This window comes from Hevea brasiliensis, chromosome 5, assembly GCF_030052815.1.
Source record: "Hevea brasiliensis isolate MT/VB/25A 57/8 chromosome 5, ASM3005281v1, whole genome shotgun sequence".
In the NCBI taxonomy this organism is placed as follows: Eukaryota; Viridiplantae; Streptophyta; class Magnoliopsida; order Malpighiales; family Euphorbiaceae; genus Hevea; species Hevea brasiliensis.
In genome coordinates, this window is record NC_079497.1 from 55,446,977 (window position 1) to 55,591,155 (window position 144,179).

Genomic DNA, 144,179 nt, shown 5'->3' on the forward strand with positions numbered 1-144,179 from the left:
AAAAAAATAAAAATCTAGGGGTGAAAACCCGAAAGGGCATCCCAAGAACCAAAAGGGAGAAATAAGGAACGAGGCATGAAACTGAGGATGGAAATAAACCGTCATGGCATGAGGCTTCAGAGTACTTGAAATAATGGCAGTTAAGAGACTTCAAAGCTAACTACAAGGAATATGTGAGATCTATCCTTGTACCTTTTTTCTTTGAAACCATACCATTGTTTCTTTAAACCATAATAAGGTCATACTTTCTCTGTGTTTATCTCTTTGCTTTTATCTTTCCCTATACTCACTTTTTAATATTATCCTTTTTCAATCTCTTTATCTAATGCGCTATTAATCATTTAAAATTTTGCCATAAGATTAGGATTTGAAAATTGATAACCTCACGTACTTTGCTATGAGATTTGCAGGGGATGGCCTAAAAAAAAAAAAACTATAGCAAAAAAAAAAAAAAACTAGAGGTGAAAACCTGTAAGGGCGCTTCTAATCAAATGGACGAAAGGAAAGTGAAAACCCGCAAGGGCGCTTTTCGCAAAATAAGAGGAAAGTCGAGAACAGAAAATGGGCATCCAAAGAAATAAGGCCGTAGGTCAAGTCTTGTAACTCGTCCTCCATTAATCATTGGCCTTTGGGATCCTGTTAAGTACACTTCATCAGGGAGGAACTTCTCGTGTCGAGATTAGACTTGCTTTGTGAGTTCATTTTAATTTTCTTGCATTTTAAATTCCCTGCTAATCAACCTCTAGTTCCTTGATTTAAGTTTATTTTAAATTTTCTGCATTTTAAAATTTCCTGTTAATCAACCTCTGGTTCATTGATCTAAGTTGATTTTAAATTTTCAGCATTTTAAATTTCCTGTTATCAACCTCTGGTTCCTTGATCTAAGTTGATTTTAAATTTTCAGCATTTTAAATTTCCTGCTATCAACCTCTGGTTCCTTGATCTAAGTTGATTTTAATTTTTAGCATTTTAAATTCCCTGCTAATCAACCTCTGGTTCCTTGATCTAAGTTGATTTTAAATTTCCTGCATTTTAAAATTTCCTGTTAATCAACCTCTGGTTCCTTGATCTAAGTTGATTTTAATTTTCCTGCATTTTAAATTTCCTGTTAATCAACCTCTGGTTCCTTGATCTAAGTTGATTTTAAATTTTCAGCATTTTAAATTTCCTGTTAATTAACCTCTGGTTCCTTGATCTAAGTTGATTTTAATTTTCTTGCATTTAAATTTCTTGTTAATCAACCTCTGGTTCCTTGATCTAAATTGATTTTAAATTTTCAGCATTTTAAATTTCCTGTTATCAACCTCTGGTTCCTTGATCTAAGTTGATTTTAATTTTCTTGCATTTAAATTTCCTATTAATCAATCTCTAGTTCCTTGATCTAAGTTGATTTTAAATTTCAGCATTTTAAATTTCCTGTTAATCAACCTCTGGTTCCTTGATCTAAGTTAATTTTAAATTTCAGCATTTTAAATTTCTTGTTAATCAACCTCTGGTTCCTTGATCTAAGTTGATTTTAATTTTTCAACATTTTAAATTTCCTGTTATCAACCTCTGGTTCCTTGATCTAAGTTGATTTTAATTTTATTGCATTTAAATTTCCTGTTAATCAACCTCTGGTTCCTTGATCCAAGTTGATTTTAAATTTCAGCATTTTAAATTTCCTGTTAATCAACCTCTGGTTCCTTGATCTAAGTTGATTTTAAATTTCAGCATTTTAAATTTCCTGTTAATCAACCTCTGGTTCCTTGATCTAAGTTGATTTTAATTTTCTTGCATTTAAATTTCTTGTTAATCAACCTCTGGTTCCTTGATCTAAGTTGATTTTAAATTTTCAGCATTTTAGATTTCCTATTATCAACCTCTGGTTCCTGATCTAAGTTGATTTTAATTTTCTTGCATTTAAATTTCCTGTTAATCAACCTCTGGTTCCTTGATCTGAGTTGATTTTAAATTTCAGCATTTTAAATTTCCTGTTAATCAACCTCTGGTTCCTTGATCTAAGTTGATTTTAAATTTCAGCATTCTAAATTTCCTGTTAATCAACCTCTGGTTCCTTGATCTAAGTTGATTTTAATTTTCTTGCATTTAAATTTCCTGTTAATCAACCTCTGGTTCCTTGATCTATGTTGATTTTAAATTTTCCTGCATTTAAATTTTCTGTTAATCAACCTCTGGTTCCTTAATCTAAGCTGATTTTAGTTTTCTAGCATTTTAATTTCCTGTTACCAATCTCAGCGTGCCGACCCAAGTGGGTTTTAGTTTCCTGACTTTAATTTCAAATTTCAAATTTTAATCGTCCAAAATATGGGTCTAAATCTTTACATAATCCCTACACGAAAATTTTTTCCAATAGGAATTATGTAAAGAGGGGCAGCTATTGACAATATATTTTGGCTGATCCCTGAAATCAATAAACTTTGAAGCCGACTCCCAACACATAGTCTCCTTTTGCCAACTAATCACATTTCCGATCTCTCCTCAAAAGGAATCTAATCAATACTAAGTTCCCATATCATCTAAAGCCTCACCGATCTCTCAAACTAATTGTCAAATCCCCTAACCAGTTAATTACATTCCCGATCTCTCTTGTCAAATGAGATTGAACCAACATTAGGCCTTTGTGCCACCAGTCATATTGTCGATCTCTCATTTAAAAGTTTAGGAATAATAAAGTTAAGGTTTCGATCTGGTTTAATGATTATCCCGATCTTAAATGTTCTAGTCAAATTTCCAATTTTAATCAAGTCCCGTTTAGCGTTGGTTCCCTGCCGATCTCATGCTTATTGTGTTTTCCAACCTCTTACACTTAGATCAATAATCACTTTTAGTTGTTGTTTTAATATGCTCAGACAATCAACTACTTAGGCAATTTAGAGATTTTCCGATCACATCCATTCATTAAACAAAAGGGGAACTTTCATTTCATTTAAAATTTGTACAAGTCATTCGGCTGGAGGATTACCCCCAGCCTGATCTACATTTTGCTCGCTTCCTCTCTCACCCTCAGCCTCCTCCTCGCTTTCCTCTTCGTCTTGGGAAGCCAGGTCGACCATCCAGGAGAAGTTCTTCTCGGGATAACGCTTCTTGAGCTCGGCCAAGTGATCCCTGTGAGCATTCACATAAGCGCCGGCCTCCCTTATCGCCGCTTCTTCTTCTTTCGCTTTGAGCTCCTCATTGAGGTGATCAACTTCACCGGCCTGAAGCGCCTGAACTTCTTCAATAACATGATCTCGCTCGGCCAGAACACGAGCTTGCTCGGCCAGCTTATCCTCGTAGAACTTCATCCGCCCTCAATTTCATATATGTAGTTCTGAGCGGATGAGATTTGGGATCAGAGGGAAGCCACTTCATGACCCATCTTCTCGACCTCCTTACCCAGGCGGTGAGCCTTCTCCCGGATAATGTGCTGGTTCACCAATCACTCCACATTCAGGCTCATAGATCGGGTCAAGATGTCATCAAGATTGTCCGGAGACAGCCTATCCCGATCCTCCCGAAGGCAGATGGAGGACCCTAAGACTTTAGCAAAACCTGGGTTCTCTCGAACCGTGTGGCTCTTCTGTAGTGAATGAATCAAGATTTGGGCACCGCGGGAAAGGGTCCTTACAGGAGGTTGGGAAGGACCCCCTTCCGCACTCGAAGCGACTGGAGGAGGTGGAGGCGGCTTTTCTTGGCAAGGAGGAGATCGAACCACTTCTATGGCCGGCAGTCTCGAGGGTTGAGACGAGCCTCCTTGCATCTCCCCGGGATCATGACTGGGCATTTGAAGCAGCTCGGAAGGCTTCATCTCCCGCACTTTCCAGGAGACCTCCCTCTTCCGCTTTAGGCTCTCCTTGGAGGCTTCGCCGCTTGCCATACCTGCACAAAGAAGAGGTCAGTGAGATCGCTAAGGTCCAAAGATCTGAGATATAGAAAATACCGATGCCGAGGTCAGAGAGTTGAAGCTCGCAGTCTTTGCCAGTGATCTGAAGGAACGGAAGCGTGAAAAACACAAGATTATACCATTGAATTCAAAAATTTTCACCTAGGGTCACATGCACCATGCAAGATTTATTTTTATCTATTTGATTTCAATGATAAATAACATATTAAAACTCTTTTAATATGTTTTTGGATCTGTATTTGCCATTTAAAATTTTAAAATTAATCAGATTAATTTTAGAACCCTAGATTAAATCAAGAACGATTACACTAACCTCTTGATGTGCTGCAGCGTGTCTGCGCCTTTGAGATTTGTCTTCAGGACACCAGATGTTGTCCCTCTAGCTTGTCCACACCAAGAACACCTATGGCAGCCCTTGAACAGCTTCTAAAGCCTTTTCTATTAATTAGAAATTCAAGTTCTGCCTTTTAAGAGATTAGAGATGTAAACAGGACACTAGAAACAATTTCTAGCGTTCTTAATTCAAGAGATTGATGGCTAATCTCTTTGAATTGATGAGAGATGAAGAGAAATAGCTGGAGAGGCTCAAAGTGGCGTGACAATTGAGAGGAGAGGCTGCTGGTTATGTTTTCTTTTCATAACCACACTTAAATAGCTAGGTTAACACATTAAACCCTAGCCACATGTCACCTTTTGATTAGCTCTAGGTTTAAGTGACCCAATCACATTGTGCCAAGTGTCAAACCTATATTTAATCTTGATTTTAATCATTTTACATGATTAAAAAACATTTGGCAAGCTTATGTGTTATGCCATGTGTCACCATCTCATGGTGCCACGTGTCACACTGTGAAATGACCAAAATGCCTCGTGTCTTAATTTTGAGTTCTTAACCCAAAATAATTATTTTCTTCTTCTAATTAATTTATATCAAATATAAATTAATTAATTAATCTCTATTAATTAATTTCTCATCAATTAAATTCATATTTAAACACTTTAAATATAAATTTAATTTATACTACACATCCAATAATCTAGATTTGGTTTCAAGTCATGCTAGGGACTTTGCAATTTAATTGCAAACCAAATCTATTTAATTAATCAATTAAACTCTTTAATTAATTAATTAAATCATATTTAAATAGGTGATAACTTGTGTATGTGTGTGACTTACTAGGCTCATCACTAATTGGCAATGAGACATGATATCAACTCTTAATATCATCGAACTCTTTCTTACCATAAATGATTTCTCTAAATCATTTTATGAACCTCATAGACCATGGTTAACACCTAGCATAGCATGCCATGGCCACCCAATTAGTAATAAGGTTTACCTTAAATGAACCTATAATCATATGTTACCATGCACTAGAATCTCTCTGTTACAAAATCCCAACTCAAGTTGAGTCATGGTTTATGTCAAACTCCATTTGCTATGAATATTATGTTCTCTTTTAATTCCAGTTCTTGATTAAAAGATTTTCTCATCGAAACTCTTTTCTAAATAAATCTATCTGTCTGGCCAGAACTTGAAACATCAAGAACAATTAAATGAACATAGGATTTTAACTCTATTTACTTAGAGGACAGATTCCATCTTGATCAACACCTACTTCCATATATAACTAGCAGGAGCCAACACATGCCCATATACCCATACATAGTACAAGTATGAAAGCGATATCAAACTCAAACTACCTATATACAAGATAAGCTGCTATCTCAGTCTAAAGATTATATGCATTGATATGATTTATGACAAAACATTGACAAGAGTAAACTCCATGTGCTTGTCATAAGTGTCACTGGTTCGGCCTACTTATCATTTATAAGTGCCTATCAAGTTTGTTATATGGCATGAGACTCACCATTCCATCTTATTTATATCTCATATAAATAACTTGGGAACAAACATGAATACAATCTTTCTGGATAAGTCATGTCCTTATTATGAAGTATCCTCGATTGTGAACCTATTTATGATACTTTGTGCTAGAAATATTGTCACTCATATTCTTAACAACTTAAGAATAATATTTCTAACAAAATATCAATGGACCTTTTCTATTACACATAAATATATTATGTAAACGGAAAAGTGGAAATGCCTTTTATTATTAAAATATGTACAAGATACATACTAAATGATATGCTCTAGGGAATACTACTAACAATCTCCCACTAGCACTAGAGCCATTCATTACAATACCTTACACCTATCTTCTCAAGATGTCGGTCTAACTGAACTTGTGACAAAAGCTTAGTGAATGGATCAGCTGAATTTTTTAGCTGATGTTATTTTTCTGCATGGCTATATCGCCTTGCCCAACTATATCTCTGATAATGTGGTAGTGCCTTTCTATGTGTTTGGATTTTGGGTGAAACCTTAGTTCCTTAGCCTGTATGACTACTCCATTGTTGTCACAGTGTAATGGAACTGCTGACTCAATGGAAGGAACTACTGTAAGTTCTGTCACGAACTTTTTCATCCAAACAGCTTCTTTTGCGATCTCGATGCAGAATATACTCGACCTCGATGAGTGGAATCTGCGATCGTGCTCTGTTTGGAACTCTTCCAACCGATCGCACCTCCATTACAAATGAACACATATCCAGAGGTAGACTTTCTATCATCGATATCGATTGGAAATCGAATCGGTATAACCATCCAATTGCAAGTCTCCACCTCCATAAATCAAGAATAAATCCTTAGTTCTTCTTAAGTACTTAAGAATATTCTTGACAGCTATCCAGTGTTCCAAACCTGGATTGGATTGATACCTGCTAGTCAAACTAACAGCATATGCGATATCCGGCCTAGTACACAACATTGCATACATTAAACTTCCAATAGCCGAAGCATATGGAATCCTGGCCATCTTATCTCTTTCTTCAGGTGTCTTTGGAGACATCTCTTTAGAAAGGTGGATACCATGTCTCACTGTAACAATCCTCTCTTGGAATCAAGCATGTTAAACCTCTTTAACACCTTTTCCAAGTATAGACTTTGGGATAAACCAATTATTCTTTTCGCTCTATCTCTATGGATGCGAATCCCAAGAATATAGGTTGCCTCCCCTAAGTCTTTCATGGAGAATGTATTTGACAACCATACCTTTATAGTCGTCAACATACCGTATCATTACCCATCAACGATATGTCATCCACATATAAGACAAGGAAAGTGATAGCACTGTCACTAACCTTCTTATATACACATGGCTCATCCTCATTTTTGATAAAACCAAAAGATTTAATGGCTTCATCAAAAACGGATGTTCCAACTCCTCGAAGCTTGTTTCAACCCATAAATGGATCGCTTTAGCTTGCATACCTTGGAACCATCTTGGGATTCAAATCCCTTAGGTTGTTCCATGAAAATGTTTTCTTCAATGTATCCATTAAGAAAAGCTGTTTTGACATCCATCTGCCAAATCTCATAATCATAGTATGCAGCTATTGCTAATAAAATCCTAATTGATTTAAGCATGGCAACAAAGCAGAAAGTCTCCTCATAGTCTATTCCTTGCCTTTGGCGAAACCCTTTCGCTACTAGCCTTGCCTTATAGGTCTCTACCTTTCCATCAGAACCAATTTTCTTCTTGAAAACCCATTTGTTCCCTATAGGTACAATACCTTCAGGTGGGTCAACAAGATCCCAAACTTGATTCTTATACATGGAATCAATCTCGGATTTCATAGCATCAATCCATTTTGAAGAGTCTATATCTGATATAGCTTCTTCATAGGTAAGTGGATCATCTCCATGATCTACTTCTTCATGAGTAGACAACTCTTGTTCTTCTTCATGAAGAAAACCATATCTCACTGGTGGGTGAGATACCCTGGTTGTTCTACGAGGAACAGCTGTAGATGTTTTATCAATGAGTATAGGTTGACTAGATGGATCTATATCCATCTGATCTGTTGGTTGGTCAGAATTCTCCAATTCTAACTCTATTTGCCTTCCTTTGCCTCCTTCTTGAACAAACTGTTGTTCAAGAAATATGGCATCTCTACTTATCACAACCTTTTGTGAAGTAGGCAAATAAAAATAATATCCAAAACTATCTTTTGGATATCCAACAAATTGACCTTTTTCTGATCTGGTCTCCAATTTATCAGTGTTCAGCTTTTTGATATAAGCTGGACAACCCCAAATCTTAACATGCTTAAGACTTGGTTTTCTTCCATGCCATATCTCATAAGGTGTGGAAGAAACTGATTTTGATGGAATCCTATTCAGAATATATAAAGCTGATTCTAATGCAAATCCCCAAAAGGAGATTGGCATATCAGTATAGCTCATCATACTACTTACCATATCCAATAGGGTACGATTTCTCCTTTCAGATACACCATTCAGCTGTGGCGTTCCTGGAGGAGTCAGCTAAGAAACAATGCCATGCTCTCTCAAGTATTCATCAAATTCAGTACTCAAATATTCACCTCCACGATCTGATCGAAGAGCTTTAATACACTTTCCTGTTTGATTTTCTACTTCAGATTTAAATTCCTTAAACTTTTCAAAGGATTCATGTTTCTATTTCATCAAATACAAATACCCAAACCTTGATTTATCATCAGTAAAGGTAATAAAATAATGAAAGCCCCCTCTAGCCATTTCTTTAAATGGGCCACATACATCACTATGTATTAGCTCCAAAATATTTTCAGCTCTTAGCCCCTGTCCAACAAAGGGTGATCTAGTCATTTTGCCCTGAAGGCAAGATTCACAAGTTGGAGTAGGCTCAGAGTCCAATAAGGATAGAATCCCCATTTTCTCCAATTTTGTAATCCTATCTTCTGCAACATGACATAACCTTAAGTGCCAAATATATTTTGAACTTGAGTTGGTTTTCACCACGGCATTGTATTCTTTTAGATTGCTATACTCTGGCCAATGGAAACACTTTCTTACTGGCAATGGAAACACTTTCCTGTTAGCAATGGAAACACTTTCCTGTTGGCAGTGGAAACACTTTCCTTTGCCTTTGTCAGCTTTGGTCTTCCCTTTCTGTTTAGCTATTTTCTTGGAAGGACCAGGAATCTGAAGTTTCTTTTTCTTATTGCCCTTCTTCTTGTTGGACTTTCCAGCAGAAGAAGATGCAACCAAAGCTACCTCTTTTCCTTTATTGCCCAGCATATTCTTTTGGGCAATAACCAGCATGTTGAGTAATTCAGCTAAGGTGCATTCTGTTTAGTCATATGGAAATTTGTCACAAAATTCCCAAAAGACTCGTGAAGGGATCAAGGATCAAATCCGTTTGTAGTTGGAAATCCATGTTGAAGTCAAGATGTTCCAACTGCTCAATCAGCCGAATCATCTTGTGGACATGATCCCTAACATTCTGTCCCTCAGACATCCTCATACGGAATAACTGTTTAGATATCTCATACCTAGCATTCCTGCTGTGCTCACCATACAACTCTTGTAGGTGAAGGAGGATCTCACTAGCACTCTGCATGTTCTCATGTTGCTTCTGTAACTCATTACTCATGGAAGCAAGCATGTAACACTTAGCTCTCATATCATGCTCCTTCCACTTGTCCAAAGTTTCATGTTCCTCTTGTGTGGCCTCTGGAGGTAAGGGACCAGGAACATTTGAATCTAGAACATATCCTATATGTTCAAGGTTCAGGACAAGTTACAAATTTCTTAGCCAATCAGATAGATTAGGTCCTGTCAACCTGTTGTGATCAAGTATGCTTGCAAGGATATTGGATGGTGGTGGTTGTTTTGTGCTCATTATTATCAGAAAATTAATTGCAGAAAATAACCAGAGTAATTAGTAAATGTATCATGTAATTAACCAAAATGATTATGGTCTTTTAATCAAATTGGTCCTCCCACTAACTTAGCGAACCCTACACTTCCAAAGTAGAAAACGGAAATCCTAGTTGGATGGATTTCTAGTGGGTGATTGAATTCTTATAATTCTATTGATCATCCTCAGGTACATCCATTATTGGAATTACAATAAACTATAAGTGAGCAACTCTTTGCCCATCACATCTCATGTGAGGTTCAATCATGTACCTAGCCCCTAATGCTCAAAATCTCAGTACATCCATTATTGACTTATCTTGCATTAGTTAAGTTGATCCCATTGAGCCAGTAATTATGCAAATAATTTTAATGTCCTCAGGTACATCCAATATTGGCCACCAAACCATTTACATATTTACAACATCTCATGCTTAACAATTATTCTTAAGAAAATCTCTTAAATTAATTGCATCTCATGCAACAATTTAAAATTTCTTAAAATAATTGCCCCAATGGAGGGCCTATGTTATAATTACTTTAATTATACCATTTCCAACTTAATCATTTGTTTGGAAGATTTTATAGCCATCCTTATAACTATTAAGGTCTCACTTTGCACATTATCCATTTAGCATGCATATATCATATAATTGCATACATTCCCATACATCTCATGCATTCATGGATAAGCAGTAAATATGGTATGATCATGGACTTTCTAAGGATTCAATTCGAGCCACCAAGAATTGAATCAGGGCATTCCTAGGTGCATTTCATTCATTCATTTTACAAGAGTTGCTGAAGGAGTACATAATCAACACTTGATATTGAATTCCTCCCACTGGTCCCACCAATGCTCTTGACCTCCTTGAACTTCTTGCAATCCAATATTACATAGTAATCCTTGGCATACCAAGGCGAATTTACAAGAACTTAAATAAATGAAATTATAACCCAAAAATATTACAAACTTAATAATACATGCCCAAAATAAATTAAAATAAATTAATTTACAATCCCAAAGAAACATAAAAGAAATAAATCCAATCACATTGGTATTTTATAGTCCATGATCATCCATCATGCATATCACTATTTAACAATTAAATAAAACATACATACTTAAATTAAATTGAATATCTCATATTCAACTTAAAAATCCAGATTTGAATATGATTCAAATAAATTTAAAAATTCATATTTGAATCTAATTCAAACAAATTTAAAAATTCATATTTGAATCACATTCAAACAACTTCAAAAATTCAGATTTGAATCACATTCAAACATTTTTTTAAAAATCAGATTTGAATCACATTCAAATATTTTTTAAAAAATCATATCTGAATTTTATTGAATCAATTTTAAAAAATCAGATTTAAATATGATTCAAACAACTTTAAAAATTCAGATTTGAATCACATTCAAACAACTTTTAAAATTCAGATTTGAATCACATTCAAACATTTTTTAAAATTCTGATTTGAATCATAATTTAATTGTGTGATTAAAACAACTAATTAAACACTTTAATTAGTCAAAGAATAGGCCTTAGATCATACAACAATTGCAGAATTAAAAGCCAAACCTTGAACCACCCATGGAACCATTGTTGCCGCCACCAATGGTGGCTTCACCATGTGTGCCGCCACACCTCATGATCCAACTAGCAATGAATCTCTTGATCTCATGATCAAACACACAATTAAATTATATAATCAACAATCTAAATGGCAAATATAGTGGCTCTGATACCAATTGAAGGAACGGAAGCGTGAAAAACACAAGATTATACCATTGAATTCAAAAATTTTCACCTAGGGTCACATGCACCATGCAAGATTTATTTTTATCTATTTGATTTCAATGATAAATAACATATTAAAACTCTTTTAATATGTTTTTGGATCTGTATTTGCCATTTAAAATTTTAAAATTAATCAGATTAATTTTAGAACCCTAGATTAAATCAAGAACGATTACACTAACCTCTTGATGTGCTGCAGCGTGTCTGCGCCTTTGAGATTTGTCTTCAGGACACCAGATGTTGTCCCTCTAGCTTGTCCACACCAAGAACACCTATGGCAGCCCTTGAATAGCTTCTAAAGCCTTTTCTATTAATTAGAAATTCAAGTTCTACCTTTTAAGAGATTAGAGATGTAAACAGGACACTAGAAACAATTTCTAGCGTTCTTAATTCAAGAGATTGATGGCTAATCTCTTTGAATTGATGAGAGATGAAGAGAAATAGCTGGAGAGGCTCAAAGTGGCGTGACAATTGAGAGGAGAGGCTGCTGGTTATGTTTTCTTTTCATAACCACACTTAAATAGCTAGGTTAACACATTAAACCCTAGCCACATGTCACCTTTTGATTAGCTCTAGGTTTAAGTGACCCAATCACATTGTGCCAAGTGTCAAACCTATATTTAATCTTGATTTTAATCATCTTACATGATTAAAAACATTTGGCAAGCTTATGTGTTATGCCATGTGTCACCATCTCATGGTGCCACGTGTCACATCGTGAAATGACCAAAATTCCATTGTGTCTTAATTTTGAGTTCTTAACCCAAAATAATTATTTTCTTCTTCTAATTAATTTATATCAAATATAAATTAATTAATTAATCTCTATTAATTAATTTCTCATCAATTAAATTCATATTTAAACACTTTAAATATAAATTTAATTTATACTACACATCCAATAATCTAGATTTGGTTTCAAGTCATGCTAGGACTTTGCAATTTAATTGCAAACCAAATCTATTTAATTAATCAATAAAACTATTTTATTAATTAATTAAATCATATTTAAATAGGTGATAACTTGTGTATGTGTGTGACTTACTAGGCTCATCACTAATTGGGAATGAGACATGATATCAACTCTTAATATCATCATAACTCTTTCTTACCATAAATGATTTCTCTAAATCATTTTATGAACCTCATAGACCATGGTTAACACCTAGCATAGCATGCCATGGCCACCCAATTAGTAATAAGGTTTACCTTAAATGAACCTATAATCATATGTTACCATGCACTAGAATCTCTGCTACAAAATCCCAACTCAAGCCGAGTCATGGTTTATGTCAAACTCCATTTGCTATGAATATTATGTTCTCTTTTAATTCCAGTTCTTGATTAAAAGATTTTCTCATCGTAAACTCTTTCTCAATAAATCTATCTGTCTCCGCCAGAACTTGAAACATCAAGAACAATTAAATGAACATAGGATTTTAACTCTATTTACTTAGAGGAACAGATTCCATCTTGATCAACACCTACCTCCATATATAACTAGCAGGAGCCAACACATGCCCATATACCCATACATAGTACAAGTATGAAAGCAGTATCAAACTCAAACTACCTATATACAAGATAACTGTGCTATCTCAGGTCTAAAGATTATATGCACTGATATGATTTATGACAAAACATTGACAAGAGTAAACTCCATGTGGTTGTCATAAGTGTCACTGGTTCGGCCTACTTATCATTTATAAGTGCCTATCAAGTTTGTTATATGGCATGAGACTCACCATTCCATCTTATTTATATCTCATATAAATAACTTGGGAACAAACATGAATACAATCTTTCTGGATAAGTCATGTCCTTATTATGAAGTATCCTCGATTGTGAACCTATTTATGATACTTTGTGCTAGAAATATTGTCACTCATATTCTTAACAACTTAAGAATAATATTTCTAACAAAATATCAATGGACCTTTTCTATTACACATAAATATATTATGTAAACGGAAAAGTGGAAATGCCTTTTATTATTAAAATATGTACAAGATACATACTAAATGATATGCTCTAGGGCATACTACTAACATGATCAACTCCATTGTCCAGTGATGCAGTTCGGCAGTCACTGCATCCAAACAAGAGAACTTCTCTCTGGCCGCCTGATCTTTTAGCTCCATCACTATCAGGCCTTCTTCCCTATTTAAGGTGAGGCACTTCGGAAGTAAGGGGCCCTGGTGCAGCCAGCTGCGAGGGAAGCCCTCAAATCCATTCAGAATTTTGCTCCTCAGAATGAAGAAGCGATTCTTCCAATTCTTTAGGGAGGAAGGCATATCGGTAAAAAGCTAGCAATGTGGCTTCGCTTGTAAGAACCAATACTCGTCGTTCTTTCGACGAGTTAATCTATGTAGTTCAGCGAATACCTTAGCTGTAGGACGGAGTCCATTAGCTCGGTAGAGGCCTCTGAAGTCTACTAGGATCCGTCACGAGTTCGGGTGAACTTGGGCGATGCACACTTGGGGAAATTTTAAAACTTCCTTGAAGAAGTCATCAAGGGGGAACCGCAGCCCGGCCTTTGATTGTTCTTCATATACCATGATCATATCGTTCTCCTCGAAGAATTATCGGCACAAAGATCGTCGTGACACTTAATCAGCTCGTATGAATCAGGCCGAATGTTGTACTCCTGGCTCAACGATTGTAGGTCGGTTTCTTGCAGGATTGATGGCAACTCGTCCATGGGAAGATTTTCTCTCCCTGAAGAAGGTACATGCCTTGATGGTGCTGCTTGCCCCCGAGCTGAAACAGAGACTCTAGGAGGTTCAGGTCGCACGCTTGGTCCGACCACCTCCACTTCATCAGACGACCGCGAGATCTGAACGGAAGGGGGGCTTGCCACTCTCTGAACCTCGGCGCCGCTCATTTTCGAAGGAAATAGAGAATTTAAACTAAAAGGAGGATCAAAACCCCTACCAGAGCTTGATCGGTGTCGGAAGAACTTGAAAAATCGAGAGAATTTTGGAATCACTCGCGGGATGCTAAAAATGACATAAGAGAGCAACTGGCTGACCCATCCCCTATTTATAACCGTATGTGTTCCAGGCATTTAATGCTGAAAATGGCATTTAATGCTCACAGTGTTCCAGGCGGTGCATCGGTTAGCGAGATTCGCCAGCTTTTCTGACACGTCTCACGAATATTCTAGAAATTCCATGATAAAAGGGATCGGTTAGTTATAGATCGGTGAATTAAGGCGGATCTTTTAAGGGTTGTTTAGTTAGGAACCAGATTGGATAAACACATCAGAGATCGGAAAATAATCAATGCGATAATAATAAAAATGATAGTTGTCAAAATAAAATTTTATTTCCGAAAAGGTCGGATTACATCATTTGGGCGATCTCTAGAGATTGGATTACATTAAAAGTCGAATTACATCATTTGGGCAAACTCTAGAGATCAGATTACATTAAAAGTTGAATTACATCATTTGGGCGATCTGTAGAGATCAGATTACATTGAAGGCCTGATTACATCGTACGGGGGATCTCTAATAAAGACCTATGTCAAAGCCTAGTCTCGTGGCTAAATCAAAAGATGTGTTTGATCGAGAGACCAGCCGTTGACATCGAATAGATGTACAGCTTAGATGGGGTGATTATGACTCTCATGAGGATGGAGAGTCATCTCCACTGTCATCGACCAGAACCGAGCTGTAGTCAGGACGCCCAATGTGGTGAGGAGCCAAATGAACTTCAAGGGGCAGTCACCGATGTTAAGGGGAATATTAGCAGTCTTCTAGCCCAAAATCAGTTCGCCGATTATATCGGTCTAACGATTCGAGATCGACACGGTCGAAGTCCTCGATACAGATCGGTAAGTTAGTCCGGTTCTCTCACTGTCATCAAATGAGGTTATTATAATTCTCCGATCACCGGGATCATAAATCTTCAGTCGGGGAATAAAAAGAACAATTAGAAAAAGATCAAAAGCCACTACCATGGCCGGGACTACTGCCGGAGCAGTTAGAATATGAAATGTGAGAAGGAAGAGGAGAAAATCAAATGCGAGGGGGGGGGGCGCTTCCCGGTTGAAGGTATATATATAGAAAATTTGAGCATTTATTGCAAGCAGAAGATGAAGCGGATGCCTCGAAAATCGAAGGAATAAATGCTTTGACTGAACCGAACCAGAAAGAGGAAAAGACCGGAGCAGGAGAGATCGGAAGAGAGGAGCCCAGTATGAGAGATCAGAAAAGGATCATGTTGGAAGGACTGGAAAGGAGGGGAGGTTGGAAAACAAAGGGAATAAGACAACTTCCACTAACTGTCATCATAATCACAGCCGAGGTAGTTAAAGCGTTGCAGACGAAATCTCCACTGCACGCCCCAAAATCGCCCGCATTACTGACATGTGCCAGAGTATGTTATGACAGTGCTATACATCCTAATCTCCACCGTTGATCTTACTTGTAAGGATGAGCTCGGAGCCCTTGGATCAAAGAAGAAGATGACAAGACCAGCGCCTTTCACTCCTAGCCCTCGGATCGCCCTTAACAAGAAAATTTTGGGCCGTCAGATTAGAAGGGAGAAAGGACAAATATTCTGGAAGGGATCTCAGCCGTCCGTTCTGATTCTCTTTAATTCCTGAGCCTCAGATCATGTCCTTTAAAATCCTAACCCTCCATCTCCCTCAAAACAAATCCTGACCCTTCATGGGGAGCACCCAGTTCCTATAAATACCTGTATGAAAACTGTTCAAGAGAGGACGAAAATAGGGAATATAGCGGAAGGACTCTGAAACTTAATTCAGCTCGTTACTCTGCTATTTTTGAGCTTTCATAAGAAAAACTTTTGAAACCAGTTTTCTGAAGTATTTTCTTGCAATGGGATTTTTGAATACTGAAACTCTCCATTTTCAGTTCGTTCATTATCCTGTGACACTCTCACTTTCTACCTTTGTTATCTTTATTTCCAGTCCCGTTGTCCAAGCTAAACTTCATTCAAACTCGGTTATAATTTTGATCGGACTGCATTTTAGCAAAGTATCCTTCATTTCAAGGTGAACCTTAGTCCTCAGGCTATCAGCCCGCAGCCCCATTACGTTTTGTGATCCCGTAGTTAGTTCAATAGATTTAGCTCCCTACAGGTGAGTGCTTATATCGCTGCTTTATCAAGTGCTCATTTTTATTTTACGTATTTCCTTTATTTTTGTGTTTGTAATTTTCACCAAGTTTATATTGCATTAAAAAAGAAACACAAAGAAGGTTATTCCCGAGTTTACTTCTTTGTTAATCAGTCCATTCTTTTGTTAATCTTCGTTACTTCTAAATGCAAGAGTTCTAGTCCCGAGTAGCGTATAAGTAGTCGGATAAAATGTAGGTAACTGTATCTTAAGCGTTTCTTTAAAAATGGAAGGTCTGAGTAATAAGTCAGGAAAATAGTAAAGTTGAATCACTAGGCTAACACATAAGACGATCGGGTAAGACGCCATAAGGCGGAATAAAACCAAATCTCAGATAAATAAATGGAACAGATTGGGTATCAAAAGGTACTGGCTAGGCGACCACATAGGAGGTCGGTAAAATTCAGTCTGGTATCCCCTGTCTAGTCACAAGGTACCAAGGAGTTAAAAGAAGCCTTTTTTCCGATCCCCGGCATCTTTGAATGCCAGAACCCTTAGTCTTAGGCTCTTATGATGTGTAGCTGTAATCAAATTTCGATAGGTCAGAAAAGTCCTTATCCGACTCCCATTAAAATAAAAGAGATCGGAGGAGAGTTCTTATCCGATTCTCACCTAAAAATTTTAATGAATACTTAAAAGAGATCGGAGGAGAGTTCTTATCCGATTCTCAATCCAAAATTTTAACAAATATTTAAAAAGAGATCAGAGGAGAGTTCTTATCTAATTCTCAATCCAAAACTCTAATAAATATTTAAAAGAGATCGGAGGAGAGTTCTTATCCGATTCTCAATCCAAAAATTCTAATTTTAATCTAAAAGAGATCGAAGGAGAGTTCTTATCCGATTCTCAAATTGAATTCTAACAAATATGCAAAATGACCCCTTAAACAAAACTGATACGCAACAGTAACTCACTAAGGGTCGACTCATTTATTTATGTATCTGGGTGACCCGAATTAGTGAAAAATCAAATATTCCCTTTTACCAAGAGGATTAACATCTCTGTTCGTTACTATTAATTCTAGTTTATAAAGAGCTTGAAGTTAAATCTGCTTACCCTCATTGAGGGACGAGGTGGGGTGCCTAACACCTTCCCCACCCATTTACAGACCCCGAACCTAGAATCTCTGTTCTTGAAGTGGTTTCATTTTAATTTATTTTCACAAATGGTTTTCTTTAATTTCCCTCAAAATTAAAGTGGCGACTCCTCACTCTTTCCCACTTCGATGAGTGTTCGTCCAGGCGACCGCAGAACCCCTTGCGACAATGATCAAAGTCAAGATTAAATATAGGTTTGACACTTGGCACAATGTGATTGGGTCAAACTAAACCTAGAGCCAATCAGAAGGTGACATGTGGCAAGGGTTTTAAGTGGTAACCTAGCTATATAATGTGTTGTTATGAAAGAAAATTATAACAAAGCTGCTGCTCTTTTTGGTGCCGCAACCTTTGAGCTCCTCTCCCTTCTCTTCTTCTTCATCTCTCATCAATTCAAAGAGATTAGCCACTAATCTCTTCAGTTAAAAATACTAGAAATCATTTCTAGTGTCCTGTTTGCATCTGTAATCTCTCAAACGGCAAAACTTGAATTTCTAATTGATTGGAAAGGCTTAAGAAGCTATTTAGGGGGCTGCCAATGGTGATCTTGGTGTGGATAAGCTAGAAGGACAATATCTGGTGTCCTAGGAGCATCCCGAAGGTGCAAAATACACTGTAGTGCATCAAAAAGGTTAGTGCACTTGTTCTTGATCTAATCTAGGGTTCTAATGAATTAATCTAATAATTCTAAAATCTTAAATGGAAAATATAGATCCAAAAACATATTAAAAGAGTTTTAATATGCGGTTTATCATTGAAATCAAATAGATAAAAATGAATCTTGCATGATGCATGTGACCATATATGAAAAATTTTGAATTCAATTATCTAAACTTGTGTTTTTCATGCTTCCACTTATTCAATTGGTATCAGAGCCACTATATTTGCCATTTAGATTGTTTGATATGTGATTTAATTGTGATATTTGATCATGAGATGATTATTCATTGTTGGTTACAAAAGAAAAGGTGGTGGCATGAGGTTGATCACCATCATTGGTGCGCATCAATAGTCTCCAAAGTGGTGCGCATGGTTTGGCCTTGGAATATGCAATTGTTACATGATCTAAGGTTCATTCTATAACTAATTAAAATGTTTAATTAGTTGTTTTAATTACATAATTAAATTTTGATTCAAATCTGAATTTTAAAAGTTGTTTGAATGTGATTCAAATCTGAATTTTAAAAGTTGTTTGAATGTGATTCAAATCTGAAGTTTAAAAGTTGTTTGAATGTGTTTCAAATATAAATTTTTAAAGTCGTTTGAATGTAATTCAAATCTGAATTTTTGAATTTGTTTGAATGTGATTCAAATATGAATTTTTAAATTTGTTTGAATGTGATTCAAATCTAAATTTTTAAATTTGTTCGAATCATATTCAAATCTGGATTTTTAAGTTGAATATGAGATATTCAATTTAATTTAAGTATGTATGTTTTATTCAATTGTTAAATAGTGATATGCATGATGGATGATTATGGACTATAAAAGACCAGTGCGATTGGACTTATTTCTTTTATGTTTCTTTGGGTTGTAAATTAATTAATTTATTTTAATTTATTTTGGGCATGTATTATTAAGGTTGTAATAATTTTTGGGTTGTAACATCATTTATTTAGTTCTTGTAAATTCGCCTTGGTATGCCAAGGATTACTATGCAATTGGATTGTAAGAAGATCAAGGAGGTCAAGAGCAATGGTGGGACTCGTGGGAGGAATTCAAGATCAAGTGTTGATTATGTATTTCTTCAGCAACTCTTGTAATATGAATGAATGAAATGTACCTAGGAATGCCCTGATTCAATTCTTGGTGGCTCAGAATTAAATCCTTTAGAAAATCCATGATCATACCATATTTATTTATTATCAATGAATGCATGAGATGTTTGCGAATGTATGCAAGTATATGATATATGCATGCTAATTGGATAATGCGCAAAGTGAGACCTTAATATTAATTAGGATGACACCAAAATCTTTCAAACAAATGATTAAGTTGGAAATGGTATAATTAAAGTAAATATAACATGAGCCCTCCATTGAGGCAATTATTTTAAGAAATTTTAATTACTTATATAAGATGCAATTAATTTAAGAGATTTTCTTAAGAATAATTGTTAAGCATGAGATGTTGTAAATATGTAAATGGTTTGGAGACCTATACTGGATGTACTTGAGGACATTAAAATTATTTGCATAATTACTGCCTCAATGGGATCAACTTAACTAATGCAAGATAAGTCAATAATGGATGTACCTAAGATTTTGAGCATTAGGGACTAGGTAAAGGATTAAACCTCACATGAGATGTGATGGGCAAGGAGTTGCTCACTTATAGTTTATTGTAATTCCAATAATAGATGTACCTGAGGATGATCAACAGGATTATAAGAATTTAACCACCCACTAGAAATCCATCTAACTAGGATTTCCGTTTTCTACATTGGAAGTGTTGGATTCGCTAAGTTAGTGGGAGGCCCAATTTGATTAAATGACCATAATCATTTTGGTTAATTACATGATACATTTACTAATTAATCTGGTTTTTTTCTATAGTTAATTTTCTAATAATAATGAGCACAGAACAACCACCACCATCCAAAATCCTTACAAGCATACTTGATCGCAATAGGTTGACAGGACCTAATCTATCTGATTGGCTAAGAAATTTGAAACTTGTCCTGAACATTGAACATATAAGATATGTTCTAGATTCAAATGTTCCTAGTCCCTTACCTCCAGAGGCCACTTAAGAGGAACATGAAACTTTGGACAAGTGGAAGGAGCATGATATGAGAGCTAAGTGTTACATGCTTGCTCCTATGAGTAATGAGTTATAGAAGCAGCATGACAACATGTAGAGTGCGAGTGAGATCCTCCTTCACCTACAAGAGTTATATGGTGAGCACAGCAGAAATACTAGGTATGAAATATCTAGACAGTTGATCCGCATGAGGGTGTTTGAGGGACAGAATATTAGGGAACATGTCCACAAGATGACTCAGCTGATTGAGCAACTGGAACATCTTGACTTTAACATGGATTTCCAATTACAAATGGATTTGATCCTTTAGTCCCTTCCTGAGTCTTTTGGGAATTTTGTGACAAATTTCCACATGACAAAACAGGAATGCACCCTAGCAGGTTTACTCAACATGCTAGTTATTGCCCAAAAGAATATGCCAGGAAATAAAGGAAAAGAGGTAGCTTTGATTGCATCATCTTCTGCTGGAAAGTCCAACAAGAAAAAGGGCAATTAGAAAAGGAAACCTCAAGTTCCAGGATCTTCCAAGAAAATAGCTAAACAGAAAGGGAAGACTAAAGCTGATGGAGGCAAAGGAAAGTGTTTCCACTGCCAGCATAATGGGCATTGGAAATGGAATTCCCCAGAGTATAGCCATCTAAAAGAATGTAATGCCATGATGAAAATCAACTCAAGTTCAAAATATATTTGGCACTTAAGATTAGGTCATGTTGCAGAAGATAGGATTGCAAAGCTATAGAAAATGGGGATTTTATCCTCATTAGGTTCTGGACCTACTTCAACTTATGAATCCTGCTTTCAAGGCAAAATGATTAGATCACCCTTTATAGGACAAAGGCTAAGAGTTGAAAATATTTTGGAGCTAATTCATAGTGATGTATGTGGTCCATTTAAAGAAATGGCTAGAGGTGGTTTTCATTACTTTATTACCTTTACTGATGATAAATCAAGGTTTGGATATTTGTATTTAATGAAATACAAACATGAATCCTTTGAAAAGTTCAAAGAATTTAAATATGAAGTAGAAAATCAAACAAGAAAGAGTATTAAAGCTCTTCGATCAGATCGTGGAGGTGAATACTTGAGTACTGAATTTGATGAATACTTGAGAGTGCACGGCATTGTTTCCCAGCTGACTCCTCCAGCAACAGCACAGCTGAATGGTGTATCTAAAAGAATAAATCGTACCCTATTGGATATGGTACATAGTATGATGAGCTATATTGATATGCCAATCTCCTTTTGGGATTTACATTAGAATCAGCTTTGTATATTCTGAATAGGATTCCATCAAAATCAGTATCTTCCACACCTTATGAGATATGGCATGAAAGAAAACCAAGTCTTAAGCATGTTAAGATTTGGGCTTGTCCAGCTTATATTAAAAAGCTGAACACTGATAAATTGGAAACCAGATCAGAAAAGGGTCGATTTGTTGGATATTCAAAAGATAGTTTTGGATATTATTTTTATTTCCCTACATCACAAATGAATGTGATAAGTAGAGATATCACATTTCTTGAACAACAGTTTATTCAAGAAGGAGGCAAAGGAAGGCAAATAGAGTTAGAATTGGAGAATTATGACCAATCAACAGATCAGATGGATATAGATCCATCTAGTCAACCTAAACCTATTGATGAAACATCTACAGTTATTCCTTGTAGATCAACCAGGGTATCTTACCCACCGGTGAGATATGGTTTCCTTCATAAAGAAGAACAAGAGTTGTTTGCTCATGAAGAAGTAGATCATGGAGATGATCCACTTGCCTATGAAGAAACTATATCAGATATAGAATCTTCAAAATGGATTGACGTTATGAAATCCGAGATTGATTCCATATATAAGAATTAAGTTTGGGATCTTGTTGACCCACCTGAAGGTATTGTACCTATAGGGAACAAATGGGTTTTCAAGAAGAAAATTGGTTCTGATGGATAGGTAGAGACCTATAAAGCAAGGCTAGTAGCGAAAGGGTTTTGCCAAAGGCAAGGAATCGACTATGAGGAGATTTTCTCGCCTGTTACCATGCTTAAATCAATTAGAATTCTATTAGCAATAGCTGCATACTAAGATTGTGAGATTTGGCAGATGGATGTTAAAATAACTTTTCTCAATCGATACATTGAAGAAAACATTTTCATGGAATAACCTAGGGGTTTTGAATCCCAAGATGGTTCCAAAGTATGTAAGCTAAAGCAAACCATTTATGGAACGAAGCAAGCTTCGAGGAGTTGGAACATTCGTTTTGATGAAGCCATTAAGTCATTTGATTTTATCAAAAATGAGGATGAGCCATGTGTATATAAGAAGGTTAGTGATAGTGCTATCACCTTCCTTGTCTTATATGTGGATAATATTCTGTTGATGGGTAATGACACAGGTATGTTGACAATTGTAAAGGTATGGTTGTCAAATACATTCTCCATGAAAGACTTAGGGGAGGTAACTTATATTCTTGAGATTCTCATTTATAGAGATAGAGCGAAAAGAATAATTGGTTTATCCCAAAGTCTATACTTAGAAAAGGTGTTAAAGAGGTTTAACATGCTTGATTCCAAGAGAGGATTGTTACCAGTGAGACATAGTATCCACCTTTCTAAAGAGATGTCTCTAAAGACACCTGAAGAAAGAGATAAAATGGTTAAGATTCCATATGCTTCGGCTATTGGAAGTTTAATGTATGAAATGTTGTGTACTAGGCCGGATATCGCATTTATTAGTTTGACTAGCAGGTATCAATCCAATCCAGGTTTGGAACACTGGATAGTTGTCAAGAATATCCTTAAGTACTTGATAAGAACTAAGGATTTATTCTTGATATATGGAGGTGGTGACTTGCAATTGGATGGTTATACTGATTCTGATTTCCAATCAGATATCAATGATAGAAAGTCTACCACTAGTTCATTTGTAATGGAAATGCAGTTAGTTGAAAGAGTTTCAAACAGAGTACGACTGCTGATTTCTCTATAGAGGCCGAGTATATTACTACATCAGATGCTGCAAAAGAAGTTTTTTAGATATAAGGAACCCCGTTCTCACTAGAAATCCAAACACATAAAAAGGTGCTACCACATTATCAGAGAGATAGTTGGGCAAGGCGATATAGCCATGCAGAAAAATAGCATCAGCTGAAAAATCCAACTAATCCATTCACTAAGCCTTTGTCACTAGCTCAGTTAGATTGACATCTTGAGAAGATGGGTCTAAGGTATTGTAATGAATGGCTCTAGTACTAGTGGGAGATTATTAGTAGTATGCCCTAGAGCATATCATTTAGTAAGTATCTTGTACATATTTTATTAATAAAAGGCATTTTCACTTTTTCGTTTACATAATATATTTATGTGTAACAGAAAAGGTCCATTGATATTTTGTTAGAAATTCTATTCTTAAGTTGTTAAGAATATAAGTGACAGTATTTCTAGCACAAAGTATCATAAATAGGTTCACAATCAAGGATACTTTACAATAAGGACATGACTTATCCAGAAAGATTGTAATCATGTTTGTTCCCAAGTTATTTATATGAAATGTAAATAAGATGGAATGGTGAGTCTCATGCCATATAACAAACATGATAGGCACTTATACATGATAAGTAGGTTAAAAGTGTGACACTTATGACAAGCACATGGAGTTTACTTTTGTCAATGTATTATCATAAATCATATTAGTGCATATAATCTTTAGACCTGAGATAGGACAGTTATCTTGTATATAGGTGGTTTGAGTTTGATACTACTTTCTTACTTGTATTGTGTATGGGTATATGCGCATGTGTTGGCTCCTACTAGTTATATATGGAGGTAGGTGTTGATCAAGATGGAATCTGTTACCCTAAATAAATAGGGATAAAATCCTATGTTCATTTAATTATTCTTGATGTTTCAAGTTCCTGGCTAGGACATATAGATTTAATCAGAAAAGAGTTCTGATGAGAAAATCTTTTTGATTTAGAACTGGAATTAAAAGAGAACATAATATTCATAGCAAATGGGGTTTTACTTAAACCATGACTCCAGCTTGAATTGGGATTTTATAACAGAGAGATTCTAATGTATGGTAACATATGATTATAGGTTCATTTAAGGTAAAACTTATTATTGATTGGGTGGCTATGGCATGCTATGCTAGGTGTTAACCATTGTGACACCCTACCCTTCCGTAAGGCATAACATGATCCCATAGTATACCTAATGAATTACCAACTTCGTCTACTGATAACCCATTAAATACACTACAAAGGATTTTAAACCTTTTCTTACTTCTTTTTACAGTGGTGAGCACTATTTATAGGTGTTAAAAAGTTTTTTGACTGAAGTGAAACCAGATAATACATTTAAAGAATTAATAATTTCAGTAAAAATTCTGGCAGAGTGCCATCTGTATTTTGAATAAAACAGTTCTTCAAAAACCTGTAAAAAAGCACTTCCTATATTTTGTTCAATCCCTAAACTCCAATATTCAATCAACACAATATATTTCTCAACATTTGCCAACTCAGATCCATAATAATTTTTCCAGTGTTTTCAAAAGCTCAGATAAAAGAAATATATGACAAATTTTACAAGCTAAAATAATTTACAATTTATTTTACAACTTCAATGTACAATTTTAATTTACAACTGCTCAAAACCAAGAACAATATATACATACAGTGAACATACATTACAATATAAAATGCAAAGTATGGTATACTCAATATACCCGATGAACTCTCAATGAAGCACTAGCAGCCTAGTCTCACACTCCCGATCATCTACTGCGATAAAGAATGAAAAGCTATCGCTAAACGAATGTCTCAGTGGTGCACAACATTAACAAAATGCAACTTTAAATCATAAATTATAAGTCGTATAAATAGTAGATACTTAAAACCATAGTTAAATTCAAAGACAGTGAATGTCATAAAGAATTTAAACTCCCTTTCACAATATCACAATAAATATCAATAAATCATACACATAGCTTAATCATGTTCCAAAATCCAATTCATCCCAAAAGCCGATGGCTAGTGAGGAATAACATAGCTAGCTAGCAATAATATGAGTACTCATTCTATTCGTCCTCAACAGGCACACACCTCAACACTTCAACCAGAGAGGGAATTCAAAGTCAATTCATCCCACTAGACAAGCTAGCGAGGAATTTAATCAATATGCATGATAGCTGTGGTTTCAAACCAATTGTAATATTTTCAAACAATAAGTATCCATCAAATTTCCATTCAAACAATTCAAAATAATAACGTACGAAATTCTCATAATTTATTTCAATTGAAAAGTCAAAAGAAGTAATTGTTGTGCACAAAACTCTGATAAATGTCTCTTGGCCCTAACTCAGTGTTTCCTTCCCCTTCCCTAAGTCTTTGCTAACTGAAACACACAATTTGAAGTGTTTCAGTACTCATTTAAACTGTCTCTAATAATAAGGTTGAATAATTAATTTATTGAATTCTAATATTTTTCTTAGTCAACCTAAAATGTTGACCCTCGATGCACTATAGGTGAATTAGGTTTAATGTTACCAATATGTCACATTTTATAGCCTTTCAGTGTTGGCACATGTTACCAAATTCATTTTCATGTATATTGCATTTTATTGCAATTTGTCGGATTTCGGTATACTAATTTGATCTAACTGGATGACCTAGTTTCCTCGCTTTTCAGGCTTCGGTCCAAGCTACAAACTTGTAGGTCTATGCCTTATTGCACGCGAGGCAAAATTTCAGGTCATTATGAGTTGTGTAGACCAAGTTATAGTCAATTTACCAATGCTGGCCAAAACACCAACTACTGCCCAAATGGTCAATTTTCAGGCTTTCAATTCACTAATCCGGATTTGGTGTTTTTTCAAGTTACCTTCTAGGTAGAATTTTGGTAAGCTTCCTTCATGAAAGTTGGCACATTTTGTGCCTAGTTTCACTCCAATTGGTCTCATACCAAATTGGAGCCACACACTTAAGGTTCTAAGCCAAAACATACACTGCCCTATTACACATTGTTCATCCTTACCAATTACACATCCAACACTTAACAAATTAACTCTTCCATGCCAATTCTGGTTTGTACCATAACATTAACACACTTTACTTCACATTTTTGGTCATTTTGGTAGCTTGTAACCACTCTCAACAGACACATTATAACTCAAAATTTTTCCAAGTCCAATTACAACAATTAACCATATGACATACCTCATATACATGTCCAAATTCAAACCATTATACACATATCCATGCTGCCATCAATAACAACATCTTAGATAACCATAAACAAGTAAAAACAAGCTACATATATAGAATTTCCATGGCTTCAAAAATGTACATCTCCATTAAAATATCAAACTTCAAAAATTCTTCCATAAACCAACTACCTACAACCTTGGTTACACTTTCAATGAAACAAGAATTGAAAACATTCACTTATCACTTTTGAAGTTCTTCAAAACCTCACCAAAACTTAACTTTCTTGCTCCTAGTATGCTGCCCCAGGTATGGTGGTCAAGTTTAGTGAAGGAACCTAATGGAAAAAGTGGCTAGAACATGGTGAACTTAAGCTCTCACCATGGACGGCCATAGATGGACCTTGGGAGAAAGGATTCTGCTGACTTTGCAAAGTGAGGTTGATGATGGGTTTTCAGCATTCCAAGTGTCCCTTAAGGTGTCCCAAAGTTAAGGTTAGTGGAGCACTAAAGAAATAAAATGGTTATTTATTCCAAGTTTTTAAATTCTCACATTTACCTCAATTTTTTTCATTATTTACATAATGGACCACCATTTTAATTTTTATGGTATTTTCAAAGTTTAATATCATTTATTTTTAATGGAAATTTAGGTCAAAAGGCAACTCGGGGTCAAATAACCACAATGGCCCTATTCGGGCTGCATTCCCGATTTTTCGGTAACACCGAGTTTTGTCGTTTTCTCAATTTCTCGTTTTTCTTTGTATTGATTAATTAATTTTTCTTTCATATTTATAATGATATTTATACTTCAATAGACATTTATTTAAGTCATAAAAATATTTTCCAGGGTTCCCCATGGTCCAGGGCTAGTCAACGGTCTACACCGCAACTTCCCAATGCAGTCACCCATCGTTATGGTTCTCGGCTCGTTTGACTTGGTTACATTTCATTGCTATTATTTTTTCTTTGTTTTTCTTGTATTTTCTTTTCTTGTGTTTCATTATTCTATGTCTCCTCACTAACTTTTAAATGTAGTTCTAGGCATCCTAGCTGTCCGGACAACACTGGTCACCGGAACAGTAGAACGCACTACCGAACATAGGGGTGTTACAATTCTCCCCCCTTAAAATAAATTTCTTCTCAAAATTTTACCTTGCATCAGTTTCTGAACAGCTGTGGGTGCTGTCTCCTCATGTCCTATTCACATTCCCAAGTAGCTTCCTTGCCTGAATGATGGTTCCACAGCACTTTAACCAAGTGTACCTGTTTATTCCTCAGCTGCTTCACCTCATATGCTAGAATTTCTATGGGCTTTTCCTCATATGAGAGGTCTGGATTTACCTCAATCTCTTCAACTGATAGTACATGAGATGGGTCAGATCTGTACATCATTAACATGGACACATGGAAGATACTGTGTATCCTTTCTAGCTCTGGAGGTAATGCTAACCGATATGCCAAAGGACCCACTCTTTCCAAAACCTCATATGGTCTGATAAAGCGAGGACTCAGTTTTCCCTTTCTGCCAAATCTCATAATCCTCTTCCAAGGAGAAACTTTAAGGAATACCTTATCACCCACTGCATATTCAATATCTCTTCTCTTCAGATCAATATAGGACTTCTGACGGTCTGAGGTAGCCTTGAGTTGATCTCTGATCAATCTGATCTTTTCCTCTGTCTACTGAATAATTTCTGGCCCAATCATCTTTCTCTCACCTATTTCATACCAACATAGGGGAGTTATGCACTTTGTGCCATACAAAGCTTCATATGGAGGCATCCCAATCCTTGATTGGTAACTATTATTATAAGCAAAACTCAATTAAAGGCAAGTGTGTATCCCAACTACATTCAAACTCAATCACACAAGCCCGTAGCATATCCTCCAATATCTGAATTACCCTCTCAAACTGGCCATCTGTCTGTGGATGGAATGCTGTGCTAAAGTTCAATCTAGTTCCTAGGGCTCTCTAAAGGCTAGCCCAGAATCTAGAAGTGAACCTGGGATCTCTGTCAGATACAATCGATACTGGCACTCCATGCAATTTTACAATCTCATTTATGTACAATCTAGCCAATCTTTCTAGGCTATAGTCCATCCGGACTGGCAAACAGTGAGTAGACTTGGTTAGTTTATCAATTATAACCCATACTGCATCATGACTATTCTGTGTCCTTGGAAGTCCCATCACAAAATCCATAGTTATTCGTTCCCATTTCAACTCTAGTACTGGCAATGGATGTAACAAACCTGCTGGTACTTGATGTTCTGCCTTTACTTGCTGATAAGTTAGGCATTTGGAAACAAAATCAGCTATATCCCTCTTCATACCCATCCACCAGTAATGCTCTTTCAGCCCTCTGTACATTTTAGTTCCACCAGGATGCATAGCAAAAAGAGACTCATGTGCTCCCTTCATAATGATCTATCTCAATTCCACATCATTAAAAATGCACATTCTACCTTGATGTAGCAATAAACCATCATCCCTTATCACACCCTACCCCTCTGTAAGGCATAACATGATCCCTTAGTATACCTAATGAATTACCAACTCTGTCTATTGATAACCCATTAAATACACTACAAGGGATTTTCAAAACTTTTCTTACTTCTTTTACAGTGGTGAGCACTATTTATAGGTGTTAAAACCTTTTTGAACTGAAGTGATAGAATTTACACATTTGAATTATTTGGAATTTCTGTAAAAATTTTGGCAGAGTGCCCTCTGTATTTTGGATAAAACAGTTCTTAAGAAAACTCAGAAAAAGCACTTCAATATGTATTTGCAAATCTCAACTCCAACATTTTTCTCAACTCAAATCCGCAGTGATTTTTCAAAGACTGAGATACAAGAAATATAATACAAAACTCTTCAAGTAAATGAAATCTCAAATTTACATTTACAATAATTTACATTTAATTACATACCAAAATATTTTACAAGAGTTTCTATACAACTGCTCAAATAATTTACATACATATTATTACATGCATACATCAAAACCTATATACATGGGTATATCTATGATATACCTGGAGCTGATCTGAATATATCTTCAAGGAAATTTACTTACTGCTCTATGCTCTTCTTACCTGCGACAGCATACAAAGCTATCGCTGAGTGGTGAACTCAGTGGTGCACAACTATAATTTAAAACATAGTACAATATACATTGACAAAATTTACATTAAATAAATTAGGAATCTGAATACTCATCAAATTTCAAAACTCAAAATATTCGTTGCCAACAATGTAAATCATTTGTATAAATGACTTTGATCACAAAATTCAATTTATCAAACCATGACTAACCATTTAAGTAATTCAACAAAATCAATTATACATAAACCATAATTGAAATCACAATTTCTTACCATTCAAAAGCCATTCTGTATCTCAAAAATCATTATGTATTTCAAAAATCATATTGTATCTCAAAAATCATATTGTATCTCAAAACTCATTCTTTATCTCAAAAATCATTATTTATCTCACTAACCATGCAAGACTAATCCGAAAGGGCCATATTCGATGTGATTCTAACTCCCTATGGTCGGGGAGGTCGAATCAGATTCTAACTCCCTATGGTCGGGGAGGTCGAATCATCGTGCATAGTACCATCACAATAATGAATCTTCCGCAAGGGCCATAACGATAAAATAAACTTAGTTCTAACCTCAAATCAGAGGAAAATCTAAGCCTGTGCACGTACCATGGTAATCAAAACACAACTAACTCCATTGTCTTCTCAACAAATGAGAGAGACGGGTAATAACCTAGTCAAGCATCTATAGTGAGATATAAAACAATATTACAATCTATTTAGTGAGCATAAATCACAATATAATTTGATTCAAAGTCAATTCTAATATCCAATAATTTTTATGCTCATCACAATTCAAATCATAAATTTGCATTTTTCCATGAAAATTACCTTCACAATTCAAAACATGTTCTATCACAATTTTCCAAAACATAATTTATTCAATCCATAACAATGCTTAATACTTGTGGAAATACCATTTCACAAAGCTGAATTCATACATGCTATAACAATTTTCAATAATCATTGAATTAAATCCAATGCTTGTTAAACATAATACATAAGAAAAATATGTCATTTAATCATATGAAATATTCAAAGTAAAATCAGTTAAAAACTAGTTGTGCACAAACCTCTGATAATTGTCTCCTGGTCTTGACTCAGTATTTTTGTCCCTTTTACTGAGTCCTTGTTAACTGAGAAACACAATTTGAAGTGTTTCAGTGCTAAATTAATTTGCCTCTAACGATAATGTTCGATAAACAATTCACTGAATACCTTTATTTGCTTAATTACCTAATATACCAACCATCGATGCGTTTTCTAGGTAAATTAGGTTTTAGTGTCCTTTATATGTCACATTCGATAGGATTTTAGGGTTGGTACGTGTTACCAAACTCAATTCTATGTATATTGCGTTTTCTTGCATTTCATTGTAAATTGCTGGATTTCGGGATACTAGATTGACCTAGCCGGACGGCCTAGTTCCCTCGGTTTTCGGGTTTCGGTCAAAACTACAAACTTGTAGATCTATGTCTTATTGCACGCGGGGCAAAATTTCAGGTCAATCCGAGTTAAGTAGACCAAGTTATGGTCATTATACTATTGCTGGTCAAATGGCATCAAATTAGGTCAATTTTAGGTCAATTTGGTCAACTTTGGTTCGGCCAGTTTTTGGACCCGAACTTGTGCAAGCTTTTTGACTTGATTCTGGTCATTTCTGGGTTTTGGTGTCTTCATAAGACTTGTATGTATGGGTCTTAACTATTCATGGTTAGAATTTCAGGTCAATTGGACCTGTTTTGAGTGAGTTATGGCCTAAACACTCACTGCTGCCCAATTGGTCATTTTTCAGGTCCTAATTGTACCTAATCCGAATTGGTCATTTTCTTAGGTCACCTTGCAAGCAGAATTTTGGTATGTTTTCTCAACGAAAGTTGGCACATTTTGTGCCTAGTTCCACCTCCAATTGGTCTCATACCAATTGAGGTTACACATTTAAACTTATTGGCTAAAATGTACACTGCCCTTGGTTACTTTGCTTAACACACATCAATTACACACATTTACCTTGCAATATGTTTACTTCCCTACCAAATCTGTTTTGGTACATTACCAAAACTATATATTACTTTACATTAACATCACTTTGGGCAGATTACAATTATCTTCAATACACCAAATATAACTCTAATTCCCAAAGTCCAAACACAATTACACATACACATAACATTACTAGTTTTTACATACTCTTTACACAACAAGTTCATATACATATCCATCAATCCTTCTATGTCAATATTCTGCCAACACTTCCATGAATACATACATTTATTCAAGTGTCCCCAAGCTGCCGAAAATCTTCTTCAACACCAAATTGTCCTACAATTCATCAATTCCCATCCAAGTGCCAAAAATCACCATATAAATATGAAGTAATTCACTAGGTTATTAAATCATCACAACCAACATAATTCTCATCAATTATATGTACAAATACTTCATCAATACATGATTACATGGCTGCTCAAAAATGGATATCTCAATACTCTTCAAACTTAAAAATTTCCTTCACAAAACCAACACCCATAACATGTACACAAAGTTTAACAAAGCAATCTTCAAAAATGTAAACTTACCTCATATGTGTGACCCTTGCTGCCCTTGACAACTCCACTATTTCCTCTCCAAGGATTGTTCTTGATGTGAGGATAAACTTTCATGAAGGGAATTGTTGGATTTATGGCACGAAAGTGAAGATTGGAGTTCATGCATGGAGCTTGGAAGCTTTGGCCATGGTGTTCTTCTTGGAGGCTCACGGCTGAATTTTTGAGGTTGAAGAAGGAAATGAATCTGCTGTCCAAATGCAGATTAAGTGGTCCACTTTAGGTGTGAGTGGAGCACTAAGAGGAAAGATAATGTTAATTTATTCAAAAGTTTAAATTTCCCACATTTAACTCCCCATTTTTGCTATTTACATTAGGTACCACCAAATTAAATTTTCATTTTATTTTCTAAGTGTAATACTATTTATTTTTAATGGACATTTAGGTCAAAAGACAATTCGGGATGTCAAATGACCACAATGCCCCTGTTCGGGTTGCATTCCCGATTTTTCGGTAACACCGGGTTTTGTCTGTTTTTCGATTTCTCACTTTTCTTTGTACTAATTATTTAAGTTTTCTTTGATCTTTCTAATGATATTTATTCTTCTATAAGGGTCTATTTAAGTCCTAAAAATGTTTTCGTGGTTCCGCAGTCCGTAGCTAGTCAACGGTCGCCGTGACTTCAGTCATGATCACCCATCGCTAGGTTTCCCGGCTCGCTTAACTTGATCACATTTCTTTGCTATTATTTTTCTTTTGTTTTTCTTGTATTTTCTTTTCTTGTATTTCATTATTTTATGTCTCCTCACTCATATTGAAGTGTAGTTCTATGCATCCTAGCTGTCCGGACAGCACTGGTCACCAGAGCAGTAGAATGCACTACCGAACTTTGGGGTGTTACATCCCTCACAGAAAATTCAGGTTTCTTACCCTGCTGGACTTCTTTCAGTAGCTTTTGATATTTTTCATCATTCTGAGCAGCCATTCTGATATGATCAATGAACACTAGCTGTACATGCCATGCAACTACTGTCTGTCCCTCATCATCAATCTCCATATTGGCATGCTGTTGTAACACCCCTCACCTGTCTACAGTATAGCCGAGCAAGGCATGCTACACAGCGTGCCGGAACACCTAATATGTGATTATCTCATTTCTTGAACTCAATTTGATTTTAAGAAGTCATTTATGTAATATTCATATCATGTTGATACTATTGTCATACTTTCTTAAAATCAGTGTTTCAAGATTGGTAATAAAAATTTGGCAAGGTGCCGTCTATATTTAGGACAAGCTGTCCTTCCAAACCTGTTGAAAACAGTTTAATATGATGATATCAAAATCTCAAACATTTCACAGTCTCTATTTCTCAGTAAAGTCAATAGACTTTTATAGCCATTAAACAGTTCCATAATATAGTCCATAATAATTTAAATATATACAGAAAATCTCCATGTTATTTAATATGTACAAAATATTACAAACTTTAGAGCTTTCATAACATTAAAAATACAGGGCTGAATTTCAAATATACAACAAAAGTATAAAATACAAGATATCCTAAGTCCTGCCATGTATGCAATGCAGTGCAGATGACTCTGGACTCCTGTGCAGATCTGATGTCTCACCCGGTAGTAGGTCTGTTGGGCTCCCCAACTATGTCTCAAATACTTACGCATTACAAAAGCAACGCGCTAAGCAATTTTGCTTAGTGGTGCCAAATGTAAAGAAATATACACTAAAATAAAGTAAATAAAGTGTTTACAAATTTTTGATGGTGTTGTATGTCAGTAGATTGCATTTAGGTATTTGAATTTAATAATACTTGAATTACTGCCCGTGTAGCCTATATACTGACCAGACTGGATAAACGGATATACTGGCACTGGGTACCTAGTACCTCGAGCCGTCACACCATCGGTCACAAAGTGTCTCCCGGTGTGCAAATAGCGTGGCTAAAAAGCCATATAGTCAATCTGGCGATAAGCCAAAAATAAATACACAATATGTATAGCCGTAGGCTATTAAAATCCTGATCGGCATAATAGGCCGTAAAAACACAGTATGGCATAAAGCCATTTATAGAACAGCTGTCAGAATCCTATTGGCATGCCAACCTATCCATACTAGTCAACTAGGCAAACTAGGGCACATTATAAATTAATTGTTTAGTTCTTCAATCTTTGGAGCTTACTAACTATTGTATAATTCACAAGTCAATGCATATGTTGACCTTTTTAGGTAATATGGACAAGTTGTTTCTAACATCAATATGTCACAATTTATATCTCAATATGTTGCCAATATAGTGCAATTTACCATTTTTACAAGTTGGCATTCATTGCCAAAATGCTTCAAGCATCATTGTATGCAAAATGTCAAATTCTCAATTTTTGTGTGCTAGGTTGGTCTAGCTTATAGTCCTATTTCCATTGGTTTTTAGCTTCTGGTCAAAGAAGAAAAATTGTAGCTCTATGTCTTATTGCACGCGGAAAAAAATTTCAGGTCATTCCGAGTTGTGTAGACCAAGATATGGTCAATTTGCTAAAGCTGGACAGATTGCACTTTTAGTGCACAATTTGGTCAATTTTTTTGGTCACTTTTGGTTCGGCAGTTTTTGTGCCTGAACTTGTGCAAGCCATTTGACTTAGTTTTGGTCATTTATGGGCTTTGGTGTCTTCATAAGACTTGTGGATATAGGTCTTAACTATTCATGGTCAAAATTTCAGGTCAATTGGACCTGTTTTGAGTGAGTTATGGCCTAAACGCTAACTGCTGCCCAAATGGTTAGTTTTCAGGCCTCAAATGCACTAATCCGGATTTGGTCACTTTTTAAGGTCAGTTTCTAGGCAGAATTTTGGCAACCTTTCTACATGAAAGTTGGCCTATTTGGTGTCTAGTTTCACCCCATATTGGCCTGATGCCAATTGGGTTCATAGTTTGGCACTTATGGCCTCATTTAGGTGCTACCTTCAATACACAACCTGCACAAAGCTCATACACTTCCAATTTAATGTTCCTCCTCCTCCACATTACTACAATATTCAATCAACAACACTTCTATACATATATTGTACACAATTTCAGCAACAATTCTGGGCAGAATGTTCAAGTCCTCAATGCACATAATCCATCATTAAGTTCAACATTCACTTCCACCAAAATTCAACATACTTCAATGTTAATATTACACATATACTTCAACATATTCATACTTCAACATCACTTACACTCGCTGCCCACAAATTGACATTAACATATATCATTAATAACCATATATTCACACACAAATTCATGCTATTAGGGGCTGCCAAACATGGCAGTTTGCTCAAGGCTTCAAGGTTCCATTTCACACCTTAAATCTAAACACTACATGTACATACTTATGCACAAACTTACTCTAACTTTCATTTGAATTAATCAACCTTCATTTTCATTCATTAGAAGAAAAAATAACTCAAGCTCAACAAGGGTTCATGGCTGCCGAAAATGGACAAGTCCATTTCTCACTATTTCTTTTATTTCTCTTCACCAAAACACTCACCTCAACCTAAACACAAGCTTTACTAAAGCAAGGGAGGGATTTTGGACACTTACCACTTTTGGAGCTTGTTAAAACTTCACCAAATCTCTTCCTTTTTGTTCTCTATAATCTGCCCAAGAGGAGTGGACCAAGTTTAATGAAAGAATTTAAGTAGAAACATAGCGTGAAGGTGCTTGCATGAGAGATTAGGAAGCTTTGCCCATGGTGTTTTCATGGTGGTCCATTTCGGCTGGAGAAGATGATGTAGAAAACTGAAGTGTTTAGTGGACATACACATGTCCTTTAAGTGTTTAAATACCCCTTAGTGCTCCACTCACTTTTAATTAAGTAATTTTATATGTTAAGATTTTAATTATTCACTTTATACCTCATTTCTTGCACTATTAATATAATGTACCACAATTTTAATTTTTAAGACATTTATAAAGTGTAATATCATTTATTTTTAATGGACATTCAGGTCAAAAGGCAACCCTACGTATCAAATGACCAAAATACCCCACTTCGGGTTATATTCCCGATTTTTTGGTAATACCGATTTTTGTCTGTTTCTCGATTTTTTGTTTTTCCTTGTACTAATTTATTAATTTTTCTTTGATATTTCTAGTGTCAATTACATTTCAATAAATCTTTATTTATGTCTCAAAATTAAATTCCGAGGGTTCCCTGCGGTCCTGGGGTCGGCAACGGCCTTCCCGGTGCGGTCACCCATCGCTGTGGTGCCGGCTCGTTTAACTTAGCTTCGTTTTCTCTCTTTCATTTTTGTTTGATTTTTCTTGTATTTTATTTTTATTTATTTCATCATTATATGTCTGTTTACTATCACTGAAGTGTAGTTCCAGACATACTGACTTGCCTGGATTGTTATTTGACTACTGGAGCAATAGAACGTACAAAATAAGTACAGTGGGGATGTTACAGCTGTGCTTTCAACTCATGTGCCATGGAAAAAGGAGAAACTCTGAGACTTTCCATAGTCTTGCGACTTAAGGCGTCAGCCACCACATTTGCTTTCCCTGGCTGATATTCTATTAAGCAATCATAGTCTTTAATCAGTTCTAACCATCTCCTCTGCCTCAAATTCAACTCCTTCTGGATGCCCAAGTACTTCAAGCTCTTGTGATCTGTGTAAATGTAGCATTTCTCTCCATACAAATAGTGTCTCCAGAACTTCAGAGCAAAAACAATAGCTGCAAGCTCCAAATCATGTGTTGGGTAGTTCCTCTCATGCGGTTTTAGCTGGTGTGATGCATAAGTAATGACATTTCGGTCTTGCATCAGTACACAGCCTAACCCATTATGAGAAGCATCACTATAAACTGTATACTCTTTAACCTGTGTAGGTAAAGTAAGGATTGGAGCTTCAGTCAAACACCTCTTCAACTCATTAAAACTCTGCTGGCATTTATCTATCCACTAAAATTTTACATCTTTCTGAAGCAGCTTAGTCAGTGGAGAAGCTAACATAGAAAACCCTTTCATAAACCGGCGATAATATCCAGCTAAACCCAGAAAACTGCGAATTTCTGTGATATTCTTGGGTGGCTTCCAATTAAGGATAGCTTCTACCTTGCTAGAATCTACCTTGATCCCTTGAGCTGATACAACATGTCCCAAGAAGGAGATTTCTTTCAGCCAAAATTCACATTTCGACAATTTGGCGTATAGCTGTTTCTCCCTTAAAGTCTGCAGTACAATCCGCAGATGTCCGTCATGCTCCTCTACATTCCTCAAATATATCAAAACATCATCAATAAACACCACCACAAACTAGTCGAGATATGGTCTGAAGATAGTGTTCATCAGATCCATAAAAGCAGCTGGAGCATTAGTTAACCCGAATGGCATTACTAGAAACTCATAGTGGCCATATCGAGTTCTAAAAGCAGTTTTTGGAATACTCTGCTCTTGCACTTTCAACTGATAATAACTAGATTGCAAATCAATTTTAGAGAATATAGCTGCACCCTTTAACTGATAAAATAGATCATCAATGCGAGGCAATTGATATTTGTTCTTTATTGTCACCTTATTCAACTACCGGTAGTAAATACATAAGCGGAAAGTGCCATCTTTCTTCTTAACAAACAATACTGGCGCTCCCCAAAGTGACACACTAGGGCGGATGAAGCCCTTTTCAAGTAGTTCTTGCAACTGTACCTTCAACTCCTTCAACTCTGTTGGTGCCATTCTGTATGGTGTTATGGAGACTGGATCCACACCAGGCATAACATTAATTTCAAACTGCACTTCTCTTTCCGGAGGTAATCCTGGCAATTTATCAAGAAACACATATGGAAAGTCATATACTATAGGGATGTCCCTCAATGCTGGGCTCTCCATTTGGGTGTCTACCACATGTGCTAAGTATGCTTCACACCCCTTTCTGATCATTTTTCTGGCTAGTGTAGCCGAAATGATGTTTGATGGCAATAGCTGCCTCTCCCCATGTATTACCACATCACTGTAATGAGGGAGACCAAAAGTGACTGTCTTCAGCCTACAGTCAATCATGCATGATGCTTGGCTAACCAATCCTTGCCCAAGATGATATCATAATCTCTGAAGGGCATTTCTGAAGGAACGGAAGCGTGAAAAACACAAGATTATACCATTGAATTCAAAAATTTTCACATAGGGTCACATGCACCATGCAAGATTTATTTTTATCTATTTGATTTCAATGATAAACAACATATTAAAACTCTTTTAATATGTTTTTGGATCTGTATTTGCCATTTAAGATTTTAAAATTAATCAGATTAATTTTAGAACCCTAGATTAAATCAAGAACGATTACACTAACCTCTTGATGCACTGCAGCGTGTCTGCGCCTTTGAGATTCGTCTTGAGGACACGGATGTTGTCCCTCTAGCTTGTCCACACCAAGAACACCTATGGCAGCCCTTGAACAGCTTCTAAAGCCTTTTCTATTAATTAGAAATTCAAGTTCTGCCTTTTAAGAGATTAAAGATGTAAACAGGACACTAGAAACAATTTCTAGTGTTCTTAATTCAAGAGATTGATGGCTAATCTCTTTGAATTGATGAGAGATGAAGAGAAATAGCTGGAGAGGCTCAAAGTGGCGTGACAATTGAGAGGAGAGGCTGCTGGTTATGTTTTCTTTTCATAACCACACTTAAATAGCTAGGTTAACACATTAAACCCTAGCCACATGTCACCTTTTGATTAGCTCTAGGTTTAAGTGACCCAATCACATTGTGCCAAGTGTCAAACCTATATTTAATCTTGATTTTAATCATCTTACATGATTAAAAAACATTTGGCAAGCTTATGTGTTATGCCATGTGTCACCATCCCATGGTGCCACGTGTCACCATCCCATGGTGCCACGTGTCATGCTTGTGAAATGACCAAAATGCCCTGTGTCTTAATTTTGAGTTCTTAACCCAAAATAATTATTTTCTTCTTCTAATTAATTTATATCAAATATAAATTAATTAATTAATCTCTATTAATTAATTTCTCATCAATTAAATTCATATTTAAACACTTTAAATATAAATTTAATTTATACTACACATCCAATAATCTAGATTTGGTTTCAAGTCATGCTAGGGACTTTGCAATTTAATTGCAAACCAAATCTATTTAATTAATCAATTAAACTCTTTAATTAATTAATTAAATCATATTTAAATAGGTGATAACTTGTGTATGTGTGTGACTTACTAGGCTCATCACTAATTGGCAATGAGACATGATATCAACTCTTAATATCATCAGAACTCTTTCTTACCATAAATGATTTCTCTAAATCATTTTATGAACCTCATAGACCATGGTTAACACCTAGCATAGCATGCCATGGCCACCCAATTAGTAATAAGGTTTACCTTAAATGAACCTATAATCATATGTTACCATGCACTAGAATCTCTTTGTTACAAAATCCCAACTCAAGCTGGAGTCATAGTTTATGTCAAACTCCATTTGCTATGAATATTATATTCTCTTTTAATTCCAGCTCTTGATTAAAAGATTTTTCTCATCAGAAACTCTTTTCTGAATAAATCTATCTGTCCTGGCCAGGAACTTGAAACATCAAGAACAATTAAATGAACATAGGATTTTAACTCTATTTACTTTGAGGAACAGATTCCATCTTGATCAACACCTACCTCCATATATAACTAGCAGGAGCCAACACATGCCCATATACCCATACATAGTACAAGTATGAAAGAAGTATCAAACTCAAACTACCTATATACAAGATAACTGTGCTATCTAATGTCTAAAGTTTATATGCATCGATATGATTTATGACAAAACATTGACAAGAGTAAACTCCATGTGCTTGTCATAAGTGTCACTGGTTCGGCCTACTTATCATTTATAAGTGCCTATCAAGTTTGTTATATGGCATGAGACTCACCATTCCATCTTATTTATATCTCATATAAATAACTTGGGAACAAACATGAATACAATCTTTCTGGATAAGTCATGTCCTTATTATGAAGTATCCTCGATTGTGAACCTATTTATGATACTTTATGCTAGAAATATTGTCACTCATATTCTTAACAACTTAAGAATAATATTTCTAACAAAATATCAATGGACCTTTTCTATTACACATAAATATGTTATGTAAACGGAAAAGTGGAAATGCCTTTTATTATTAAAATATGTACAAGATACATACTAAATGATATGCTCTAGGGCATACTACTAACAATCTCCCACTAGCACTAGAGCCATTCATTACAATACCTTAGACCTATCTTCTCAAGATGTCGGTCTAACTGAACTTGTGACAAAAGCTTAGTGAATGGATCAGCTGAATTTTTAGCTGATGTTATTTTTCTGCATGGCTATATCGCCTTGCCCAACTATATCTCTGATAATGTGGTTGTACCTTTCTATGTGTTTGGATTTTGGGTGAGACCTTAGTTCCTTAGCCTGTATGACTACTCCATTATTGTCACAGTGTAGTGGAACTGCTGACTCAATGGAAGGAACTACTGTAAGTTCTGTCACGAACTTCTTTATCCAAACAGCTTCTTTTGCGACATCGATGCGAGAATATACTCGACCTCGATGAGTGGAATCTGCAGTCATGCTCTGTTTGGAACTCTTCCAACTGACTGCACCTCCATTACATATGAACACATATCCAGAGGTAGACTTTCTATCATCGATATCTGATTGGAAATCAGAATCAGTATAACCATTCAATTGCAAGTCTCCACCTCCATAAATCAAGAATAAATCCTTAGTTCTTCTCAAGTACTTAAGGATATTCTTGACAGTTATCAAGTGTTTCAAACCTGGATTGGATTGATACCTGCTAGTCAAACTAGCAGCATATGTGATATCCAGCCTAGTACACAACATTGCATACATTAAACTTCCAATAGCCGAAGCATATGGAATCCTGGCCATCTTATCTCTTTAGAAAGGTGGATACCATGTCTCACTGGTAACAATCCTCTCGTGGAATCAAGCATGTTAAACCTCTTTAACACCTTTTTCCAAGTATAGACTTTGGGATAAACCAATTATTCGTTTCTCTCTATCTCTATAGATGCGAATCCCAAGAATATAGGTTGTCTCCCCTAAGTTTTTCATGGAGAATGTATTTGACAACCATACCTTTATAGTCGTCAACATACCTGTGTCATTACCCATCAACAGTATGTCATCCACATATAAGACAAGGAAAGTGATAGCACTGTCACTAACCTTCTTATATACACATGGCTCATCCTCATTTTTGATAAAAGCAAAAGATTTAATGGCTTCATCAAAACGGATGTTCCAACTCCTCGAAGCTTGTTTCAACCCATAAATGGATCGCTTTAGCTTGCATACCTTGGAACCATCTTGGGATTCAAATCCCTTAGGTTGTTCCATGAAAATGTTTTCTTCAATGTATCCATTGAGAAAAGCTGTTTTGACATCCATCTGCCAAATCTCATAATCATAGTATGCAGCTATTGCTAATAAAATCCTAATTGATTTAAGCATGGCAACAGGCGAGAAAGTCTCCTCATAATCTATTCCTTGCCTTTGGCGAAACTCTTTCGCTACTAGCCTTGCCTTATAGGTCTCTACCTTTCCATCAGAACCAATTTTCTTCTTGAAAACCCATTTGTTTCCTATAGGTACAATACCTTCAGGTGGGTCAACAAGATCCCAAACTTGATTCTTATACATGGAATCAATCTCGGATTTCATAGCATCAATCCATTTTGAAGAGTCTATATCTGATATAGCTTCTTCATAAGTAAGTGGATCATCTCCATGATCTACTTCTTCATGAGTAGACAACTCTTGTTCTTCTTCATGAAGAAAACTATATCTCACTGGTGGGTGAGATACCACAGTTGTTCTACGAGGAACAGTGTAGATGTTTCATCAACGGGTATAGGTTGACTAGATGGATCTATATCCATCGATGCATTGGTTGGTCGAATTCTCCAATTCTAATTCTATTTGCCTTCCTTTGCCTCCTTCTTGAACAAACCGTTGTTCAAGAAATGTGGCATCTCTACTTATCACAACCTTTTGTGAAGTAGGCAAATAAAAATAATATCCAAAACTATCTTTTGGATATCCAACAAATCGACCTCTTTACGATCTGGTCTCCAATTTATCGGTGTTCGACTTTTTGATATAATGGACAACCCCAAATCTTAACATGCTTAAGACTTGGTTTTCTTCCATGCCATATCTCATAAGGTGTGGAAGAAACTGATTTTGATGGAATCCTATTCAGAATATACAAAGCTGATTCTAATGCAAATCCCCAAAAGAAGATTGGCATATCAGTATAGCTCATCATACTATGTACCATATCCAATAAGGTACGATTTCTCCTTTCAGATACACCATTCAGCTATGGCGTTCCTGGAGAGTCGGTGAAACAATGCCATGCTCTCTCAAGTATTCATCAAATTCGATTACTCAAATATTCACCTCCACGATCTGATCGAAGAGCTTTAATATTCTTTCCTGTTTGATTTTCTACTTCAGATTTAAATTCTTTAAACTTTTCAAAAGATTCATGTTTGTATTTCATCAAATACAAATACCCAAACCTTGATTTATCATCAGTAAAGGTAATAAAATAATAAAAAACCCCTCTAGCCATTTCTTTAAATGGACCACATACATTACTATGTATTAGCTCCAAAATATTTTCAGCTCTTAGCCCCTGTCCAACAAAGGGTGATCTAGTCATTTTGCCTTGAAGGCAAGATTCATAAATTGGAGTAGGCTCAGAGCCCAATGAGGATAGAATCCCCATTTTCTCCAGTTTTTGCAATCCTATCTTCTGCAACATGACATAACCTTAAGTGCCAAATATATTTTGAACTTGAGTTGGTTTTCACCATGGCATTGCATTCATTTAGATTGCTATACTCTGGCCAGTGGAAACACTTTCTTACTGGCAATGGAAACACTTTCCTATTGGTAATGGAAACACTTTCCTGTTGGCAGTGGAAACACTTTCCTTTGCCTTTATCAGCTTTAGTCTTCCTTTTCTGTTTAGCTATTTTCTTGGAAGGACCAGGAATCTGAGGTTTCTTTTTCTTATTGCCCTTCTTCTTGTTGGACTTTCCAGTAGAAGAAGATGCAACCAAAGCTACCTCTTTTCCTTTATTGCCTGGCATATTCTTTTGGGCAATAACCAGCATGTTGAGTAATTCAGCTAAGGTGCATTCCTGTTTAGTCATATGGAAATTTGTCACAAAATTCCCAAAAGACTCAGGAAGGGACTGAAGGATCAAATCCGTTTGTAGTTGGAAATCCATGTTGAAGTCAAGATGTTCCAACGCTCAATCACCGAATCATCTTGTGGACATGATCCCCAACATTACATCCCTCGGACATCCTCATATGGAATAGCCGTCTAGATATCTCATACCTAGCATTCTCTTTGTGCTCACCATACAACTCTTGTAGGTGAAGGAGGATCTCACTGCACTCTGCATGTTCTCATGTTGCTTCGTAACTCATTACTCATAGAAGCAAGCATGTAACACTTAGCTCTCATATCATGCTCCTTCCACTTGTCCAAAGTTTCATGTTCCTCTTGTGTGGCCTCTAGAGGTAAGGGACCAGAACATTTGAATCTAGAACATATCCTATATGTTCAAGGTTCAGACAAGTTTCAAATTTCTTAGCCAATCAGATGATTAGGTCTGTCAACCTATTGTGATCAAGTATGCTTGCAAGGATATTGGATGGTGGTGGTTGTTTTGTGCTCATTTTTATCGGAAAATTAAGCTGAGAAAATAACCAGATTAATTAGTAAATGTATCATGTAATTAACCAAAATGATTATGGTCTTTTAATCAAATTGGTCCTCCCACTAACTTAGCGAATCCTACACTTCCAAAGTAGAAAGCAAATCCTAGTTGGATGGATTTCTAGTGGGTGATTGAATTCTTATAATTCTATTGATCATCCTCAGGTACATCCATTATTGGAATTACAATAAACTATAAGTGAGCAACTCTTTGCCCATCACATCTCATGTGAGGTTCAATCCTTTACCTAGCCCCTAATGCTCAAAATCTCAGGTACATCCATTATTGACTTATCTTGCATTAGTTAAGTTGATCCCATTGAGCCAGTAATTATGCAAATAATTTTAATGTCCTCAGGTACATCCAATATTGGCCACTAAACCATTTACATATTTACAACATCTCATGCTTAACAATTATTCTTAAGAAAATCTCTTAAATAAATTGCATCTTATGCAACTATTTAAAATTTCTTAAAATAATTGCCCCAATGGAGGGCCTATGTTATAATTACTTTAATTATAGCATTTCCAACTTAATCATTTGTTTGGAAGATTTTATAGTCATTCTATTTACTATTTAAGGTCTCACTTTGCACATTATCCATTTAGCATGCATATATCATATAATTGCATACATTCCCATACATCTCATGCATTCATGGATAAGCAGTAAATATGGTATGATCATGGAATTTCTAGGGGATTCAATTCTGAGCCACCAAGAATTGAATCAGGGCATTCCTAGGTGCATTTCATTCATTCATTTTACAAGAGTTGCTGAAGGAGTACATAATCAACACTTGATCTTGAATTCCTCCCACTGGTCCCACCAATGCTCTTGACCTCCTTGAACTTCTTGCAATCCAATATTACATAGTAATCCTTGGCATACCAAGGCGAATTTACAAGAACTTAAATAAATGAAATTACAACCCAAAAATATTATAAACTTAATAATACATGCCCAAAATAAATTAAAATAAATTAATTAATTTACAATCCCAAAGAAACATAAAAGAAATAAATCCAATCACATTGGTCTTTTATAGTCCATGATCATCCATCATGCATATCACTATTTAACAATTAAATAAAACATACATAATTAAATTAAATTGAATATCTCATATTCACCTTAAAAATCAGATTTGAATATGATTCAAATAAATTTAAAAATTCAGATTTGAATCTCATTCAAACAAATTTAAAAATTCAGATTTGAATCACATTCAAACAACTTCAAAATTTCAGATTTGAATCACATTCAAACATTTTTTTAAAAAAAACCGATTTGAATCACATTCAAATATTTTTTAAAAAATCAGATCTGAATTTTATTGAATCAATTTTAAAAAATCAGATTTAAATATGATTCAAACAACTTTAAAAATTCAGATTTGAATCACATTCAAACAACTTTTAAAATTCAGATTTGAATCACATTCAAACAATTTTTAAAATTCTGATTTGAATCATAATTTAATTGTGTGATTAAAACAACTAATTAAACACTTTAATTAGTCAAAGAATAGGCCTTAGATCATACAACAATTGCAGAATTAAAAGCCAAACCTTGAACCACCCGTGGAACCATTGTTGCCGCCACCAATGGTGGCTCCACCATGTGTGCCGCCACACCTCATGATCCAACCAGCAATGAATCTCTTGATCTCATGATCAAACACACAATTAAATTATATAATGAACAATCTAAATGGCAAATATAGTGGCTCTGATACCAATTGAAGGAACGGAAGCGTGAAAAACACAAGATTATACCATTGAATTCAAAAATTTTCACATAGGGTCACATGCACCATGCAAGATTTATTTTTATCTATTTGATTTCAATGATAAACAACATATTAAAACTCTTTTAATATGTTTTTGGATCTGTATTTGCCATTTAAGATTTTAAAATTAATCAGATTAATTTTAGAACCTAGATTAAATCAAGAACGATTACACTAACCTCTTGATGCAACTGCGGCGTATGCGCCTTTGAGATTCGTCTTGAGGACACGGATGTTGTCCCTCTAGCTTGTCCACACCAAGAACACCTATGGCAGCCCTTGAACAGCTTCTAAAGCCTTTTCTATTAATTAGAAATTCAAGTTCTGCCTTTTAAGAGATTAAAGATGTAAACAGGACACTAGAAACAATTTCTAGTGTTCTTAATTCAAGAGATTGATGGCTAATCTCTTTGAATTGATGAGAGATGAAGAGAAATAGCTGGAGAGGCTCAAAGTGGCGTGACAATTGAGAGGAGAGGCTGCTGGTTATGTTTTCTTTTCATAACCACACTTAAATAGCTAGGTTAACACATTAAACCCTAGCCACATGTCACCTTTTGATTAGCTCTAGGTTTAAGTGACCCAATCACATTGTGCCAAGTGTCAAACCTATATTTAATCTTGATTTTAATCATCTTACATGATTAAAAAACATTTGGCAAGCTTATGTGTTATGCCATGTGTCACCATCCCATGGTGCCACGTGTCACCATCTCATGGTGCCACGTGTCACACTGTGAAATGACCAAAATGCCCATGTGTCTTAATTTTGAGTTCTTAACCCAAAATAATTATTTTCTTCTTCTAATTAATTTATATCAAATATAAATTAATTAATTAATCTCTATTAATTAATTTCTCATCAATTAAATTCATATTTAAACACTTTAAATATAAATTTAATTTATACTACACATCCAATAATCTAGATTTGGTTTCAAGTCATGCTAGGGACTTTGCAATTTAATTGCAAACCAAATCTATTTAATTAATCAATTAAACTCTTTAATTAATTAATTAAATCATATTTAAATAGGTGATAACTTGTGTATGTGTGTGACTTACTAGGCTCATCACTAATTGGCAATGAGACATGATATCAACTCTTAATATCATCAGAACTCTTTCTTACCATAAATGATTTCTCTAAATCATTTTATGAACCTCATAGACCATGGTTAACACCTAGCATAGCATGCCATGGCCACCCAATTAGTAATAAGGTTTACCTTAAATGAACCTATAATCATATGTTACCATGCACTAGAATCTCTCTGTTACAAAATCCCAACTCAATTTGAGTCATAGTTTATGTCAAACTCCATTTGCTATGAATATTATGTTCTCTTTTAATTCCAGTTCTTGATTAAAAGATTTTCTCATCGAAACTCTTTTACGAATAAATCTATCTGTCTGGCCAGAACTTGAAACATCAAGAACAATTAAATGAACATAGGATTTTAACTCTATTTACTTAGAGAACAGATTCCATCTTGATCAACACCTACCTCCATATATAACTAGCAGGAGCCAACACATGCCCATATACCCATACATAGTACAAGTATGAAAGCGATCAAACTCAAACTACCTATATACAAGATAAATGTGCTATCTCAGGTCTAAAGATTATATGCACTGATATGATTTATGACAAAACATTGACAAGAGTAAACTCCATGTGCTTGTCATAAGTGTCACTGGTTCGGCCTACTTATCATTTATAAGTGCCTATCAAGTTTGTTATATGGCATGAGACTCACCATTCCATCTTATTTATATCTCATATAAATAACTTGGGAACAAACATGAATACAATCTTTCTGGATAAGTCATGTCCTTATTATGAAGTATCCTCGATTGTGAACCTATTTATGATACTTTGTGCTAGAAATATTGTCACTCATATTCTTAATAACTTAAGAATAATATTTCTAACAAAATATCAATGGACCTTTTCTATTACACATAAATATATTATGTAAACGGAAAAGTGGAAATGCCTTTTATTATTAAAATATGTACAAGATACATACTAAATGATATGCTCTAGGGCATACTACTAACAATTTCAATGAGATCAGATAGAAAAGTATGTCCTTGGATCACCAAAGGACAATCCCTATACATTTTATTAACCCTAACCTCTTGTCCTAGCGGACTTGTTATTAGCACCTCAAAGTCTATTTTTGTATATGGAATAGCAATGCAATCAATGATGCTAGCACTCACATAAGAATGGGTAGAACCTGAATCAAATAACACAAACACATCTTGATTAAAAGTTGAGAAGGTACCAGCCGCAATATCAGATATCTCGCCCTCTTCTCTTTGTCTCATTGCGCAGACTCTGACTGGAGCACTGCCTTGCTCTGATTAATTCACTGTGCCTTGGGTGCCTACTGGACTACCTCTACCCCTGCCTCTACCTCTGCTAGGTGGTTGTGAACCTCTGGTGGCAGGATTTTGAACTGACCCTTTAGCAGTAGTAGGAGGTGGTCCAACTCTGCGAGTACTGGTGCAGTCTTTGGCAAAGTGCCCTGTGCCTCCACAGTTATAACAGGCTCCTATGGCCTTGTAGCATACCCCACCATGAGTTCTTCCATAAGTTTCACATTGGCGGGGAGGGTAGGAACTTTTGGTACTCTGCTGACCAAATAGAGGAGGTTTCTGTCCCGAATATCTTCCCTTACCGGACTTTTTACCACCTCTGTTGTGTCCCCTTAAGTTTTTCCTCTTCCCAGTAGGACCACTGGAACTCTGTTCTACTGACTTTGCCTCTTTTTCTGTCTTCTTTGATTTTTTTTTTCTCAGGGGCCGCTTCAGATTCAATTCTTTCTAATTCTAGTGCTTGAGAAATAAGCTCAGAGAAGTTAGTATGTTTGAATCCGGCTACTTGTAATGTGATACTGGGCTTCAAGCCGGTTTCAAACCTCTTACATCTCTCCCTACTGGTAGAAAGTAGACTTACTACATAATGGCTCAGGCGGGAAAATTCCCTTTTATATTCAAAGCCCGATCTACTCTCTGTTTGCACTTAGGAACTCTTGCGACACTGGTCCACATAAGCATGAGGGACATACTTTTGTCTGAACTCCCGTAGAAAATCATTCCATGTTAGCACTGAAGGTTCTACCAGACTATGGGGAATGGTTTTCCACTAGTCATATGCATCCCCCTATAGCAGAGACACTGAATATTCAAATTTGAGTTCCTCTGTATAATGTAGCTTCTTGAACACCCTATCCATTCTCTCTAACCATTGTTCTGCCTCTAGAGGATCTACTGTCCCCTTGAACTCAGTAGCCCCATATTTCATCAATTTGTCATCTTGCTAGTCAAGGCGTGGTTGTACCATCGGTGTGCATAGTCGGACTTGAGTAGGCATGTTACCAGCCATCTGTTGAAACATAGCAGCCATCTGCTGAGCGAACTGAACAGCGAACTGTGGTATTGAGTAGGGCTGGGGCTTCCCCTTGTACCTCAGCCTCTATAGATTGATCGACTGAATGATCACCCTCTTCCATAGTCAATTCGAGGATCTTAGAACTCTTGAACAAATAACACAAGGAGATTTCCTCCTGTTAGTGCATATTTATAATATAATGTACTGTATGTATCAAACAATGACATTGAGCAGTTGTACTATGAAGAAAGAATATTCAAATTACAAGTGAAAAAAAAATTTAAAAACTAACTCTGATACCACTAAGACATGTCACACCCTACCCTTTCATAAGGCATAACATGATCCCCTAGTATACCTAATGAATTACCAACTTCGTCTACGATAACCCATTAAATACACTACAAGGGATTTTAAATCTTTTCTTACTTCTTTTTACAGTGGTGAGCACTATTTACAGGTGTTAAAAAGTTTTTTAACTGAAGTGAAACCAGATAATACATTTGAAGAATTAATAATTTCTGTTAAAATTTTAGCAGAGTGCCATCTGTATTCTGAATAAAACAGTTCTTCAAAAACCTGTAAAAAAGAACTTCTTATATTTTGTTCAATCCCCAAACTCCAATTTTCAATCAACACAATATGTTTCTCAACATTTGCCAACTCAGATCCACAATAATTTTTCCAGTGTTTTCAAAAGCTGAGATAAAAGAAATACATCACAAATTTTACAAGCTAAAATAATTTACAATTTATTTTACAACTTCAATGTACAATTTTAATTTACAATTACTCAAAACCAAGAATAATATATACATACAGTGAACATACATTACAATATAAAATGCAAAGTATGGTATACTCAATATACCCGATGAACTCTCAATGAAGCATTAGCAGCCTAGTCTGCTGCCCTGTCAGTTTGTCTACCTGCGATAGCAATGAAAAGCTATCGCTGAACGAATGTCTCAGTGGTGCACAACATTAACAAAATGCAACTTTAAATCATAAATCATAAGTCGTATAAATAGTGAATACTTAAAACCATAGTTAAATTCAAAGACAGTGAATGTCATAAAGAATTTAAACTCCCTTTATCAATATCACAATAAATATCAATAAATCATACACACAGCTTAATCATGTTCCAAAGTCCAATTCATCCCAAAAGCCGATGGCTAGTGAGGAATAACATAGCTAGCTAGCAATAATATGAGTACTCATTCTATTCGTCCTCAACAGGCACACACCTCAGCACTTCAGATAGAGAGGGAATTCAAAGTCAATTTATCCCACTAGACAAGTTAGCGAGGAATTCAATCAATATACATGATAGCTGTGGTTTCAAATCAATTGCAATATTTTCAAACAATAAGTATCCATCAATTTTCCATTCAAACAATTTTTCACAATTCAAAATAATAACATACAAAATTCTCACAATTTATTTCAATAGAAAAGTCAACAGAAATGACTGTTGTACACAAACCTCTGATAAATGTCTCTTGGCCCTGACTCAGTGTTTCCTTCCCCTTCCCTGAGTCTTTGATAACTAAAACACACAATTTAAAGTGTTTCAGTACTCATTTAAACTGTCTCTAACAATAAGGTTCAATAATTAATTTATTGAATTCTATTATTTTTCTTAGTCAACATAAAATGTTAACCCTCGATGCACTCTAGGTGAATTAGGTTTAATGTTACTAGTATGTCACATTTTATAGCCTTTTAGTGTTGGTACATGTTACCAAATTCATTTTCATGTATATTGCATTTTATTGCAATTTGCCAGATTTCAGTATACTAATTTAACCTAACCGGATGACCTAGTTCCCTTAGTTTTCAGGTTTCGGTCCAAACTACAAACTTGTAAGTCTATGTCTTATTGCACGCGGGGAAAAATTTCAGGTCATTCTGAGTTGTGTAGACCAAGTTATGATCAATTTACCAATGCTGGACAGAATGTACCAAAATGGTAACTTTAGGTCATTTTTAGGTCACTTTTTGTTCGGCTAGTTTTTATACCCGAATTTTTGCAAGCTATTTGACTTGCTTATGGTCATTTCTGGGTGTTGGTGTCCTCATAGGAATTGGACCTGTTTTGAGTGAGTTATGGCCAAAACACCAACTACTGCCCAAATGGTCAATTTTTTGGCTTTCAATTCACTAATCCAGATTTGGTCATTTTTCAAGTTATGTTCTAGGCAGAATTTTGGTAAGCTTCTTTCATGAAAGTTGGCACATTTTGTGCCTAGTTTCACCTGCAATTGGTCTCATACCAATTGGAGCCACACACTTAAGGTTCTAAGCTAAAACATACACTGCCCTATTAATCATTGTTCATCCTTACCAATTACACATCCAACACTTACCAAATTAACTCTTCCATGCCAATTTTGGTTTGTACCATAACATTAACAACCTTTACTTCACATTTTTGGTCATTTTGGCATCTTGTAACTACTCTCAACAAACACATTATAACTAAAAAATTTTCCAAGTCTAATTACAACAATTAACCACCTGACATACCTCATATACATGTCCAAATTCAAACCATTATACACATATCCATGCTGCCATCAATAACAACATCTTAGACAACCATAAACAAGTAAAAACAAGCTACATATATAGAATTTCCATGGCTACCATAATGTACATCTCCATTGAAACATCAAGCTTCAAAAATTTTTCCATAAACCAACTACCTACAACCTTGGTTACACTTTTAATGAAACAAGAATTGAAAACACTCACTTACCGCTTTTGAAGTTCTTCAAAACCTCACCAAAACTTAACTTTCTTGCTCCTAGTATGCTGCCCAAGGTATAGTGGTAAAGTTTAGTGAAGGAACCTAATGGAAAATGTGGCTAGAACATGGTGAACTTGAGCTCTCACCATGGATGGACCTTGGAAGAAAGGATTCAGCTAGTTTTGCAAAGTGAGGTTGAAGATGGGTTTTCAGCATTCCAAGTGTCCCTTAAGGTGTCCCAAAGTTAAGGTTAGTGGAGCACTAAAGAAATAAAATGGTTATTTATTCCAAGTTTTTAAATTCTCACATTTACCTCAAATTTTTTCACTATTTACATAATGGACCACCATTTTAATTTTTATGGTATTTTCAAAGTTTAATATCATTTATTTTTAATGGACATTTAGGTCAAAAGGCAACTCTAGATGTCAATTGACCACAATGCCCCTATTCGGGCTGCATTCTCGATTTTTCGGTAACACCGAGTTTTGTCGTTTTCTCGATTTCTCGTTTTTCTTTGTATTGATTAATTAATTTTTCTTTGATATTTCTAATGATATTTATGCTTCAATAGACATTTATTTAAGTCTTAAAAATATTTTCCAGGGTTTCCCGCGGTCCAGGGCTAGTCAACGGTTTGCACCGCAACTTCCTGGTGCGGTCACCCATCGCTATGGTTCTCGGCTCGTTTAACTTGGTTACATTTCATTGCTATTATTTTTCCTTTGTTTTCCTTGTATTTTCTTTTCTTATATTTCATTATTCTATGTCTCCTTACTAACTTTTAAATGTAGTTCTAGGCATCCTAATTGTCCGAACAACACTGGTCACCGGAACAGTAGAACGCACTACCGAACATAGGGGTGCTACAACCATAGTCTATGAGCTGTATAAAATGATTTAGAGAAATCATTTATGGTAAAAAAGAGTTCTGATGATATTAAGAGTTGATATCATGTATCATTGCCAATTAGTAATGAGCCTAGTAAGTCACACACATACACAAGTAATCACCAAATTAAATATGATTAAATTAATTAATTAAAGAGTTTAATTGATTAATTAAATAGGTTTGATTTGCAATTAGATTGCAAAGTTCCTAGCACGGCTTAAAACCAAATTTAGGTTATTGGATGTATAGTATAACTTAAATTTATATTTAAAGTGTTTAAATATGAATTTAATTATGAGATATTAATTAATGGAGATTAATTAATTAGTTTATATTTGATGCAAATTGATTACAAGAAGAGAAATAATTATTTTGGGTTGAGAACTCAAAATTAAGACACAGGGGTATTTTGGTCATTTCACAGGGTTACATGTGGCACCATGAGATGGTGACACATGGCACTACACATAAGCTTGCCATATGTCTTTTAATCATGTAAGATGATCAAAGTCAAGATTAAATATAGGTTTGACACTTGGCACAATGTGATTGGGTCAAACTAAACCTAGAGCCAATCAGAAGGTGACATGTGGCAAGGGTTTTAAGTGGTGACCTAGCTATATAATGTGTTGTTATGAAAGAAAATTATAACAAGGTTGCTGCTCTCTTTGGTGTCGCCACCTTTGAGCTCCTCTCCCTTCTCTTATTCTTCATCTCTCATTAATTCAAATAGATTAGCCATCAATCTCTTGAATTGAAAATACTAGAAATCGTTTCTAGTGTCCTATTTGCATTTGTAATATCTCAAACGGCAAAACCTGAATTTCTAATTGATTGGAAAGGCTTGAGAAGCTGTTCAAGGGGCTGCCAATGGTGATCTTGGTGTGGATAAGCTAGAGGGACAACATCTGGTGTCCTAGGAGCATCCCAAAGGTGCCAAATACACTACAGTGCATCAAAAAGGTTAATGCACTTGTTCTTGATTTAATCTAGGGTTCTAATGAATTAATCTGTTAATTCTAAAATCTTAAATGACAAATATAGATCCAAAAAGATATTAAAAGAGTTTTAATATGTTGTTTATCATTGAAATCCAATAGATAAAAATGAATCTTGCATGATGCATGTGACCTTCGATGAAAAATTTTAAATTTCAATGATCTAAACTTGTGTTTTTCATGCTTCTGCTCCTTCAATTGGTATCAGAGCCACTATATTTGCCATTTAGATTGTTTGATATATGATTTAATTATGTGATTTGATCATGAGATGATTATTCATTGCCAGTTTCAAAAGAAAAGGTGGTAGCATGAGGTTGATCACCATCATTGGTGCGCATCAATAGTCTCTAAAGTGGTTCACATGGTTTGGCCTTGGAATCTGCAATTGTTACATGATCTAAGGTTCATCCTATGACTAATTAAAATGTTTAATTAGTTTTTTTAATCACAGAATTAAATTTTGATTCAAATCTGAATTTTAAAACTTGTTTGAACGTGATTCAAATCTGGATTTTTAAAGTTGTTTGAATGTGATTTAAATCTGAATTTTAAAAGTTGTTTGAATGTGATACAAATATGAATTTTAAAAGTTGTTTGAATGTGATTCAATTCTGAATTTTTAAAGTTGTTTGAATATGATTCAAATCTAAATTTTTGAATTTATTTGAATATGATTCAAATCTGAATTTTTAAATTTGTTTGAATCATATTCAAATCTGGATTTTTAAGTTGAATATGAGATATTCAATTTAATTTAAGTGTGTATGTTTTATTCAATTGTTAAATAGTGATATGCATGATGGACAATCATGGACTATGAAAGACCAATGTGATTGGATTTATTTCTTTTATGTTTCTTTGGATTGTAAATTAATTAATTTATTTTTATTTATTTTGGGCATGTATTATTAAGGTTGTAATAATTTTTGGGTTGTAATTTCATTTATTTAGTTATTGTAAATTTACCTTGGTATGCTAAGGATTACTATGCAATTGGATTGCAAGAAGATCAAGGAGGTCAAGAGCATTGGTAGGACCAGTGGGAGGAATTCAAGATCAAGTGTTGATTATGTACTCCTTCAGCAACTCTTGTAATATGAATGAATGAAATGCTCCTAGGAATGCCCTGATTCAATTCTTGGTGGCTCAAAATTGAATCCCTTAGAAAAACCATGATCATACCATATTTATTTATTATCCATGAATGCATGAGATGTATGGGAATGTATGCAAGTATATGATATATGCATGCTAATTGGATAATGTGCAAAGTGAGACCTTAATAGTAATTAGGACGACCACAAAATCTTCCAAACAAATGATTAAGTTGGAAATGGTAAAATTAAAGTAATTATAACATGGGCCCTCCATTGAGGCAATTATTTTAAGAAATTTTAAATACTTGCATAAGATGCAATTAATTTAAGAGATTTTCTTAAGAATAATTGTTAAGCATGAGATCTTGTAAATATGTAAATGGTTTGGTGGCCAATATTGGATGTACCTGAGGACATTAAAATTATTTGCATAATTACTGGTTCAATGGGATCAACTTAACTAATGCAAGATAAGTCAATAATGGATGTACCTGAGATTTTGAGCATTAGGGGCTAGGTAAAGGATTTAACCTCACATGAGATGTGATGGGCAAGGAGTTGCTCACTTATAGTTTATTGTAATTCCAATAATAGATGTACCTGAGGATGATCAATAGGATTATAAGAATTTAATCACCCACTAGAAATCCATCTAACTAGGATTTCCGTTTTCCACATTGGAAGTGTTGGATTCGCTAAGTTAGTGGGAGGCCCAATTTGATTAAATGACCATAATCATTTTGGTTAATTACATGTTACATTTACTAATTAATCTAGTTATTTTCTGCAGTTAATTTTCTGATAATAATGAGCACAGAACAACCACCACAATCCAATATTCTTGCAAGCATACTTGATTGCAATAGGTTGACAGGACCTAATCTATCTGATTGGCTAAGAAATTTGAAACTTGTCCTGAACCTTGAACATATAGGATATGTTCTAGATTCAAATGTTCCTAGTCCTTTACCTCCAGAGGCCTCTCAAGAGGAACATGAAACTTTGGACAAGTGGAGGGAGCATAATATGAGAGCTAAGTGTTACATGCTTGCTTCTATGAGTAATGAGTTACAGAAGCAGCATGAGAACATGCAGAGTGCGAGCAAGATCCTCCTTCACATACAAGAGTTGTATGGTGAGCATAGCAGAAATGCAAGGTATGAGATATCTAGATAGTTGTTTCGTATGAGGATGTCTGAGGGACAGAATATTGGGGATCATGTCCGTAAGATGATTGAACTGATTGAGCAGCTGGAACATCTTGACTTTAACATGGATTTCCAATTACAAATGGATTTGATCCTTTAGTCCCTTCCTGAGTCTTTTGGGAATTTTGTGACAAATTTTCATATGACTAAACAGGAATGCACCGTAGCTGGTTTGCTCAACATGCTAGTTATTGCCCAAAAGAATATGCCAGAAAAGGAAAAGAGGTAGCTTTGATTGCATCATCGTTTGCTAGAAAGTCCAACAAGAAGAAGGGCAATTAGAAAAGGAAACCTCAAGTTCTAGGATCTTCCAAGAAAATAGCTAAACAGAAGGGGAAGACTAAAGCTGATGGAGGAAAAGAAAAGTGTTTCCACTGCCAGCAGGATGGGCACTGGAAAGGGAATTGCCCAGAGTATAGCAATCTAAAAGAATGCAATGCCATGATGAAAATCAACTCAATTTCAAAATATATTTGGCACTTAAGGTTAGGTCATGTTGCAGAAGATAGGATTGCAAAGCTGGAGAAAATGGGGATTTTATCCTTATTAGGTTATGGACCTACTTGAACTTGTGAATCCTACTTTCAAGGCAAAATGATTAGATCACCCTTTGTAGGACAAGGGCTAAGAGCTAAAAATATTTTGGAGCTAATATATAGTGATGTATGTGGTCCATTTAAAGAAATGGCTAGAGGTGGTTTTCATTACTTTATTACCTTTACTGATAATAAATTAAGGTTTGTGTATTTGTATTTAATGAAATACAAACATGAATCCTTTGAAAAGTTCAAAGAATTTAAACCTGAAGTAGAAAATCAAATAGGAAAGAGTATTAAAGCTCTTCGATCAGATCGTGGAGGTGAATACTTGAGTATTGAATTTGATGAATACTTGAGAGTGCACGGCATTGTTTCCTAGTTGACTCCTACAGGAACACCACATCTGAATGGTGTATCTGAAAGAAGAAATCGTACCCTATTGGATATGGTATGTAGTATGATGAGCTATATTGATATGACAGTCTCTTTTTGGGATTTGCATTAGAATCAGCTTTGCATATTCTGAATAGGGTTCCATCAAAATTAGTATCTTCCACACCTTATGAGATATGGCATGGAAGAAAACCAAGTCTTAAGCATGTTAAGATTTAGGGTTGTCCAGCTTATATTAAAAAGCTGAACACTGATAAATTGGAAACCAGATCAGAAAAGGGTTGATTTGTTGGATATCCAAAAGATAGTTTTGGATATTATTTTTATTTCCCTAGATAGTTTTGGATATTATTTTTATTTCCCTACATTACAAAAGATTGTGATAAGTAGAGATGTCACATTTCTTGAACAACAGTTTATTCATGAAGGAGGCAAAGGAAGGCAAATGGAGTTAGAATTGGAAAATTCTGACCAACCAACAGATCAAATGGATATAGTTCCATCTAGTCAACCTACACCTATTGATGAAACATCTACAGTTGTTCCTCGTAGATCAACCAGGGTATCTCAAACACAAGTGAGATATGATTTCCTTCATGAAGAAAAACAAAAGTTGTCTACACATGAAGAAGTAGATCATGGAGATGATCCACTTGCCTATGAAGAAGCAATATCAGATATAGACTCTTCAAAATAGATTGATGCTATGAAATCCGATATTGATTTCATGTATAAGAATCAAGTTAGAGATCTTGTTGACCCACCTAATGGTATTGTACCTATAGGGAACAAATGGGTTTTCAAGAAGAAAATTGATTCTGATGGATAGGTAGAGACCTATAAAGCAAGGCTAGTAGCGAAAGGGTTTCGCCAAAGGCAAGGAATCGACTGTGAGGAGATTTTCTCGCCTGTTACTATGCTTAAATCAATTAGGATTCTATTAGCAATAGTTGAATACTAAGATTATGAGATTTAGCAGATGGATGTGAAAACAGCTTTTCTCAGTCGATACCTTGAAGAAAACATTTTCACGTAATAACCTAGGGGTTTTGAATCCGAAGATGGTTCCAAAGTATGCAAGCTAAAGCGATTCATTTATGGATTGAAGCAAGCTTCGAGGAGTTGGAATATCCGTTTTAATGAAGCCATTAAGTCATTTAGTTTTATTAAAAATGAGGATGAGCCATGTGTATATAAGAAAGTTAGTGATAGTTTTATCACCTTCCTTGTCTTATACGTGGATGATATTCTGTTGATGGGTACTGACACATGTATGTTGACAACTGTAAAGGTATGGTTGTCAAATACATTCTCTATGAAAGACTTAGGGGAGGCAACCTATATTCTTGGAATTCACATCTATAGAGATAGAGCGAACAAAATAATTGGTTTATCCCAAAGTCTATACTTGGAAAAGTTGTTAAAGAGGTTTAACATGCTTGATTCCAAGAGAGGATTGCTACCAGTGAGACATGGTATCTGTCACACCCTCCTCCTAGTAAGATGTAACATGTTCCCGTAGTACACCTAATGAATTACCGTACCGGTAACCCATTAAATATACTACAAGGGATTTTAAAACAATTTTTGTTCATTTTGGAATTGGTGGGTAAAATTTTTTTCAAATTTTAAAAACCTTTATTTAAAGTCCAAACATAAATTAAATTTTTGGATATTTAAAATCTCCGCAATTTTTACAAAAATTTCGGCAGAGTGCCCTCTGTATTTTGAGAAAATAGTTCTTCAAAACCTGAAAATAGAAACACTCCCAATATATTTCGCAATCACAACTCCATTTGTAACCACCAAATTTCAAATCAATAGTAATAGCAACACTTCAATTTAAAATCCAAATTTCAAATCAAGAATTAATATCTCAAAACATTTCATAACTCATGCACATTACATTTTAAATCATTAATTTACAGTCATAAGTTAATTTACAGATGCAAAATCTCAAAAATAATATTATTACAATTTTATCTATACAACTGCTCAAATTACAGAGATACATATGCATACTATCGTATTTACATCAAACTAAACTACTAGGGTATAGACAAATACCCGTACAAAAATTCTTCAATTATGCTATTCTCTACCTGTAGCAGCTCACTCTGCTGCTATGTCCTTTTCCCTATCTACGATAGCAAGTTAAAGCTATCGCTGAGTATATAAATACTCAGTGGTGCACAATAAAGCATAAAATGCAAAATATAAAACATTTATGAACAAATCATCATTCAAAAATCTCATAATCGCATTTCACAATTTTTTTTCTCAAATCACATTTATAACAAATCATAATTTTTAAAGCTTAATATAGCACAACTTGATCAAACAATTTAATAAACATAGTGTTGCCAAACAATAACACAACTTAGGACATGACACAAAATTTTCGAACATGTCGTGTATACATCACGACAAGGCATACTCACCCCATTAATCGAAATCAATGAGGGAGGTGGCTAGCTAGCTAATGAGTACTCATCCAAACTCGCCCCTCAGACTGGAAAGCCAGAGAGGGAGGAAAGTGATCAAATATCATACTCACCCCACAAGTGGAGAAGGAACATATTAGTATTGCCATGCCAAGTGTGAATTAAAAACAATTTAAATCAAGTTGTTCAAATATTTTGTACAATTCACAAATCATATTTCACTCTAAACTTTTCATTCACAAAGCAGGCAACACACTATTTTTCAAATAAGATTTTCAAAGCCATAACTAAATTCAAAACCATATTGTTCAAATATTTCATACAAATCAATAATTAATTTTCCTTCCAAATTTCCATTGTAGAATAGGCGACACAACATTCTTGAAATTCATAATAAACAAACACATTCACAATGTATAACAAATCAATTTCCATTGTGAAAACTATAATTTAAAATTTTTTGTGCACAAACCTGACGTGAGTCGCCTCTAAGTCTTGACTCAGTCCCTTATACCTTCCGGGTCTTTTTCAGCTGAAACACAACATTTATAGTGTTTCAGTATCTTATTTCACAATAATCCAATAATTAATTCATAAATACTTAATTCTAGCCCAAATATGCTAAACTAACATTCTTGGAAATTTTCATTTTAGAGTTACTATTCATGATACTATTTAAGCCAATTTGTTGACTTTCTAAGGCTTAATAGGTATGGAAACTTCAACTTCACCGACATATCACATTTTGGTCACTAAATTTCTTAGTTTTGGTTGTTTATTCAAATTCTAAGTCTTTTAGGCAAATTTGATAAATTTTCAGTTTTGGTGTCTAAGGTTGCACTGTTCCATTGGTCATCTTACTGTTGGAATTTGGCAAAACTTTCTTCATATAAAATGTTCCCTATTGTCTTAAGTGTATTCTTCTTTTTGAATCACTCTAATTGGAGTTTTGTAGCTCAAGTTATAGCCATTTGAACTATGGCTGCCAATTGGACTTAACCCAATTTTCTGGGCAAATTTTGGTTCTGGCAATTTTAGGTCACCAAATTTGGGTGGTCAAATGACTTGGTTAATGGCATAATTTGGGTTTGTGTTCTTCATAAAAGTTTTAGTTCTATATCCAAACTATCAACTGGTAAAATTTCAGGTCATTTAGACCTGCCTAGCTCAAGTTATGTCCAAATGAACAAACACTGTTTATTTAGTCAGTTTGTACAGGGACAGAATGAGATTTTCCGAATTGAGTCAATTTATTCACTAGGTTTTAGTCACTTTTTGGGCCTGCTTCCTAAATGAAAATTGTGTCATTTAGTGTCTCTTTTCATTCCCAATTGGTCTCATACCAATTGGACTTGTAAAATTTCATTTTTGGTCCCTCAAAGGTAACTTGGTCATGCTACCAGCAGCATGACCACACTCAATCCGAATTTGGCCTTAACTCCAACCATTCCAGCACACTTCATTTGGTCACCATTGACCATTTCTCACTTCAAATTAGGTCCAAGATATTATTTACAAGTTTCTCACATTTTTGTCTCTAAACCATAATTTCCAAAACCATAATTCACAAACTCTTGCATTTAGCTACTTTCAAAGCCTTTAATCATAACCATTCAACTAATTAAAGTTCATATACCCATTCAAATAAATCAAACCATGCAAATTAACCTCCCCTTCATGCTGGCTGAATTTCAGTCATGGTCCCTCAACAAATTTTTCTTTTCATTTCTTTAGTTTCTAAGCTCATTTAAAATAACTAAACATGCATTTGAAGTAGAAAAATTAAAAGTTAGCATACTAACCTTTCTTAGAACTTCAATTCCTTCAAATCTCTATCTTTTGTATTTCTTTCCTCTTTCAATCTTCTTCTTAAGTGACTAAAACAAGCTATTAAGGTTTAATGAAGAATTTCAAGCTTGAGTATAAGCTTTAATGGAGGACCATTCATGGAGATGGAAGGGAGAGAGTGAGGGCGGCAACTTGATAAGGAAGAAGACCTTTATTTCTTTTTTCTTTTCTTTTCTTTTCTTTTCTTTTTATCTTATGGAAGACCATAAATTCCAATTAAATAAAATTTTAATTAAAATACTTATGGCATCATGTATGATGTCATACATGATATCATCTCCCTACACATTTTTCTTTTTCTCTTTTTTTTAATTATTTTTCTATTAGTTCTTTAATTTAATTCCCAATTCTGAAATTTTTTTTTCTCTGATTTTATTTGACAGTTAGGTCAGGAGTCAGCTCTCGGGGTCAATTGACCAAATTGCCCCTCACCGGTTCAACCCGGTTTGCAAATAATTCAATATTTCTTCTGGATTCCTGACCTAATTATTTGACCGGCTTAACAATTCTTTTTCATGATTTTCTCTTTTCCACTGTGTTCGTAATAGTCCTAAGTACCGCGGCATCACATTTTACGATTCGAAATTTGAGTTTAAATCGACTTCGCAGTCGTTCCCGATAAGGTCACCCATCGCTGTGACTTTCGGCTCGTTTAACTTCTTATGTTCTGTTTTTCTTATTTATACTTAACTAATTGACAATTACTAATTATTTGTGTTTATGGCTTATCTAGTTGTCTTAAGTGTGATTCTAATTCTCTTAATTGTCTGGGCCGACTTTGGTCACCGGAACAGTAACATATACCAGGCTATGTAAATAGGGGTGTTACAGTATCCACCTTTCTAAAGAGATGTCTCTAAAGATACCTGAAAAAAAGAGATAAAATGGCCAGGATTCCATATGCTTCAGCTATTGGAAGTTTGATGTATGCAATGTTGTGTACTAGGCCGGATATCACATATGCTATTAGTTTGACTAGCAGGTGTCAATCCAATCCAGGTTTGGAACACTGGATAGCTGTCAAGAATATCCTTAAGTACTTGAGAAGAACTAAGGATTTATTCTTGATATATGGAGGTGGTGACTTGCAATTTGATGGTTATACTGATTCTGATTTCCAATCAAATATCAATGATAGAAAGTCTACCTCTAGGTTTGTGTTCATTTGTAATGGAAGTGCAGTTAGTTGGAAGAGTTATAAACAGAGTACGACAACTGATTCCTTTATAGAGGCCTAGTATATTGCTGCATCAGATGTTGTAAAAGAAGTTGTTTGGATATAAGGAACTCGGGTCTCACTAGAAATCCAAACACATAGAAAGGTGCTACCACATTATCAGAGAGATAGTTGGGCAAGGCGATATAGCCATGCAGAAAGTAGCATTAGCTGAAAAATTCAGCTGATCCATTCACTAAGCCTTTGTCACAAGCTCAGTTAGACCGACATCTTGAGAAGATGGGTCTATGGTATTGTAATGAATGGCTCTAGTGCTAATAAGAGATTGTTAGTAGTATGCCCTAAAGCATATCATTTGGTATGTATCTTGAACATGTTTTATTAATAAAAGGTATTTTCACTTTTCCGTTTACATAATATATTTATGTGTAATAGAAAAGGTCCATTAATATTTTGTTAGAAATTCTATTCTTAAGTTGTTAAGAATATGAGTGATAGTATTTCTAGCACAAAGTATCATAAATAGGTTCACAATCGAGGATACTTCACAATAAAGACAAGACTTATCTAGAAAGATTGTAATCACGTTTGTTCCCAAGTTATTTATATGATATGCAAATAAGATGAAATAGTGAGTCTCATGCCATATAACAAACATGATAGACACTTATACATGATAAGTAGGCTGAACTAGTGACACTTATGTCAAGCACATAGAGTTTACTTTTGTCAATGTATTGTCATAAATCATATAAGTGCATATAATCTTTAGACTTAAGATAGCACAGTTATCTTGTATATAAGTAGTTTGAGTTTGATACTACTTTCATACTTGTAGTGTGTATGGGTATATGGGCAAGTGTTAGCTCCTACTAGTTATATATGGAGGTAGGTGTTGATCAAGATGGAATCCGTAACCCTAAATAAATAGGGATAAAATCCTATGTTCATTTAATTATTCTTGATGTTTCAAGTTCCTGGCCAGGACAGATAGATTTAATCAGAAAAGAGTTTCTAATGAGAAAATCTTTTTAATCAAGAACTGGAATTAAAAGATAACACAACATTCATAGCAAATGGGTTTTGACATAAACCATGACTCCAGCTCGAATTGGGATTTTGTAATAGAGAGATTCTAGTGCATGGTAACATATGATTATTGGTTCATTTAAGGTAAACCTTATTACTGATTGGCTGGCTATGGTATGCTATGCTAGGTTTTAACCATAGTCTATAAGCTACATAAAATGATTTAGAGAAATCATTTATAGTAAGAAAGAGTTCTGATGATATTAAGAGTTGATATCATGTCTCATTGCCAATTAGTAATGAGCCTAGTAAGTCACACACATACACAAGTAATCACCAAATTAAATATAATTTAATTAATTAATTAAAGAGTTTAATTGATTAACTAAATAAGTTTGGTTTTCAATTAGATTGCAAAGTCCCTAGCATGGCTTGAAACCAAATCTAGGTTATTGGATGTATAGTATAACTTAAATTTATATTTAAAGTGTTTAAATATGAATTTAATTATGAGAAATTAATTAATAGAGATTCATTAATTAATTTATGTTTGATATAAATTGATTAGAAGAGAGAAATAATTATTTTGGGTTGAGAACCCAAAATTAAGACACAGGGGTATTTTGGTCATTCCACAGGGTGACATGTGGCACCAAGAGATGGTGACACATGGCACTACACATAAGCTTGCCATATGTCTTTTAATCATGTAAGATGATCAAAGTCAAGATTAAATAGAGGTTTGACACTTGGCATAATGTGGTTGGGTCAAATTAAACCTAGAGCCAATCAGAAGGTGACATGTGGCAAGGGTTTTAAGTGGTGACCTAGCTATATAATGTGTTGTTATGAAAGAAAATTATAACAAGGCTGCTGCTATCTTTTGTGCCGCCACCTTTGAGCTCCTCTCCCTTCTCTTCTTCTTCATCTCTCATCAATTCAAAGAGATTAGCAACCAATCTCTTGAATTAAAAATACTAGAAATCATTTCTAGTGTCCTGTTTGCATCTGTAATCTCTCAAACGGTAAAACCTAAATTTCTAATTGATTCGAAATCCTTGAGAAGCTGTTCAAGGGGCTGCAATGGTTATCTTGGTGTGGACAAGCTAGAGAGACAACATCTAGTGTCCTAGAAGCATCCTAAAGGTGCCAAATACATTGCAGTGCATCAAAAAGGTTAGTGCACTTATTCTTGATCTAATATAGGGTTCTAATGAATTAATCTGTTAATTTTAAAATCTTAAATGGCAAATATAGATCCAAAAACATATTAAAAGAGTTTTAATATACTGTTTATCATTGAAATCAAATAGATAAAAATGAATCTTGCATGATGCATGTGACCCTAGATGAAAAATTATGGATTTCAATGATCTAAACTTGTGTTTTTCATGCTTCCGCTCCTTCAGCCGAAGCATATGGAATCCTGGCTATTTTATCTCTTTCTTTAGGTGTATTTGGAGAATCTCTTTAGAAAGGTGGATACCATGTCTCACTAGTAACAATCCTCTTTTGGAATCAAGCTTGTTAAACCTCTTTAACACCTTTTCCAAGTACAGACTTTGGGATAAACCAATTATTCTTTTTGCTCTATCTCTATAGATACGAATTCCAAAAATATAGGTTGCCTCACCTAAGTCTTTTATGGAGAATGTATTTGACAACCATACCTTTACAGCTGTCAACATACCTATGTTATTACCCATCAACAAAATGTCATCCTCATATAAAATTAGGAATGTGGTAGCACTATCACTAACCTTCTTATATACACATGGCTCATCCTCATTTTTAATAAAACCAAATGACTTAATGGCTTCATCAAAACAGATATTCCAACTCCCCGAAGTTTGTTTCAACCCATAAATGGATCGCTTTAGCTTGCATACTTTGGAACCATCTTGGGATTCAAAACCCCTAAGTTGTTCTATGAAAATGTTTTCTTCAATGTATCCATTAAGAAAAGCTATTTTGACATCCATCTGCCAAATCTCATAATCATAGGATGTCACACCTTACCCCTCTGTAAGGCATAACATGATCCCGTAGAATACCTAATGAACTGCCAAACTTCACCTACCGATAATTCATTAAGTACACTACGAGGGATTTTAAAACCATTTTCTTACATTTTGGAAGTGGTGAGCATTTTGGTAGAAATTAAAATCATTTATTCAAAGCTTAAAAACTAGTAAAAATTTTTGTCCATTTTTATTTTTCTGTAAATTTTACAAAAATTTTGACAGAGTTTCGTTTGTATTTGGAGAAAACCGTTCTTCAAAATCCTGTAAAAAGCACTTCCAATAAATTTTTCCTAACTCCCAACCTCCAAATATTCTCAAGTCAATACATCTCAAAATTCTCAAAACAAATTATTTCATATCATTCCATCAATATTGTAAGCACAGATTAACTTTACAGTTATATAAAATCCAAAAATAATACTATTACGATTTATTATACAACTGCTCACTTTACATTGATACTTATGACATTATAGTATTTTTATCAAAATAATTATAAGGGTATAAAACAATACCCGTACAAAAATGATCAAGAGTTCTTGTCAATCCCGCAGCTCACTTTGCTGCTTTCTCTTTGCTCTTATCTGCGACAGCAAAATAAGCTATCATTGAGTATAAAAATACTCAGTGGTGCACAATAAAAATTTAAAATATAATACAAAAATCATTCATTGCCAAAACACAGTTTAAATATTTCTCAATCACATTTCACAAATTATCAAAGCTCATAATAACACAATTTAGTCAAATAATTTAAGAAACACAGTGTTGCCAATTCATACACAACTTAAGCCATGACACAAAATTTCCAATCAATGCTGCATTGTACACCACGACAAAGCAATCTACAACCTCACTAATCAAAATCAATGAGGGAGGTGGCTAGCTAGCTAATGAGTACTCATCCGATCTACAACCTCAACTGGTAAACCAGAGAGGGAGGAAAGATAACCGATCTCACCCCATAAATGGAGGAGGAATAATAAGATACTGTCATGCTAAGTGTGAATCAAAAATCAATTTCAAACATTTTATTCAAATGATTCGTGAGAAATCCAATAAATTTCCAAAGTCATAATTTCATTCACAAGATGGCAACACAATTCATAATTAACTTCAAATTTTCATAAATCACACTAAATCAATTTTTCAATGACAAAAGGCTCAAATAAGGTTTATTGTGCACAAACCTGACGTAAGTCGCCTCTAGGCCTTGACTCAGTCTCTCAGAGCTTCCAAGTCTTTTTCAGCTGAAACACACAGTTTCACAATGTTTCAGTGCCATAACTTAGCATAAATCCAAAAATAAATTTAACTTCACTTTTATCTAGCTCTAATGTGCTAAACTACGTTCTCAAAATTTTTGTGTTTTGGGTTACTATTCACTACACTATTCAAGTCAAATTATTGACTTTCTAAGGCTTAATAGGTATGGGAATTCTAACTTCACCCACATACCACATTTTGGTCACTAAACTTGTTGGTTTTGGTCATTTCTCAACACTTAAGTCTTTTAGGCAAAATTATCAATTTTCAGTTTTTGGTGTCTAGGTTGCACTGTTCCGTTGGTCTCTTTTCTATTGGAATTTGGCAAAACTTCCTTCATAGAAAATGTTCCCTATTGTCTTAAGTTTATTCTCCTTTTTGAATCACTCCAATTGGAGTTTTGTAGCTCAAGTTATATCCAAATTACAGTTACTGTTCATGCTACAAAATTAAGTTCTGTAGATTTATTGATCCAACTTCGTTCAGCAATTTGATCAAGTTAAGTCCATAATTTGGTCTAATTTTCTTCATCTGAAATGTTCTAATATGTCTTAGGTTTCCATTGGTTCAAGAATCACCTAAATCAGAGTTTTCTAGAGAGAGTTATAGCCATTGAAACTTTACTGTTCGTAAGGTAAATCTGCAGTTCTCAAGGTTCAGTGATTCAAATTTTCTCAGTAATTTGATTAGGTTAATGGCATAATTTGGGTTTGTGTTCTTCATGAAAGTTTTAGATCTATACCTCATCTAACCACTGGTAAAATTTCAGGTCATTTTGACCTGTCTAGCACGAGTTATGACCAAATGAACAAACACTATTCATTTGATCAGTTTGTGCAGGGTAGCCTGCAATTTTTCAACTTTGGTCAATTTGTTCACTAGGTTTTAGTCACTTTTTGGGCATGCTTCCTAAATGAAAATTGTGTCATTTAGTGCCTATTTTCATTCCCAATTGGTCCCATATCCATTGGACTTGTAAAATTTCATTTTTGATCCTTCAAAGTTGACTTGGTCATGCTGCAACAGCATGGCCACACTTCCTCCGAATTTGACTTTAATTCCAACACTTCTAACACACTTAATTAGGTCACAAATGACCATTTCTCACTTCACATTAGGTCAAAGACACCATTTACAAGTTTTTCACATTTTTGGTCTCAAAACCCTAATGTCCAAAACCCTAAGTTTGTCCAATCTTCACAATTCATGTAATCTAAATATACAATTCACATATATAACATCTATTCACCAAGATTTCATGTTTAACCTAACTAAATACCATCAAAACCTTAAGGTTCCATGGCTGCCACATTCTCTCTTCCCTTATTTAGGCATAATTTCCTTTATTTCTAATGCAATTTCATCACACATAAACTTAATTTCATGAATTCAATAAGAATCTAACTTGCAATTGCAATCTTTAATTTTTCTCCTCTTCTCTTCTTTCTTGCTTGCTAAATTTCTTCCCCAAGGGAAGGAGATAAGGTTTTATGGAATAATTATGGGAGAAGTTAGGATTTGGTAAGGGTTTCAAAGCTTGAAGACAAACTTTAATGGAGGAATTTCCATGAAGATGAGAGGGAGATAGTGTGGCGGCTTAGATGGGATAAAGAAGAAGACTAATTAATTTTTTTCTTTTCTTTTCTTTTCTTTTATCTTTTTATGTCTTAGGAAGACCCAAAAATCCATTTAATTAAATATATTAAGTATTATTTTTATGGCATCATGCATGAGGTCATGCATGATGTCATCACCTTTTGACTTTTCCATTGTGTTCGTAATGGTCCTAAGGACCGCAACGTCACATTTTATGGTTCTAAATTTGAGTTTAAAATGGTTTCACAGTTGTTCCCGAGACGATCACCCATCGTTGTGACTCTCGGCTCGTTTAACTTCTTATGTTCTGTTTTTCTTATTCATACTTAACTAATTGGCATTCACTAATTATTTATGTTTATAGCTTATTTAGTTGTCTTAAGTGTGGTTCTCATCCTCTTAATTGTCCGGACCTACAACAGTCACCGGAACAGTGAAATATACCAGGCTATACCAATAGGGGTGTTACAATTCTCCCCTCCTTAAATAAATTTCGTCTTGAAATTTTACCTGGTATTAATCTCTGAACAGCTGTGGGTGCTGTCTCCTCATGTCCTCCTCTCGTTTCCATGTAGCCTCCTGGCCCGAATGATGGTTCCAAAGCACTTTTACCAATGGTATCTGCTTATTCCGTAGCTGCTTCACCTCATAAGCCAGAATCTCTATGGGTTCTTCCTCATATGTGAGGTCTGGATTCACTTCAATTTCTTCTATTGGTAGTACATGAGATGGGTCTGATCGATACCTCCTCAACATAGACACATGGAAGACATTATGTATCTTCTCCAACTCTGGAGGTAATGCCAACTGATATGCCAAAGGACCCACTCTTTCCAGAACCTCATATGGCCCAATGAAGAGAGGACTTAGTTTCCCCTTTCTGCCGAATCTCATAATTCTCTTCCAAGGAGAAACTTTGAGGAAAACTTTCTCACTCACTGCATACTCAATATCCCTCCTTTTCAAATCAATGTAGGACTTCTGATGGTCTGATTCAGTGTTAAGTCGATCCCTGATCACTCTGATCTTCTCCTCAGTTTGCTGAACAATTTTGGGTCCAATCATCTTTCTTTCACCCACGTCATCCCAACACAACGGGGTTCTGCATTTTCTGCCATACAAAGCTTCATATGGAGACATCCCAATGCTTGATTGGTAGCTGTTGTTATAAGCAAACTCAATTAAAAGCAAGTGTATGTCCCAACTGCCCTCAAACTCAATCACACAAGCCCGTAACATGTCCTCCAAGATCTGAATTACCCTCTTAGACTGGCCATCTGTCTGTGGGTGGAATGCAGTACTGAAGTTCAATCTAGTTCCTAGGGCTCTCTGAAGACTATCCCAGAATCTAGAAGTCAACCTAGGATCTCTGTCTGATACGATGGATACTGGCACTCCATGCAATCTCACAATCTTGTTTATATACAACTGGGCCAATCTTTCTAAACTGTAGTCCATCTGAACTGGCAGAAAATGAGTAGATGTAGTCAGTTTGTCAACAATGACCCAACCTGCATCGTGACTCTTCTGTGTCCTCGGAAGTCCCATCACAAAATCCATTGTTATTCTTTCCCATTTCCATTCTGGCACTGGTAGTGGGTGTAACAACCCAGTGGGTACTCGATGCTCTGCCTTCACTTATTGACAAGTTAAGCATTTGGAAATAAATTCTGCCACATCTCTTTTCATACCCATCCACCAGTAATGCTCCTTTAGCCCTCTATACATTTTTGTACCACCAGGGTGCATGGCAAAAGGAGACTCATGTGCTTCCTTCAAAATGATCTGTCTCAAATCAACATCATTAGGAACACACATTCTGCCCTGGTGTAGCAATAGACCATCATCTCTTATTGAGAATTCTGGTTTCTTGCCCTACTGAACTTCTTCCAACAGTTTCTGATACTTCTGATCATTCTAAGTAGCCATTCTAATATGATCAATCAATACTGGCTGTACATGCCATGCAACTGCTGTTTGCCCCTCATCATTAATCTCTAAACTGGCATGCAATGATCTTAACTCATATACCATAGACAAAGGAGTAACTCGTAGACTTGCCATAGTCTTGCGACTTAAGGCGTCAGCCACAACATTAGCTTTTTTTGGCTGATAGTCTATCAGACAATCATAGTCTTTTATCAACTCTAACTATCTCCTCTGTCTCAAATTCAGCTCTTTCTGGGTGCCCAAATACTTCAAACTCTTATGATCTATATAGATGTAACATTTCTCCCTATACAAATAGTGCCTCCAGATCTTAAGAGCAAACACAATGGCTGCAAGCTCCAAGTCATATGTCAGATAATTCCTCTCATTCGGTTTTAGCTGGTGTGATGCATAGGAAATGACATTCCGATCTTGCATCAACACACAACCTAACCCATTGTGAGAAGCATCGCTGTAAACTGTATATTCTTTACCCGGTGTAGGTAAAGTCAGGACTGGAGCCTCAGTCAAACATCTCTTCAATTCATCAAAACTCTGCTGGCATTTGTCCGTCCACTGAAATTTCACATCCTTTCTAAGCAGCTTGGTCAATGAAGACGCCAACATGGAGAATCCCTTCACAAATCGACGGTAGTATCCAGTTAACCCTAGAAAACTATGAATCTCTGTGATATTTCTGGGTGGCTTCCAATTAAGGACAACTTCTATCTTGCTAGGATCTACCTTGATGCCCTCTTTAGATACTACATGCCCCAAGAAAGATATTTCTTTCAGCCAAAATTCACACTTCGATAATTTGGCATATAGCTATTTCTCCGTCAAAGTCTGTAGTACAATCCACAGATATCTATCATGTTCTTCTGCATTCCTCGAATAGACCAATATATCATCAATAAATACCACAACAAACTTGTCTAGGTATGGTCTGAAGATAGTGTTCATCTGATCTATAAAAGCAGCCGGAGCATTAGTTAACCCGAATGGCATGACCAAGAACTCATAATGGCCATAGCGGGTTCTGAAGGCAGTTTTAGAAATACTCTGCTCTTGTACTTTTAGCTGATAATAACCTGATCTCAGGTCAATTTTGGAGAACACAGCTGCACCCCTCAACTGATCAAACAAGTCATCAATGCGGGGCAATGGGTATCTGTTCTTTATTGTCACCTTATTCAACTGCCGATAGTCAATGCATAACCGTAGAGTGCCATCTTTCTTCTTTACAAACAACACTGGTGCTCTCCAAGGTGACACACTAGGGGCGATATAGCCCTTGTCAAGCAGCTCTTGCAACTGTACTTTCAATTCTTTTAGTTTTGCTGGTGCCATTCTGTATGGTGTTATAGAGATTGGGTCCACATCAGGCATAACATCAATTTCAAACTGCACTTCTCTTTTTGGAGGTAATCCTAGCAATTCATCAGGAAATACATCCGGAAAGTCACATATAGTAGGAATGTCCCTCAGTGCTGGACTCCCCACTTGGGTGTCTATCACATGTGCCGAATATGCTTCACACCCCTTTCTGATCATCCTTCTGGCCAGTGTAGCTGAAATGATGTTTGAAGGCAATAACTGCCCTCCCCATGTATTACTACATCACCATACTGAGGAAGACTAAAAGTGACTGTCTTCAGTATACAGTCAATCATCGCATGATGCCTGGCTAACCAATCCATGTCCAAGATAATATCATAATCTCTTAAGGGCATTTCAATTAAATCAGACAGAAAAGTGTGTCCTTGGATCACCAAAGGACAGTCCCTATATAGTCTATTTACCCTGACCTCCTGGCCTAATGGACTAGTTACTAGCACATCATAGTCCATTGGTACACACCGAATAGCAGTAGAACACATCACACTAGCACTAACATACGAATGTGTGGAGCTAGGATCAAATAACACATATACATCTTGGTCAAGGATGGAAAAAATACTAGCTACTACGTCTGGTGTTTCAGCTTCCTCCCTCTGATGCATGGTATACACTCTGGCTGGTTAATAGTGCTTTGACTCTTAGGAGTGTTACCAGGACCCCTACCTCTGCCTCTACCTCTACCAGCTGGTTGTGATCCTTTAGGTGTAGAGACTTGGGCTGATCCCTCAGATGTAGCAGGAGGTCCAGACTGGCGCGGACTAGTACAATCCTTAGCGAAATGTTCGCTCCCTCCACAGTTAAAACATGCACCAGTGGCCTTGAAACACACCCCACCGTGTGTTCTACCACAAGTTTCACACTGTCGAACTGATAGAGCTCCTCGGGGTGCTTGCTGGGTCTACTGACTAGACCGGGGTGGTCTTTGGCCAGTGAATCTGCCTCTGCCAGATTTACGGGAACTGGATCCCCCAAACTATTTCCTCTTTCCAGAACCACTCTCAGATGCTTGTCCCATAGTCTTTTCAGTCTTTTCTTTCTCTTGTGTACCCTTCTTCACTGCCCCTTCTGATTCTATCCTTTCCAGTTCCAGGGCCTGTGAGATCAATTCAGCGAAATTCTGATGTCAGAAACCCACAACTTGCATTCTCAGATTTGGCCTTAACCTAGACTCAATCCTCTTACATCTGTCTTTGGAGGTGGAGACTAAGCTTCCAGCATAGTGGCTTAGCCTTGAGAAGTCTCTCTCATACTCTACTATGGTTCTGTCCCCTTATTTCAAACTCAAGAATTCTTGTTACTTCATATCCGCATATGCATCGAGAACCCACTTCTGTCAAAACTACCTTAAAAAGTCTGACCAGGTTAACACGGGTGGCTCAACCAGGCTGTGGAGGATGGTTTTTCACCATTCATACGCATCCCGTTGCAACAAGGAAACAGAATACTCGAACTTTAGCTCTTGTGCACACTGTAGCTTCCTGAAAACACGTTCCATTTGCTCTAACCATTGTTCTGCCTCCAGTGGATCCGCAGTGCCCTTAAACTCGATGGCCCCAAATTTCATCAATTTTTCATATTATCGAGCTGAGGGCTGCGGTTGTGCTATAGGTACTTGCATCTGAGCTTGGGGTGGCACATTTCCCGCCATTTGCTGGAAAAATGTAGCCATCTGCATAAACCGAAAGGTGGAATCGGTGCCGAGTAGGAGCTGGAGTAGCTGACCCACTCACGTTCTGGAGTGCTGGGGCTTCCCCTTGAACCTCAGCCTCAACAGATTGTTCTACGGAATGATCTCCTCCTTCCATTCCGTTTTCCCAAAATTTCTACTTCCTGAGATCAAACACAAGGAGGTTGACCTCCGTTAGCGCATATTCATGATGTAAATATGTCATATGTATCAATTAAAGACACTTGAGTAGTTGTAATTATCAAAGAAATGTTCACATAAATAGTCAAAATTCATTGCAAAACCATGCTCTGATACCACTAAAGCATGTCACACTTTACCCCTCTGTAAGGCATAACAAGTTCCCGTACAATACCTAATGAACTGCCAAACTTCACCTACCGATAATTCATTAAGTACACTACGAGGGATTTTAAAACCATTTTCTTACATTTTGGAAGTGGTGAGCATTTTGGTAGAAATTAAAATCATTTATTCAAAGCTTAAAAACTAGTAAAAATTTTTGTCCATTTTTATTTTTATTCAAATTTTATAAAAATTTTGACAGAGTTTCATTTGTATTTGGAGAAAACCGTTCTTCAAAATCCTGTAAAAAGCACTTCCAATAAATTTTTCCTAACTCCCAACCTCCAAATATTCTCAAGTCAATACATCTCAAAATTCTCAAAACAAATCATTTCATATCATTCCATCAATATTGTAAGCACAGATTAACTTTACAGATATATAAAATCCAAAAATAATACTATTACGATTTATTATACAACTATTGACTTTACATTGATACTTATGACATTACAGTATTTACATCAAAATAATTATAAGGGTATAAAACAATACCCATACAAAAATGATCAAGAGTTCTTGTCAATTTCGCAGCTCACTTTGCTGCTTTCTCTTTGCTCTTATCTGCAACAGCAAAATAAGCTATCGTTGAGTATAAAAATACTCAATGGTGCACAATAAAAATTTAAAATATAATACATAAATCATTCATTGCCAAAACACAGTTTAAATATTTCTCAATCACATTTCACAAATTATCAAAGCTCATAATAACAAAATTTAGTCAAATAATTTAAGAAACACAGTGTTGCCATTTCATACATAACTTAAGCCATGACACAAAATTTTCGATCAATGTCGCGTTGTACACCACGACAAAGCAATCTACAACCTCACTAATCGAAATCAATGAGGGAGGTGGCTAGCTAGCTAATGAGTACTCATCCGATCTACAACCTCAACTAGTAAACCAGAGAGGGAGGAAAGATAACCGATCTCACCCCATAAATGGAGGAGGAATAATAAGATACTGTCATGCTAAGTGTGAATCAAAAATCAATTTCAAATATTTTATTCAAATGATTTGTGAGAAATCCAATAAATTTCCAAAGTCATAATTTCATTCACAAGATGGCAACACAATTCATAATTAACTTCAAATTTTCATAAATCACACTAAATCAATTTTTCAATGACAAAAGGCTCAAATAAGGTTTATTGTGCACAAACCTGACGTTAGTCGCCTCTAGGCCTTGACTCAGTCTCTCAGAGCTTCCAAGTCTTTTTCAGTTGAAACACATAGTTTCACAGTGTTTCAGTACCATAACTTAGCATAAATCCAAAAATAAATTTAGCTTCACTTTTATCTAGCGCTAATGTGCTAAACTCGACATTCTCAAAATTTTTGTGTTTTGGGTTACTATTTACTACACTATTCAAGTAAAATTGTTAACTTTCTAAGGCTTAATAGGTATGGGAATTCCAACTTCACCCACATATCACATTTTGGTCACTAAACTTATTGGTTTTCGTCATTTTCTCAACACTTAAGTCTTTTAGGCAAAATTGTCAATTTTCAGTTTTTGGTGTATAGGTTGCACTGTTCCATTGATCACTTTTCTGTTGGAATTTGGCAAAACTTCCTTCATAGAAAATGTTCCCTATTGTCTTAAGTTTATTCTCTTTTTTGAATCACTCTAATTGGACTTTTGTAGCTCAAGTTATATCCAAATTACGGTTACTGTTCATGCTGTAGAATTTAGTTCTACAGATTTATTGATCCAACTTTGTTCAATAATTTGATCAAGTTAAGTCCATAATTTGGTCTAATTTTCTTCATATGAAATGTTCTACTATGCCTTAGGTTTCCATCGGTTTAAGAAGCACCTAAATTAGAGTTTCTAGAGAGAGTTATAGCCATTGAAACTTTACTGTTCTCACTTTTCTTTGTACTAATTAATTAATTTTTCTCTGATATTTCTAATGATATTTATACTTCAATAGATGTCCATTTAAGTGTTAAAAATATTTTTCAGGGTTCCCCACGGTTCAGGGCTAGTCAACAGTCCACGCTGCGACTTCCCGGTGCAGTCACCCATCGCTAGGGTTCTCGGCTCACTTAACTTGGTTACATTTCTTTGCTATTATTTGTCCTTTGTTTTTATTGTATTTTCTTTTCTTGTATTTCATTATTTTATGTCTCCTCACTCATATCGAAGTGTAGTTCTGGGCATTCTAGCTGTCCGGACAACACTGGTCACTGGAACAGTAGAACGCACTACCGAACATAGGGGTGTTACGATTCTCCCCCCCCCCCCTCCCTTAAAATAAATTTCATCCATGAAATTTTACCGAATAGCCATCTTACAATAGTCATACGTTTATTTTCTCCTTTCTATATGATCGTATAATCTTCTTTTCCTCAAATTTGTATAAGACTTTTAACAATCTAATGCAATGTTTAATTTGTTTGTATAAAACCAATCTCCTCTTACTATTATGCTGTCTAATATTTCGGTTCATGTTCCTTCTTGAATGACCCTTGAGGTCATGTTAGAATCATTTATCTAGTCATTGGTCCTCTGACTATTCTAGTCCATAGTCTTCCTCACATTCATAACATTTCTTTGTTATATCTGAACCAACTGTTCGAATTTTTACTTCCATAACTCTTTTTATCTGTCAATATTCTATAACTTACTTCCTTTTGTATTGAACTATAACCTTTCGATATTCTAACTTTTGAGTTTTAGATCCCTAAGTAGGATTTTCAAACTTATTTCTAACAATAAAATTATGTCCTGGCATAACTATACCAAAACAGATGCCATTGGCAACTATTCTCATATAGGTGTACTATCGGGTAGTACGTAGCCCTACACAATAATCTCAAGTTAGTACTATAATCTGCAGCTTATAGTATAAACATCAAGAACATTGCATAGTTACTACGATACATTCCAATAGATCAAACTTTCCTATCTTTTATCCTTTCCGAATTCACTGATATCCGAAACTTATTCTGATTACAATATCCATTAACAATTACTAACAGTAACATCTCTGCCTTCATCTAGAGCAATTCTATTTCCGCATCTTACTTTAACGTCCTCTTGCCTTACATTAAGTAGGCTCGTCAATTAGCTTTATAATTTATGGTGTGTTAGAAAATACTTTTCGTCGATAAACTCTTCAAAAACTAACTTCACTTATTATCACAATCGTTATCTTAAAGGACTAATCACTAATGCATCAAAATTTATTCCCCTGTAAAGGAATAATAACAGAACATATAATTCTAATACTAACATAAAAGTATTCAGACTCCAGGTCAAACAATACATAAATGATGAGTGCCATCCTTTTTCTTAACAAACAATACTGGCGCTCCCATGGTGACACACTAGGGCGGATGAAGCCCATTTCAAGTAGTTCTTGCAACTGTACCTTCAACTCCTTCAACTCTGCTGGTGCCATTCTATATGGTGTTATGGAGATTGGATCCACACCAAGCATAACATTAATTTCAAACTGCACTTCTCTTTCCGGAGGTAATCCTGGAAATTCATCAGGAAACACATATGGAAAGTCTATACTGTAGGGATGTCCCTCAATGCTGGACTCCCCACTTGGGTGTCTACCACATGTGCCAAGTATGCTTCACACCCCTTTCTAATCATTTTTCTGGCTAGTGCAGCCAAAATGATGTTTGATGGCAATAGCTGCCTCTCCCCATGTATTACCACATCAGCATCTTGAGGAGACCAAAAGTGACTGTCTTCAGCCTACAATCAATCATGGCATGATGCCTGGCTAACCAATCCATGCCCAAGATGATATCATAATCTCTGAAGGGCATTTTAATGAAATCAGACAGAAAAGTGTGTCCTTGGATCACCAAAGGACAATCCCTATACATTATATTAACCCTGACATCCTGTCCTAGCGGACTTGTTACTAGCACCTTAAAGTCCATTTTTGTACATGGAACAACAATGCAATCAATGATGCTAGCACTCACATAAGAATGGGTAGAACCCGGATCAAATAACACAAACATATCTTGATTAAAAGTTGAGAAGGTACCAGCCACAACATCAGATGTCTCGGCCTCTTCCCTCTGTCTCATTGCGTAGACTCTAACTGGAGCACTGTCTTGCTCTGATTGTTTCACAGTGCCTTGGCTGCCTACTGGGTTACCTCTACCCCTGTCTCTACCTCTGTTGGGTGGTTGTGAACCTCTGTTGACAGGGCTCTGAGCTAACCTTTCAGCAGTAGTAGAAGGTGGTCTAACTCTATGGGCACTGGTGCAGTCCTTGGCAAAGTGTCATATGCCTCCACAGTTATAACAGGCTCCTATGGCCTTGTAGCAAACCCCACCATGATTTCTACCACAAGTTTCGCATTGGCAGGGAGGGTAGGAACTTCTAGTTGTTCGACGACTAGACCTTGGTGGTCTCTGCCTTGATGATCCACCTCTGTTATATCCCTGAGCTCGGGGCTCCTCATATTCTTTTCTATTTCTCAAATTACTGTTTGAGCTCTGACCCATAGGTTTCTCCCTCTTCTCTATTTCATGTTGCCCTTACGGGGGTTGAGTCTGTACTTGGGCTGACAAATTATCAGCCATTTGTTGAAAGAAAGTGGCCATTTGCTGGGCCATTTATGTAGTAATTTGTACCGATAAAACTGGCACAGTCGGACTTTCAACACTTTATGGAGCTGGGGCCTCAACTTGTACCTCAGCCTCTATCGATTGATCGACTAAACAATCACCCTCTTCCATAGTCAATTCAAGGATCTTAGAACTCCTGAACAATTAACACAAGGAGATTTCCTCCTGTTAGTGCGTATTTATAATGTAATGTACTATATGTATCAAACAATGATATTGAGATGTTGTACTATGAAGAAAGAATATTCAAATAACATGTGAAAACAGAATTTAAAACTAGCTTTGATACCACTAAAACATGTCACACCCTACCCCTCTGTAAGGCATGACATGATCCCATAGTATACCTAATGAATTACTAACTTCGTCTACTGATAACCCATCAAATACACTACAAGGGATTTTAAAACTTTTCATTCTTCATTTTACAGTGGTGAGCATTATTTACAGGTATTAAAAACTTTTTTGAACTGAAGTGAAATAGCTAATACATTTGACTTATTAGTAATTTCTGTAAAAATTTTGGCAGAGTGCCATCTGTATTTTGAATAAAACAGTTCTTCAAAAACCTGTAAAAAAGCACTTCAAATATATTTCTCAATCTCAACTCTAATATTTGATCAACTCAAATCCACAGTAATTTTTCAATATTTTCAAAGCTGAGATAAAAGAAATGTAGTACAAATTTTACAAGTTAAAATAACTCATAATTTATTTTACAACTTCAATGTATAATTTTAATTTACAACTGCTCAAAACCAAGAACAATATATACATACAGTGAACATACATTACAATACAAAATGCAAAATGTGGTATACTCAGTATACCCGATGATCTCTCGCTGAATGCACTAGCAGCCAAGTCTATTGCCCTATCTGTCTGTCTACCTGCGACAGCAGTGAAAAGCTATCGCTGAGATAATGTCTCAGTGGTGCACAACATTAACCAAATACAACTTTAAATCACAAATCATAAGTCATATAAATAGTGGATACTGAAACCATAATTAAATTCAAGACAATGAATGTCTCCATTTCACAATATCACAATAAATCTTAATAAGTCAAAACATGATTAAATTCAAAAGACAGTGAATGTCAATAAGAATTTAAACTCTATTTCACAAATTATCAAAGCTCATAATAACACAATTTAGTCAAATAATTTAAGAACACAGTGTTGCCAATTCATACACAACTTAAGCCATGACACAAATTTCCGATCAATGTCACGTTGTACACCACGACAAAACAATCTACAACCCCACTAATCGAAATCAATGAGGGAGGAAGCTAGCTATATAATGAGTACTCATCCGATCTACAACCTCAATTGGTAAACCAGAGAGGGAGGAAAATAAACGATCTCAACCCTATAAATGGAGGAGGAATAATGTGATACTGTCATGCTAAGTGTGAACACAAAATCAATTCCAAACATTTTATTCAAATGATTTGTGAGAAATCCAATAAATTTCCAAAGTCATAATTTCATTCACAAGATGGCAACACAGTTCATAATTAACTTCAAATTTTCATAAATCACATTAAATCAATTTTTCCACAGTTTCAAACCATTTACAATGCTTTTCAAGCAATAAGTATCCATTCAAACACATTTCCATAATTGAAAGCAATAATATACAAATAGTCATAATTTATTTCAATTGAAAAATTCAAAAGAAATAACTATTGTGCATAAACCTCTGATAACTATCTCCTGGCCTTGACTCAGTGTTTCCTTCCCTTTCCCTGAGTCTTTGCTAACTGAGAAACACAATTTGAAGTGTTTCAGTACTCATTTAAACTGTCTCTAATGATAATGCTTGATAATTAATTCACTGAATTCTATTATTTCCTTAGTCAACTTAAGATGTCGACCCTCGATGCATTCTAGGTGAATTAGGTTTTAATGTTACCAATATGTCACATTCAATAGTCTTTTAGGGTTGGTACATGTTACCCAATTCATTTCCATGTATATTGCATTTTCTTGTAATTTGCTAGATTCCGGGATACTAGTTTGACCTAGCCGGACGACCTAGTTCCCTCGGTTTTTGGGTTTCGGTAGAAACTACAAACTTGTAGATCTATGTCTTATTGCACGCGGGGCAAAATTTTAGGTCATTCTGAGTTTACTAGACCAAGTTATGGTCATTTTACTATTACTGGTCAAAATGCATCAAAATTGGTTACTTTAAGTCATTTTAGGTCAATTTTGGTTCGGCCAGTTTTTGGACCCGACTTGTGCAAGCTTTTTGACTTGCCTATGGTCATTTTTGAGCTTTGGTGTCTTCATAAGACTTATAGATATAGGTTTTAACTATTCATGGTAAAATTTCAGGTCAATTGGACCTGTTTTGAGCGAGTTATGGCCAAAACACTAACTGCTGCCCAAAGGGTCAATTTTCAGGCCTTAATTGCACTAATCCGGATTTGGTCATTTTTCAAGTTACCTTACAAGCAGAATTTTGGTAAGCTTCCTTCATGAAAGTTGGCACATTTTGTGCCTAGTTTAGCCTCCAATTGGTTTCATACCAATTGGAGCCACACACTTAAGGTTCTAAGCCAAAACACACACTGCCCTATTGCTCATTGTCCATCACTCATCAAATAATATATTTAACACTTACCAAATGACACATTCATGCTAATTCTGGTTTGTACCATAACTTAAACACATTTCACAACCTATTGTTGGTCATTTTGGCAGCTTACAATCACACTCAATATGCACCATTTAGTACAGAATTTTTCAAGCTCAAATTACAACAATTCAATCACCTAACCTAGCCCATTTACATGTCCAACCTCACACCATCATACATATACCCAAGCTGCCATAACAACTACCACAATTCAACATTAATATTCCATAAACTAAACATGAAATAACATTTTTATGGTTCACCAAATCAAGCTGCCGATTCATACATCACACTCCATTAATTTCCAAGCTTCCAAATTCAAGTACACATTTACATATACTTAATATACATCACCCAAATAAATTCCTACACACATAAACACTTAATCAACCCTTTAATCTACCATTTACAAGCAAGAATAAACTGTCCTCAAGGAGTTTCCATGGCTGCCAAAAATAAACATCTCCCTTATAACATCGAACTCCAAAATTCTTTCCACAATTCAAGTACCCATAACCTCCTCACAAACTTTAATGAAGCAATAACCAAAAACACAAACTTACCACTTTGGAAACTCTTCAAAAGCTTGACTAAACTTGATCTTCTTGCTGCCTATCTACTGCCCAAGTAGTGTAGAACAATTTTTGTGAAGGAAGCTAGTGAAAAATATGGCTAAATCATGGTTGCATGGAGCTTGGCCATGGATGGGCATGGAGGTTCTTCAATGGAGGCTCACGGCTAGTTTTTGCAATGTTGAAGAAGATGAACAATCTGCCCAAAATATGCTGATTATATGGCCACTTAATTGAGTTAGTGGACCACTAACTTAGATTAAACATTGAATATTCTAAAGTTTTCATATTCCCACATTTAACTCCTAATTTTTGCTATTTAAACTATGTACCACCAATTTAATTTTTCATGACATTTTCCAAGTGTAATATCATTTATTTTTAATGGACATTTAGGTTAAAAGACAACTCGGGGTGTAAAATGACCACAATGCCCCTGTTCGGGCTGCATTCCCGATTTTTCGGTAACACCGAGTTTTGTCATTTTCTCAATTTCTCACTTTTCTTTATACTAATTAATTAATTTTTCTCTGATATTTCTAATGATATTTATACTTCAATAGATGTCTATTTAAGTCTTAAAAATATTTTTCAGGGTTTCCCGCAGTCCAGGGCTAGTCAACGGTCCACGCTGCGACTTCCCGGTGCGGTCACCCATCGCTAGGGTTCTCGGCTCGCTTAACTTGGTTACATTTCTTTGCTATTATTTTTCCTTTGTTTTTCTTGTATTTTCTTTTCTTGTATTTCATTATTTTATGTCTCCTCACTCATATCGAAGTGTAGTTCTAGGCATTCTAGCTGTCTGGATAACACTGGTAACTGGAACAGTAGAACGCACTACCGAACATAGGGGTATTACATATGATGTCATCACCTTTTGACTTTTCCATTGTGTTCGTAATGGTCCTAAGGACCGCAGCGTCACATTTTACTGTTTGAAATTTGAGTTTAAAATGGCTTTGCACTCGTTCCTGAGACGGTCACCCATCGTTGTGACTTTCGGCTCGTTTAACTTCTTATGTTCTGTTTTTCTTATTCATACTTAGCTAATTGGCATTTACTAATTATTTATTTTTATAGCTTATTTAGTTGTCATAAGTGTGGTTCTAATCCTCTTAATTGTCCGGACCGACTGTCGCAAGGTGTTTTGCGGTCGCCTGGACGAACACTCACCGAAGTGGGAAAAGTGAGGAGTCGCCACTTTAATTTTGAGGGAAATTAAAGAAAACCATTTGTGAAAATAAATTAAAATGAAACACTTCAAAAATAGAGATTCTAGGTTCGGGGTCCGTAAACGGGCGGGGAAGGTGTAAGGCACCCCACCTCATCCCTCAATGAGGGTAAGCAGATTAATCTTCACGTTCTTCGTAGTTAGGAGGGTTTGAATGGAAATGTTAATCCTTTTGACTGAAAGGAATATTTGATTTTTCACTAATCCGGATTACCCAGATACATAAATAAATGAGACAACCTTAGTGAGTTGCTGTTGCGTGTTAATTTTACTTCAGGGGGAATCATCTTACGTATTTGTTAAAATTTAATTTGGGAATCGGATAAGAACTCTCCTCCGATCACCTTTAAATATTTATTAAAATTTTTAAGTTTGAGAATCGGATAAGAAATCTCCTCCGATCTCTTTTTAAATATTTGATAAAATTTTTAAGTGAGAACCGGATAAGAACTCTCCTCCGATCTCCTTTTAAATGTTTATTAAAATTTTTAAGTGAGAACCGGATAAGGACTCTCCTCCGATCTCTTTTTAAATATTTACTAAAATTTTTAAGTGAGAACCGGATAAGAACTCTCCTTCGATCTCTTTTTAAATATTTATTAAAATTTTTAAGTGAGAACCAGATAAGAACTCTCTCCGATCTCCTTTTAAATATTTACTAAAATTTTTAAGTGAGAACTGGATAAGAACTCTCCTCCGATCTCTTTTATTTTAATAGGGATCGGATAAGGACTTTTCCGATATCTCGAAACTTGATTACAGCTACTCGTCACGAAATCCTATAACTAAGGGTTTTGGCATTTAAAGATGCAGGGGGCTTGGAATAAGGTTCCTTTTAACTCATTGGTACCTTGTAACTAGTCAGGAGATACCAAACCAAATTTTCTGACCTTCCTATGTGGTCGCCTTACCAGTACCTTTTGATACCCGATCTATCCTATTTATCTATCTTAAGGTTCGGTTTTACTCTGCCTTGTGTCATCTTACTCAATTGTCTTTTGCATTATTCTAGTGATTCGGCCTTACTATTTTCCCGACTTATTGTTTAGACCTTTCATTATTTTAAAGAGACCCTTAAGATACAGTTACCTACATTTTATCCGACCACTTATATGCTACTCGGGACTAGAAGACTTACATTCAGGAATAACAAAGATTAACAAAAAGAATGGACTGGTCAACACGGAAGTAAACTCGAGAATGACCTTCTTCGTGTTCTTTAGCGCAATATAAACTTGGAGAAAATTATATATATATATGTAAAGAATAAAGGAAATACGTAAAATAAGAACGAGCACTTAAAAAAAAGCGATATGGGCACTCACCTGTGGGGAGTCGGATCTATTGAAGTAACTATGGGCTCATAGAACGTAATGGGGGCCGCGGGCTGGTAACCTGAAGACTAAGGTTCGCCTTGAAATGAAGAATACCTTGTTAAAATGCAGTCCGATCAATATTATAACCAAGTATGAATGAAGTTGAACTTGGAAAACGGAAGTGGGAATAAAGATAACAAAGACAGAAAGTGAAAGTGTCACAGGATAATGAACGAACTGAAAATGGAGAGTTTCAGTATTCAGAAATCCTTTGCAAGAAAATACTTCAGAAAACTGGTTTCAAAAGTTTTTCTTATGAAAGCTTCAAAAGTAGCAGAGTAACGAGCTGAATTAAGTTTCAGAGTCCTTCCGCTATAGTCACTTTTTTGTCCTCCCTTGAACAGTTTTTCATGCAGGTATTTATAGAAACTGGGTGCTCCCCATGGAGGGTCAGGATCTGTTTGGAGGGAGATGGAGGGTTAAGATTTTGAAGGACATGATCTAAGGGCTCGGGAATTAAAGAGAATCAGAACGGACGACTGAGATCCTTTCCGGAGTATTTGTCCTTTTCTCTCTTCTAATCTGACGACTCGAAATTTCTTGTCAAGAGCTATTCGAGGGCTAGGAGTGAAAGGCACTGATCTTATCGTTTTCTTCTTCGATCCAAGGGCTCCAAGCTCGTCCTTACAAGTAAGATCAACGGTGGAGATTAGGATGTACGGCGCTGTCCTTACGTACTCTGGCACATGTCAGTAATACGGGCGATTCTGGGGTGTGCGGTGGAGATTTCGTTTGCGACGCTTTAACTACCTCAGCCCTGATTATGACGATAATCAGCAGGAGCTGTCTTATTCTTTTTGCTATCCGACCTCCTTTCTTTTTTGATCTTCCTAACACACTCTTTTCCAATCTTTCATGCCGATTTCTCTTCTACCGATCTCTACCACACCAGTCTTCCTTTTATCGGGTTCGGTCAAGTCAAAGCATTTATTTCCCTCAATTCTCAAGGCGTCTGCTTTGTTTTCTACTTGCAATAAATGCTCAAATTTTCCTATATATACCTTCAACCGGGAAGCCCTACCTCATTTGACTTTCTCCCCTATTCACCTCTTTTTTCCTGTTCTAGCTGCTCCGGTAACAATCCCGGACAAGATGACCGCTTTTAATCTTTTTCCGGTTGCCCTCTTTGTTCCTTGCCTGAAAATTTATGATCCTGGTAATCGAAAAATCATGATGACCTTATCTGATGATAGTGAGAGAACTGGACTAATTAACCGATCTGGATCGAAGACCTCGATCATGATCGGCGAACTGATTTCGGGCGAGGAGACTGCTAATATTCCCCTCAACACCAGTGACTGCTCTTTGGCGCTCATCTGGCTCCTCTCCACTCTGGGTGTTCCGACAGTGGCTAGGTTTCGAGCAGTAATTTTGATGACGACCTGTCTCATTCTCATGAGAGTCATAGTCCCCCCAGCCGGTCTCCTGGTCAAACACATCTTTTGACTCATCCACGAGACTAGGCTTTGACATAGGCCTTTTAGATAGGATGTTCCACCGATCTCTAAAGATCGCCCTTATGATGTAATTAGACCTTTAATGTAATCTGATCTCTAGAGATCGCCCAAATGATGTAATTAGACCTTTAATGTAATCCGATCTCCAAAGATCGCCCAAATGATGTAATTTGACCTTTTGGAAAGAAAATTTATTTTGCATTTATCACTTTATTATTATTGATTATTTTTCGATCTCTGGTGTGTTTATCCGATCTGGTTTCCAACTCAATAGCCCTTATCCAATCCGCACTTCCAAACATTTGCCTTAATTAGCCGATCTCTAACTAGCCGGTCTCTCCTTATGGAATTTTAGAATATTCGTGAGACGTGTCAGAACAGCTGGTGAGTCTCGCTATCTGATGCACTACCTGGAACATCGTGAGCATTAAATGCTCGGACGAGTATAAATAGGGGTGGGGTTAGCCAGTTGCTCCCTTATGTCATTTTCAGTCTCTCGCGAACAACTTCAAAATTCTCTCGTTTTCTCAAGTTCTTCCGACACCGATCAGACTTGGTAAGGGTTTTGATCCTTCTTTTAGTTTAAATTCGTTATTTCCTTTGAAAATGAGCGGCGCTGAGGGTCAGAGAGCGACGAGCCCTCCTTCTCTTCAGTTCTCGTGGTCTTCTGATGAAGTAGAGGTGGTCGAGCCAAGCGTGCGATCTGAACTTCCTAGGGTCTCTGCTTCAGCTCGGGGGCAAGCAGCACCATCAAGGGATGTACCTTCTTCAGGGAGGGAAAATCTTCCCATGGACGAATTGCCATCGGTCCTTCAAGAAATCGATCTGCAGTCGTTCAGCCAGGAGTATAACATTCGGCCTGATTCATTCGAACTGATTAGGTGTCACGGCGATCTTCATACCGATCACTTCTTTGAGGGGGACGATATGATCATGGTCTGCGAAGAGCAATTAAAAGCCGGTCTATGGTTCCCTTTGGACGACTTCTTCAAGGAAGTTTTAAAATATCACCAAGTGTGCCTCGCCCAAGTTCACTCGAACTCGTGGCGAATCTTAGTAGCCTTCCGAGGCCTATGCCGAGCTAAGGGGCTTCGACCTACAGCTAAGGTGGTCGCTGAACTACACAGGCTAACTCGTCGAAAGGACGACGAGTATTGGTTCTTCCAGGCGAAACCCCATTGTGGGCTTTTTACCAACCTGCCTTCCTCCCTAAAGAATTGGAAGAACCGCTTCCCTCGGAGCAAAATTCCGAATGGTTTTGAGGGCTTCCCTCAGAGCTGGCTACATCAGGGTCCCTTGCTTACGAAGCACATCACCCTAAATAGGGAAGAGGGTGCAATGGTGATGGAGTTGAAGGAACAGGCGTCCAGAGAGAAGTTCTCTTGCTTGGATGCAGTGACGGCTGAGCTGTACCATTGGACTATGCAGCTGGTCACCGGCCAAGATCGCGGGCTTCAGCTCTCTGACTTCGGCATCGGTATTTTCTATATCTCACATCTTTGGACCTTAGCGATCTCACTGACCTCTTCCTTGTGCAGGTATGGTGAGCGACGAAGCTTCCAAGGAGAGCCAGAAACGAAAGAGAGAGATCTCTCAGAAAGTGCGGGAAATGAAGCGGTCCGAGCTACTTCAGACTCCCAGTCATGAACCCGGGGAAATTCATGGGGGCTCATCTCAACTTTCGGGACAGCTGATCCCCGAGGTAGAAGTGATCCGGTCTCCTCCTCGCCAAGAAGAGCCACCTTCACCTCCTCCAGTCGCTTCGAGTGCAGAAGGGGGTCCTTCCCAGCCTACCCCAAGGACTCTCTCCCGCGGTGCCCAAGTGCTGATCCATTCCTTGGAGAAGAACCGGACTATTCGGGAGAATCCAGGTTTAGCTAAGGTCCTGGGGGCTTCTATCTGCCTTCGGGGGGATCGGGACAGGCTGTCCTCAAACAACCTTGATGACATCCTGACTCGATTTATGAGCTTGAATGTGGAGTGCTTGGTGAACCAGCATATTGTCCGGGAGAAGGCTCACCGCCTGGGTATGGAGGTCGAGAAGATGGGTCATGAAGTGGCTTCCCTCCGATCCCAACTCTCATCCGCTCAGAACTACATATCTGAAATTGAGGGGCGGATGAAGTTTTACGAGGATAAGCTGGCCGAGCAAGCTCATGTTCTGGCCGAGCAAACTCGTGTCCTTGAAGAAGTTCAGGCGCTCCGGGTCGATGAAGTTGCTCACCTCACTGAGGAACTTAAAGTGAAGGAAGAAGAGATAGTGACAAGAGAGGCCGGCGCCTATGTGAATGCCCACAGGGATCTCTTGGCCGAGCTCAGGAAGCGATATCCCGAGGAGGACTTCACTTGGATGGTAGATCTGGCCCCCCAGGACGAGGGTGAGGATAGCGAGGAGGAGGCTGAGGGTGAGAGAGGAGATGAACAAAATGTAGATCAGGCTGGGGGTGATCCTCCAACTGAATGACTTGTACAAACTTTAATATGAAATGAAACTCGCTTTTGTTCAGTGAATGGATGTGATCGGAAAATCTCTAAATTACTTAAGCACTTGATTGTCTGAGCATATTAAAACAACTAAAGTTGATTATTAATCTAAGTGTATGAGGTTGGAAAACACCATAAGCATGAGATCGGCAGGGAACCAACGCTAAACAGGACTTAATTTAAAATTAGAAATTTGGATTGAGTACTTAAGATCGGGATCGCCACTAAACCGGATTGGAACCTTAACTTGATTATTCCTAAACTTTTAAAATGAAGATCTAGTGTTGGTTTAGTTTCATCCGACGAGAGAGATCGAGAATGTAATTGACCATTCAGGATATTTGACGATTGGTTTAAGAGATCAGCAAGGCTTTAAGTGACATGGGGACTTAGTATTGGTTTGATTCCTTTTGAGGAGAGGTCGGAAATGTGATTGTTTGGTAAAGAGAGATCGGAAATGTGATTGGCTGGCAAAGGGAGACTTAGTGCTGGGGATCAGTTTCGAACTTTATTGATTTTGGGGATCGGCCAAAATATGGTGTCGACACCGACAACGGTCACCGAAACAGTAAAATATACTAGGCTATACAAATAGGGGTGTTACATAGGATGCAGCTATTGCTAATAGAATCCTAACTGATTTAAGCATGGCAACAGTTGAGAAAGTCAACTCATAGTCGATTCCTTGCCTTTGGCGAAACCCTTTCGCTACTAGCCTTGATTTATAAGTCTCTACCTTTCCATCAGAACCAATTTTCTTCTTGAAAACTCATTTATTTCCTATAGGTACAATACCTTTAGGTGGGTCAACAAGATCCAAAACTTGATTCTTATACATTGAATCAATTTCAGATTTCATAGCATCAATCCATTTTGAAGAGTCTATATCTAATATAGCTTCTTCATAGATAAGTAGATCATCTCCATGATCTACTTCTTCATGAGTGAACAACTCTTGTTCATCTTCACGAAGAAAACCATATCTCACTGATGGGTGAGATATCCTGGTTGATCTGCGAGGAATAACTGTAGATGTTTCATCAATAGATGTTGGTTGAATAGATGGATATATATCCATCTGATCTGTTGGTTGGTCAGAATTCTCCAATTCTAATTCTATTTGCCTTCATTTGCCTCCCTTTTGAATAAAATGTTGTTCAAGAAATGTGGCATCTCTACTTACCACAACCTTTTGTGATGTAGGCAAATAAAATAATATCCAAAACTCTCTTTTGGATATCCAACAAATCGACCTTTTTCTAATATGGTTTCCAATTTATCAGTGTTTAGCTTTTTGATATATGCTGGACAACCCCAAATGTTAACATGCTTAAGACTTGGTTTTCTTCCATGCCATATATCATAAGGTGTGGAAGAAACAAATTTTGATGGAATCCTATTCAGAATATGCAAAGCTGATTCTAATGCAAATCCCCAAAAGGAGATTGGCATATCAGTATAGCTCATTATACTGTGTACCATATCTAATAGGGTACGATTTCTCCTTTCAGATACACCATTCAGCTGTAGCGTTCTTGGAGGAGTCAACTAGGAAACAATGCCATGCTCTGTCAAGTATTAATTAAATTCAGTACTCAAATATTCACCTCCGCAATCTGATCGAAGATCTTTAATACTTTTTCCTATTTGATTTTCTACTTCATATTTAAATTCTTTAAACTTTTCAAAGGATTCATGTTTTTATTTCGTCAAATACAAATGCCCAAACCTTGATTTATCATCAGTAAAGGTAATAAAGTAATGAAAACCACCTCTAGCCATTTCTTTAAATGGACTACATACTTCACTACGTATTAACTCCAAAATATTTTCAGCTCTTAGTCCTTTTCTAACAAAGGGTGATCTAGTCATTTTGCCCTGAAGGCAGGATTCACAAGTTGGAGTAGGCTCAAAGCCCAATGAGGATAAAATCCCAATTTTCTTTAGTTTTGCAATCCTATATTCTACAATGTGACCTAATCTTAAGTACCAAATATATTTTGAACTTGAGTTAATTTTCACCACGGCATTGCATTCTTTTAGATTGCTTGCATTAGATTTGTATTTAACATTATTATCTAAATAATAAAGTCTATTATCCATATAACTCAAACCAACATATTTATTTCAAAAATAAATATTGCAAACATGAACTGAAATTCATAACCATCTCTAGTCAAACTGGATATAGAAATGATGTTTTTAAAAGCATCAGGTACATGCAAAACCTTATTTAAATACAAAACATGTCCACACATGTATAAAGATTTAGATTGCATGGCTAAAGCTTCAATAATTAAGGCATTGCTAACCCGGAGTCTAATATCTTGTTATTGCAAGCTGCTACTACTTGCTATACTCTGGGCAGTTCCTTTTCCAATGCCCATCCTTCTGATAGTGGAAACACTTTCCCTTACCTTTATCAACTTTGGTCTTCCCTTTTTGTTTAGCTATCTTTTTGGAAGATCCTAGAACTTGAGGTTTCTTTTTCTTATTGCCCTTCTTTTTGTTGGACTTTCCAGCAGAAAAAGATGTATTCAAAGCTATGTCTTTTTTTTTTTTTATTGCCCGGCATATTCTTTTGGGCAATAACAAGCATGTTAAGTAAACCAGCCAAGGTGTATTCCTACTTAGTCATATGGAAATTTGTCACAAAATTCCCAAATGACTCAGGTAGGGACTGAAGGATCAAATCTGTTGCAGTTGGAAATCCATGTTAAAGTCAAGATATTTCAGCTGCTTTATAAGCCGAATCATCTTGTGGACATGATCCCCAACATTCTGTCCCTCAGACATCCTCATGCAGAATAGCTATCTAGATATCTCATACCTAGCATTCCTGCTGTGCTCACCATACAACTCTTGCGGGTGAAAGAGGATCTCACTTGCATGTTGCATATTTTCATGTTGCTTCTGTAACTCATTACTCATAGAAACGAGCATGTAACACTTGACTCTCATATCATGCTCCTTCCACTTGTCCAAAGTATCATATTCCTCTTGAGTGGCCTCTGGAGGGAAGGGACCAGGAACATTTAAGTCTATAACATATCCTATATGTTCAAGGTTCAGGACAAGTTTCAAATTTCTTAGCCAATCATAAATATTAGGTCCTGTCAACCTATTGTGATCAAGTATGCTCGTAAGGATATTATATGGTGGTGGTTGTGGTGTGCTCATTATTATCAAAAAATTAACTGCAGAAAATAACCAGATTAATTAGTAAATGTATCATGTATTTAACCAAAATGATTATGGTCTTTTAATCAAATTGGTCCTTCCACTAACTTAGCAAATTCTACACTTCTAAAGTAGGACACAGAAATCCTAGTTGGATGGATTTCTAGTGGGTGATTGAATTTTTATAATCTTATTGATCATCCTTAGGCACATCCATTATTGGAATTACAATAAACTATAAGTGAGCAACTTCTTGCCCATCACATCTCATGTGAGGTTCAATCCTTTATCTAGCCCTAATGCTCAAAATCTCAAGCACATCCATTATTGACTTATCTTGCGTTAGTTAAGTTGATCCCATTGAGCTAGTAAACATGCAAATAATTTTAATGTCCTCAAGCACATCCATTATTGGCCACCAAACAATTTACATATTTACAACATCTCATGCTTAACAATTATTCTTAAGAAAATCTCTTAAATTAATTGCATCATATGCAAGTATTTAAAATTTCTTAAAATAATTACCTTAATGGAGGGCCCATGATATAATTACCTTTAACTATACCATTTCCAACTTAATCATTTGTTTAGAAGATTTTGTGGTCGGCTTAATTACTATTATGGTCTCACTTTGCATATTATCCAATTAGCATGCATATATCATATACTTGTGTACAGTCCCATACATCTCATGCATTCATGGATAAATATATAAATATGGTATGATAATGGACTTTCTAAGGGATTCAATTCTGAGCCACTAAGAATTGAATCAGGGCATTCCTAGGTGCATTTCATTCATTCATATTACAAGAGTTACTGGAGTACATAATCAACACTTGATCTTGAATTCCTCCCACTGGTTCCACTAATGCTCTTGACCTCCTTGATCTTCTTGCAATCCATTACATTGTAATCCTTGGCATACCAAGGTGAATTTACAAGAACCAAATAATGAAATTACAACCCAAAAATATTACAACCTTTATAATACATGCCACTGAAATAAATTAATTAATTTACAACCCAAATAATCATAAAAGAAATAAATCCTATCATATTGGTCTTTCATTGTCCATGATCATCCATCATGCATATCACTATTTAACAATTAAATAAAACAAATATACTAAAATTAAATTGAATATCTCATATTCAACTTAAAAATACAGATTTGAATGTCATTCAAACAAATTTAAAAATCCAAATTTGAATCACATTCAAACAAATTATAAATTCAGATTTGAATTACATTCAAACAAATTTTAAAATTTAGATTTGAATCACATTCAAACAAATTTAAAAATTCATATTTGAATCACATTCAAACAAATTTAATTGTGTGATTATAATTCTAATTAAATAATTTAATTAGACATAGGCATAATTATGGACATCAAGCATACAACAATTACACAATTGAAGACCAATACCATGCACACCGTGGTGGTGCTCAAACCATGTTCACCAAGGCACACAACCAAGCTTGCCGTCACACTTTTCTTTGCAACCAGCAATGAATCAATCATCTTATGATCAAATCACACAATTAAATCATATATTGAACAATCTAAATGGAAAATATAGTGGCTTTGATACCAATTAAAGGTGCAAAAGCTTGTAAATTATTAGATTAGAACATTGAATTCAAAAATTTTCTTGTAGGGTCTCATGCATCATGCAAGATTCATTATTTACCAATTAATTTCAATGTTCAATTGCATATTAAAACACTTTTAATATATATTAGGATATACATTTGCATTTAAGATTTTTGAATTAACAGATTAATTCGTTAGAACCCTAGATTAATTCAAGAACAAGCGCACTAACCTTTTGATACACTGTAGATGTGTTTGGTACCTTTGTGAAGCACCTAGGACCCCAAATATTGTCCCTCTAGTTTGTCCACACTAAGATCACCAATGGCAGCCTCTTGAACAGATTCTAAAGCCTTGCCAACTAATTAGAAAATAGGGATTTGCCTTTAGAGAGGTTGTAGATGTATACTGGACACTATAAACAATTTCTAGCAATTTTAATTCAAGAGAATATGGGCAATTCTCTTCGAATTGATGAGAGATGAAGAAGAAGAGAGAAAGAATGCTTCAAGGGTGATAGAACCTCTTTCATAAAAATCAGAATGTTCTTTCATTCTTTCATAACATCACATTATATAATTAGGTCATCACTTAAAACCCTTGCCACATGTCATCTTCTGATTGCACCTTAATTTTAATTGACCTAATCACATTAAGCCAAGTGTTAAAGCTAGGTTTAATCTTGACTTTGATCATCTTACATGATTGGAAGACAAATGGCAAGCTTATATTATAATGCCCCTCACCCGTCTACAGTGTAGCCGAGCAAGGCATGTCACACGGAGTGTCGGAGCACCTGATCTTATCTGATTTCATTATAGTTCTTCATTTATTTATTCAAAAACTTTATTTAAGGTTTAGGCTATTTTTATTTTTATTAAAATCTAACTAATTTGGAAATTTCAAAAATTTTAACGATAATCTGACAAAGTGTCGGCTGTAATTTGGACTAACAGTTCTTCTGAACCTGCCAAAGACAATTCACAACATATTCAAATTCATAGCTCAATTTATCTCAATAATATCTCACCAGTTTCTCAAAATTTCTTAAACTCAATCTCATTCAGAATCATTATGGTTAGACAATCAATTCAGACATCAGAATTCTTACATTTCATTAACTTATGTAATTTTCCAATTAAGTACATAAATTTGTCAAGTACAGGATATAAAAATGAAATTACAATATACTTAGAATGAACAAAATACATAACATGTATAATTATGAGCCCTATCTACATGCATTGCTGAGGAGGTGACAATCTTGAACTCTTCTGACACTTCTGCAGATCTGGACTCCAAAAATCTTAGTTGACAGTCTACTAGTTTTACCTTCAGTACCTGCGCGAGGAAGCGATTCCATCGCGCTAAGCATTTCTGCTTAGTGGTGCAATAGTATAACAAGAAATAATATATACAAATAAAGAAAGAAATAAATCATAATTCGGATACTCGAGAATCAATTTAATTTGGTATGGTATTTCTAGTATCAACGATCTTATATACTAGTTTATTCCTCATTAGAAATGCTTAGTTTATAACTTTTTAGTAATACTACCCAGTATACAAATTATTCTAACTGTATTGTATTTCAAGTCTCTATGGTTCTGCAATTTATATTTTTGCTGTGTTTCTTTTGCTAATCTCTTTTACTCATTCATTCAATACTTAATTTAATTGTACTGAAATTTCATTATACTTAACTTAACTTAGCTTCCTGAATTGAATAATGTTTTAAATGACTGCCCATATAGCCTATACACTGAACAGACTGGATAAACGGATATACTAATACTAGGTACCTAGTACCTCGGGCCGTCACACCATCGATCACAAAGTATCTCCCGGTATGCAAATAGTGTGGCTAAAAAGCCATATAATCAATCAGGCATTAAGCCGAGTATAATAACACAAACTATATAGCCATAGGCTATTAAAATTATAGTATGGCATAATAAGCTATAAAACACAGTATGACGTAAAGTCATTTACAGAACAGCTGTCAGAATCCTATTGGCATGCCAACCTATCCAAACTAGTCAACTAGGCAAATTAGGGTATATTACAATGTTACATATTTACTTCTTTATTCATAGGATTTATACATCTTTATGCCTTTCACTGGTCAATAAAATTATTGACCTTTTTATGCATCATGAATAGGTTGATTCTAGCATCAACATGTCACAATTTACAATTCAATATGTTGTCAATATAATGCAATTTACGTTTTTCACAAGTTGGCATTCATTGCCAAATTACTTCAAGCATCATTTTATGTAATTACCAATTTTTAATTTTAGTGTGCTAGATTGGTCTAGCTTAAAGTCCTAATTCCCTCAGTTTTTAGCTTCCGGTCAAAGAAGCAAAACTGTAGCTCTATGTCTTATTGCACGCGCAAAATTTCAGTTCATTCTGAGTTGTATAGACCAAGTTGTGGTCAATTTACTAAAGCCGGACAGATTGCACCTTTACTTCAAATTTTGGTCAATTTCTCAATTTTTGTGTGCTAGATTTGTCTAGCTTAAAGTCCTATTTCTCTTGATACTATTCCCTTCAATTCATTTCATTAGTTAACCTGTAATGTTGACCCTTGATGCACTCTACGTGAGTCAATTCTAATGTTACCAATTTCATTTCCATGTGTATTGCATTTTATTGCAATTTACTAGATTTCGGTATACTATTTTAACCTAGTCGGACGACCTAGTTCCCTCAGTTTTTGGGTTTCAGTCCAAACTACAAACTTGTAGGTCTATGTCTTATTGCACGCAGGGCAAAATTTCAGGTCATTCTGAGTTCTGTAGACCAAGATATGGTCAATTTACTAAAGCTGCACATATTGCACCTTTAGTGAAAAATTTGGTCAGTTTTAATTCTGGCAGTTTTGGTACCTAAACTTGTGCAAACTATTTGACTTGGTTCTGGCCATTTCTGGGTTTTGGTGTCTTTATAAGAATTGTAGCTCTATGTCTTATTGCACTCGGGGCAAAAATTCAGGTCATTCTAAGTTGTATAGACCAAGATATGGTCAATTTACTAAAACTGGACAAATTGCACCTTTAGTGTAAAATTTGGTCAGTTTTAGTTCTGGCAGTTTTGATACCTGAACTTGTGCAAGCTATTTGACTTGGTTCTGGCCATTTCTGGCTTTTTGTGTCTTCATAAGAATTGTAGCTCTATGTCTTATTGCACTCGGGGTAAAATTTCAGGTCATTCTAAGTTGTATAGACCAAGATATGGTCAATTTACTAAAGCTGGACAGATTGCACCTTTAGTGCAAAATTTGGTCAGTTTTAATTCTGGCAGTTTTGGTACCTGAACTTGTGCAAGCTATTTGACTTGGTTCTGGCCATTTCTGGGTTTTGGTGTCTTCATAAGAATTGTAGCTCTATGTCTTATTGCACTCGGGGCAAAAATTCAGGTCATTCTAAGTTGTATAGACCAAGATATGGTCAATTTACTAAAGTTGGACAAATTGCACCTTTAGTGTAAAATTTGGTCAGTTTTAGTTCTGGCAGTTTTCATACCTGAACTTGTGCAAGCTATTTGACTTGGTTCTGGCAATTTATGGGTTTTGGTGTCTTCATAAGAAATGTAGCTCTATGTCTTATTGCACTCGGGGCAAAATTTCAGGTCATTCTAAGTTGTATAGACCAAGATATGGTCAATTTACTAAAGCTGGACAGATTGCACCTTTAGTGCAAAATTTGGTCAGTTTTAATTCTGGCAGTTTTGGTACCTGAACTTGTGCAAGCTATTTGACTTGGTTCTGGCCATTTTTGGGTTTTGGTGTCTTCATAAGAATTGTAACTCTATGTCTAAATTAACCATGGTAAAAATTTCAGGTCAATTGGACCTGTTTTAAGTGAGTTATGATCATCCCAAGGACTACTGTTCATATAGTCAAAATTCTAGGTTGCAGGGTTGCTATTCCAGATTTGGTCATTTTTAAGGTCAGTTTCTAGGCAGAATTTTGGCAACATTTCTACATGAAAGTTGGCCTATTTGGTGTCTAGTTTCACCCCCCATTGGCCTCATACCAATTAGGTTCATAGTTTGGCACTTATAGCCTAATTTAAGTACTGCCTTCAATACACAACCTGCACAAAGCACATACACTTCCAATTTGATATTCCTTCTCCTCCTCATTACTTCAATATTCAATCAATAACACTTCCATATATATATATATATTGTACACAATTCTAGCAAAACTTTTGGGCAGAATATTCAAGTGCTTAATGCACACAATTCACCATTAAGTTCAACATTCACTTCCACCAAAATTCAACATATCTCAATGTCAATATTACACATACACTTCAATATAATCATACTTCAATATCACTTTCACTTGCTGCCCACAATTTAACATTAGCATATTTCATTAATAACTACATGTTCACACATAAATTCATCTGTCAAATATGGTAGTTTGCCCAAAGCATTAAGGTTCCATTACACACCCTTAATTCAAGCACTACATGCACATACTTAGATTTTAACTTACTACTTCCTCCATTTAAGTTATTCAACCTTAATTTTCATCCATTATAGGCAAGAAAAACTCAACTACAATAAACTTTCATGGCTGTCTAAAATTGAATATATCAATAACTCATCGAATCCTTCAAATTTCTTCACCATCCAATTCATCTCAATCTTAATACAAACTTTAATGAAGCAAGGGATGAAAAACTAGCACTAACCTTTTTTGAGCTTCACCAAAACTTCATCAAATCCTCTTCTTTTTGCTTACAACATACTGCCCAAGGTGTGTGTGCAAGCTTTGATGAAGAAACTAAGTAGAAATGGTGGCTTGATCATGCATCCATGGAGGTTGCATGTGGGGCGTCCATGGTGATTTCCATGGTGAACTCCATTTCTCTTGGCTGGTTATTTCTCAAGGTGGAAGATGATGGTTCTACTGTCCCAAAGGAATATTTAAGTGTCCCAAATTAAGAGTTAGTGGAGCACTAACTTGGATTTTAATGTTTAATTAGTTAAAGTTTCCTTATTTGCTCATTTGGCTCTATTCTTTTACTATTTACATATTATATCACAATTTAATTTTTCATGACATTTCTAAAGTGTAATATCATTTATTTTTAATGGACATTGAGGTCAAAAGGCAACCCTAGGTGTCAAATGACCAAAATACCCTACTTCGGGTTATATTCCCGATTTTTCGATAACACCGATTTTTGTCTATTTCTCAATTTTTCGTTTTTCTTTGTACTAATTTATTAATTTTTGTTTGATATTTCTAGTGCAATTACATTTCAATAAACCTTTATCTATGTCTCAAAATTAAATTCTGAGGGTTCCCCGCAGTCCTGGGGTCGGCAACGGCCTTCCCTATGCGGTCACCCATCGCTGTGGTGCCGACTCATTTAACTTAGCTTAATTTTCTCTCTTTCATTTGTCTTTGATTTTTCTTGCATTTTCTTCTTATTTATTTCATCATTATATGTCTGTTCATTATCACCGAAGTGTAGTTCCAGACATTCTGACTTTCCGGGGCAGACATTAGCCGTCGAAACAGTAGAATGTACGAACTATGAAAATGAGGATGTTACATATATGGTGCCATGTGTCACCATCTCATGGTGCCACATGTCACCCTGTGAAATAACCAAATTACCCTTGTGTTGTAATTTTGATTTCTCAACCCAAAATAATTATTTCTCCTCTTCTAATCAATTTATATTAAATATAAATTAATTAATTAATCTCTATTAATTAATTTCTCATAATAAAATTCATATTTAAACACTTTAAAAATAAATTTAACTTATACTATGCATCCAATAACCTAGATTTGGTTTCAAGTCATGCTAGGAACTTTGCAATCTAATTGCAAACCAAACCTATTTAATTAATCAATTAAACTCTTTAACTAATTAATTAAATCACATTTAACTTGGTGATTATCTTGTGTATGTGTGTGACTCACTAGGCTCATCACGAATTGGCAATGAGATATGATATTAACTCTTAATATCATCAGAACTCTTTCTTACCACAAATGATTTCTCTAAATCATTTTAGGCACCTCATAGACCATGGTTAACACTTAGCATAGCATGCCATGGTCACCCAATTAGTAATAAGGAATACCTTAAATGAACCTTTAATCATATGTTAATAAGCACTAGAATCTCTTGTTACAAAATCCCAATTCGAGTTGGAGTCATGGTTTATGTCAAACCCCATTTGCTATAAATATTATGTTCTCTTTTAATTCCAATTCTTGATTAAAAAGTTTTTCTCATCAGAAACTCTTTTCTAATTAAATCTGTCTGTCCTAGCCAGGAACTTGAAACATCAAGAACAATTAAATGAACATAGGATTTTATCCCTATTTACTTAGGGTAACAGATTCCATCTTGATCAACACCTACCTCCATATATAACTAGTAGGAGCCAACACATGCCCATATACCCATACACAGTACAAGTATGAAAGTAGTATTAAACTCAAACCACCTATATACAAGATAACTATGCTATCTCAAGTCTAAAGATTATATGCACTGATATGATTTGTGACAATGCATTGACAAGAGTAAACTCCATGTGCTTGTCATAAGTGTCATTGGTTCGGCCTACTTATCATGCATAAGTACCTATCATGTTTTATTATATGGCATGAGACTCACCATTCCATCTTATTTACATCTCATATAAATATCTTGGAAATAAACATGATTACAATCTTTCTAGATAAGTCATATCCTTATTGTGAAGTATCCTCGATTGTGAACCAATTTATGATAATTTGTGCTAGAAATACTGTCACTCATATTCTTAACAACTTAAGAATATAATTTCTAACAAAATATCAATGGACCTTTTCTATTACACATAAATATATTATGTAAACGAAAAAGTGAAATTTCTTTTTTTTTAATAAAACATGTATAAGATACTTACTAAATGATATGCTCTAGGACATACTACTAACAATTTTTTATGTGTGGGGTATTGATTTTATGAGTCAATTTCCTTCTTCTTTTGACTTTGTTTATATATTACTTGTTGTGGATTATATTTCGAAATGGATGGAAGCCAAAGCCACTAAGACTGATGATTCTAAAGCTGTTGTAGGTTTTATTAAGTCAAATATTTTTAGCAGGTTTGGAGTTCCTAGAGCTTTTATCGGTGACCGGGGCACACATTTTTGTAATAGAACTGTTGAGGCATTGTTGAGGAGATATGGTGTTTTCCATAGAGTATCTACAGCTTATCATCCTCAAACAAGTGGGCAAACAGAGGTGTCTACTAGAGAGATCAAGTCTATTTTGCAAAATATAGTGAAGCCAAATAGAAAAGATTGGAGCCTTAGACTTGATGATGCTTTGTGGGCTTACAGGACTGCTTATAAGACATTGATAGGTATGTCCCCCTATAGATTGATATTTGGTAAGTTGTGTCACCTTCCTGTTGAGTTAGAACATAAGGCTTATTGAGCTGTTAGAAATTGTAATTTGGATTTGGATACTGCTAGTGTGGAAAGAAAATTACAATTTCAGGAATTAGAGGAAATTTGACTTGAGGCTTATGAGAACTCTAAGATCTATAAAGAAAAGACCAACGCATTCAATGACAAACTAATTTTAAGGAAGCAGTTTGTGGTTGGACAAAAAGTTTTATTGTATAATTCCATATTGAAGCCGATGCCTGGTAAGTTGCATTCTTATTGGATTGGACCCTTTGTTGTTACTGTGTTTCCTTATGGTGCAGTTGAAATTCAAAGTTTAGGAACTAACAAAGTGTTCAAGGTCAATGGTCATAGACTCAAGCCATTTTTGAAGGAGCGGAAGCATGAAAATTACTAGATTAGAACATTGAATTCAAAAATTTTCTTCTAGGGTCTCATGCATCATGCAAGATTCAATTTTTACCTATTGATTTCAATATTCAATTGCATATTAAAACTCTTTTAATATGTATTTGGATCTATGTTTTCCATTTAAGATTTTTAGAATTAACAGATTAATTCATTAGAACCCTAGATTAGATCAAGAAGATGTGCACTAACCTTTTGATGCACTGTAGTTGTGTTTGGTACCTTAGGGATGCACTTAGGACACCAGATGTTGTCTCTCTAGCTTGTCCACACCAAGATCACCTATGACAGCCCTTGAATAGCTTCTAAAGCTTTTTCTATGAATTAGCAAATCAAGTTTTATCTTTTGAGAGATTACAGATGTATATAGGACACTAAAAACGATTTCTAGCAATTTTAATTCAAAAGAATGTTGCCAATTCTCTTTAAATTGATGAGAGATGAAAAAGAAGAGAGGGGAGAGATTTTTTGGGTGGTGACACATATGAAAGAATAGCAGATTGTTATTTTGTTCTTTCATCCTTTCCCTTATATAGCTAGGTCATCACTTAAAACCCTTGTCACATGTCATCTTCTGATTGGCTCTTAGTTTAATTGACCCAATCACGTTGTGCCAAGCATCAAAACTAGATTTAATCTTGACTTTGATCATCTTACATGATTAAAAGATAAATGGCAAGCTTATGTGTAGTGCCATGTGTCACTATCTCATGGTGTTACATGTCACCCTGTGAAATGACCAAATTACCCTTGCGTCTTAATTTTGAGTTCTCAAACCAAAATAATTATTTCTCTTCTTCTAATCAATTTATATCAAATATAAATTAATTAATTAATCTCTATTAATTAATTTCTCATAATTAAATTCATATTTAAACACTTTAAATATAAATTTAACTGATACTATACATCCAATAACCTAGATTTGGTTTCAAGCCATGCTAGGGACTTTACAATCTAATTGCAAACCAAACCTATTTAATTAATCAATTAAACTCTTTAACTAATTAATTAAATCACATTTAACTTAGTGATTACTTGTGTATGTGTGTGACATACTAGGCTCATCACTAATTGACAATGAGATATGATATTAACTCTTAATATCATCAGAACTCTTTCTTAGCACAAATGATTTCTCTTAATCATTTTAGGCAGCTCATAGAACATGGTTAACACCTAACATAGTATGCCATAGCCACCCAATTAGTAATAAGGTTTACCATAAATTAACCTATAATCATATGTTGCTATGCACTAGAATCTCTCTGCTACAAAATCCCAATACGAGCTGGAGTCATGGTTTATGTCAAACCCCATTTGCTATGAATATTATGTTCTCTTTTAATTCCAGTTCTTGATTAAAAAGATTTTTCTCATCAGAAACTCTTTTCTAATTAAATCTATCTGTCCTGGCTAGGAACTTGAAGCATCAAGAACAATTAAATGAACATAGGATTTTATCCCTGTTTACTTAGGGTAACAGATTCCATCTTGATCAACACCTACCGCCATATATAACTAGTAGGAGCCAACACATGCCCATATACCCATGCACAGTACAAGTATGAAAGCAGTATCAAACTCAAACTACCTTTATATAAGATAACTGTACTATCTCAGGTCTAAAGATTATATGCACTGATATGATTTATGATAATGCATTGACAAGAGTAAACTCCATAATTTATGCATTCAAAATATGTAAATATTAAACTTAGAGATTTATGTTTTTATTATGAAAAAGATTAAAATGCTAGAAATTATAATTAAAACCTATAATGAAATAATGAAATTTATGAACACTTAATGGTACTATGTGCCCATGTATTGCCTAGAGACGTGTGTCAGATTGGATCAATTGGCATGCCAATAGGGTATTGTTTTTGTAACATCCTCACTTTTGCTAGTCCGTACAGTCTACTGTTTCAGTGACCAATGTCAGTCCGGACAGCTTGAGTGTTTGAAATTATAAACAGACTAGAGTGTGGAGTTATAAAGAAACTAAGTAATGCTCATAAAAATCAAGGAAAAATTTTAGAAACCAAATACACTAAGGTTAAACGAGCCGAAACCCCAGGGATGAGTAAACCGAATGGCAAGTGATGGTGAAAGCCGTTAGCAACCCTAGGCCCGAGGGAAAAATTATAAAATAATTATTGGGACTCCAGAGAAGGGTCATTAGAATGCCAAGGAAATACTTAGAAAAATTTTTCTATCGATACACACAATTTTGGCTCGTTAAGCCAAACGGAGGGCATTTTGGTCATTTTGTCTTCAGAGATGATTTTTGGCCAACTTTTCTAGTTAAATAAATAATTTCTATAACATAAAATATGAATAAATGTTGTTAAAAATTTAATTGAAATAAAATAAACAAGAAAAGGAGAGAAAATGTAATTATGACATCATCATAATGTCATTAAAATTCTCCCAACCAATCCAATGTTGACACATGGCATAAGTTTATGTCAAAGAGACTTAATGGGCTGAAAAAAGAAAAAAAAAATCATAACTCTCTCCCTCATCTTCTTCTTGCTGTCACCCCTCCTCCATAGCCAACCTTGAGCAAGCTTTTTAAAGCTTGATTTCCCTAGCTTTTGTCCCACTAAACCCTATATTCCCAACACAAAAAAAGTGTTCTTACACCTTGGAGAGTCTTTTGGGAGCAAAAAGAAATGACAAAGAAGAACCCTAGCAAGTGGGAAATCTCACTCCATAAGAGGTTTGTGACCTAACCATAGTTTTTACTTTAAATTCATGTTTAAGGACTAAGAATGAGTGCAATTTACAAAGAAAATTTGTTAAATACCATTTGTATGCCATCCCATAATTTCAGCAGCCTTGGTTAAGGTAAGATGGTGATGATTTTTGTGGAGCTAAAATGGTAGTGTGGCTGCCCTCAATATGTATCTCTTAAGTGGATTGATGAAATGCAACGATAATGCATGATTTGTAATGTTTGAGTTAGGGTTTGGGGTGAAAAATGAGACTTTGATTATGTGATGATGAAAGTAGGTTTTAATGGTCAATTAGTGACCATTTGGTTCAATTTAAATAAAAAATGAAGTGAAATGTGTAGTGGGATTGGAGTTTGGTGTGGCTGCCCTTGGTGACCTGCAGGACTGGGCATGAGTCCAGCAGGTTTGGGCAGCAATAACTAGAATTCTAGAGGTTTAATTGGTGCAAGCCAATTAGACATGAAACTAGACACATAATAGCACAACTTTGGTGAAGAAACCATGCCCAGAAAACCAAACCAAGTTGACCAAAATATTACCCTAATCCGGGTGACCTGCATTCTGCCTGGGCAAAATAACCAAATGAATAGTGTTTAGTCATTTGGCCATAACTCATTGTATAAAGGTCCAATTGACCTAAAATTTTACCAGCAATAATCTAAGATATAGACCAACAACTTTCATGAAGAAACCTAACCCAAATTATGACCATAACATATTCAAAAAGTGACCTGAAGTCACTGCTCCTAATACTGTAGATTTGGTCATTCCAGAAATTTTGGAAAAATCATAATCCGACTAGTTGTGGTTTTTGGGCCATAACTTGAGATACAAAACTCCAAATGGAGTGATTCAAAAAAAGAAATGCAACTAGACAAAATAAGGAACAACTTTCATGTTGATCATTTTGCCAAATTCTGACTGCAAAACTGACTAATGGAATAGTAAACCCAAGGCTTGAAAACTAAAAATTCTGTCCAATTAACATTAAGCTTATAAATGGTATTGGCAACCAATACCAACAATTTTAAAATGCAAAACGTGCTATGTTGATGAGATTTAAATCAATATACCTATTATCAATGCAAAAGTCAACATTTTAGTTGACTAATGAAATGAATAGTAGCCATAAAATTTCGATTTCAAAGAATTACATAAATTAAAAGTGTTAATTGCCCTAGTAGGCCTAATGTGATTGGTTTGGATAGGTTGGCATGCCAATAGGGTTTTGTTAGCAGTACTGTATATGGCTTCATGCCATTTTGTGTTTCATGGCTTTCCATGCCATTCTGTGACATAATAGCCTTTGGCTATGTTATTTGAGTTGTTACTCGGGTTTTATCCCTGATGATTATTACAGCTTATTAGCTGTTCTGTTGCACACCGGGAGACACAATGTGATCGATGGTGTGATGGTCCGAGGTACTTAGTACCCAGTGCCAATTTACCCATTTATCCAGTCTAGTCAACTAGTATGGGTTACTTGGGCAATAATAATAAATCTTACCAAATTTTAATCGAATAATACTGCAAAAAATATCAGAAATTAAGTCTACCCAAAAATGTAAACATACATTCTGCATACTTATTTTTATTTTATTTTATTTTGTCACCACTAAGCAGAATTGCTTAGTATGTTGCTTTTGCCACGCGCAGGTACTAGAGACCTAGCTTGAGAGCCCAGCAGACATCAGACCGGGTGAACCTTCAAATCTACATCTGGAGTCTAGAGTCACCTCACATCTGCAGTGCTCATGGTAGAACATTAGGACTTTGGGGTAGCATTTTGTATTTTGTATTTTGTATTAGTTTTGGATTGTAACTATAAACTCTTAAAATTATTTGATGATGTAAATATACGAAATTTCATGTTATTGAAATTTTCTGTATAATGTATGTGGAAAAATAAAATGTTGAGAAATATGTATAAATGTGCTTCAAGTAATGAAGTGAATAGAAAAGTTCTGAAAATAGTATTGAGATTTTGAGATTGATTTAAAATGTGTGTAGTGGAGTTCTGGGTTTGGAAATTATATTTGAAGTGTCTTTTAAACAAGTTCAGAAGAACTGTGTTTCCAATTTATAGCCGGTACTCTGTCGGATTTTCAATAAAAATTACGGAAAAATTCAGATTTATCAAAAATTGTAAATAAATGAATTAAAAGGGATAAATTGTAATTGAAACATAAATTGGTGCTTTGGAACACTGAGTGGTATATCTTGCTCGGCTACACTGTAGACAGGTAAGGGGTGTCACATTTAGTGGTATCAGAGCATCGGCTTAGGCATATCTGGGCCTAGATAGTGTGCATACCATTGCATTGCATTTATAAGTGCTGAGGTGACACTGATGCAGATCTGTTTGTTTTCTTATTTTGAATAGGATATGGATCCTGCTTCTCAAAGGGCAGTTGATGAAGAGGTGCAAAGTCGTGCTCCACCAAGGGCTGAATCTAGGGGCAGGGGAGAATCTGCTCCACCAGCAGCTGAGGCACCTGCCCAATCTCTGTTTGCGCTATTTCAGCAAATGACTGAATTCTACTGGCAAATGATGGGGGCAATTCCACCACCACAACCATAGCCACAACCTCCACCAGCACCACAAAAGTCTCATCTGGAGAAACTGCGCAAACATGGGGCTGTGGATTTCTTTGGGAAGAGGGTGGATGACCCCATGACAGCAGAAAACTGGTTGGATAGAACAATCAGAGTGCTGAAACAGCTAAACTGCACCCCTGAGCAGAACCTGGAGGGTGTTGTGTCCCTACTTCAGGATGATGCATATCAGTGGTGGGACACAGTAACCAGTGAAGTGCAACCAGAACGGATCACCTGAGAATTCTTCCTCACAGGGTTCAGGAAGAAATATGTTAGCAAGGTGTATTTAGAAGAGCGAAGAAGAGAATTTATAAGTCTGAGACAGAGGCAATTGTCAGTGGTAGAGTATGAGCGGGAATTTGTCAGACTTAGTCGGTATGGGAGGGAGATAGTCCCTACAGAGGTAGAGAGGTGCAGAAGGTTCGAAGAAGGGCTCAATGACAATATCAAAGTTATGATAACAGCATTGGAGATCACAGATTTTGCTAAGCTAGTAGATGCTGCATCAAAAGTGGAAATGGTCCGAATAAATGAACAAAATAGAAGGGAAAGACAGCAGAAGAGGGGTCTGGGTCAGTTCAATACATTTTCTGCTCCCAGTAAGAAGAGTAAGAGTCCTCCTGCTCAGAGTTCAGGAACACCACAGGGTCAAGGTCAGTCTCATGGGCCCAGACCATAGTTCACACCTAGGAGAGATCAGTCCATACCATCAGTGGGTAGCTCTCCAGGGACGGTGTTTAGGGGACCAGCCCCAACATCTTTCGCCTATCCGTACTGCCAAAAGTGGCATAAGGGGCATTATTAGTGAGTGACCGGTGCATGCTTACGGTATGGATCGATAGAACATTAGATCAAGAATTGTCCGAAGAGGACTACTATAGTTGCTCCAACATAAGCTGACAGACCTACTCCTGCACCACAAAGGGGTAGGAAGCCCTGTAAATCTGAGGTAGCTAGTCCATCACTGAGGCCTGCATCCGAGTTAGCTGAGAGGCCAGACACTAGAGTACCTGCCAGGGCCTACGCCATCAGAGCTCAGGAGGAGCAAGATGCCCCGGATGTTATCAGGGGTATGTTTTCCCTCTACAACAATTCTGTGCATGCATTGGTAGATCCAGGATCCACTCATTTCTACATTTGCATCAAACTATCCATAGAGAGGGGAGTTCCAATAGAGGAGAGTGATCAAGACATTCTGGTCCCAAATCCACTAGGCCACAGTGTGGTAGTGAATAAGGTGTATAAAGGTTGCCCGTTGAGTATTCAGGTGTAACACCCTCCCAGTAGCAACTCAGTACATTCTACTGTTCCGGTGACCAGTGTCGGTCCGGACAGCTAGAACATCCGATAAAATATTTGAACTAAAGTCAGGAACCAAAATTAACTCAAATATTAATAAGAAAAATTTAGTAAAAATTTTAGAAATAAAATACAACCGAGCTAAACGAGCCGGTGCCCTAGCGAGGGGTACCCCAGAGGGAAGTTGCGGTTTTCGCAACGAGGAGCCCTAGACCTGGGGGAAAAATTATAAAATAATTTTTGGGACTCCAGAGAAGGGTTATTGAGGTTCCTATAGCATTAGAATGCAAAGAAAATACCTAGAAAATTTTTTCAATCGGTACAGACAATTTTGACCCGTTGAGCCAAACGGAGGGCATTTTGGTCATTTCGCCTTCAGAGGTGATTTTTGGCCGACTTGTCCAGTTGAGTGAATAATTATTATAACATAAAATATGAATTAAGGGTGATGAAAAATTAATGTAAAGCTATTACAAAAGAAAGGAAAAGAAAAACCCATAAAAAGGGCTCATTTATGACATCATTATGATGTCATTTGAAATTCCCACCAATGACCTTTGAACAACTATCAAATTAACTAATAAAAGAGACTAAATGAAGACCAAAATAACCAAAAATACAGCAGCCATCTCCCTCCCCAAAGACCAGCCGAAACTTGCTTGCCCTAAACCTCCATTAAACCTCACTTCCCAAGCTTGATTCTTACTTTGTTACACCACTAAACCCTAACTCCTTTCATTAAAACTTGACCATATCTCTTGGGGAAGCTTTTGGCAGCCAAGAAGAGGAAAGAAAGTGAAGTTTTGAGTTGGGAAAAATCTGCCACTTAGAGGTTAGTGCATTAGATACCTAAAACTCTTTACTTTCATGATTAGTAACTTGAATTGAGTAAGAATTTATAACTAAAATGAATAAAAACTATGTGTGTGTATGCCATAAATTTTGGATGCCCTAAGGAAGGAACAAAGGTGGAGTGTTTGTGATGGTTTTAATGGACTTAGAATGAATTAAAGATTATGCTTAAGGTGTATATACACATATAATGAGTGAAAGTGCTTAACTAGGTGTATGGGTGAATTGAAATGGAAACTAGGGTTTTGAGAAGTGAAAATTGGACTTGGCATTTGAATTGAATAATGGACATTCTAGTGGTCAATTAGCGACCATTTAAGGCAAGTTAATCATAATTTGAAGTGAGTTAATGCATGGCAAAGTGAATGTGTAGGCTGCCTAAAGACAGCAGCAAGGTGACTGAGATTTCAGTCCACTTAGACAGCCATAACTTTGGCTGTGTAGGTCCAATTGGTGTTTGGCCAATTGGACATGAAACTAGGCTTATAATGGCACATTTTTGCTGAAGAAACTATGCCCAAAAGACCAAAGCAAGAGGACCAACAGTTGGCCCCAATCCGGATGCCCTGCAACAGCACCTGCAGAAATGACCAAATGAACAGTAACTGTTTATTTGGCCATAACTCACTGTAGATATTGTCAATTGACCTGAAAGTTTTACAGAAACACGATAAGACATAGAAAAACAACTTTCATGAAGAAACCTACCTCAAATTATGACCAGAACCTAACCAAAATGGCAGTCATAGTCACTGTTCATGGTACTGTAGATTTGGTAAATTCTGTAGAATTGAAATCCGGCCAGCTGTGGTTTTTGGACCATATCTGGAGCTACAAAACTCCAAATGGAGTAATTCAAAAAACGAAATTCAACTAGACAAAATAAGGAACAACTTTAATGTTTACCATTTCCTCAAATTCCCACTGCAACAGGACCCAATGGAACAGTAAAGTTGGGTCACAAAAATTGAAAATTCTGCTCTTTTGGTTTTAGGTTTGGGAATGGATTTGGTGGTTAATTTCAACAAGTTTTAAATGTAAAATGTGGTACATTGGGGGTGCTAAAACCAATGTACCTATTTTCTATCCAAAAGTCAACATTTTTGTTGACCAATGAGGTGAATAGTGACAACAAACTTGAAATTCAAAGTTTAAAATTTAGAAATGCATCTAGGGGACTTTAAATTGCAATTGGCAATTAATACTAGCAAATATAAAACTCAAAATATGGGATCTTGGTGTAATTAGAATTAATCTATCCATTAAGTATAAAAAAGTCAACATTTTGGTTGACTAGTAGGTGAATAGTAATCAAAATGATTAGTGAATTAAGATGAAAACCTAGAACCAATTCTAAGCTTCAATGCTTAGAATTGTATGACAAATGTAGGCTATGCATCCTAGTCAAAATTGTTAAAAAGAAATTAAGGCCATAAATTTAAAATCCATGAAATATTCATGGATTACTTGAAACATAAAAAATAAGTCACCTAATTGATGTGAATAGATAGCTAGGGCTTATATGCCCATCACAAATGGAATTCATAAAATATTAGTAACTCAACTTGAAATATAAAATTTGTAATTACATAAGTAGATTCTTGAATGTATAAATGAGAAAGGAAAATTGTTTTGAATACAATGGTACATGTGAACCATTGTTTAGAAATGTGATCAATATGAATAACATAATGAATAAATAAATAAACCATATTAATGTATAAATGAGACATTAGTTCTCATTATTGTAGAGAGGAGGAGTATTTTGAGTAAAATGGTATAAAAGGATAATTGATGTGAATTGTGATCATATAAATGATCAAATGAATGTATGAATTATAATTGAAATTTATCATGGAATAATAAAGTCATAAAACACAATATATTAATATTTAATGATATTATGTGCCCTTGTATTGCCTAGACATGTGTGCCAGATTCGATAGTTTGGCATGCTAATAGGGTATTGTTTTAGCAGTACTTGTAACACCCTCAATGTAGCAATTACGTACATTCTACTGTTCCGGTGACCGGTGTTGGTCTGGACAGCTAGAAAGTTCAGAAAAATATTTAAACTAAAGTCAGGAACCATAATTAACTCAAATATTAATAAGAAAAATTTAGGAAAAATTTTTGAAATAAAATACAACCAAGTTAAACGAGCCGGTGCCCAAGCGATGGGTAATCAGAGTGAAGTTGCGGTTCTCACAACGAGGAGCCCTAGACCCAAGAAACAATTTATAAAATAATTTTTGGGACTCCAGAGAAGGCTCATTGAGGTTCCTATAGCATTAGAATGCCAAGAAAATATTTAAAAATTTTTTTCAATCGGTACAGACAATTTTGACCCGTTAAGCCAAACGGAGGGCAATTTGGTCATTTCGCCTTCACAGGTGATTTTTGGCTGACTTGTCCAGTTAAGAAAATAATTATTATGATCTAAAATATGAATAAATAATGCTAAAAATTAAATTGAAAATGAGTAGAGAAGAGAAAAAAAAAATGGAAGAAAATACCAATTATGACATCCTATGATGTCATTAAACACTTACCCACCAATCACATTTAGTCAACACTTAAATTAACTAATAAAATATGTATAAGAATACAACAAAAGCTCCTAAAATTCCAGCAGCCATCACCTTCACAAAGCTCACCCGTAGCTTTCAAATTCCATAGCCAAACCTCCATTGATTTTCAACCAAAGCTTCATTTCTCTCCTCTTTTCACCATAATTCCTCCTACTCCTTTCACTAAAAATTATACCCACACCAAGGAGAAGTGTTTGGCAGCCAAGAAAACAAAAGAAAGTGAAGAATTAATAAGAGAAAATTCTGCCACTAAGGTTAGTGCTATATCTCTCCATTTTTCTCTTTAAATTTGAAGTTAGGTATATGGATTTAGTTAGAAATTCATGAAATCAAAAGAACATATCCATGTATGGACCACTTAAAGATTGTTGGCAGCCTTAGTGATGGAAGTTTTAATGAGTGTTGAATGAATTTAAGTTGTATATGGGTGGTCTTAAACATGAGTATGAGACATAAACATCATTAAGTATGTTGAATTGATGTATGTGCATTAATGGTTATTTGAGAATTAGGGTTTTAGAGAGAAATTTGGACTTTGTGTATGTGATGTTGAAAGAACATTTTAATGGTCAATTAGTGACCATTTGAGGTAAGTTGACCATAATTTGAAGTGCATTAGAGGGTTACAAAGAGTTTTGGTAGGCTGCCTAAAGACAGCTGAAATGAGGCTGTGAGTCCAGCCTGTTTGGACTGCCATATCTTTCGCTGTGTAGGTCCAATTGGTGTTTGGCCAATTGGACATGAAACTAGACTTATAATAGAACATTTTTGCTGAAGAAACCATGCCCAAAAGACCAAAGCAAGTGGACCAAAAGTTTGCCCCAATTCGGGTACCCTGTAAGCCAATTCTGCAGAATGACCAAATGAACAGTGTTCATTTGGCCATAACTCACTGTAGAAATGGTCAAAATGACCTGAAATTTTTACAGCAACAAGATAAGACATAGAAAAACAACTTTCATGAAGAAACCTACCCCAAATTATGACCAGAACCTATCCAACAAGGCAGTGGCAGTCACTGTTCATGGTACTATAGATTTGGTAAATTCTGCAGAATTGAAATCCGGCCAGCTGTGGTTTTTGGACCATATCTGGAGCTTCAAAACTCCAAATAGAGTGATTCAAAAAAAGAAATTCAACTACACAAAATAAGGAATAACTTTCATGTTTACCATTTCCTCAAATTCCCACTGCAACAGGACCCAATGGAACAATAAAGTTGGGTCACAAAAACTAAAAATTCTACTCTCTTGGTTTTAGGTTTGGAAATGGATTTGGTGGTTAATTTCAACAAGTTTTAAATGTAAAATGTGGTACATTGGGAGTGTTAAAACCAATGTACCTATTTTCCATCCAAAAGTCAACATTTTTGTTGACCAATGAGGTGAATAGTGATACCAAAAATTGAAATTTAAAATGTGAAATTAGAAATGCATCTAGGGGACTTTAAATTGCAATTGGCAATTAATACTAGTAAATGTAAAACTCAAAATGTGGGATCTTGGTGTAATTAGAACTAATATATCCATTAAGTAGAAAAAGTCAACATTTTGGTTGACTAGTAAGGTGAATAGTAGTCAAAATAATTAGCAAATTAAGATGAAGACCTAGAACCAATTCTAAGCTTAATGCTTAGAATGGTATGACAAATGTGGACTATGCATCTTAGTCAAAATTGTCAAAAGGAAATTAAGAGCATAAATTTAAAGTCCATGAAATTTTCATGGATTACTGGAAACATGAAAAATAAGTCATCTAATTGATGTAAATAGATAGTTAGGGCTTATATGTCCATCACAAATGGAATTCATAAAATATTAATAACTCAACTTGAAATATAAAATTTGCAATTACATAAGTAGATTCTTGAATGTATAAATGAGAAAAGGAAAAAAGTTTTGAATACAATGGTACATGTGAACCATTGTTTAGAATTGTGATTAATATGAATAACATAAAGAATGAATAAATAAACCATATTAATGTATGAATGAGACATTAGTTCTCATTATTGTAGAAAGGAGAAGTATTTTGAGTAAAATGGTATAAAAGGATAATTGATGTGAATTGTGATCATATAAATGATCAAATGAATGTATGAATTATAATTGAAATTTATCATGAAATAATAAACTCATAAAACACAATATATTAATATTTAATGATATTATGTGCCCTTGTATTGCCTAGACATGTGTGTCAGATTAGATAGTTTGGCATGCCAATAGGGTATTGTTTTAGCAGTACTGCGAAAGGCTTTATGCCTATATTCATGGCTTTATGCCCGTATTCTTGGCTTTGTGCCCACATTCATGGCATTATGCCAACATTCATGGCTTCTACGCCCGATTATGTGTTATCATGGCTTTCTAGCCATACTGACTGCATACGTGGTTGACGTTCTGTGTCCCATGGTATGACGGCCCGAGGCACCAAGGTGTCTAGGGCCAACGACCCGTTATCCAGTTTAGTCAGCCTGTCATAGGTTACTTATGCAGTGAAATTTATTGAAATAAGTTAAGAATATTAGCAATTAAAAATATTAGATATGAAATAAAAGAAATGAGTAAGATGACTTAAAATAAATTAGAATAGTTATTTATTAGAAAGAATCGAAATGAATTGGACAGATATTAAAATTTACTTATTATGAGATAATCTAAGACAACCTAGCAAGTATTGGGAAAATGCTAAAAGATTAGCAAAGAAAATTATAAAATAAATAAATATTGCAAATGAGACTTATATAATAATATAAGCATAAATTTATTATTTTCAGATCATTTTTTTTTCTTGTACATTATTACTGTACATTGGCGAAATAAACGCTTCCAAAGAAGACTAAATTAGGATAAAACATATTAAATTTTAGAAACCGCATGTGAAGTATAAATAGATCTTAATTATTTGAACGATGTTTTATTTCTATCTTTATTTGTATATTATTTCCTTGTTATATTATTGCACCACTAAGCAGCAATGCTTAGCGCGATGGAATTGTTTCCTCGCAGTATCAAGCTAGAACCCACTGGACGTTTGACTGAAAATTTTGAGAGTTCAGATCTGCAGAGTGTCAAAGGTTGTCACCTCCTCAGCAATGCATGTAGATAGGGCTCACATTAAGCATATCATGTATTTTGTGTATGTTAATTATTTCTTATATTGTAATATAAATTAGCAAATTGTAATTAATTTGTATATCATGTAAATTATGAAATTTTGTAATTATTTTGTAAATTATGTAAATTAAGGAAATTTGAAAATTTTGCTTATGTAAATTGAGAATGTTTACATATGAATTGAGTACGAATGGAAATATATGGAAATAATTATGAAATTGAGTTATATGAATGAGATGTGAATTATGAGAAAATTATGAGAATGATTGATGAGATAATTATGATTAGCATGGATAAGATTTTATTTTGGAAATATTATTGAAATTTTCAAACAGGTACATAGTAAAATACGTCAACTGGTAATAAAATAGGGGAAACTCTGCTGGTTTCTCCGTCGAAAAATAATTAATATTAAAATATAACGAGATCAAAATATGAAAGGAATAAAGTAAGATAAGATGGGATGCTCCGGCACCGAATGTAGCACACTTTGCTCGGTTACACTGTAGTCGGGTGAGGGGTGTTACATTTATTGGTATCAGAGCGCGGTTTAGGCGTTCCTAGGCATAGATAGATAAAATAAGATTGTGTGCATGACATGCATTGCATTCACATGAGTCGAGGTGACACTAATGCAGATCTATTTTCGTGGTTATTTTAGGTTAAGGTATGGACTCAGAATCGCAGAGGGCAATAGAAGAAAAAGTAGTAAGCCGTATCCCGACTGGGATTGATATTGGAAATCGAGGAAATCCTGCTCCACCAATGCAAGAGGTGCCTGTACAACCCCAACAGGCCTTGTTTGAGCAGATGACTGAATTCTTCGGACAGATGATCAAGTTATTCCACCACCGTCAATGAAATCACCTCTAGGAAAAATTAGGAAATATAGAGCTGTAGATTTCAATGGTAGAAAGGAAGACGATTCTGTAGCAACTGAGTATTGGTTAGAAAGGACTAAAAGAGTCTTGCAGCAGCTCTATTGCACACCAGAATAGAGTTTGGAGTGTACAGTTTCATTGTTACAAGAAGCTGCATATCGGTGGTGGGATGTTGTAACCAAGGCAGTGCAACAAGCCGACGTAACTTGGGAATTCTTTCTGATAGAGTTCAGAAAGAAATATATTAGCTGTGTTCATGAAGAGGAACATAAGAGGAGTGGTGATCAGCAAAAGAGGAAATTTGGACAGTCTAGTAATAAGAGGCCAAGAGAACAGTTAAGTCAGACATCTGATCAAAGTAGGAGATCTAGACCCAGGCCTATACACAGAAGAGATCAACCAAAAACACTAGTAGTGAGTGCGACAGGACTAGCAACAAAATGTAGCCATTGTAACAAGTGGTGTAACACCCTCCCTGTACCAACTCCGTACATTCTACTATTCCGGTGACCGGTGTCGGTCCGGACAGCTAGAACGTCCGGAAAAATATTTAAACTAAAGTCGGGAATTATAATTAACTCAAATATTAATAAGAAAAATTTAGTAAAAATTTTAGGAATAAAATACAACTAAGTTAAACAAGCCGGTGCCCTAGCGATGGGTAACCAGAGGGAAGTTGCGGTTCTCGCAACGAGGAGCCCTAGACCCGGGGGAAAAATTATAAAATAATTTTTGGGACTCCAGAGAAGGGTTATTGAGGTTCCCATGGAATTAGAATGCCAAGAAAATACCTAGAAAAAATTTTCAATCGGTACAGACAATTTTGACCCGTTAAGCCAAACGGAGGGCATTTTGGTCATTTCGCCTTCAGAGGTGATTTTTGGCCGACTTGTCCAGTTGAGTAAATAATTAATATGACATAAAATATGAATAAACATTACTAGAAATTAAATTGAAATTGAGTAGTGATGAAGAGAAAAGAAAAATCAAAGAAAAGCTCTTTTATGACATCTTGATGATGTCATTTATAAATTATGACCAATCACAATTGAGCTATCATTTGACTAACTAATAAAAAGACTTAATGAAGACTAAATTCATCAAAAAACCAGCAGCCATCCCTCTCTCCTCAAGTGCAGCCAAAACTTCTTCCTTCCTTCCTCCATTGATGTTCAATTAGGCAAGCTCCCTTTCTCCTTTGTTTTCACCACTAAACCCTAAACCCCTTCATCAAAACTTAACCACACCTCTTGGGGAAGTGTTTGGAAGCCTAGAAAGTGAAGGAAAGTGAAGATTTAACTTGGGAAAAATCTGCCTACAAGAGGTTAGTGCATTTATATCCTCAAAACTCTTTATTTTCATGGTTTGGGACTTGAAACTTAGTGAGAATTGCAATTTAAATGAACAAAAACTCATGTGTATGAGTACATAAATTTTGGCTGCCCTAGCTATGGAATAGGAGGGAGTGTTTTTGATGAGCTTGAAGTGAACTAGAATCATTTTGGAAGTTTATAAACACAAGAATAATGAATTAAAAGCTAACCAAGGTAAATTGTATAAAACATGAATTTGAAATAGGGTTTTGTGAGCAAAATGTAAACTTGGTTTAGGAAATTATTAGAGAACATTTTAATGGTCAATTAGTGACCATTTTAGGTAAGTTGACCATAAAATGGACTGAAAAATAGGATTGCAAAGTGAAGTTGCAGGCTGCCCTAGGATAGCAGCAGAGGGACTGAAAATTCAGTCCACTTGCACTGCCATAACTTGGGCTGTGTTGATTCAATTGGTGTTTGGCCAAGTGGACATGAAACTAGGCTTATAATGGCACATTTTTGCTGAAGAAACCATGCCAAAAAGACCAAAGCAAGAGGACCAAAACTTGGCCCCAATCCGGATACCCTGCAACTGATTCTGCAGAATGACCAAATGAACAGTAAGCCATAACTCACTATAGATTTGGTCAATTGACCTGAAATTTTTACAGCAACAAGTTAAGACATAGACAAACAACTTTCATGAAGAAAACTACCCCAAATTATGGCCAGAACCAATTCAAAAATGCAATCACAGTCACTGTTTATGTTACTGTAGATATGGTCAATTCTGCAGATTGGCAATCCGGCCAGCTGTGGTTTTTGAGCCATATCTGGAGCTAAAAAACTCCAAATAGAGTGATTCAAAAAAAGGAAATTCAACTAGACAAAATAAGGAACAACTTTCATGGTTGTCGTTTCTTCAAATTCCCACTGCAACAGTGTTTAATGGAATAGTAAACATATGCTTCAAAAACTGAAATTTTCTGCCTTCTTGGTTTTAAGTTAGAAATGGTAAATGTGACCAATCCCAACAAGTGTAAATAGCAAAATGTGGTATGTTGGGAGTGCCAAAACCAATGTACCTAATTTCTACCTAAAAGTCAACATTTTAGTTGACCAAAGAGGTGAATAGTGACACCGAAACTTGAAATTCAAAGATTGAAGAATTTTAAAGTATCGAATGCCCTAGTATACCTAACAAGATTAGTTTGGATAGTTTGGTATGCCAATAGGGTTCAGTTAGCAGTACTGCACATGGCGATATGCCATTCTGTGATTTCATGGCTTTTAGCCATTCTGACTTTGTATTGAGACTTGGCCTTGTGCCTGATATTATTCTGACATTGTTAGTCGCTCTGCACACCGGAGATGCACATGTGACCGATGGTGTGATCGCCGAGGTACTGTGCACCCAAAGGCCGCCATCTGCTATCCAAATCGTCTAGTGTAGGTTACTTGGGGCAACCAAATGAATAAAAGTGAACAAAGTTAATGAAATAATGAATATACCAACACCAAACAAAGAAAGCATACACATTCTATACACATTTATTTTCTTGCTATTTTCTTTTATTATATTATTGCACCACTAAGCATTATTGCTTAGCACGTTGCTTTTGCCACGCGTAGGTACTGGAGATCCCGATCGTGAGCCCGAGAGACCATAGATCGGGTGAGTCCATCCTGCAGCTTCGCATGCTGTCCTTGTCACCTCAACTTCTGCAGTGCATTGATAGGACACTAGGTGTCATTTTGATATTTTGTAGCAAATTTTTACTTTCTCATATGTATTTGAACTTATGTAATATATTTTGATGTTCATGTAAATAATGAAAGTTATGACTATGAATGCAAAATTTGAGCATTTATTTATTGCTTGTATATGAGTATTATGAGAAATGGATGTTTGAGAAATGAAAAGGTTATTGAGAACTGAAATTGAGAAATATTGTTGAGATTTTAGATATTGGAGTTTGAGATGATTGAATACAAATTTTGGAAGCGTTTTTAACAGGTTCCGAAGAACTGTTTTCTCCATTTTTAGCCGGTACTCTGCCGGATTTTCTATAAAATTTTCGGAACCTCAAATAAATTATAATTTCAATAAATGAACTATATTTCACAAACTATATTCAAAACCTTGACAAAAATTAACTAAGGTAAAATAGAGTGTGCCGGTACACCGTGTGGCATAGCTTGCTCGGCTACACTGTAGACGGGTAAGGGGTGTCACATTTAGTGGTATCAGAGCACGGTTTAGGCATTTCTGGGCCTAGATTGAGTCCATACCATGCATTGCATTTGTAAGAGTCGAGGTGACACTAATGCAGATCTATTTATTTTTGTTATTTTGAATAGGATATGGACCCTTCATCTCAGAGAGCTGTTGAGGAGGAAGTGGAGAGTCATGCTCCACATGCAGCAGCTAAGACTGGGGGTATGAGAGAATCTGCTCCGCCAGCTCAAGCAGAGCTCGCCACCTCCACGTGCCATGTTCCAAAGAAATGGCCGACTTCTTTAGACAAATGGTCGGAGTAATGCCGGCACCACCACCACCACTGGGCCACGCAGTAAATCACACTGGAAAGACTAAGAAAGTTTGGGGCGTGGATTTCTTGGCAAGAGAGAGGATGACTCATTGCGGTGAGAATTGGTTGAACAGAACGGGCAGAGTCTTAAAACAACTCCACTGCACCTCAGAGCAAAAATCTAGAAGCTGCAGTATCCTTGTTGCAAGACGATGCCTATGAATGGTGGGACACTGTGTCGATGAAGTGCAAACGTAAGTCAGAACTTGGGACTTCTTCCTCTCTGAATTCAAGAAGAAATATGTGGGTACTGTATACCTGGAAGAGAGAAGAAGAGAGTTTATTAACCTGAGGCAGAGACAGCTATCAGTGGCCGAATATGAGAAGGAATTCGTAAGATTGAGCCGCTATGGAAGGGAGATAGTCCCTAATAAAGCTGAAAGGTGCAAGAGATTTGAAGAGGGACTAAATGACAACATCAAGATCCAGCTCACTGCCTTGAGAATCACAGAATTTACCAAGTTAGTGGAAGCTGCAATAAAGGTGGAAAAAGTAAGAATCAATGAGCAGACCAGAAGAGAGAGACAGCAGAAGAGGGGCCTGTGTCGCCTAGTTCAGCTCTGCATTTGGGAAGAAGTTCAAGGGTCCTCCCGCACGCAGTTCACTCGGCATGTGGTCGTGGTCACCTCGAGGCCTGTGCCACGCTCACCCCTAGGAGAGGTCAGTCCACACCATCAGTGGGTAGCTCTACAGGGATGGGGTTCAGGGGACCAGCCCCAGCATCTTCTGCGTGTCCACATTGCCTGAAATGGCACAAGGGGGAATGTTGGAGAGTAACTGGTGCCTGTTTAAGATGTGGGTCGACAGAGCATCACCGAGGAACCGCCACGTAGAACTACTACAATGCTCCAACACAAGCATGCACTGCTTCGCACTACGCAGAGGTAGAAAATCGGCAAGTCCGAGGCAAGAGGACCATCGCAGAGGCTCAGATCCGAGCCAGAGAGGCCGATAATGTACCACCCGCCGAAATTATGCCCTGAGAGCTCAGGAGGAGCAAGATGCCCCGGACGTCATCAGGGGTACGTTCTCCCTCTACACTACACTTGTGCATGCATTGGTGGATCCAGGATCCACTCACTCATACATCTGCATCAATCTACCCGTAGAAAGGGGGATACTGGTAGGGAAGAGTGACCAAGACATTCTGGTCACTAATCCATTAGGCCACAGTGTAGTGGTGAACAAAGTATACAAGGGTTGCCTGTTAAGGATTCAGGGGTATGAATTCTTGGCCGACCTGATTGAGTTACCCTTCCACGAGTTTGACGTGATTTTGGTAATGGACTTGTTTTCACGACATCATGAAATAGTTGATTGCAAATTGAAGAGAATTTCTCTAAAAACTTCAGAGGGTAATGAGATCACAGTTGTGGGGGAAAGGACAGATTTCTTGTCCAATGTCATCTCAGCCACCGTTGCAAGAAGAATGATGAGAAGAGGCTGTGACGCCTACCTAGCACATGTGGTGGATACTAGGCAGGCTAAGCCAAACTTGAATGATATACCCACAGTAAGAGACTTCCCAGAGGTATTTCCTGAAGAGTTGCCTGGTTTACCACCAGAAAGGGAAGTCAAATTTGCTATTGAGACACTGCCGGGTACAACACCCATTTCCATTGCTCCTTATAGGATGGCACCTACTGAATTGAGGGAGTTGAAAACTCAGTTGCAAGAGTTGCTTGATAAGGGGTTCATACGCCCCAGTGTGTCACCATGGGGAGCTCCAGTGCTGTTTGTGAAAAAGAAGGATGGGACTTTGAGGCTATGCATTGATTACCGGCAATTGAATAAAGTGACTGTGAAGAACAAATATCCGTTGCCTAGAATTGATGATCTGTTTGATCAGTTGAAGGGAGCAGGAGTATTTTCTAAGATTGATCTCAGATCAGGGTATCATCAGTTGAGGGTAAAGGATGCAGATGTGCCAAAGACTGCATTCAGGACCCGATATGGGCATTATGAGTTCCTAGTGATGCCCTTTGGCCTAACAAATGCACCAGCAGCATTCATGGACCTTATGAACCGTATCTTCCATCCATACTTAGATCAGTTCGTAGTGGTCTTTATTGATGATATTTTGGTGTATTCCAAGACCAGGGAAGAACATGATGAGCATTTGAGGATTGTTCTGTAAACCCTGAGAGAAAAGAAGTTGTATGCTAAGTTGTCCAAGTGTGACTTTTGGCTGAATGAAATTGCATTTCTTGGACACATAGTGTCAGCTGATGGGATTAGGGTGGATCCCAAGAAAATAGAAGCAGTGATGGAATGGAAGCCTCCCAGGAATACAACTGAGGTCAGAAGCTTCTTGGGGCTAGCTGGGTATTACAGAAGATTTGTGAAGGGATTTTCCTAATAGCCGCTCCAATGACCAAGTTGTTACTCAAGAATGTCGATTTGACCGAATGACAAGTGTCGCACCAGTTTGAGAAGTTGAAGGCTATGTTGACAGAGGCACCAGCAGCACACACCAGGTCGTGAAAGGACTTCGTGGTCTACAGTGATGCCTCTCATAATGGGTTAGGGTGTGTATTGATACAAGAGGGGAAGGTGGTCGCTTATGCTTCCAGACAGCTAAGACCACATGAACAGAACTACCCTACCCATGATCTAGAACTTGCAGCAATTATCTTCGCACTGAAGATATGGAGGCATTACTTGTATGGTGAAAAGTGCTACATTTACACAGACCACAAAAGCCTGAAATATTTGCCAACCCAGAAGGAGCTCAACCTTAGACAGAGGCGATGGATTGAGTTCCTGAAGGATTATGACTGTGTAATTGACTACCATCCTAGGAAGGCAAATGTAGTTGCTGATGCTTTGAGCAGAAAGTCCATCACAGCTTTGAGATCATTGAATGCCCGTCTAACCTTGATTCGAGATGGAGCTATTTTGGCTGAGTTGCAAGTGAGGCCAAACCTGCTACAGCAGATTTTGGATGGGCAAATGGCAGATGGAAAATTAACGGGCATTATGAGCAAAATCCTGAAGGAAAAGCAATCGATTATGAGGTGAAGGTAAATGGGTGTCTCAGATACAAAGGAAGACTGTGTGTACCAGATGATGGGGAATTGAAGGCCAATATTCTAAAAGAGGCACACACTAGTGTATATGCTATGCACCCAGGAAGTACAAAGATGTATCATGATCTGAAGCTTCAGTATTGGTGGCCTGGTATGAAGAAAGACATAGCTGACTATGTGACTAAATGCTTGACATGTCAGCAAGTCAAGGCAGAACATCAAGTTCCATCGGGTTTACTACAGCCTATACGCATACCTGAATGGAAATGGGATCGGGTCACCATGGATTTTGTAAGTGGTCTACCTCTCACCCGGAAGAAACATGATGCAGCATGGGTGATAGTTGATAGATTGCCAAAGTCAGCACACTTTCTGCCAGTTAGGACTGACTACTCACTAGAGAGGTTAGCAGAATTGTATATCAGTGAGATAGTTAGACTGCATGGAATTCCACTTTCCATCATATCTGATCGAGATTCAAGGTTTACATCGAGATTCTGGAAGAAGTTGCATGAATCCTTGGGTACACAACTCCATTTCAGCACAGCTTTCCATTCTCAGACGGATGGGCAATCTGAAAGAGTAATCCAGGTAAATAATTGAAACCAATGAAATTGATACAAATATTGAATTGAAATGATAACAATAACGTGAAATACTTGTCAGGTCCTTGAGGATATGCTGAGGAGTTGTGTCATTGAGTTTGAGGGAAGTTGGGATAGATACCTCCCACTGGCAGAATTTGCATACAACAATAGCTACCAAGCTAGTATCCAAATGGCCCCGTATGAAGAACTCCAGTGTGCTGGACTGAATTGGGCGAAGACAAACTGGTAGGGCCAGACCTGGTGAAGCAGGCTGAGGAGAAGGTAAAATCAATTAAAGCCAACTTAAAGGTTGCCTCAGACAGACATAAATCTTATGCCGACCTGAAGAGGAAAGAAATAGAATATGTGGTTGGCGACAAAGTGTTCCTCAAGGTGTCACCATGGAAGAAGGTATTGAGGTTTGGAAGGAAAGGTAAGTTAAGCCCTAGGTTCATTGGCCCATATGAAATCATCGAACGTGTGGGTCCAGTGGCCTATAGGCTAGCTTGACCACCAGAGCAAGACAAGATCCACAATGTGTTCCACGTGTCTATGCTCAGAAGATACCGCTCAGATCCTTCACATGTCATCTCCAGAGAAGAAATTGAAATACAGCCGGATTTGACATACGAAGAAGAACCTCTACGGATCTTGGCTCGGGAAGTGAAAGAGTTGAGAAACAAGCAAATTCCATTGGTGAAAGTGCTTTGGAGGCACCACAACACCGAGGAGGCAACTTGGGAAAGTGAAGAGACGATGAGGCAACAGTTTCCTCAACTGTTTGCATTAGGTAAATTTCGAGGACGAAATTTAAATTAGAGGGGAAGAGTTGTAACACCCTCCCTGTACCAACTCCGTACATTCTACTGTTCCGGTGACCGGTGTAGGTCCGGACAGCTAGAACGTCCGGAAAAATATTTAAACTAAAGTAAAGTAAATTATGAGTTATTTCGGCTTGTAAAATTTGTATTGTATTTCTTTTATCTCAGTCTTTGAAAAATTATTGTGGATTTGAGTTGAAAAACATATTGTGTTGAATTATGTTGGAGTTTGAGATTGAGAAAAATATTGAAGTGCTTTTTACAGGTTTTTGAAGAACTATTTTATCCAAAATACAGATGGCACTCTGCCAAAATTTTTACAGAAATTATTAATAGTCCAAATGTGTTAGCTATTTCACTTCAGTTTAAAAAGGTTTTTAACACCTGTAAATAGTGCTCACCACTATAAAAAGAAGTAAGAAAAGTTTTAAAATCCCTTGTAGTGTATTTAATGGGTTATCAGTAAACGAAGTTGGTAATTCATTAGGTATACTACGGGATCATGTTATGCCTTACAGGGGGGTAGGGTGTGACATTTGTCGTGGTGTACAACACGTCATTGATCATAAAATTTTGTGTCATGGTCTAAATTGTGTGTTGTTGTCACACCTTAGCCCTCTCTGTAAGGCATAACATGATCCCATAGAAAACCTAATGAACTACCAAACTTCACCTACCGATAACTCATTAAATACCCTACAAGGGATTTTAAAAACCATTTTCTTACTTTTTGAAAGTGGCGAGCATTTTCTTACATTTAATAGAAGTTTAAAAAAACTAGTTTAAATTTTTGTTCGTTTTTATTTATCAGCAAATTTTGAAAAAATTTCGGCAGAGTGCCGTCTGTATTTTAAGAAAACCATTCCTCAAAAACTTGTAAAAACACTTCCTATAATTTTTTTCATCAAAATCCATCACTACTACAACACAATCAACACAATTTTTTCCAAACTCTAAAATTCAAAATAATTCTCAATTCAATTATCATAAAAAAATAATACTAAATAATTCCATTCATTTTTCATTGAAGTAAAAATAATTTACATTTATCAACCCAAAATTTACATTAGAAAATCCAAAATAATATTATTACAAACTCTATACAACTGCTCATGACCAGTTTATACATGTACATACATTTACATATACCAAAATAAATATTACAATCAAGGTATAAAAAATACCCGACAAACTTTTAGGGATGTGGCTCCAAGATCCTCAATAGCTCACTCTGCTGCCCTTTTAGTCTTTATATCTACGACAGCAATAACAGCCATCACTGAGTACTATGACTTAGTGGTGCACAACATACTAAAATAACGATTTATGCATAATTCAAATCACATTTATTCAAATATTGAAGTGAACATGAAAAACAAATACAAAACATGATTTATAAATTTTTAGTCCAAACAATCTCATTTAGGAAATGTCAAAATGAATTTCATAAAAACACACAATTATATCATGCCATTCAGAACTATATTCATCTCAATAGCTGAAGGCTTATGAGAAATATAATGATCGGGCTCCAATCGCTAGAGAAATTGTCCGTTTTGGCCATAAGCCTCACGGTTTTGTCCCATAGGTGGAATGGAGAACTTCCCAGGAGGTCACCCATCCTAGGATTTCTCTCCAGCGAGGATGCTTAACCCTGGAGTTCTTCCAACTCTCCAGGCTATTCCACCAAAAGGTGCGTTTAGTGATTAGTTTCCTTATTTTATATATCATCACTTTTTGAATCGAAGGCCATCTCCGTGCTTTGCTGATGTGGGATTTGCTTAAGGGACCTTTCTCCCCCCCTTTAGGGACTCAGTGTCCTCGCTAAGGTTTGCCCCACCATTGCCCAAGAGGACACGCGAGTGGCTCTGATACCAATTGTAACGATCAGGCTCCAACCACTAGAGGAATTGTTCGCTTTGGCCATAAGCCTCACGGTTTTGTCCCATAGGTAGAATGGAGAACTTCCCAGGAGGTCACCCATCCTAGGATTTCTCTCAAGTGAGCACGCTTAACCCTAGAGTTCTTCTAACTCTCCAGGCCATTCCACCAAAAGGCGCTTCTAATGATTAGTTCCCCTATTTTATATATCATCACTTTTTGAATCTAAGACCATCTCCATAGGTAAAATGGAGAAATCACAAGGCTAGCTAGCTTAAACTAAGGGTATCCATTCAAATTTCTTCCTCTACTGGCACATATCTCAACACTTCAACCAGAGAGGGAATCAAAATTCAAAACTATTTCCTCCCACTAGTCATGCTAGTGAGGTATTCAAATATATGGTCATGACACTGTGGTTTCAAAACTATCTTAACAATTTATCAAACATTTACTGATAATTAAATCACATATCATCAAATTTCCAACAATTTAAATTAAAAGCATAGCGTACATTTCAATCATCATTTTGTAATATAAGTAAACCACAAATCATTTCATGCACTTTGCAAAGGAATTTTAAAGGATATTTATGTTGTGCACAAACCTTATGACTCGATGCCTCTTGGCCTTGACTCGATGCCTCGGGCTCTTTCCCGATATTCTTTTCAACTGAAACACACAATTTTACAGTGTTTCAGTATTATAATTTATCATAAATCCAAAACTAAATTCAAATCTATTTATATCTAACTTAAGTATGCTTAACTTGATGTTCATTAAAATTTACACTTTAAGGTTACTATTCACGACACTATTCAAGTCAAATTGTTGACTTTCTCATGCTTAATAGGTATAGGGTTTTCAATTTCACCCACATACCACATTTTGGTTACCTAATTTGTTAGTTTTGGTTGTTTTCTCAAACTTTAAGTTTCTTAGGTGAAACTTCCAAAATTTCAGATTTGGTGCCCAGTTTTGCACTATTCCATTGGTCAAGTTGCTGTTGAAATTTGGCTAAGTTTTCTTCATAGAAGTTGTTCCTTATTATCTTAACTTTATTTCCCTTTTTGAATCACTCCATTTGGAGTTTTGTAGCCCTAGTTATGGCCATTTGAACATGGCTGGCCAGATTTGGTATTACCCAAAATTCTGGGCATTTACTGTATATTGGCAATTTTTGTACATTAATTGCAGGTGAGTTTTTGGATAGGTTATGATCATAATTTGGGTTTGTTTTCTTCATGAAAATTGTAGGGCTATGTCTCAGCTTTCTATCAGTATAAAGTTCAGGTCATTTGGACCTTCCTAGACCAAGTTATGGTCATTTACGTAACTACTATTCATTTGGTCATTTTTGTACAGGTTAGTGTGCTCAATTCCGGATTTAGCCTAATTGTTCACTAAGTTATGGTCACTTTCTAGGCATGATTCCTAAATGAAAAATGTGTCATTTTGTGTCTAGTTTCATTTTCAATTAGCCTCACACTAATTGGGTTGGTAAATTTTCAGTTTTGGTCCCTGAAAGGGACCTTGGTCAAGCTGCTGTAGACTGACCCTAACCAATCCGAATTGAAACTTAGTTCCAGTAATTCATACACACCACAAATGGTCACAATTGACCATTTCTCAACTCAAAAAGGTCAACTACATCAATTGACCAATTCTTAACTTTTTCTCTAAATTTTCACTGCTCAAAACCTTAGTTACATAAATTTCAACTCTAATGCAATTTAAAGTGTCTATATACCTAATTCACCTCAAATAACCATTCCAACACCTCAAACTCATTCATTTCAAACCCTAACCCTAGCTGGCTGAATTACATATTACTCCCCCAACAATAGTTTTTGTTTGATTTTACACAACTTTTAAGTTTATTAAAGCATATGTGCATGGATTTTAAAGAACAACTAAGTGATTGATGACTAACCTCTTTCTTTGAATTTCCAATATTCAATCTCTATTTTTCCTCCTTCCCTTTCTTGATCAATAGTTGAACTAAAGTGCTAGAACAAGGTTTAATTTAGTAGATTGGGAAAATTATGGCTAAAGTGAGGGTTTTGAAAAGCTTTAATCAAGCTTCCGTGGAGGTTTAGTGAGAGAAGGGAGAGAAAGTGAGGATGGCCGGCTTGGGTGAGGGAAGAAAATGAAAATTTTCTTTTCTTTTTTTAACTTTATTAAGACATAATTATCCCAAATTTTAATTTTTAAATATTAGATTTATTGCATCATGCTTATGTCATGCATGATGTAAATAAACTTTTTTTCTTTTCCTTTTTCTTTTGTATTTATTTTTCTATTAGTTCTTTAATTTAATTCTTGATCTTGAAATTTTCTTTTCTCCAATTTTATTAGACAGTTAGGTCAGGAGTCAGCTCTAGAGGTGAATTGACCAAATTGCCCCTCGCTGGTTCAATCCGGTTTGCAAGTAATTCAATATTTCTTTCAGATCCTTGACCTAATTATTTGACCTGCTTAACAATTCTTTTCTGTGATTTTCTCTTTTCCACTGTGTGCGCAATAGTCCTAAGGACCGCAGCATCACATTTTACAGTTCCAAATTTGAGTTTAGACTGACATCGCAGTCATTTCCTGAGAAGGTCACCCATCGCTGTGACTCCTGGCTCATTTAACTTTTTATGTTTTGTTTTTCTTCTTTATACTTAACTATTTGGAAATTACTAATTATTTGTTTTCAGGGCTTAACTAGGTGTCTTAGACATGGTTCTAATTCTCTTAATTGTCCAGACCGACACCGGTCACTAGAATAGTAAAATGTACCAGGCTATGCATGTAACACCCTCCCGGTAGCAACTCCGTACATTCTACTGTTCTGGTGACCGGTGTCGGTCCGGACAACTAGAACGTCCGTAAAAATATTTAAACTAAAGTTAAGAACCATAATTAATGCAAATATTAATAAGAAAAATTTAGTAAAAATTTTAGAAATAAAGTACAACCAAGTTAAACGAGCCGGTGCCCTAGTGAGGGGTAACTCAAAGGGAAGTTGCGGTTCTCGCAACGAGGAGCCCTAGACCTAGGGAAAAAATTATAAAATAATTTTTGGGACTCTAGAGAAGGGTTATTTAGGTTCCTATGGCATTAGAATGCCAAGAAAATATTTAGAAAATTTTTTCAATTGGTACAGACAATTTTGACCCGTTAAGCCAAACGGAGGGCATTTTGGTCATTTCGCCTTTAGAGGTGATTTTTGGCCGACTTTTCCAGTTGAGTAAATAATTAATATGACATAAAATATGAATAAACATTACTAGAAATTAAATTGAAAATGAGTAGTGGAGGAAAGAAAAGAAATTGAGGAAAAATGCCTATTTATGACATCATGGTGATGTCATTTAAAAGCCATAACCAATCAAAATTAAACAACCCTTTAATTAATCAATGAAAGAGAAAAACCAAGACAAAAGAATCAAAATTTCAGCTGCCTTCTTCTTCTCCAATTCCAGCCGAAATTTATGCTTGCCCTAAACCTCCATTAGACCTCACTTCCAAAGCTTAATTTCTCCCTTGTTACACCACTAAACCCTAACTTCTTTCATTAAAACTTGACCATATCTCTTGGGGAAGCTTTTGGCAGCCAAGAAGAGGAAAGAAAGTGAAGTTTTGAGTTGGGAAAATTCTGCCCCATTCAAGGTTAGTGCATATTTGTATATAAACCTCTTTTAATCCATGAAGGTGACTTGAAATAAGTGAGATTTTGTAACTTAAATGAATAGAATTTGAGTATATGCACCCCATGGATTTTGGCTACCCTAGGGAGGAATAGAATTGGGTGTTTTTGATTGACTTGGAATGAACTACAAATCAAGTTTAAAGTATATAAACATAAGGATATTAATTTAGTTAGTTAACTAGGGTAGTTTGTACAAAACTATGAATTTGAGCTAGGGTTTAGGAGAGAAAACTTGACTTGGCTTATGTAATTGTTAAAGAACACTCTAATGGTCAATTAGTGACCATTTTAGGTAAGTTGACCACAATTTTGACTGAAATAATGCATGGCAAAGTGAATGTGTAGGCTGCCTAAAGACAGCAGCAAGGTGACTGAAATTTCAGTCCACTTGCACAGCCATATCTTTGGCTGTGTTGGTCCAATTGGTGTTTGGTCAATTGGACATGAAACTAGGCTTATAATGGCACATTTTTGCTGAAGAAACCATGCCCAAAAGACCAAAGCAAGAGGACCAAAACTTGGCCCCAATCCTGATACCCTGCAACAGCACCTGCAGAAATGACCAAATGAACAGTAACTGTTCATTTGGCCATAACTCACTGTAGATATGGTCAATTGACCTGACATTTTTACAAAAACAAGTTAAGACATAGACAAACAACTTTCATGAAGGAACCTACCTCAAATTATGGCCAGAACCCATCCAACCAAGTGATTCCAGTTACTGTTCATGTTACTGTAGATATGGTCAATTCTGCAGATTGGCAATCCGGCCAATTGTGGTTTTTGGACCATATCTAGAGCTACAAAACTCCAAATGGAGTGATTAAAAAAAGGAAATTCAACTAGACAAAATAAGGAACAACTTTCATGTTTTTCATTTCTTCAAATTCCCACTGCAACAGTGTCCAATAGAACAGTAAAGTTGAGCTAGAAAAACTGAAAATTCTGCTTCCCTTGGTTTAAACTTTTAAATGGTATAAATGCTTAATGCCAACAAGTTTTGAATGCCAAATGTGGTATGTTGGGAGTGCCAAAGTCAATGTACATATTTTCTATCTAAAAGTCAATATTTTTGTTGACCAATGAGGTGAATAGTGACACAAAAACTTGAAATTCACAAATTAAAGAATTTAAAAGTTTCAAATGCCCTAGTATACCTAACAAGATTGGTTTAGATAGTTTGGCGTGCCAATAGGGTTCAGTTAACAGTACTGCACATGGCAATATGCCATTCTGTGATTTCATGGCTATTAGCCATTCTGACCTTGTATTGAGATTTGGCATTGTGCCTGATGTATTTGCAGCTTGTTAGCTGTTCTGTTGCACACCGGGAGATGCATATGTGACCGATGGTGTGACGGACCGAGGTACTTGATACCCAGTGCCAGTTTACCCGTTTATCCAGTCCAGTCGTCTAGTGTAGGTTACTTGGGCAACCAAATGAATAAAAGTGGACAAAGTAAATGATATACAAATACCAAACAAATAAAACATATACATTCGTTACATATTTATTTCCTGCTATTTCTTTTTATTTTATTATTGCACCACTAATCATTATTGCTTAGCGCGTTGCTTTTGCCATGTGTAGGTACTGGAGATACAGATCGTGAGCCCAGTAGACCGCAGACTGGGTGAGTCCATCCTGCGATTACACTTATGTCCGTGTCACCTCAACTTCTGAAGTGCATTGGTAGGACACTAGGTGTCATTTTGGCATTCTGTAATAAATTTTGATTTTCTCATATGTAATTAAATTTGTGTAATGTATTTTGAGGTTCATGTAAATAATGAAGATTTATGGTTATGTATGGAAGTAATTTGAGTATTTATTTGTTGTTTATACATATGAGTACCCTGAGAAATGACGATTGAGAACTGAAATTGAAATGTTGTTGAGATCTTGATATTGAGACTTTGTTAATGAATTGAAGTTGGGATTGTTTGGAAAATTATTTGGAAGTGTTTTTAACAGGTTCCGAAGAACTGTTTTCTCCATTTTTAGCCGGTACTTCGCCGGATTTTCTTTAAAATTTTCGAAACCTCAAATAAATAATATTTTTGATAAATGGCTTAAATAAAGTATGTTTCATAAATTATATTTAAAAGCATGATATAAATTAATTAAGGTATATTAGAGTGTGCCGGTACACCGTGTGGCATTACTTACTCGGTATCTTGTACGGGTAAGGGGTGTCACATTTAGTGGTATCAGAGCCTGGTTTAGGCGTTTCTGGGCCTAGATTGAGTCCATACCATGCATTGCATTTGTAAGAGTCGAGGTTACACTAATGCAGATCTGTTTGTTTTTTCTTATTTTGAATAGGATATGGACCCTTCATCACAGAGAGCAGTCGAGGAGGAAGTGGAGAGTCATGCTCCACTGCAGCGGTGAGGCCCGGGGGTAGGGAGAACCTACTCCACCCGGCTCAGCGAGCACCTTTCAGCCTCCACAGGCCATGTTCTAGCAAATGGCCGACTTCTTTAGACAAATGGCCGGGGTAATGCCAGCACCACCACCACCACCAGTTCCACAGCAGAAATCACACCTGGAAAGGCTAAGGAAGTTTGGAGCAATGGACTTTTATGGTAAGAGAGAAGATGACTCTGTTGCAGCCGAAAATTGGTTGAACAGAACGGGCAGAGTTCTAAAACAACTCCACTGCACTCCAGAGCAAAACTTGGAAGCTGCCGTATCTCTGTTGCAAGATGATGCATATGAGTGGTGGGACACGGTATCCAATGAAGTGCAGCGGAAGTCAGTAACTTGGGACTTCTTTCTCTCGAATTCAAGAAGAAATATGTGGGTCTTGTATACGGAAGAGAGAAGAAGAGAGTTTATTAACTTCGAGGCGGCAATGTCGGTGGCGAATATGAGAAAAAGAATTTGTTCGATTGAGCCGCTATGGAAGGAGATAGTCCTAATGAAGCTGAAAGATGTAAGAGATTTGAAGAGGGACTAAATGACAACATCAAGATCCACTCAACATACAGGAATCATAGAATTTACCAAGTTAGTGGAAGCTGCAATAAAGGTTGAAAAAGTAAGAATAAGTGAGCAGACCAGAAGGGAGAGACAGCAGAAGAGGGGACCGGGTCAGTCTAGCTCATCTCCTGCACCTGGGAAGAAGTTCAAGGGTCCTCCTGCACAGAGTTCAGGGCAACCACAAGGTCAGGGTCAGTCTTAGGGGCCCAGGCCATAGTTTACCCCTAGGAGAGGTCAGTCCACACCATCAGTGGGCAGCTCTCCAGGGATGGGGTTCAGGGAACCAGCCCCAACATCTTCTGTGTTGGAGAGTAACTGGTGCCTGCTTGAGATGTGGGTCGACAGAACATCAGCTGAGGAACTGCCCACGCAGAACTACTACAGCTGCTCCAACACAAGCAAACAGACCTGCTCCTGCACCACAGAGGGGTAGAAAATCTGGTAAATCTGAAGCTGTGGGCCCATCACAGAGGCTTGCATCTGAGCCAGCAGAGAGGCCAGATAACAGACCACCTGCCATAAATTATGCCCTGAGAGCTCAGGAGGAGCAAGATGCCCCGGACATCATCAGGGGTACGTTCTCCCTCTACAATACTCCTGTGCATGCATTGGTGGATCCATGATCCACTCACTCATACATCTGCATCAACCTACCCGTAGAAAGGGGGATACTGGTAGGGGAGAGTGACCAAGACATTCTGGTCACTAATCCGTTGGGCCACAGTGTGGTAGTGAACAAAGTGTACAAGGGTTGCCCGTTAAGGATTCAGGGGTATGAATTCTTGGCAGACCTGATTGAGTTGCCCTTCCATGAGTTTGACGTGATATTGGGAATGGACTGGTTGTCACGTCATCAGGCAATAGTTGATTGCAAATTGAAGAGAATTTCTTTGAAAACTCCTGAGGGTAATGAGATCACAGTTGTGGGGGAAAGGACAGATTTCTTGTCCAATGTCATCTCAGCCACAGTTGCAAGAAGAATGATGAGAAAAGGCTGTGAAGCCTACCTAGCACATGTGGTGGATACTAGGCAGGCTAAGCCAAACCTGGGTGACATACCCACAGTAAGAGATTTCCCAGAGGTATTTCTTGAAGAGTTGCCTGGTTTGCCACCAGAAAGGGAAGTTGAATTTGCTATTGAGACACTACAAGTCTGACACCCATTTCCATTGCTCCTTATAGGATGGCACCCATGGAATTGAGGGAGTTGAAAACTCAGTTGCAAGAGTTGCTTGATAAGGGATTCATACGCCCCAGTGTGTCACCATAGGGAGCTCCAGTGCTGTTTGTAAAGAAGAAGGATGGGACTTTGAGGCTTTGCATTGATTACCGGCAGTTGAATAAAGTGACTGTGAAGAACAAATATCCGTTGCCTAGAATTGATGATCTGTTTGATCAGTTGAAGGGAGCAGGAGTATTTTCTAAGATTGATCTCAGATCAGGGTATCATCAGTTGAGGGTGAAGGATGCAGATGTGCCAAAGACTGCATTCAGGACCCGGTATGGGCATTATGAGTTTCTGGTGATGCCCTTTGGCCTAACAAATGCACCAGCAGCATTTATGGACCTTATGAACCGTATCTTCCATCCATACCTAGATCGGTTCGTAGTGGTCTTTTATTGACGATGTTTTGGTGTATTCCAAGACCAGTGAAGAACATGATGAGCATTTGAGGATTGTTCTGCAAACCCTGAAGGAAAAGAAGCTGTATGCTAAGTTGTCCAAGTGTGACTTTTCGCTAAATGAGATTACATTCCTTGGACACATAGTGTCAGCTGATGGGATTAGGGTGGATCCCAAGAAAATAGAAGCAGTGATGGAATGGAAGCCTCCCAGGAATACAACTGAGGTCAAAAGCTTCTTGGGGCTAGCTGGGTATTACAGAAGATTTGTGAAGGGATTTTCCATAATAGCTGCTTCAATGACCAAGTTGTTACACAAGAATGTCAGATTTGACTGGAATGACAAGTGTCAGACCAGTTTTGAGAAGTTGAAGGCTATGTTGATAGAGGCACCAGTGTTAACATAGCCAGTGTCAGGAAAGGACTTTGTGGTCTACAGTGATGCCTCATATAATGGGTTAGGGTGTGTATTGATGCAAGAGGGGAAGGTGGTCGCTTATGCTTCCAGGCAGCTAAGGCCACATGAACAGAACTACCCTACCCATGATCTAGAACTTACAGCAATTATCTTCGCACTGAAGATATGGAGGCATTACTTGTATGGGGAAAAGTGCTACATTTACACGGACCACAAAAGCCTGAAATACTTGCCAACCCAGAAGGAGCTCAACCTTAGACAGAGGCGATGGATTGAGTTCCTGAAGGATTATGACTGTGTAATTGACTACCATCCTGGGAAGGCAAATGTAGTTGCTGATGCTTTGAGCAGAAAATCCATGATAGCCTTGAGATCATTGAATGCCCGTCTATCTTTGATTCGAGATGGAGCTATTTTGGCTGAGTTGCAAGTGAGGCCAAATCTGCTATAGCAGATTTTAGATGGGCAAAAGGCAGATGAAAAGTTAATGGCTATTATGAGCAAAATCTCAGAGGGAAAAGCAACTGACTATGAAGTGAAAGCAGATGGGTGTCTGTACTACAAAGGAAGACTGTGTGTACCAGATGATGGGGAATTAAAGACCAGTATTTTAAAAGAGGCACACACCAGTGTATATGCTATGCACCCAGGAAGTACAAAGATGTATCATGATCCAAGCTTGATATTGGTGGCACAGTATGAAGAGGGACATAGCTGACTATGTGACTAAATGCTTGACATGTCAGCAAGTCAAGGCAGAACATAAAGTTCCATCAGGTTTGCTACAGCCTATACGCATACCTGAATGGAAATGGGATCGGGTCACCATGGATTTTGTAAGTGGTCTACCTCTCACCCAGAAGAAACATGATGCAGCATGGGTGATAGTTGATAGATTGACAAAGTCAGCACACTTTCTGCCAGTTAGGACTGACTACTCACTAGAGAGGTTAGCAGAATTGTATATCAGTGAGATAGTTAGACTGCATGGAATTCCACTTTCCATCCTATCTGATCGAGACCCAAGGTTTACATCGAGATTCTGGAAGAAGTTGCATGAGTCCTTGGGTACACAACTCCATTTCAGCACAGCTTTCCATCCTCAGACGGATGGGCAATCAGAAAGAGTAATCCAGGTAAACAATTGAAACCAATGAAATTGATACAAATATTGAATTAAAATGATAACAATAACTTGAAATATATGTCAGGTCCTTGAGGATATGCTGAGGAGTTGTGTCATTGAGTTTGAGGGAAGTTGGGACAGATACCTCCCACTGGCAGAATTTGCATATAACAATAGCTACCAGGCTAGCATTCAAATGGCCCCATATGAAGCACTGTATGGAAGAAAATGTAGAACTCCAGTGTGCTGGACTGAATTGGGCGAAGATAAACTGGTAGGGCCAGACCTGGTGAAACAGACTGAGGACAAAGTAAAATTGATCAAAGCTAATCTGAAGGTTGCCTCGATGCATGTAAATCTTATGCCGACCTGAAGAGAAAAGAAATAGAATATGTGATTGGCGATAAAGTGTTCCTCAAGGTGTCACCGTGGAAGAAGGTATTGAGGTTTGGAAGAAAAGGTAAGTTAAGCCCTAAGTTCATTGGCCCATATGAAGTCATTGAACGTGTGGGTCCAGTGGCCTATAGGCTAGCTTTACCACCAGAGCTAGATAAGATCCACAATGTGTTCCACGTGTCCATGCTTAGAAGATACCGCTCAGATCCTTCACATTTCATCTCCAGAGAAGAAATTGAAATACAACCGGATTTGACATATGAAGAAGAACCTCTACGGATCCTGGCTCGGGAAGTAAAAGAGTTGAGAAACAAGCAGATTCCACTGGTGAAAGTGCTTTGGAGGCACCACAACACCGAGGAGGCAACTTGGGAAAGTGAAGAGACGATAAGGCAACAGTTCCCTCAACTGTTTGCATCAGGTAAATTTCGAGGACGAAATTTAAATTAGAGAGGAAGAGTTGTAACACCCTCCCGGTAGCAACTCCGTACATTCTACTGTTCCGGTGACCGGTGTCGGTCCGGACAGCTAGAACGTCCAGAAAAATATTTAAACTAAAGTCAGGAACCATAATTAACTCAAATATTAATAAGAAAAATTTAGTAAAAATTTTAGAAATAAAGTACAACCAAGTTAAACGAGCCGGTGCCCTAGTGAGGGGTAACTCAGAGGGAAGTTGCGGTTCTCGCAACGAGGAGCCCTAGACCTGGGGGAAAAATTATAAAATAATTTTTGGGACTCTAGAGAAGGGTTATTGAGGTTCCTATGGTATTAGAATGCCAAGAAAATATTTAGAAAAATTTTTCAATCGGTACAGACAATTTTGACCCGTTAAGCCAAACGGAGGGCATTTTGGTCATTTCGCCTTCAGAGGTGATTTTTGGCCGACTTGTCCAGTTGAGTAAATAATTAATATGACATAAAATATGAATAAACATTACTAGAAATTAAATTGAAAATGAGTAGTGGAGGAAAGAAAAGAAATTGAGGAAAAAGGCCTATTTATGACATCATGGTGATGTCATTTAAAAGCCATAACCAATCAAAATTAAACAACCCTTTAATTAATCAATAAAAGAGACAAACCAAGACAAAAGAATCAAAATTTCAGCTGCCTTCTTCTTCTCCAATTCCAGCCGAAATTTATGCTTGCCCTAAACCTCCATTAGACCTCACTTCCAAAGCTTAATTTCTCCCTTGTTACACCACTAAACCCTAACTTCTTTCATTAAAACTTGACCATATCTCTTGGGGAAGCTTTGGGCAGCCAAGAAGAGGAAAGAAAGTGAAGTTTTGAGTTGGGAAAATTCTGCCCCATTCAAGGTTAGTGCATATTTGTATATAAACCTCTTTTAATCCATGAAGGTGACTTGAAATAAGTGAGATTTTGTAACTTAAATGAATAGAATTTGAGTATATGCACCCCATGGATTTCGGCTTCCCTAGGGAAGGAATAGAATTGGGTGTTTTTGATTGACTTGGAATGAACTACAAATCAAGTTTAAAGTATATAAACATAAGGATATTAATTTAGTTAGTTAACTAGGGTAGTTTTTACAAAACTATGAATTTGAGCTAGGGTTTAGGAGAGAAAACTTGACTTGGCTTATGTAATTGTTAAAGAACACTCTAATGGTCAATTAGTGACCATTTTAGGTAAGTTGACCACAATTTTGACTGAAATAATGCATGGGAAAGTGAATGTGTAGGCTGCCTAAAGACAGCAGCAAGGTGACTGAAATTTTAGTCCACTTGTACAGCCATATCTTTGGTTGTGTTGGTCCAATTGGTGTTTGGCCAATTGAACATGAAACTAGGCTTATAATGGCACATTTTTGCTGAAGAAACCATGCCCAAAAGACCAAAGCAAGAGGACCAAAACTTGGCCCCAATCCGGATACCCTGCAACAGCACCTGCAGAAATGACCAAATGAACAGTAACTGTTCATTTGGCCATAACTCACTGTAGATATGGTCAATTGACCTGAAATTTTTCCAGCGACAAGTTAAGACATAGAAAAACAACTTTCATGAAGGAACCTACCTCAAATTATGGCCAGAACCCATCCAACCAAGTGATTCCAGTTACTGTTCATGTTACTGTAGATATGGTCAATTCTGCAGATTGGCAATCCGGCCAGCTGTGGTTTTTGGACCATATCTAGAGCTAAAAAACTCCAAATGGAGTGATTCAAAAAAGGAAATTCAACTAGACAAAATAAGGAACAACTTTCATGTTTGCCATTTCTTCAAATTCCCACTGCAACAGTGTCCAATGGAACAGTAAAGTTGAGCTACAAAAACTGAAAATTCTGCTTATTAAACTTTGAAATGGTATAAATGCTTAATGCCAACAAGTTTTGAATGCCAAATGTGGTATGTTGGGAGTGCCAAAGTCAATGTACATATTTTCTATCTAAAAGTCAACATTTTTGTTGACCAATGAGGTGAATAGTGACACAAAAACTTGAAATTCACAAATTGAAGAATTTAAAAGTTTCAAATGCCGTAGTATACCTAACAAGATTGGTTTGGATAGTTTGGCATGACAATAGGGTTCAATTAGCAGTACTGCACATGGCAATATGCCATTCTGTGATTTCATGGCTATTAGCCATTCTGACCTTGTATTGAGATTTGGCCTTGTGCCTGATGTATTTACAGCTTGTTAGCTGTTCTGTTGCACACCGGGAGATGCATATGTGACCGATGGTGTGACGGACCGAGGTACTTGATACCCAGTGCCAGTTTACCCGTTTATCCAGTCCAGTCATCTAGTGTAGGTTACTTGGGCAACCAAATGAATGAAAGTGGACAAAGTAAATGATATACAAATACCAAACAAATAAAACATATACATTCGTTACATATTTATTTCCTGCTATTTCTTTTTATTTTATTATTGCACCACTAAGCATTATTGCTTAGCGCGTTATACGCCACGCCAGAGGTACCGGAGATACAGATCGTGAGCCCGTGAGACCGCAGACTGGGTGAGTCCATCCTGCAGTTCTGCACAGTGTCCGTGTCACCTCAACTTCTGCAGTGCATTGGTAGGACACTAGGTGTCATTTTGGCATTCTGTAATAAATTTTGATTTTCTCATATGTAATTAAACTTGTGTAATGTATTTTGAGGTTCATGTAAATAATGAAGATTTATGGTTATGTATGGAAGTAATTTGAGTATTTATTTGTTGTTTATACATATGAGTACCCTGAGAAATGACGATTGAGAACTGAAATTGAAATGTTGTTGAGATCTTGATATTGAGACTTTGTTAATGAATTGAAGTTGGGATTGTTTGGAAAATTATTTGGAAGTGTTTTTAACAGGTTCCGAAGAACTGTTTTCTCCATTTTTAGCCGGTACTCCGTCGGATTTTCTTTAAAATTTTCGGAACCTCAAATAAATAATATTTTTGATAAATGGCTTAAATAAAGTATGTTTCATAAATTATATTCAAAAGCATGATATAAATTAATTAAGGTATATTAGAGTGTGCCGGTACACCGTGTGGCATTACTTACTCGGGTATATTGTACACGGGTAAGGGGTGACACAATGCAAATAGGGGTGTTATAATCCTCCCCCCCCCCCCCCCCTTTAAAATAAATTTCGTCTCGAAATTTTACCTAGTAATAAGTCTTTGAACAGCTGTGGGTGCTATCTTCTCATGTCCTCCTCTCGTTCCCAAGTAGCCTCATGGCCCAAATGATGGTGCCACAGCACTTTCACTAACGGTATTTGCTTGTTTCGTAGCTGTTTCATCTCATAAGTCAGAATCTCTATGGGTTCTTCCTCATATGTGAGGTCTGGATTCACTTCAATTTCCTCCACTGGTAGTACATGAGATGGGTCTGATCGATACCTCCTCAACATGGACACATGAAAGACATTACGTATCTTCTCCAACTCTGGAGGTAGTGCCAAACTGTATGTCAAAGGACTCACTCTCTCCAGAACCTCATATGGTCTGATGAAATGAGGACTCAGTTTCCTTTTTCTGTCGAATCTCATAATTTTCTTCTAAGGAAAAACCTTGAGGAATACTTTCTCACCCACTGCATACTCAATATCTCTTCTCTTCAGATCAATACAGGACTTCTGACGGTTTGATGCAGCTTTGAGTCGATCTCTGATCAATCTGATTTTCTCCTCAGTTTGCTGAACAATTTCTAGCCCAATCATCTTTCTTTCACCCATATCATCCCAACACAATGGGGTTCTACATTTTCTGCCATACAAAGCTTCATATGGAGGCATCCCAATGCTTGATTGGTAGCTGTTGTTGTAAGCAAACTAAATCAAAGGCAAATGTGTGTCCCAACTACCCTTAAACTCAATCACACAAGCCCATAGCATGTCCTCCAAGATCTGAATTACTCTCTCAGACTAGTCATCTGTCTGTGGGTGGAATGTAATGCTGAAGTTTAATCTAGTTCCTAGGGCTCTCTGAAGACTACCCCAGAATCTAGAAGTGAACCTAGGATCTCTATCTGATACAATGGATATTGGCACTCCATGCAGTCTTATTATCTCATCAATGTACAACTTGGTCAATCTTTCTAAACTGTAGTCCATCCCGACTGGCAGAAAATGAGCAGACTTGGTCAGTCTGTCAATAATGACCCATACTGCATCATGGCTCTTCTGTGTCCTCGAAAGTCCCATCACAAAATCCATCGTTATTCTCTCCCATTTCCATTCTGGTACTAGTATAGATGTAATAAACCAGCTGGTACTTGATGCTCTGCCTTTACTTGCTGACAAGTTAGGCATTTGGAAACAAATTCTACTACATTTCTTTTCATACCCATCCACCAGTAGTGCTCTTTCAGCCCTCTATACATTTTTATGCCACCAGGGTGCATAGCAAAAGGAGACTCATGTGCTTCCTTTAAAATGATGTGCCTCAAATCAACATCATTAAGAATGCACATTCTGCCTCGGTGAAGCAGTAGGCCATCATCTCTCACTGAGAAATTTGGTTTCTTGCCCTGTCTGACTTCTTCTAACAGCTTCTGATACTTTTGATCATTCTGAGCAGCCATTCTGATATGATCAATCAACACTGGCTACATATGCCATGCAATTGTTGTCTGCCCCTCTTCATTAATCTCTAAGCTGGCATGTAATACTCTCAACTCATGTATCATAGACAAAGGAGAAACTCTTAGACTTGCCATAGTCTTGCAACTTAAGGCGTCAGCCACCACATTAGCTTTCCTTGGCTGATAGTCTATCAGAAATCATAGTCTTTTATCAACTCTAACCATCTCCTGTATCTCAAATTCAACTCCTTCTGAGTACCCAGATACTTCAAACTCTTATGATCTATGTAAATGTAGCACTTCTCCCGATACAAGTAGTGTCTCCAGATCTTAAAAGCAAATACAATAACTGCAAGCTCCAAGTCATGTGTCAGATAATTCCTCTCATGCGGTTTCAGCTAGCGTGATGCATAGGCAATGACATTCCGCTATTGCATCAGTACACAGCCTAACCCATTATGAGAAGCATCACTGTAAACTGTGTATTCTTTACCCGAGGTAGGTAAAGTAAGGACTGGAGCTTTAGTCAAACATCTCTTTAACTCATCAAAACTCTGCTAGCATTTATCCGTCCACTGAAATTTCATATCTTTTTGAAGTAGTTTAGTCAATGGAGATGCCAACATGGAGAACCCTTTCACAAATCGGTGGTAGTATCTAGCTAAACCCAGAAAACTGCGAATCTCTGTGATATTTCTGGGTGGTCTCCAAATAAGGACAGCTTCTATCTTACTTGGATCTACCTTGATGCCCTCTACCGATACTATGTGTCCCAAGAAGGATATTTCTTTTAGCCAAAATTCACACTTTGACAATTTAGCGTATAGCTGTTTCTCCCTCAAAGTCTGCATTACAATCCGCAGATGTCTATCATGCTCCTCCGCACTCCTCGAGTAGACCAATATATCATCTATGAATACCACAATAAACTAGTCGATGTATGGTCTGAAGATAGTGTTCATCAGATCCATAAAAACAACCGGAGCATTAGTTAACCCGAATGGCATGACCAAGAACTCATAATGGCCATAGCGGGTTCTAAAGGCAGTTTTAGGAATACTTTGCTCTTGTACTTTCAGCTGATAATAACCTAATCTCAAGTCAATCTTGGAGAACACAGCTGCACCCCTCAACTAATCAAACAAGTCATCAATGAGGGCAATGGATATCTATTCTTTATTGTCACCTTATTCAACTGGCAATAGTTAATACATAAGCGAAGAGTGCCATCTTTCTTCTTAACAAATAGTACTGGCGATCCCAAGGTGACACACTAGGGCGGATAAAGCCCTTGTTAAGAAGCTCTTGCAATTGCACTTTCAACTCTTTCAATTCTGCTAGTGCCATTCTATATGGTGTTATCGAGATTGGGTTCACACCAGGCATAACATCAATCGCAAACTCCACTTCTCTTTCTGAAGGTAATCCTAGCAATTCATCAGGGAACACATCCGGAAAGTCACATACAGTAGGGATGTCCCTCAGTGCTGGACTCCCCACTTGGGTGTCTATCACATGTGCCAAGTATGCTTCACACCCTTTTCTGATCATCCATCTGGCTAGTGCTGCCGAAATGATATTTGATGGCAATAACTGGCTCTCCCCATGTATTACCACATCACCATACAGAGGGAAACCAAAAGTGACTGTTTTTAGTCTACAGTCAATCATGGCGTGATGCTTGGCTAACCAATCCATGCCCAAGATAACATCATAATCTCTGAAAGGCATTTCAATCAAATCTGACAGAAAAAACATGTCCTTGGATCACCAAAGGACAATCTCTATACATTCTATTGACCCGGACCTCTTGTCCTAACAGACTAGTTACTAGCACTTCAAAATCCATTTTGGCACACAGAACCTCAAGGGAACTAACTATGTTAGCACTAACATATGAGTGGGTTGAACCCAGATCAAATAGTACAAATACATCTTGATCAGAGATAAAGAATGTACCGGCTGCAACATCGAAAGTCTCAGCCTCTTTCCACTGTTTCATCATATAAACCCTGGCTAGAGCACTCCCTTGTGCTGACTGGCTAACGGTACCCTGACTGCTAGAAGCATTACCTCTACCTCTGCCTCTTCCTCTACTAATCGGTTGTGAATCTCTGGTAGCAGAACTCTGAATAGATCCCTTAGCAGTAGTAGCAGCTGGCCCAAATCTACGGGCACTGGTGCAGTCCTTAGCAAGATGGCCCATACCTCCACAATTAAAGCAAGCTCTTGTTGCCCAGTAACATTCTCCCCCATGAGTCTTGCCACAGGTCTCATAGGGGCGGGAAGGATATGAACCCCTAATCGACTGCCGACTAGATCTAGGGGGTCTCTGTCTGGACAATCTGCCCCTTCCGAACCTTCCACCTCTACCTCTGCTTGGTTCCCCAAATTTTTTCTTCTTTCCAGATGTACCACTGGGACTTTGCTCTACTGATTTTTCCCCTTTATCTTTCTCTGATTTTTTAGTCTTCTCAGATTTCTCTTTCACTAGTGTCACTTCTAATTCAATTCTTTCTAACCCAAGTGCCTGAGAGATGAGCTCAGAGAAGTTACTGTGTCTGAATTCCACTACTTGCATCCTCAGACTGGGCTTCAAACCAGTCTCAAATCTCTTGCACCTTTCTTTGCTAGTAGATAGGAGACTCCCAGCATGGTGGCTTAAGCGGGAGAACTCCCTTTCATACTCTGCCACTGATCTGTTGCCTTGCTTCAGACTCAGAAATTCTTGCAATTTCTGATCCACATATGCATCTGGGACATATTTCTGTCTGAACTCTGTGATGAAGTCGTCTTAGGTCAATATTGGCAGTTCTGCCAAACTGTAGGGGATGGTTTTCCATCAATCATGCGCATCCCCTTGCAGCAAAGATACCGAATACTAAAATTTCAGTTTATCTAGGCAGTGCAGTTTCTTGAATATTCGGTCCATCCTCTCTAGCCACTGCTCTGCCTCTAAAGGGTTTACTGTCCCCTTAAATTTTGTCACCCCATATTTCAACAGCTTGTCATATTGTCTGACTGGAGCTTGAGGTTGCACCACAGAAGTCTGGGGTGGAGCTTAAGTAAGCATACCCCTAGCCATCTGTTGAAACATAATAGCCATCTGCTGAGCGAATTGTGTAGGAAACTGCGGCATTTGTGGGGCAGGCGCCACTGATCCACTGACATTTTGGAGAGCTAGGGCTTCCCCTTGGGCCTTAGCCTCTACCGATTGCTCAACAGAGCGATCCCCTTATTCAATTTCAATCTGGAGTTAGGATATCTCCTGAATAAGTAACACAAGGAGATTTCCCTCCGTTAGTTCATATTTATGATGTAATGCACTATATGTAACAAATAAGGACATTGAGAAGTTGTACTTATCAAAGAAAAGACACAAAGTCACAAGTTAAAACATACTTTAAAAATTTACTCTGATACCACTAAAACATGTCACACCTTCCCCCTCTGTAGGGCATAACATAATCTCATAGAATGCCTAATGAACTACCGAACTTCACCTACCAATAACTCATTAAGTACCCTACAAAGGATTTTAAAAACCATTTTCTTACTT